This window comes from Esox lucius, chromosome 1, assembly GCF_011004845.1.
Source record: "Esox lucius isolate fEsoLuc1 chromosome 1, fEsoLuc1.pri, whole genome shotgun sequence".
In the NCBI taxonomy this organism is placed as follows: domain Eukaryota; kingdom Metazoa; phylum Chordata; class Actinopteri; order Esociformes; family Esocidae; genus Esox; species Esox lucius.
Genome location: NC_047569.1, coordinates 29,998,910 through 30,112,970, shown reverse-complemented (window position 1 = coordinate 30,112,970; position 114,061 = coordinate 29,998,910). Strand labels below are relative to the sequence as shown.

At 43.2% G+C, this 114,061-nt stretch overlaps 4 protein-coding genes across 7 annotated transcripts in view; 3 read left to right on the top strand and 1 right to left on the bottom strand.

Moving 5' to 3' along the window:
* Positions 1-15,365: 15,365 nt before the first annotated feature.
* spint2 (serine peptidase inhibitor, Kunitz type, 2) lies at positions 15,366-22,868 on the bottom strand. Of its 2 annotated transcripts, XM_013135054.3 has the most exons (9): positions 22,237-22,868; positions 20,446-20,616; positions 18,499-18,573; positions 17,767-17,835; positions 17,420-17,581; positions 17,211-17,288; positions 16,836-17,006; positions 16,658-16,699; positions 15,366-16,294 (listed from the first exon to the last, which is right to left on the bottom strand). In XM_013135054.3, the coding sequence occupies exons 1-9, from the start codon at positions 22,658-22,660 to the stop codon at positions 16,098-16,100; spliced, it is 1,389 nt and encodes a 462-aa protein (XP_012990508.2). In that variant the 5' UTR covers positions 22,661-22,868; the 3' UTR covers positions 15,366-16,097. The 2 variants fall into 2 exon arrangements, with proteins under 2 accessions (XP_012990508.2, XP_019901254.1); XM_020045695.2 differs by lacking the exon at positions 16,658-16,699.
* A 15,413-nt stretch (positions 22,869-38,281) lies between these two features.
* On the top strand, positions 38,282-54,704 carry ppp1r14ab (protein phosphatase 1, regulatory (inhibitor) subunit 14Ab). Its single transcript, XM_010893834.3, has 4 exons — positions 38,282-38,642; positions 51,619-51,699; positions 51,880-51,912; positions 53,898-54,704. Exons 1-4 carry the CDS (start codon positions 38,445-38,447, stop codon positions 54,030-54,032), a joined length of 447 nt encoding a protein of 148 aa, XP_010892136.1. The 5' UTR covers positions 38,282-38,444; the 3' UTR covers positions 54,033-54,704.
* A 7,986-nt stretch (positions 54,705-62,690) lies between these two features.
* Positions 62,691-101,329, top strand: exoc3l2b (exocyst complex component 3-like 2b). Of its 2 annotated transcripts, none has more exons than XM_010893833.3 (13): positions 62,691-62,806; positions 76,630-77,109; positions 77,210-77,433; positions 84,938-85,598; positions 86,004-86,118; positions 87,053-87,163; positions 87,661-87,761; positions 87,982-88,095; positions 88,349-88,484; positions 90,121-90,243; positions 94,871-95,026; positions 97,353-97,474; positions 99,657-101,329. In XM_010893833.3, exons 2-13 carry the CDS (start codon positions 76,649-76,651, stop codon positions 99,937-99,939), a joined length of 2,607 nt encoding a protein of 868 aa, XP_010892135.2. In that variant the 5' UTR covers positions 62,691-62,806; positions 76,630-76,648; the 3' UTR covers positions 99,940-101,329. The 2 variants fall into 2 exon arrangements, with proteins under 2 accessions (XP_010892135.2, XP_010892133.2); XM_010893831.4 differs by lacking the exon at positions 62,691-62,806 and adding an exon at positions 68,519-69,374.
* A 6,133-nt stretch (positions 101,330-107,462) lies between these two features.
* The window catches only part of LOC105024122 (tubulin-specific chaperone cofactor E-like protein), a 9,510-nt gene continuing 2,911 nt past the window's right edge, over positions 107,463-114,061 (top strand). The window contains exons 1-11 of one of the 2 annotated variants that reach the window (XM_020050799.2): positions 107,539-107,546; positions 107,742-107,796; positions 108,758-108,871; positions 108,957-109,018; positions 110,122-110,295; positions 110,478-110,617; positions 110,843-111,024; positions 111,281-111,537; positions 111,730-111,856; positions 111,968-112,084; positions 112,962-114,061. The exon at positions 112,962-114,061 is cut by the window's right edge and continues 2,911 nt beyond it. In XM_020050799.2, the coding sequence (XP_019906358.1) occupies positions 108,867-108,871; positions 108,957-109,018; positions 110,122-110,295; positions 110,478-110,617; positions 110,843-111,024; positions 111,281-111,537; positions 111,730-111,856; positions 111,968-112,084; positions 112,962-113,307 (1,410 nt within the window). In that variant the 5' untranslated portion in view covers positions 107,539-107,546; positions 107,742-107,796; positions 108,758-108,866 and the 3' untranslated portion in view covers positions 113,308-114,061. Of the gene's footprint in view, positions 107,797-108,757; positions 108,872-108,956; positions 109,019-110,121; positions 110,296-110,477; positions 110,618-110,842; positions 111,025-111,280; positions 111,538-111,729; positions 111,857-111,967; positions 112,085-112,961 lie in introns of both variants that reach the window. The other variant, XM_010893828.4, reaches the window with a different exon arrangement.

Below are 114,061 nucleotides of genomic sequence, written 5' to 3'. Positions count from 1 at the left end.
TTTGTGACACGGTTCATTCGTCAGCGTTTGCGAATATCAGTTTGTCAACGAATCTATACAGACAAAATAAGTGATATATGTGATTAAAAACTATGAAGGTTCCCACGGCAGACATGGGAAGGGTCAGATTAGGCTGTATATGAGTCACCAGAGTGACCCAAAATGAGTGTCCAGCCGTGCTGATGCGTTTAGGTTGTGAGTCAGTCACGGTTCAGACGTACGACATGAACTGATTGGAACGACGTCCTCACTCGGAGCCCAGGGTTCCAAATATCATCTGATGTAGACTACTCGAACTTCTCAAATGATTGATGGCCAACAACACAGGAAGGCTGTCTTGGACATGTCAGGAGACAGCTGCAGGCCTATGTATGTTCCAGTGAATTCATTTGAGCATATTTATTGGAGCACATACAGTATCTCACAAAAGTGAGTACACCCCTCACAGTTTTGTAAATATTTGAGCATATCTTTTCATGTGACAACACTGAAGAAATGACACTTTGTTACAATGTAAAGTAGTGAGTGTACAGCTTGTATAACAGTGTAAATTTGCTGTCCCCTCAAAATAACTCAACACACAGCCATTAATGTCTAAACCACTGGCAACAAAAGTGAGTACACCCCTAAGTGAAAATATCAAAATTGGGCCCAATTAGCCATTTTCCCTCCCCAGTGTCATGTGACTCGTTAGTATTACAAGGTCTCAGACGTGAATGGGGAGCAGGTGTGTTAAATTTGGTGTTTTATTGCTCTCACACTCCCTAATACTGGTCTCTGGAAGTTCAACATGGCACATCATGGCAAAGAACTCTCTGAGGATCTGAAAAAAATCATTGTTGCTCTACATAAAGATGGCTTAGGCTATAAAAACATTGCCAAGACCCTGAAACTGAGCTGCAGCCAAGACCATACAGCGGTTTAACAGGACAGGTTCCACTCAGAACAGGCCTCGCCATGGTTGACCAAAGAAGTTGAGTGCACGTGCTCAGCGTCATATCCATAGGTTGTCTTTGGGAAATAGATGTATGAGTGCTGCCAGCATTGCTGCAGAGGTTAAAGGGGTGGGGGGTCAGCCTGTCAGTGCTCAGACCATACGCCGCACAAATCTATCTGCATGGCTGTCGTCCCAGAAGGAAGCCTCTTCTAAAGATGATGCCCAAGAAAGCCCGCAAACAGTTTGCTGAAGACAAGCAGACTAAGGACATGGATTACTGGAACCATGTCCTGTGGTCTGATGAGACCAAGATAAACCTATTTGGTTCAGATGGTGTCAAGCGTGTGTGGCGGCAACAAGGTGAGGAGTACAAAGACAAGTGTGTCTTTCCTACAGTCAAGCATGGTGGTGGGAGTGTCATGGTCTGGGGCTGCATAAGTGCCATTTCATTTAGGGAACCATGAATGCCAACATATACTGTGACATACTGAAGCAGAGCATGAGCCCCTCCCTTCAGAGACTGGTCCGCAGGGCAGTATTCCAACATGATAATGACCCCAAACACACCTCCAAGACGACCACTGCCTTGCTAAAGAAGCTGAGGGTAAAAGTGATGGACTGGCCAAGCATGTCTCCAGACCTAAACCCTATTGAGCATCTGGGGGGCATCCTCAAATGGAAGGTGGAGGAGCTTAAGGTCTCTAACATCCACAAGCTCCATGATGTCATCATGGAGGAGTGGAAGAGGACTCCAGTGGCAACCCGTGAAGCTCTGGTGAACTGCATGCCCAAGAGGTTTAAGGCAGTGCTGGAAAATGTTTTACAAAATATTTACACTTTGGGCACAATTTGGACATTTTCACTTAGGGGTGTACTCACTTTTGTTGCCAGCGGTTTAGACATGAATGGTTGTGTGTTGTGTTATTTCGAAACGGACAGCAAATGTACACTGTTATACAAGCTGTACACTCACTGCTTTACATTGTTGCAAAGTGTAATTACTTCAGTGTTGTCACATGAAAAGATATACTCAAATATTTATTCTTCTAATATAGTGAGCAATAAACATATATGCAAAAAACACACTGAGTTAAATAAACAGAAACCTAAATTAGCTTTTCAATCCACAAGAACATTCTCACAAACACTGGCGTGGTGAGGTGACACCGGGCTGGGTGCAAGATGGCCCCGCCCTCCTCAGGAACAAAACGTATGGAGCGATATATACACATCAAGCTGAACCTGCGGTAGGTTAAGCTACAACCTGCCGTCTGATTGTAGTAACAGAATATAAACACACAATTTAAAATAGAAATAGCCAACAAAATATTTTTTTATGAATGAGGTCGAGTGCGGACCCCCCAACTCACCGGGGGCCCAGGTGCAACCGCGCCTCCGGATACCGGATAGTTATGGCACTGCTCGATTCAACCTGAAATTCACACACAGCCTGAAGTACCTCACAGGCTTAAATTGGCTTTTATTTTAATTTTTTATCCACAGCCTGAAGTACTTCACAGTCATAAATTGGCATTTTTCTTCTCTCCAATCCATAGCCTGGAGCTGCAAATGGTTATTCTATTACAAATATTGGTTGCCACACTTGTGTGTGCTGTGTGCTGTTTTTTTAGTGGTCTTTGGCAGCGCTGGTGTCGGGTGGTCCTTCAAGGCTGCAGAAACTATGCGTTTTGAGACATAAGCCGGTTTCGTCTTCACAGCCACTGTAGTTGTTTTACACCATGTCATTGGAATGCGTTGTGGATCTGCTGTGAAACATTTGAGATGCAGAATTAACCAAATCTTTTCAGAGGTACGTTTTTTCCCCCTCTCATTTCTATAGGCTGTTGTCAAACGAAATCACACACTTTGTCATACTGGGAACTGTGTGTGCTTAGACAGTCTTGCCTGGCATGACACACAACTGAACACAAACACATGCCTTGCTCAGAGTGTCAGACCCACTGATCACAAAACAAGAGGGTTGCTGGAGGAAAGGGAATTTGGACATTCCAAAGGCACGTCTGACCCCGACAACAAACACGCCAGTTGCTTTTCAAAAGGAGCAGACTGTCAAGAAGTTTACCAGTCTGCAAGGGCGCAAGGTTTATTTTGGGAAGATAAACAGAGATTTATGCCATTCATGGAAGACTTTTGTCCCACAGTGTGAAATTCTTTGGTCCTATTTTCTCTGTTGAGCATCTGTTCAAATTAGGGGCTGGGAATTTACTGGAGTGGACAACCATGCCAGTTATATGGGAAAGTCGAGCTGTTGCAGAGCTTTGTCAATGAATCAAAAACACACCACACTAATGCATGAGTTTCATATAATGACCAAATGCTCCTTGACCTGGTATATCGTCATTTACGGTCTTGGATTTATTTCATTGCAAATATAACTGATCATGCACTTTTCCACTGATAATCACACAGTTCAACTGTTTGGACATTTTTCCATGTTATTATTTTTGAGGAGTCGACAGCAGGTCACAGTGACGTTTCCAACCCAGTCCGACCCTGAGGACCAGACGGAATTTGCAACAGGCAGCATAAAAGTCTTTAAGTGATTCCACAGAACATACTGGAGTTTGGATACAGCTGAACAGAACAGCCATCCCATGATGCTCCACTTCAGTGCTTCTTGGGTAGAAATGGGGAGCTAATGGGGAAGTAAACTGGGCCAGAGTGGGGAGCTGCAGATGTGTGATGGGCAACTGGTGCTTTAGCCACACAAGATTATTCAAACCCAACAGTCAAATTTTTAATCTCTACGCCTGGAAAGGGAATCCAAACAGTAGTCGCAAGGTGGTTTTGCTGCTTACTCTGGAGCTACTACTTATTTTTTCATCAAGCTGGTGAACAGTACTGAACAGTCCTCGAAGGAAAGGAAAGGCAACATATTTCACCATACTATGTCTACTTTTACAGGTCCATATTTTCTTAGATTTAGCTTTTTAATATGTACCTCCAAGTATAGAGTGAGGTCTAAATGAACACCAAGAATGGTGATTAAAGAGAGGAATCTCTGGCCCCCAGAGTTAGAATATCATTCATTCCACTAGGCTGAAGTATCGCAGGCCTGCAGCCAGCCTCTCTAAACCACCAGCCGCAGAGTGAAGAGGAGAGAAACACAAGCTCCATCTCCACCACAGCTGTAAGTTCTTGAGTGGAGCGAGTCCGTAGATTAGGCCTTGTCCCAACAAAAGCCACACGCATCTCCACGACCTAGATGTATGCTGCCGTGGTTTCTGGGCTCTGCGTGGTCGCGTGAGCCTCGTTACCGCGAGCAGCTAGCACCGTCTGGGCCCGGAGTACAGCAGACCGCGGACGGCCCGGGGAAAGTATGGCTCGTGTTACTCCTAATTATCCTGGCCGGTTCATTAGAATTGACCCATTGCTTTTTAACAACTCAGAGCTCCATTTGCACCGTGATGAGTGGCTGAGTGGCGGTCGTCAGGAGACTACAGTACCCTGGCGGTTCTCACGGACACGCCCACTTCCTGGCACATCTCACCTCTCACTAGGGATTGGCCCTTTTTGACTGATCACCTGGTCAGACTCCTGCTGTGGGCAACTAGGTTTCACAGCGGTGGGCTTTTGTCAACAGCCCGGAGAGGCGGGAGTGGGCTCACTTCTGGCAGGGCTTTGGTTTCTAAAATGTCTGCCAACATCAACGCGGATGGCACAGGACTTCGTAGGTCACCTGGGGGAGTCAGAGCATGGGCTAGGTGCGCTGGGAAGCACAGACAGCTGCCAATCTCCTCGCTGTAGGCCTGCCTTAGCTGAGAAAATGACAGGCCTCTGACGGAGGTTGTACTTACACAGATATTTTGAGAGACATGGGGGAACGATGTCAGTGGCGGTGGCCATGTAATTTGGTCCTCCGCTGTTTGTCATTTCAGGAACGAGTGACGCAACTAACCAGCTGTGCCTGTTCTTGTTAATTAACATCACTGTTTTCCTCATGTTAGACATTGAAAAGTAGATAGCATTTATTGCAACAGATGATTAAAAAAATCCATTTTAGAATGACTTGTTCTTTCAACAACTGGCTTTCCAATCTTGTAAAAATAATTAGTGTCATGTTTGACACTAAAATCTCCGGGGCAGATAAGAACAAGCAGTAATAATGCTAGTCAAGGAGAAAGCTGGGTCTCGGAAAACACTTTCACATGTGGGTTTGAAAATGACCTAACCCACACATGGACTTTTCTGGCAGTTTCATTTCCAGTGCAAAGACACTTTGACAGTATGTAGGGTGAGTGACACAGGGACCACGGACCCCAGGCTTCAGCATGCAGTGACCAGACGGACAACAGGAAATGGTAGCAGCCTTTGGCCCTAGAAAATAGAGCCCCAACATCCTGCCGTGTTACGAGCAGATGACCCCTGATGTCCAGCAGTTTGTTACCCGGTGCCCCCGACGTCAACAAAACCACCCCTTTGACCTCCCTTTCACCCAACCCTGTGACAACTGAGGGACAGGAAGTGGTTCGACAATTGTGTTCTACTGCCACAGCTGCTGGCAGTTACAATGTTTGCATCCTATCTTCAACCCACTCTCCCCCTTCCCCCGTCTCTCCCCCGTTTCTCCCACCGTCTCACCCCCGGTCTACCCCCTGCCCCATGAGTCCTCAAACTGCTAAAGTTAATGTTGGCACTGAGATGCGCAATGGGGATCTTCCAACATGTGATCCAAGCAGTGATGAGGACAAATCTAACCCTTAGCAACGGGGCCTGGACACACTACTACACTCTCTCACAGGCTGTAAGAGATTACTCTCCAAACAGTTGTGGCTGCTAGTCCACCAAGGGAAACATTGAGTAAGTGGACCTGGCGGAATAATAATTGTCTGTGATGCAATCACAATTCAGTCCATAAGGTCCTCTCAGGGAAGAACAGCTGAAATGCAGACAGAAAACTGTAGTAACACAGGGATTGCGTTCACATTGATGTGAATAACGAGGAATTCATCCTAAAAAGTGTGTGACTGAATAACTTGGCTCTTTATGGGATGTTTATTTACATTAAAATATATTTCCCCAAACGTATCAAAGAAGACTTTTGTTGTGTAAACATGCAGATATTGATAGCTCGAGACGCCTACTTCCAAGGTAGCATGGAGTCACATTTTCAACCAAGACACCGCCCGCAGAGTTCTGCCGGTGTGAAAACAGCTGTGCATGTACACCTAGGTAAGGGAGAGATAAAATGCAGCAGCAGTGTATGATGAACGTGTAGCGTGTGAGCAATCCCGGTTTTACTGTACACGTGGGGACAATAGTGAAAACCAACTGAACACTCCCCTGAGGTTGACATGACTGTGTCAGCCACCAACCACAGCAGACTACAGCAACCAGACTGTAAGATGCAAACCACTAGTTACCTTCAAAAACAAGATGACATTAGTGCCTGTAAAGGATTACATAAGTGCTTGAAAAAAGGTACTGTGGACAGCCGAGACAAATATTAACAAACCACCTTACGGGTGAAATATGCTGGAGAGGGTGTTATGTTTTAGGCATGTATGGCTCCTTGCTCGCTTGTCTTCATTGATGATGTTACTGTTGACGGAAGAGACATAATTAATTCTGAAGAGCACAGAAAACATCCTCTCTGGTCAGACACAACCAAATACCCTCTAAACTCGTAAGACAGCAATTCATCATGAAGCAGGACAACAACGCCAAACAACACTGCTTTAGCCATCAAGGAGATTTTCCGGGCCAAAAAGATATTGTCTAGCCAAGTCAATCGCCTGATCTGTTTTAAATTGAGCTTGCTTTTCAAATGTCAGAGAGACCGAAGACACAGGCCCCGGAAACAAACAGGAACTGAAGATGGCTCCAGCCCAGACCTGGCAGAGCATGACCAGGAAAGATACCCAGCATCTGGTGATGTTTCTGGGTCGCTGACTTCAGGCAACCACTGCAACCAGCTGCTACACTACTTAATTGTACATAATGTCAGTCTGTCCAAATTCTTTTGGCTCCTCAACTGGAGGGACTAAGTACAAAATATGCTGTAATATCTAAATGATTCATCTGGTATGGATGACAATGCGATGAAAATATAGCAATTTTTTAACCTTATGGTAATTGTACCACTTTAAGCGCTGGAATACTAACCCCCCAAAAATCGTACGATATGTATATAACTAGTGACCATTCAAAAAAGGAACAAACAGAGTGAGCAGATGACTGGAGTGAGGGTGTAGGGAAATGTAGAGAGGGAGAAGAGGGGAGGGGTAAGGCAAAAAAGGAGAAGAGAAAGGAGTGAGGGAGGGAGGGAGAAGGGGAGGCAAGAGATAGACTGAGGAGTGAACGGTTCTAAGAGAAAGGGGAGAAAGATGGCCAGATAGCCACAGATTACTGAAGTCTGCTCTCATCAAAGTGGCTTAACTGTGTCTCCAAGATCTTTTTTTGCCCGTCATCACTTTCCTTTGTCTCTCAGTTCCAGATCAGCAGGAACGTCTTGGGAAGGTTCTCCAGAAATAATGAATCACTAGCAACTTCTGACTCACGCACACACACACAGAACCCCCCCCCCCCCCCCCCCCCCCCCCCCCCACATGCATACACATCCACACACAAAATCACACCTTCCTGCCAATGGCACACAATCAATCACAATGCAAGCTTTGAACTACCGTCAAGCTGTGTCGTTTATATGGTCCCTCTGGGGGGAAAAAGAGGGCTGAGGTAGAAAATTATAACTTTGTGTCTAATTCAGCAGGTGACATCACTCGCTGATGTCATACGAGGTTGCATAAAGCCAATGCTCTGATTATTACTCTCCTACCATGCAGGGACCTTAGCTGTATCTCACCAGATCTGAGAACGTCAGGGTGAGAAAACAAAGAGAAAGGGAGACAGACGAGGGATGAAAACTTGAGACAGATGTAGTCTGGGAGATCAAAACAGTCTGCAGCCGGGGTTGCTGAACGCTGAGACAGCATCATCCCACCAGACAACAGGAGATCCATATAAATGACAAGAAGAGTCTGCCACGTAGCAAAGTTAGTCTCTAAAGGGACTTTCTAAAAGGACTTTCTGTCACACGTGCGTGCACAATTCAATCAGTAAAGCCCTTTTTATCAGTAAAGCCCTTTTTATCAGTAAAGCCGTTTTCACATATACAGAGCCGGAAAAAGAGACCACTGCAACAGAAGCATTCAATTTGCAGTGGTCTCTTAATTTTAACCCTTCTGTTCGTCACTGGAAAAAGCTGGAGTGGTCTCTTAATTTTTTCCGGAGCTGTATAGACACCCAGCTTAGCACCGCTGAATAGCATGCAACAACAAGAAATTGATGGACAGTGGTTAGGAAAAACTCCCTAACAGGGTCGGAACCCTAGGAAGAAACCTTGAGAGGAACTGGACAATGTGTGGTGGCCTATCCTGTTGTGGCTGTGGAGATTATAAGGTGACAACCCAGTGAGTCATGGTCTGGTGAATATAGCGCAGGCTTTGACAGCGGGGGTGGATCTTTGGTTTAGAACCTCCATAAGTGGCAGACGTTCCCTGACGGTTCGTCACCATCTTTCCCAGCTCCTGGTCATACTGTGGGAGTAGGTGGGTTGGGGGATGTGTGTGCAGGTGTGTGTGTTTGTATGTCTGGAACAAAATGTGTGTGAAAGAGCTTGAGTATGGCTTTGTGACTGATTATAGTACGTTGCGGATGTGTCAGGTATTATTAATGTGCATTTCTGTTAGTATGAGTTGGTTAGTCTGGACTGTGGGTACTTCATGACTGTCTGTGAGCGAGAGGAAAAAAGTGAGTGTTTGCTGTGTGTCACGATACACAGCCATATTGTGTCCCTGTCCAGGAGGCCTTTCAAAGCCTCTTGTCTTTACCCTGCGGTGGATCGTCTCTGATGTTGTGGTTTATGTCTTATGGAGCTTCTGGCCTGGGGAAATGTCACCTGGTTTCAGTGGGCCATTACAGCCCAAACCACAAAATGATTCAGCCAAATAAAAGTGTCAAAAGAAGCAGCTTCAATCCAGGTGTAGGGAAATAAAAAGCCCTTCTTTAGTCCTGTCCATATAAAAAGCAAGCCACATAACCACGACGTTGGCTTTGAGCAGTGAACATTTTGAACTGGACCGACTGAAAACTCGTTGTTTGTTTTTTGTTTCTTCATTTGGGTATTGCACGCCCGCAGTTTCAACACTCTTGTCTGGCCTGCTTTTAATCGTCAGTGACTTGAATTCCAATGTCTGTCTCGCGTCTTCGTTTGTGTAGTGCAGCAACTTGTCCAAAAAGACACCTCCAGGTGGCGTAGTGAGAGAGTGAAGCGGATTCCCACGCCCCCAGGTAAACTCTGATCTCCCTTTTCTAATGAAATACGTCAATGAGTCGACGTGGTTTGTAGCCATCATCACCAGCAAAATGACACAGTGTCTACTGCACTCCTGTCTCGCTCCACTGTCTCTCCGTTTGGGGGGTGACTGACGTGTCTGGGGTATGACGTCCAGAGGTTTAGAAGGCGCCAGCGTTTCATAGGGCTCATTTCACCTCATCATGTCGTTACACGCTATGTATTGGCACTCAACCATAAGAATAAAAAAATACTGACTGTATTAAAAAATCGAAATTTCTTAAACAACAAAAAGATTTTCTTAGTGTCTACAAACATTGTTTGCCTAACAGTTAATCACATATTTGAATCGGCACCAAAACATTCCTGAGATTGTATCTCACAACAACAATAGGGTACTTCTGCCAAAAGTCAAAGTTGTTTAGCATAAGCACAACTGAAGTAACCTAAAACAACTTCACGGTTTGACCTCAAACCGGAGTGTCTCACCCCTGAGGTGAATATGTGGTCCCATTCCCCTAATTATGTCACAAATACAACTTGTTGCCAGTAATTTTACCACACATATCGACTTGGCTGTCTCAAAGAGCACATCACACATTTTACCTGGCAGTCACTCGCAGTAGATATGAAGCTCTGATTGGTTTGTTGTCCTGGCATGAATGGAGGTTCAAAGATGGTGTGCTATGAGGGACCTTCAGACTTCATTTCACTGTTACAGTAGGTTTATGTTGAACTAAGTCTGCAGACATTCATTAATGTGCATTCAAAGAGACACCAGTATTTGTTATGGGAGTTTATCATGAGCCTGCTAAAATTACAGTTTGATCAGGTCAGGATTTGTAATTGACTCAGCCACATCCACTTACTCGTCGAACGTTTCCTAATCTCGAAGACCTTCTAGTGCCCCTTGTCCTGTTGACCCTCCTGTTTTCCCCCCAGTACCAACATACAGCCCCTATCTGCAGGCGGTCTCAGAGTCTACAGAGTGAGCTCCTTAAACTGGACCCTGAAACATCTGGTGTCTAGATACTTTCTTCATGAAAGTAGTAGCTTCTATCATTGCAGAGCTCACCTCCCAATGTGTCAACTTCTGTCTCTCCTATCTGCAGATGTTCCCAGTGTTGAAATGAAGTCTGCTGTGTTCCTCTTTTAAAGTGGGACAGAATGCTCATAATAACTGTCACAGGCCAATTTCTGTCTTGCCCTTAAAAAGATTTAAAAGGTGTTTGGGGATGAAAGTGGCTGGCTGACGCAATGTTTACCTAGTCCTCTGTGGTAAGCAACCCGGTTTCCGTTCTGGTGATGGTCGTTCTGGTTGTCGCTGTAACTCTTGGAGGTGCACTCTAAAGACAAGGGTCCAGGAGGGCTTTTTCACACTCAAATTGTACGGGAACTTCTATGAGTTCTACTTTACGGAATTCTTCAAGGAACCACTCAGAGGAAGGCCCTCTTGTTTTGTTTTTGAGCAGGTAGGTTGTTCATGATTCTTTGAGTATCAAATATAAATAGTTCTAGACAATACCCTTTGGCATTTTGCCTTGAGGAACTTATAGGGGTTCTCCCAGAGTTTCAAAGTAAATTATACTCCAAGCACCATTTCTTTTTAGAGTGCAGCATTCCCTAACAGTCCTGAATGACATCAAACAACATAATGAGCCACTGCTATTTATTTTGATTCGGCCAAACACATCTCCCAATCTAGAATCAGTAGTTAGTTTAGGTACATCCAGTACCAGGTCCCCTCAGACTCCAGTTCAGCTGACAGGGATTGAATCCACCACATCATACCCGCATAACATACCTTCTACCCTTGAGCTACAACCCTTTTCAACTTTATGAACAACACAGACTGACTTTTGTTCACACCTCTCAAACCGAAACTAGATGACAAGTATTCATTTAATAAAGGTACGCACAGGGATTATAACCAGGAATACGAAGTTTGCAACATGACCAACAGTTTCTTATCTTGAGAAATCTGGAAAGTAGGATTTGTGTAAAGGCAAATGTGATGCTTTCTCAATACCATGTAGTTTGTTTATATCACACAGTTGTTGTAGGAGGGATCCATATTTATGAACAGGGTGGTGTAGGCCGACCTAATAAACTTGGCCAGTTTGTGACATAACTAAGGTCATGTGGTACATGTTATGTTGCTAACGTGTTATGTTTTTCTCGTGTTCTGTTGTCTCCATGTTATGTTCATCCAGTGTTATGTTGTGTTTGGTTGTGTTATGATGTGTTGTGTTAGATTGTTTTGTGTTAGTGTGAGTTATGTTGTATTATGTTGTCTTGTGTTTCGTTGATGCCTGGTTGTATTACTGTCATGTGTTTAGGTCGCTCTTGAAGTATTGTGGTGTCATGATCTGTTCAGGTTTGTTTGCTGTTGTTTTTGTGTCGTTGCTATGTGTGGTAGGGTTTGTCCTGGCCCCCTCTTGCCAAGCTGTCTTTCTAAATAAGAATTTGTTCTTAATTGACTTGCCTAGTACAATAAAGGTTACATTTAAATAAAAAAATAAATGACGTGTGTGGGAGAATGTAATATGTAGCTATTCAGTTTCATAAAGCCACATATTTCACTTCTGGATAGACTGACAACACTCTTTGGCTCAATGGGTACAGCCTGGCGTTTGCAATGCAAGGACTGTGGGTTTGATTTTGAATTTATTTTCCGGTGCTATGGCCCTGTCTTATGGACATCTAACCTGTGGCCATCTGTCTTGTGGAGACTAATAACACAATGCTCACCACATTAAACCACCTTCGAAAATGTATATCAAAATAGTTTTTCAGTGCTCCATACTGCACACAAAACTCATCTCGCTAAATATACTGTGCTGAATCTGCAGTGTTTGCACATCAACTGAAAAATCCAAGTTAGATACTCATTGCTCATTTCTCACTATCTTACATGCTCACCATCTAGTAACTGTATGTCAGCTCTGCATAGACGTTGTGTGTAATATGTTGTGTGTCCTGTCATTGTGTTGCAACGCAGTTACACTAAGAACAATTATGTGCAAATGTTGCGAATGAAATTGATTCTGATCAATACTCACAGGGCCCACCTATTCCCATTACATTATCGCTACATAACGTATTTTGTTAATCTTGTTTTGCTCGTGAGATGTTGTCACAGCCTTTAGAGGGTTTTGAAACCGTGAACACTTATTTCAACCAGATGATTTATTTGACAAACACATTCCGACACATTTCTGCAGTCATCACACCGGACCCCCTGCGGGTCTCACACAAATAAAACAAATCCGTGAAGAAAATTGTCTGAGTATTAAAAGAGAGCAAAATTGCAGGAAGTGTTTAGAAGAAAATAGGGATCAAAGGTCATGGTGTAGTCTAGCCATGCCACTGTCTCCTAAAACATTTGACTGAAATATTTGAAATGTCACGGCCATTTTATCATTCTAAAGGTTCCACGCCAGACCATCTACTCCCCCACCCTCGTTTTGCCTTATTTAAGTTCTGGTCAGACAGTCCAAAATGACACCAGACTTCCCATTTATAGGCACAGGGACCAACGAAAGAATGAGAGAGAATACAAGGGAAGTGGAGGAGAAAAAAAATTAGGTCGGTTGGTGTCGTGGGAACTGGGAGCGGAGTCTGGATCGCAAAATATTCTGCCCTCCAGAGGATTCGCAACTGCTTTCAATTTTGGAAGGGGTCACTCGGATTTCAGTCGCCGTTTTTCGCCAAGATATCAACCCCCTCTTTAGACCCGCCCCTTTATGCTCAATGGAGCCAGGATAATGACATCATACTTACTGAACTATCCTCTCCAAGCTTTTACCTCAATGCTTTCTTTCTTTGCCTATTTCATTCCCTTCTGTCTTTTCTCCATGCTGACTATCACACCATTAAGTGTCACTCTTTCTATACCTTGATAAGATCTCTCTGCAAACCAAACTGTACCCTGTCACTTTTTTTTACGCATCAAAACCTCTTACTCTTTATTACACCATAACCTTTCAGTTTATATATCGCATCATAACCTCTTACTCTTAACATTACACCATAACCTTTCAGTTTTTATATCAAACCACAATCTCTCACACAATGACACCACGACCAGCTCTAACTACTCTCATTCATTTCTTCTGTAACCTCCCTCCCTCTGTACTACTCTTTCACCCCTCTGATCTGTATCTCAAGTTTGGCTGATCAGTTCCTGTGGTAGGCATTTTGAGGTCGTAGAGCTCTGTCACCAGCCTGCTGAAGATGTGATGAGTGGGAGGGACTGGAAGGGATACAAACTGGTCCACGTTTGGAGGTTCTACCCTTCTGGGGGTCCCCACCCCCTGAAAGAGGGCTGTAACGACAGACTGAGGTGGCCGTCGGCATTCGGGGCTCACCACACAAACACACACTTGTATTAACCATAACACCACACAAAAATGCTCCTTTACCGTATTCAAACATACCATCTACATCACGTCTTGAAACACAAACCCCAACGCCCGTGAATTTCTGAATGTGCGTCAGCGAGCAAATGAGGGGAATGGGGGGAGGGGAGCATTACCACTCATGCCCCAGGAATGCAGAGCATCCGCTAAACCCTGTCAGGGTGTTGGTGAGGGGAGGTGCACGGGGTTGGGGGGTGGGAGGTGTCATGCTAAATAAGTACCATTACACCAATACTGGATAGAAAACAGATGATCACAGACACCCACAACAAGGCCTGTGAGGTTGCCAACACCCGGGAACACATCGGGCCAGACGAAGCCCGCTGTAGCGCTCAGTGACTGGGACCAGGGGAGGAGAATGCGGAGGAATCTGATCCCTTGTCATTAGTTAGTGTCAATACCGGTCCCCACTTAGTCACTGTCCTACTGGCTGTAAACACTATCTCAACTAGTCTGTTTATCACTCATCGCATCCTATCTCTTCACCCCCTTTTTTTGGTAGTAGGGTGAATACTAAGCCAGGACACCACACAATCATGCCTTGCTGTCATCGACAATAACAGTCTGCTCGGAATTCACTCGCCTGGTTAGATTGACGTTAAACAGCGTCAGAATGCACGGATTCAGCATGTTTCAGATCGGTTCTGATTTCAGGCTTGGGGGTTTTGTTTGTATTGACAGTTATCGACGTGTCTCCCGGTGAAACACGATGTGAAGGAAGTCATTATGCCTTTAAATTGAATTAAAATAACTCAATAAATCTGTAATGAATTAGTTTCATTCAAGGCGGGTTTAGTCGCACGTTTTCACATCTGCGGTGCAGTGCAGTATTTATCGAATGAGGAAATAAGTTGTTTTAAGTATGGGCAGGCTCTCTGTTTTGTGCAGTTGCATGCATAGCAAGTTGAGCAGCTGTTCATCCTGGTCATCCATAAGTGGGAAAATGGACATCTTCGACGACACATTCATCATGGCGCAGATTCGATTACAAGCCTTACATATCTTTGAGGGGGGGTTATCATAAAAAAATTTTTTTACAAAAAAGGTCCAAGTTTCCTCCACTCGGATCTTTCAAGCAATTTTAACAAAGCATGTTCATACAGGACCATAAGAGCCTGTAAAACCACACCACGCCAAAACCTCAGTTAGCAGAACCTCAGCTATAGGTCATGTTAAACTGATGCTTAATAAGAAATAAAATCATGCCAGCCATCATTTCTTTCTGGTAATTTATAATCAATTATAATAAATTATTCTCTGTGGGATCTTATGCACACCAAATGGATTTGTTTCAATTGATTGGCTTTATCACAGAATCAGTATAAATCTTAAGGTGTGGCCACATAGATCTGCCTAGTTTATTCATAGCAGGCATAGCTCACTTCTGCCCTCTAGAGGTAAGGCGAGGACAAGGCTGCGGAGTCTGTCTACAACAGTACAAGCAGCTGGGCTTATAGAACCTTCAGCTCCATGAACATAACTTTGTGAGGGCATGAAACAAGCCAAATTCCATCAATCTCTAATCTTTCACCATCTCAAAAAGCGGTCATACCAGAAACCTAACTAGCTTAGCACTAAAGCTTAAGCCAGTGGCACACATCTAGGTGTTGAATCTAATTGGCGGTTCTCTGACCAAAAGCCCTCTTTCTCTACACATTCCCTTGCATCTGTTGAAAAGTCTGACAATGCCTTAAAACTAAGTAGGTTTTATTTAGTAATTCATAATAAACATTCAGTAGACACTACAGAGTTAGTGTTGATATCAAAGACCCTGAGGTACAGAAAATTGAACAGGAAAGCCCATAACAACACTGAAGATTTACTTAAGTGTTGGGCCAAGATTCCCATTAAAATTGTGACTGTTTCTAAAAATGTAATATGTGCATGAAATAATGCTTTTATTATATGATGTAGTCATACTTAGATTTAAGAGGCAACCTTGCGACTGAACACAGGTATACATAACACCATCACTAAATCTGGAAAAGGTTCAAAAACCTTCCAATACCTTCCAAAATTCCTCCAATACCCATCAAACCTAATCCTAAACTAACATGTATTTTAAGAAGATTCCCCATTGAGTTTGGGTTCAAGTCTAAGATTAGGATTAATCCGTGGCCCTCAGTTTCCCAATGTTAAAATGAAGCCATGAGAACAGTAGAAATTCACCATTATCCAAAAATGAAAAGGCACACTAAAACACTCACTAAAACTGTCCTCACATGTCAGTCAGAAGTGGATCACAAAAACAATAATCTGCTATTAATTGATGTAATTAGCACATTTACTAATTACACAAGCCACAACTAATTACACAAATGAAGAGGCCTTCCAGGTCCAACGCTGGGACCACATATTTCTGGTGATACATCCAGAAGGGAACAAAGAGGTGGGCATCCCAGAGGCAAGCAGGAGCTGCTTCTCACGGTGTGGTGGCCACATTAGGGAGATCACTTTCCGGCAGCTGCTCCTCAGACGGCAGCTCGCTGGGCAGCAGCTCCTCCTTGTCGCTGAGGAGGGTGTGGCTGCGGCGCAGCCTGGAGCGCTTCATGGTGATGAGGACCAGACTCACCAGGATCACGGCTGAGATCACAGCCAGAACAGCCACCAGGAAGAAGGCTGAAACAGAAGGAATGAAGGATGAATTTACTTAATTAGAGCACATTATATTATTCGTTTTTTTTTTTTTTTTTTGGGGGGGGGGGGCATGGAAGTGGTGACTTAAAGCGACGCATCATTTGTCTATGATTCCTGTTTACTTCCACAGTTATTTATAATAGTCAAATTAATCAATAGTAACAGATTCCTAATCAACCCATCCCCATATATTATTTTATAAAAAAAACAAAAGAAAAGAAAAAAAAAAAACACCTCTTAACACGCTCCTGAAGGTGTGTTAGGAACACTATGAAATATGGCCATACTACATGCTAGAACGTAACACTTCAAAACAGCTCAGAACTCATGTTAGGGTTAAGTTACCTGGTGTCATGCGGGCTTGACCACCGTGTTCCCCGTGTTCAGCTGTGAGAGAGCATCAGTATTAAAGCCTTTGGTAAACCTGAAGTAGGAGGAGAACTTCTCGCCCGCCATAACCACACAATATCCTCCCCAACCCCAACATCGGTCATCATACGCCTCAGATGGAGTTCATTCTTACCACCCTGTCCGGTGCAGCGGGCCATGCATTCTTCCAGCGTGCCGTAGCGGTTTCCGTTACCCTTGCAGCCACCGTAGTGGAAGGACTGGCAGGAGCTGGTGCTGGGGTCATGGTAGAACATGCTGAAGGCTGCTCGGCAAGGCCCGGAGTCAGGGAGGACCATGCAGGCATCTGTAAAGAGGTGGAACACAAGACTTTCAGAACCGATCTGAAACCTGTGTGCCAAACTACAAAATATATATATATATATATAATAATAAAACCCTGCAGAATCTGACTGACTTAGAAGCTGGAACTCTGCAGGGGAATGGTTTCTTCTAAACCTAAATCAATTGAGTTAGCCATAAGCCAGAAGTATATCCTCTATTCAGTTACCATGATATTCAACACCCTTATCTTCTGTGTGTTTGTCTTCCCCAGGTCCCCTCCTTCCCTTGCTGGGGACGACGGTCACTGCAAAGATAAAAGAAAAGTGACTGCATGCGCGTTGGGTTTCAAAGTGTATTAGGGTTGGGGGAAGGTGAGAAGTGTCAAGTAGCACAGTAGCAGGGGGTGAGAGGTGAGAGGTCAGGGTTGAAAGGCACCTGTGCAGGTGTTGAGGCACTGCTCTCTGGTTTCATAGTTGTTCTTGTTGCCACTGCATCCTCCATAGGTGAAGGGCTGGCAGGTGCTCGTGGAGCTGTCGTAGTAGAAGCGACGATGGGAGGCGCGGCAAGGACCGGTTTTTGCGCCGGCCTCGCACATCTCTGATAGGACAGAATAAAATGGTCAAAAGTCCATCGCCACTGAACCAGGAAAGACCAACAAAAAAGCACAAGGGAGTAAAGCATGAAATTCCCCCAATACATCGGTGACTTATGAAGAAAAGTGTTAACATGATGGAATGTGCAGCAGGCCCAATGACAGAAGGAAGGGAAATGGGAAAACTTGCCAGCAAAGTCGTCTGAAGTCATCTGGGGAAGGGGCTTCTCAGGACTGGCTAGTTTCTCAGGAGTGGACGCTAGGGAGCCATTTTAGATTCACATGAGGTATATTTGATATACAGTGATCCCACACCATACAGTCCCCACAGCTATAGCAGGTAGATTTTCCATAAATAACGCTATATGCCAAGACTAACTCAACTTGCCGTTCTTCATAATGACACCAATAACATTTGTCCGGGTCGTCATTGAAAATAACAAGTGGTTATCACCGGACTCAACTGGTTGAATGAAAATATATATCAACAAAATACAACTTTGGATTCAGGGCATGCTTAGAATCAGTCCGGCAGAGGTATGAGGCACAACCGTTGATCAGCAACATGTTTGACAGACTCAGATAAGTGCCACTGGGCCACACGATGGAAAGACTAAAGGATGAGGAACTGTTCACACAGAATGATTAAGTGTCTCATTTCTCACATGGAATATAGAGGGTGTCTATCGAACATCTGAGGTGTCTCATAACCCCAAATGAACAAATTTATTGCATGACTGTTCATGTACGCAATAAACACCAGCCAGATTGGGTTAATAAAGGTTGTGGATGATGATACTGAGTCTTTTTTCAATTTAATGAGACTGATACAGATTACAAACATTAGAAGTATGGTACGTTTAAACTATCAATGTCAAAATAAGGTTTTAAATAGGTCACTTTACAGCAAGAATATATTTACATTGGTCGTCAATAGGCAAAGCCATTCTTCTCTGCATGGGGCTGGCCTCTGAGTCTTTGGACACCAGAACAGTACCTGTTGAGAGAATTGGAATCGATGAAGACCATAAGGTACCCAAAGACATTTCTAGATAGGTTGATTCATGGCTTTAGTCTTAGTGGAAAATCTGTCAATTCATTTTTAAGTTCCTAAAATTTAGCTATTTAGAAAGTAAAACAACATCGGACATGAAAACCTTTCAACATATATAGCTTCCTCCTGTTAATATCAGCAGTATAAAGTGACAGATTCACAGACATCAATTATACCTTGCCCTGGACCAAAAAAATAAATCAAGCTTAAAGGATTTTTTATTTGTCCTGGACTAGGCTTAATCTGCATCAGCGAAAACCGCCCAAAGAGTTTGCTCTGAACCTGATTATGAAAGTGAAGTTGGCTTAGTGCACTAAATGAGTAATAGTGGACTAAGGCAACTTGTATTCTTTGACAATTATGAAGTATCGCCACTTCTGCTCGAGACAAGAAGTTAGGATGAATTCAGTTAACTTCAGATAAGTTATGTAAGAATGCAGACGTTCTGGTAATTGCAACACCAACTCAGTAATTATAAAAAGGATGTGGTTAAAAAAAAATCCCAATAGGTGTTTAATAAGAAAAGAAAACATAGAAATGTTGCAATGCCAGTTAATGTTGAATTATTTAATGTAAACCGCGGTATGGGTAATTGTGTTTTCAACCCCCTTCCCATATGTGAGAGAATTTGGCAAGCCACTGTCACCCCCCACATCATCACTAAAGCCCCTCACATGACAATGCAAAGAGCCTGGTCGTGAGAGGAGGCCTAAGACGATCAGTTCTGTACATTCCATAACAAAAGCCTGATCATGAACCATTTATTACGGAATGAGCTGAGACCCAGCAGCACATACAGCTCCAGCACAAAAACCCACCACTGTGACAAACTCAGGGTGACTCATCTTACAGTCACGGAACCGGTTTGTCGGTTACAGTAAAGTTGCTCTGAAAACGCCATGACAGTCTAGCCAAGCACACAGCACGCACCCACAAGACAAACACTCCCCACCTTGGATATAGCAACGTCAAACCAAAATCAGCAAGTTTTGTTTGCAACTAACGCATTTTACCAGTTTCTAAAGAGGAAGACTGTGGCAGGAAGAGGGAAATGAGAACAGTTTTGGAACCTTCTAAAAACCCACTCGAGTTCATTTACCACTGCACTAGGTAGAACCGTAGAGTCTCACAAACATCTGAGCACAAACCAAAGATGGATTCTGGGCTGTCTCCAGGGGAGGTTTCAGGGGTTTGGACTGGGGTGCTTTGTTTAACAGCGGGCAGCCATTGTAAAAATGGACTTACTGCTGTGTAAACCACTGACATGTACTGTGACCTGAAGGATACAGCCATTTCGACTGGTTTTAAAGGAGAGGACAGTGTACAGTATCGACAAAATCCCTCCCCATTGGTCAAATTGGTCAATTATCATCAGGACTCAGGTGATAGTTGTAAGGTCAAACAAATATATACCTTGTAAATCAAGAGCAAACTCAGATTACCAAAAGAAAATTTTAGAACATCTTTAGACCCTGCTGAACACAGACTTCCCTGTCAGTTACTTTCCACAAGGTCACTTCCTTCTCTGTGACATTCAGCTGGTTCTGACTCACCAGATCCCAGATTGCATTTCCACAGACAGACCAAATCTAACCCACTAACTGATCTTTTGACCAATCTAATCTGTTCTTTTTCAAAGCAGGTCTGACTGGTTAGAAGACCAAAAAAAAGAGACAACGTTTAGGCTGCCTTTGTCAAGGCCAGAGAGGAATTCCATTGGCCACAACTCCCGTGATGCCATGGCAACAGCAGAACCAAACACGCGCACACACACACGCACAAGCTCACAAAATCACCCAAGCAGGACGACCTCACCTGTCACTCCGCTACAGGCCGTCTCACACTCCTCCGGAGTGTCAAAGTTGTTGCCGTTGCTGTTGCATCCACCATAAATGAAGGGCACACAGCTCTGGTTGGTGACATCGTAGTAGTATCTGGGGAAGGCGGCACGACAGGGGCCCACCAACATGGGCATGCGGCACACAACTGGGGAAAAAGCCACGATAAACCATATTCAAGGAACAGGAAACCTTATGTTGGAATAATGACGTGCTTATTAAAAACAGGACGAGTTTATTCAAAGAGTAATGATCAGGAACCTTCTCAGTGAAGGTAACGTGGCAGAAAAGTCATTTTACAGCACCAATAGAGAATTAGTAGCGATTACTATGAAGTATTAGTGGGGTCTCTATCAGGCCATTGCGTTTTACAGCCTTTCTTTACAGTAAGAGAAACTATGAGAGCAGCAATAAAGAAAACAATGACAAAAGTGATGAAATCTGTGGATTCAAATCACTTGAACATCTGCGGAGCCTTTGAGTAGAACGATGGAATTCTCTACCGCGTGGACAAGACTTCCAATCATATAATTGCATGTTTTCATAAACTGAACGCAGCCTGGATTCTGTCCGCCGAAATGGAACAGGACAGCCTACGCACAGTAAAAGAAAACTCCTGTCACCACCCCCGAATGAAGGGAATAATGTGTATTATAGGCCTTGTTGCATTTTCTTTAACGTTATTGGAGACGTAGCTTCTCGGGCATGGCTTTAATGAATCATGACATACGTCACTTGAATACACAGTCCTTAGAAATTCGGTCTTTCGCATGCAAACCTGTCTGACTAGTTAGTCCTGTTCATGTGGAAGCTAACAATAACAACAACAAAGTTGATGCAAACTACCAGGAAGCGCCAGAGGAACCGGTAGAGCTGCCGCATTGCATTCTCTAGTCAAAGTCGAAAACTTAAAATAGCATAGGCAATGACACGGACATAACCCTCTGTCGTCCCGTTGGAACCTGGCCTGGCTACATCAACCTGTATGACTGTATGCTAAGCAGTTGAATGGCATGCGACTGCAAACACCGCACCGACCATCTAGATAGTGAGGAACACAAGCCAGAAGAATGGTGGCTGTTATCCACTAGCTGGGTTTTGGAGGAGAAAGATGAACGCGACTCAGTGCAGCATTTACCAAACACTCTCAAGACTAGATAGCACTAATAAATATATAGCAGGCCTATTCAGACCTGGATGAAAAAATAAATTGCCCAGCACTCATGGAATGCCATTTAGAGTGATCTTAAGTTAAATGTTTTAGCCCTAGAAGACATTCAGTGTTTTTGTCAATTGTGATTGTTTTATTTCCACTTTGTACATGGTTTTATTGTTGTAATATAGGGCTCTGCTGTAAAAGACACATTGGTCTCAGTTGATTTACCTGTATAAAAAAAGCTCATTAATAAAAAATATTATAAATATTCCTCTTCTCACTTTAACGGACAGCAGGTAACGTCTAGGTCAAACCGAATTTCTAAAGTACAGAGTTAGGACTCCATAGGACCATAAAATGTAAAACCAGAACATGGAATTATATGGAACAGTCCTTCTGGGTTACCCGACCCTTCACTCATATCTCATATTAAAGGATACGTTAAAGAACACATGTTTACAGTAGTAAGTTTTTTGGAACGTTGCAAAAGGACCCACGACTCCTTTACATTTACTGTAACTAGTTGTTTTTATTTAATTTTTTTAAACAATAACAGTTCGTACACGACAGAAAGTGACGCACCTGAATTCTTAAGAACAATAAAATGCCTACCACTTGAGTTGACGTCCTTGGGGACATCTGCTCCGCTAAACGTGACAACGTTGACCGTCGAAGTCTGCTTGGGCTGCGTTTTTTTGCGGTATACTTCGAACTGTGTATCCGACTGAAGAACGCAGACGTCTTGGCCATCTTTCATGCAGCTAACGAGAAAACATTCCGGTGTTCCGTCAGCAGGGTTTCCCAACAAGGCGAGCTGGCAGTCCTGGTTATTGCAGCAAGCCTCCTGACACCCCTGGACGTCTGATATTTGCTGCAGTTCAGCGACGTATCTTGCTCCAGCTTCAAGGGATTTTGGATGCAGACCTTGGTTTGGTTCGGTGTCCTGATCCCAAACGCATTCTTGGTTTTCATCCAACTGAGCCTGGATTAGTACCGAGAGTAGAAGGAACACACCGCCTTTCCACACCTGTCTCATATTTTTCCTTGTTCAGTGTAAGCCAGGTAAACTTGTCGACCTAAAGAAAAATATATGTTCTGTACTAATTATTATATCAACTATCTGCAAATTAAAGGGTACTTCTCAGTTGCATATGTCTATTTCTTTAAAAATAAGTTTGTAAAACTAACTTCCTTGTTGAAGCCATACCCTTTTTTTGTTGTCCGGAATACGTGCACAGGTGCGGTTTTCCCCGCCCATAAGAACAATGAACAAGCGTCCTTATTGGCGTGACGTCAGAAGTAACGTTTTCCCAAGTTCTTCTTCAGGGCTGCGTTAACTTAATTTTTACGTTCTTCCGCGTGTGATGAAAGGGAACTCTATGACCAGTTAAAACGGATGTGCGTTCTGTGCCACTCCGTCCTTCAAAAATGTAGGAGCAAAGGTACCGCAAAGCGCGTTCAAAAACGTCTGTGAAAAAGTGTGATTCAGTAAAAATTGTCATGCAGAACTGAAAGCATCCCAGTGGCCTAATTGGTCCAGTTCTGGCTTAATGCGTTAAGGTAACTTGTCTTAAGAGATGAGATGAAGAACATGAATTAAGAGCTAACTGAGATGTTGGAATTATGGTGCATTGAATTTATTTTACAGTTATTGCCTTCATACTTTGTTGTGTCTGATTGTTCTGATTGTAGCCACCAAGGGCCACCTACTGTTGCTACATTACATTTTGGAAATCTGAATAAAGGTAATGTGGCCTAAGCATATATCCATGGATATTATATTATAAGTTGTAATGCCCCAGAATATTAGCTCAACTTTTGTACCCCAGGCAGTTCCATCTTGTGATGGTGGACAGACATACAGACATACATTAACAGAGAGAAGATAGCGCTGGTCAACTTCTGATTCCCTCTTATTCTTTTGGGGATGCAGATAAGGCAAGTCTTCTTTCCCAGTGCACCCAGCATGCCCTGGCAATGTTTTTGATATTTTATTTGTTATTATATTAATAAGTGAAAGAAAAAGACTGTTAATTGCAATACTTCAATACTGGTTTGATGTGATCAAGCCCAAATACAGATACCTAAATACAAGTAATTATTTGGCAACCTACATTCTCCCAGTAGTGTATCTGCACCAGATTTAAGATTGTACCTTATGATCACTTCACAGCTTGCCTGAAACGTTGCTGATGGGGCTAGCCAATTGGTACCATTGGTATAGCTCAAACGGTTTTAATGTTGTTAAGGAGGGCCATCACATGTTGCAAAGCAGAGGACTGAAGTTTGCACCCAGTGTGGGGCAAGAGTAACTGTCTGGGTGGACCAATGCTTTTAGTAACTGCATGTTGATGTCGGTTTCATATTTTCAGTGGTCACAGGGCCATGATCAGGAATTGCCCTTCTCTATAGGCCTATGAACACCTCCTTCTTAGGTGTTTACTCTGTTGGGTTCTCATCCCATACATACAGAAACTCAGTCTATATTTAATTTCCTATAACAAATATACGCAAAGACAAAGTGTCCACGGTCCCCATGGCCTGCGTTTCACGGCTGCCTCTCTCCCCTTCCTAGTGAGAACGGTCAAACCAAAAGAGAAAAATAGAGCGAAATGGGTGAGCTCAATACAAGCGTGAAAGGAATGTTTGAGTTGTTCAAAATAAATAGATGTAAAAACAAAAACCTGCCTCTTTCCCATCCAATGGCATACAGTCATATAAGACAAAGTGAACTGACACAGCAAGTCAACTGAGTGTTTTCACACAACAAAGCCCTATCAGACAAAGCCCGACTCTTCCACTGGGACCTGTTGTATGACTGGCTGGGAAAAGTAAGGGTCCCATCTCCTAAGCAGGCTTAGCAGTACACAGACATCAGATAAGGTACTGGCTTAAACAGGATACGGTCTCCCCCTTCTCCTCCGGGCCCAGATAGAATCATATCACGTAAGTAAAAACCCAACAGAGGAGTGACATCACGGTTTCTTCCGCCCCTCCCCAAACGTTGCTGCTGTCTAAATTTGTTTGTACGCCATGATGACAAAGCGAAAACACATTATCAGAAATGTGTGCCAATTTATTTAAAATGGAAAAACTGCACATGGCCAAAGGGTGGAAAGTCCTGAATATGTTCCCTGTGTATACACATAATGGTGGAGACCTCTCCTTATAACCCTCTTCTTCCTTTCCCCAGCAACCAGACCATGCCACCTAGTTCCCCAATCAGCTGGCTCATCAATGACAGATGCCCCACATTCCCACATGAAACCTGTCAACTCCTGACATATCCAATTTTATATGCCGCCACAAGATGGCACTATAGCATATAGAAAGTCACCTCATTAGAGCGCGGACAAGAGTAACAGATAGTGACTGGCCAAATTAGTTTATTAGTCTTATTTTCTGGATGAGCAAGACCTAACAGGATGCTCCACCTTTGACTCGTAATATGTTCTTCCAGGAGTCTTGATGAGTCTTGACAGGTGCACTTTGGCAAATTTAAGTTGATGTTTACTTCTTTTTTTAGTATGCATTGGTACTATACACACAAGTATCTGGTAATATTTCACCACTCTTTGTACAAAAACACAATAGATCATAAAAAAATATTGTTTTTCAAAACTAAGTACAACCCCGTTTCCAAAAAACATTCTGGTTTCTGGCATCACGTGTTGCTGGCATCAAATTCAAGAAACATTAAAATGTCTCAGTTTCAACAATTGATAAGTTGTCTTTGTAGTATTTTATTTTGTTGAAAAAACAAATGTACTCATTGTATTTCTGCAAAAACCTAGTGGTTGAATCACTGATATTTTTGTGAAAGATGTACCAGAGTTTTGAAACACTGGCACCAGAATTTTGAAACACTGCAACATAATATTGACAGTAGTACCAAATAATACCAAAAAACTGTAAAACATCATGGGTTTACTGCCTTAAGACCTGTTCAACTTTAAAGAATCGTGGATTCTTATCTCGGTAAGTTAATCATAGAGGAAAGTCAATGATGCAAAATACACAACATTAGAATTTGTTTCATTTTTACATTTGTGTAATTTAACAGTTGCTGATATCCAGAGTGGTTATTTTAGAATAAAATAACCCTTCATATTGCATGTCAGATCCCATAGGCATACATTTGGGAAAAGTTGTAAAAGAAATTGCTAAAGCATTGAAAGTTCCCATTACAATAGAACATTCAATAGGGATGTTGGACCAAAACGGAGGCTCGTTAGTGCATCACATTTAAACAATCCTGGTTGTTGTGGAAAATGACCTACTATGCCATGGATGCACAGAGAGACAGGTAGGCCATCATATGTGGAAATTGGGAGCATCAGGTCATTGTTTCCACTGACCACTGGGAGGGATGAAGCCTAGTGGCCAGGCAGTCGAGGCCTGAGGAGAGACATGGAACTTGGCCGACATTCTCTAGATTTTGTCATTGATTAAACATCTGACTGCAGTGCCGTTTGCCAAAGTCTTTTAAAAAATAGCTTTGTTTTGAAGGAGTTCAAGGCAACTGAATAAGTGCATACACCTCTGTGTTGCCATTTCCTATAAAACATGCCAGAACATGTCATTAATTCTCGAGAGGATCTCATTAACTTGTCTTTGTGTCTGCCCCACCTCTTTTCTTGGATTGTGCCCACTCTGCATCACTATCCCATTGTAAATAATTAGTAGTAATGCCAAGTAGGAAGAACCTGATTATTTAGTTATAAAAATCCTTCATTATAATGCTTGCTTTCTGCATACATCTAACTTTGATTTTGTTATCTGTAGTTTTGCAAAAAATAGCTATAGCAAATTGCATAATAATATTCTTACCCGAGGAACCTTTCCCAATTTGTTGTTTTTACAATCTGGAATTAAAATTGATTAAATTCAGATTTTTTTCCTTTTTAATACCACCCCACACACAACACTTTGAATGTGTATTGATTTATTGTGAAATAAAAAGTAAATATACGTAAAGCAAATAAAGTTTTCAGTTTGGAGAGCTATTCACATTTGGCAGATATTGCAGCTATAATTATTTTGGGGCAAGTCTCTACTAGCTTTTCAAGTTTCAAGTTTTGTTTGTCACATGAAAAAGAAACAAAAAGAAATGGAACATTAAATTAAATGCTTTCTTGCTCCCAACAATTTTTTCCCGTTCTTCTTGGCAAAGTTGCTCAAGCTCTCTGTAGTTCAATATGCATTGTTGGTTGACTGCAACTTTACAAGACTTGTCTGTTGGATTGAGGTCTGGGCTTTGACTTTGTAACATTTTGCATTTAGGCTAAAATTTACATTTGGTGTATTCTCTGTCCACAGAACTCCTTTCCAGGTACACAGTTTCTGTGGTTCTGTAGGTTGACTCCAACCCTTTTCCTGAAGGCCTATTCTGCTGTAGGTTCTCTCCAAACTGTTCCTGAAAAGCTCCTAGCTGTAGGTTTACTCTAACCCCGGAGTTTTCTAACCTGATTTAGCTTATCAACTGTCTAACCACAAGAATAATAAGCATGTTAGTCAAGGGTTGAAAAGAAAACACCTAGAGGTTGATCGCTGTCCCAGAACAGGGATGAAAGGATCTGTCACACAGTGTCACATCAAAATAGAACCACACAACTGGCATCTTATACTGTATATTGCAACTGAAGCAAGATGTCTTCACTGCACTGCAGCATGATTTGTCAGGCTTTAGACTTCAATCTAAAGATCCAGTCCTTGTCTATGTCTACCACAAGTTCTGGATGTTATTTACATTTCCTGGGGTGTTGCGGAGCTAACTATGGTCTTTATGGCCTAACTGACACGCGAGCGCGGCTTTACCAAGCAAGCCCTGAATAACATTTAAATGTACCTAGATGATCTCAAGTGCTTATGTTAGACTAGAAAACAAGAGTTACCCTGTAGCAAACTGCTGATAATAATTACTTGAATTATAGCCTGAACATTAAAGGACATACCAACCATGTCCACTCTGATACCTACATTCCCCTCCAAAAGTATTGGAACGGCAAGGTAAATTCCTTTGTTTTTGTTGTTCACTGAAGACATTTGGGTTTAAGATAAAAAGATGAGTATGAGACAAGAGTTCAGAATTTCAGCTTTTATTTCCTGGTATTCACATCTAGATGTGTTAAACAACTTAGGACATATCACCGTTTGTTTTAGACCACAGCACTTTTAGGTGAGCAAAAGTATTGGAACAAATAATCTTAAAGTAAATAACATTTAATATTTGGTGGCATAACCCTTGCTTGCAAATACTGCCTCAAGCCTGCGACCCACTGACATCACCAAACTGTTGCATTCCTCATTTGTGATGCTGTTCCAGGCTTTTACCGCAGCTTCTTTCAGTTCTTGTTTGTTTCGGGGTGTTTCTCCCTTCAATCTCCTCTTAGGGAGGTGAAATGCATGCTCTATTGGGTTAAGGTCAGGTGATTGACTTGGCCAGTCTAAAACCTTCCACTTTTTCCCCTGATGAAGTCCTTTGTTTTGTTGGCAGTGTGATTTGGGTCTTTGTCCTGCTGCATGATAAACTTCCTCCCGATTAGTTTCAATGCATTTCTTCGTAAATTGGCAGACAAAATGTTTCTGTACACTTCTGAATTCATTCTGCTGCTACCATCATCAGTTACATCATCAATAAATATTAATGAGCCTGTTCCAGAAGCAGCCATGCACGCCCAAGCCATGACATTACCTCCACCATGCTTCACAGATGAGCTTGTATGCTTCGGATCATAAGCAGTTCCTGTCTTTCTCCACACTTTGGCCTTTCCATCACTTTGGTAGAGATTTATCTTGGTCTCATCAGTCCATAAGATTGTATTCCAGAACTTTTGCGGCTCATCTCTGTACTTCTTTGTAAATTTCAATCTGGCCTTCCGATTCTTACTGCTTATGAGTGGTTTGCATCTTGTGGTGTGGCCTCTATATTTCTTCTCTCTGAGTCTTCTTCGAACAGTACCTTCACCCCAAGGTGAACAACATAAATAAAGGAATTTGCCTTACAGTTCCAATACTTTTGGAGGGGATTGTATAGGACATTTCTATGTGGCCTTGGGTGCTTCCTGGTTCTTGGCTGATGCCTTCGCCGGTGAACCTGTATTGCTACTGCTTCTACTTTTCCAGCCATCTCCATTAACAAATCATAAATGCCTGAAAAGAATAAAAAATAAATATTTAGTGCGTGGTTGCAGTAACTCTAGTTAGCAAATTCCAACTTTGTTCGAACAGCAAACTGTACAGAGATTGATACATCACTGCTGCCAAAATGTCAAACTATCCCTTTAAAGGCTGTCAGCATACTGCATGTCATTCCAGGGTGGAGCAGTGGCCTTCATGTACCGAAATGATAAACAGTGGCGAACATGATCATGAATCATTGCACTTTCCCAGAACACTGATTCACTCATGACTGTCACAACATACAGAACATTTTACAACTTCCTTATAGACACAATATATAGAACATTACGTTTTGTTTAAAAAAAATAGTTTTGGAACTATTTTTACAACTTTGTGGGTATTTTTCACAACACACAGCACACCACAAAATCACATTGTGATTCACAAGTTAAACACATACAATCACAAAGTCACTATTTCACCAAACTATTTTCTAGTGTTTCAACTTGAAACATTTACTTTAAAATAGTCAAATAACTAAAAATGCAGCTTTTAATTGGTAATCACATCAAATAGAATTTACATTATTTTGCCAACTTAATTCAGATGAAGGATTTCAGAATACAACCCTAAGACCCCTCCATTTCATGTGGCCATTCTGGGATTCAAACCCACAATCTTCACATGGGCAGGCTTCAAGCTGACCAAAACCCGGTTAACGTGTGACAAACCAAGTGCCTGGGCAATGTTGAGGAAGTATGTGAGGAATGTGAGGAAGTAAAATGTTTTGTATCTGTCCTCCTACACTTTGGAATTTAAACAATGCAAAGATGAACAGTGCAACAGGATAGTGCAAGAGAATAGTGTCATACCACCTCATCAGTGAAATGTGGTGTTGCAACTAACAGGGTTGATCACAATATAAAAAACATAGCCTAGTTAGTCACGTACATAAAAACGAACAGTTCACCACACAGTAGTGAATAAGTACATTGTACGTTAATATGAACACCTTAAAACACTAGAACACAATCACACAAAACAAACAGACTCCCCAGAGAAAATGTCTCCCAGCAATCGTCTTAAACACCCCTAATGGCACCAATTCCTCCATCTTAGTAGTACATTGTAACTCAGTCCACATGGGAGGCAAAATGACAGTAAAAGCCTCTTGGCACGGTTTGGTGGAAATCTTAGGGATCTATAGATTTATCCATCCCTGAGCCCGGGTCTGGTAGCCTGTGTATCCCCATTAATAGTGAGTTCATATATTGGGGGCTTTAACGAGCATGAAATAAGAAAATGCATTGCTCTATGTGACTCCGGAGACAGACAACTTACTTTGATATAGTATACAATGAGGATTATTGAACCTGGCAGCCGCATTCAAGTGGATGCTGTCTCCATAATCCTTCACTGACCCACTGGCCTTTTTTTTAATCAATAGCTTTTTAGTGGTGATCCACTGAAAGGAAAAAGATGGGTCAGCAGTTTCGGTGATAGACATGTCTGGAGATAAACACGGTTGTCCCAACAATAGACTGGAGTCATGATCAGTGCTTTCCTTAGTTTTAGAGTTGTATTTATTATTGCCAATTTCCCTTTCAAATACATTTGTGCTCAAAAGTTTGTATACCCTGGCAGAAACTGTGAAATTTTGGCATTGATTTTGAAAATATGACTGATCATGCATCTTTTATTTAAGGATAGTGATCATATGAAGCCATGTATTATCACATAGTTGATTGGCTCCTTTTTAAATCATAATGATAACATAAATCATCCAAATGACCCTGATCAATAGTTAACATACTGTTGAATGTGAAGGTGTCACACACAGGTGGAAATGGCAGTTAAAGGTGAATTTCCCACACCTGTGGCTTTTTAAATTGAAATTAGTGTCTGTGTATATATAGTAAAGGAGTTTGCCCAGTGCATCTCACGTGGATGCACTGTTACGCAGGAAAGACCTGCGTAACAAGGTAATAGGGCTTTATAAAGATGGAAAAGGGTATAAAAAGATCTCCAAAGCCTTGCAAATGCCAGACAGTACTATTCAATCATTAATTAAGAAGTGGAAAATTCGATTTCAAGTTCAAAGTTCAAAAGGTTTATTTGTCATTTGCAAAAACAAGTTACAGCAATGAAATGCTTGGTTCTCCTACTCCCGTCAGTGCAGTTAAAAGTTAAAAAGTAACTGTAATTCTAATTAAAAAAAACATGATAACATAATGAATCAGTAATAACACTACAAAAACACGCATCAATAATAATAACTATACATCAATACAACCGTAGTGAAATGTAAAAGTGACAGGTTTGCATGGTATAAAGTGACAGGTGTGCATGGTATAAAGGGACAGGTGTGCATGGTATAAAGTGACAGGTTTGCATGGTATAAAGTGACAGGTGTGCATGGTATAAAGGGACAGGTGTGCATGGTATAAAGTGACAGGTTTGCATGGTATAAAGTGACAGGTGTGCATGGTATAAAGTGACAGGTTTGCATGGTATAAAGTGACAGGTGTGCATGGTATAAAGTGACAGGTGTGCATGGTATAAAGTGACAGGTGTGCATGGTATAAAGTGACAGGTGTGCATGGTATAAAGGGACAGGTGTGCATGGTATAAAGTGACAGGTGTGCATGGTATAAAGGGACAGGTGTGCATGGTATAAAATGACAGGTGTGCATGGTATAAAGTGACAGGTGTGCATGGTATAAAGTGACAGGTTTGCATGGTATAAAGTGACAGGTGTGCATGGTATAAAGTGACAGGTGTGCATGGTATAAAGTGACAGGTGTGCATGGTATAAAGGGACAGGTGTGCATGGTATAAAGTGACAGGTGTGCATGGTATAAAGGGACAGGTGTGCATGGTATAAAGTGACAGGTGTGCATGGTATAAAGTGACAGGTGTGCATGGTATAAAGTGACAGGTGTGCATGGTATAAAGTGACAGGTGTGCACTATGTTTGGAGAGGGGTCCACTAGGCCTATAGTGAATAGAATACCATCCCCACTGTGAAGCATGGTGGTGGTTCACTGATGTTCTTTGGGGGGGTGTGAAATCTAAATGCATGGGGACTTTTGTAGAAATTGATGGCAAGATCTTATCAGAAAATACTGGCAGGCAATTTGTATTCTTCTGCACTGAAGTTGTGCACGGGATGCACTTGGACTTTCCAGCACGACAATGACCCAAAGCACAAGTCCAACCTGACACTAGTGGTTACAGCAGAAAAAGGTGAAGGTTCTGGAGTGGCCATCACAGTCTCCTGACCTTAATATCATCGAGCCACTCAGGAGAGATCTCAAAAGTGCGGTTCATGCAAGACGACCAAAGACTTTGCATGACCTGGAGGCATTTTGCCAAGACGAATGGGCAGCTTTACCATATGCAAGAATTCATTGCCTCATAGGCAGCTATTACAAAAGACTGCACGCTGTAATTGATGCTAACGGGGGCAAAACACAGAATTAAGAACTAAGGGTATGCAGACTTTTGAACAGGGTTCAGTTCATTTTTTTCAGTTTAGTTTTGTTTTATGATTGTGCCATTCTGTTATGACCTACAGCTGAAGGTGAATCCCATAAGAAATAAAAGACGTATGTTTTGCTTGCTCACTCATGTTTTCTTTACAAATGGTACATATGTTACCAATTCTCCAAGGGTATGCAAACTTTTGAGCAGAACTGTAGATTGCCTACTGCAATTAACATTCTAGAAAACATATCACCAAATTTTGGTGATGCTTTAATGGAACCTCAATGTCACGTTTCAGTAAGGGAGACGGAGGCAGGCGCTGGAATTTCGAAGAGTCTCTTTTTAATAAACAAAAACAAGCCAGAGGCGGGTCAGGAGCTGGGAGTGATTCGGGAGCCGGTGGAGGTTCAGGAGCCCACGGAGGGTCAGAAGCCGGGAGGGCCTGCAGAGTGTCAGGAGCCGGCGGAGGGACAGGAGCCGGGAAGGTTGGCGGAGAGCCAGGAGAGGGTGAAGGGCCCAAACCCGGGGGAGGTTCAGGAGCCAGGGGGGCCGGCGGAGAGTCAGGAGCCGGCGGAGGGCCAGAAGCCGGGGGAGGTTCAAGAGTCGGGAGAGGTGCAGGAGCCGGCAAAGGGTCGACGGTTGACGCGGGCCAGGGCTCTGTAGAGGCCACCGGGGGGACCAGCGGTATAAGGGGTGACGGTAGGGGTCCTCCTCCTCAGAGTCTGAATCAGGCCATCCGAGGAGTTCCCCTACAGTCCACTTCTGCTCCCTCCTTTGGGTTGGGTTGGTCATTCTGTCATGTTTCAGTAAGGGAGATGGAGGCAGGCGCAGACTTTCAAAGCGTCTCTTTTTAATAAACAAAAACAAAGAAAGCAAAAAGGAGTGCCGGGCACTACAAGATACTCGGGAGTTCGGGAACACACAAAACATAATAGGCACACAAGGACGATGACCAACAGCGACAGGGAGGAAATGGCCGAACTAAATACACAGACAAACGAGGAGAACAGAAACAGGTGGGGGCTAAACACAGGTGAAACTAATATACTGATTAACTGAAACAAGAACTGGAAAGACCATACAAGGACAAGACAAGGACAAACAGAAAACATGAAGTGGAACAGTCCACTCAGGCAGGGACTGTTACACTCAGTGGGCAGAGAGGAGTGGCCCCTTAAATTTAATGATTTCATAGCCTTTCATAAAGGTCCATTATGGTATTTAGAAAAATAACTCGATTTTGCCTTTTGTACAGAGGTATTACCCCTGTTTCTAAGGTGCCTGAAAGTCAACCTGCCTGGCCTTGGACCAGGCTTTATTTCTTAACTGTAATCATTCAGAGAGTTCAGTAGTGGATTGTAGGTTCACCCTGTCTTTATTTTCTAGTTGTCTTCGTAGGGGCAGGTTTGTCAGCAAAAAAAGTAAATATACTTAAGAATTATTAATAGGCAAGTTCGTCCTCTCGGATATTATTAACATCTGGCAAATTTCCTCATATAGATTTTCAAGGTTCCTCTTAATTAGGCAGACATTTGGTTTTAGGCATTTTTTGTTTCTGACACAGACAATGACATAACGATTTCTAAGGTCCCAACAAAAATGCTGACACCTCATTGATTTTCTCAATAAAATGTAGCCAGTGTGTAATTGAAGCAGACACCTGTCATTGTGTAGGTCAATGGTAGGTTACGCTGTTCAGAAGTGGTACAGGAATAGTTTTTTGACAAATCCGATTTTTCAATATAACTATATTTTCCTGCATGTAGGTGGAAGACAATAAATCACCATCCCACCAACGTCTTTCTCCTTTGACATCACTTGACCAATGTTACACATTAATTTGCTGTGCCAAAATATTTTACTGCATATTCACTGTGTATAGATAAAAACATATGGTCAAATTGTGAACTTATTGCAAATTATTTCTCATTTGTTACTTGCATATGAAAAGACGAGTGAATCGTGTAGCCAGCAAAGGTTTTGTCTGTCCTGAATGAATCCTAAGGCATAACTTGTTTTGATTGGGACGGGAGGCGAACACAGGTCCTGTTGTCCTGTTGTCTGCTTCTCTAACCACTACGTTATTTAACAAGAGGTAGTCAGTCAGTTAGTCACTCACCCACTCATTCAGTCAGTCAGTCGCTAAGTTTAAGAGACATTTGCTCTTCTAGGCCGGCCCCGTTTTACGCCATGCAGTAAATATACACATGGTGGATCCGGAGATAATTCTTCTGATTTATGTTGTTTGCACTTTTAAGCGTCACCTTCCTGGAGCAAATCTGGCAATTTACCTCCTCCAAATTTAAGGGCTCACCTCATTTGGCTTAAAAAACAAAATGCGCCCAGAGTGGTGCAGTTGTGTTCAGCTTTGGAACTACCACTAAGTCAATGTTAACAAAGAACTCTTGCAAAATATATTACATCCTCCAATCCTCTCCGATATGTGACCTGAAGTGTGGCCAGTGAAGAGGGCTGGTTAGCCAATGACGGGTAAGATCCCAACTGTGATATCGGGCACAACCTAAGACAGGCCCAGTCGTGCATCTGGTCACAATCCACAATATAGACTACATACCCGAGGTACATAAGTGTACGTAACCCAGAAACAGAATCTGTGCTGATCAATGGCACAATGACTAGACCAAGAACATATAGGGTATTCCAGGTACGGGGACATTGTCGAGTGTCCCTCAGGCAAATACACTGGATATCCAACTGCACACATTGTTACATTCTCATTGGAGACTGGTGCACCAACCCACATGCCGATTGTTTTTGTGGTTTTCCTGGAGCTTGGGCCCTCACATCTCCCGGGTATGAAAGCAAAGGACAACACACTGCTTACATAGTAGCCTATTGTGTTTGTCTGCCTGTATTTTGTGTCTTTTGTTTTTGTTTTTAGAAAATGTATTTATTTTCTTTGTACTGGGGTAACTGCCCCCCCCCACCCCATGGGGTATCTGCCCCCACCCACCCCATGGGGTATCTGCCCCCCACCCACCCCATGGGGTAACTGCCCCCCCCAGGAATGATGTCTACTTGCGGACACAAAAATGAAAATGTTGGGGAAGAAATGATATGTGGATGATGATTAGGCTTAGGAGAGCAATTTATACTTTTTTTTAGATATTTTATGAAATTTTGTTATAAGAAAAAACAAATGTACTGGGGTTTCAGGGGGGCTAGTTACCACAATAGGGTTTTATACATTGAAATCAAACTTATTTAAATCCATTTAACACATTTTTGCCAGACCGCATAAGTGGAACCGGCCAAGAAGAGCGATTGTCTCTTATTGAGTGACTGAGTATCTAACTACCCTTTGTTAAATAGCGTAGTTGTTAGCGACAAAGACATGCAACCAATAGGTCCTGTGTTTGAATCTCGTCAAAGCACATTAAGCATTAGGATTTGTTCCAAATAGACAACTATTTTGTTGTCTACAACCTTTGGTAGCAACGTTATATAGTCAGCCTAAAACTGTTTATATTGAGACTAATTCTGGTGGATTTTTGAAGTACGCATCCGTGCATGATTTTTGGGGTAATATAGGCTAGTTAAAAACCCCTTGGGCATACTGACAATGGGCAAACGTATAGCACCGTGGTGTCGTGGTTGAAGACACAGCCACTCATGTGGGTGTCCTGGGTTTGAATCCAGTAAGGGCAACCACATTCATTACTTTTAATTTGCGGACCGGCTGAACTGGGCTTGCCTGCTTCCTTTAATGTGTTTTAAATTAATACAAATTACAGTTAGCAAGCACAAACTGAGCTTGTGATTGTAGAAATGACATGCATACACATAAAGGGGGTAATTACCTGCTGGGGGACAGTCAACCCTTGTAGAAGGGGGGCAAGTTACCCCCAACACATTCATCCAACATGTTACTAATTTATGTAAAAGGTATTCAACATTTCCTCTATAAACAAGTAGATTATTTATCTGAAGGCTTTACTACTTGTAAATAAAAAATATATATATAGATCTAACCTAATTGAAACATATCTGGAAATATGTTTAAACATTTCAAAACATTTGATCAACTTACATCAGAATCGTTTTGTGGAAATATGTCCAGAAGTTGTGATGACACAGATCATTTTAGTCAAGCAAGATAAGTGGCAGCCAGGGAAAGTGTTGAGCAAAAAATCTGGTCACACCTTCTCGTCTGCACCGATGCAACCAATTCCAATGGCCTAGCTAACGGTAGTGAGGCTAGTTAAACCTCTAGTTAAACATACAGCATTAGCTTAGTTAATAACAAAGATAATACAGGAGAAAATCCCACAAGATTTGTCACAAAATTCTGTGTTATACTGGCTGCACTACGCTACACTGACCACCCACAGAACCCATGGTAATTTAGGTAAATTAGCACTCAACTTCGCTTTGACAATGAAGAATTTCTTCTCCTTCACCTCCCAAACCATTGCATTATTGACCCACCCTGATCGAATTTACAGATAGTTGTGTGTACTTTTGTACGCTCTCATTTTGGTGGCAGTGTAAGGGGATGGATTCTCTACAAGGTAGGGCCTATATGTACACATCCCCAAAGTTCAGCTCTGGCAGGGATGTTGCTGTTTTTTAATTATGTTAATAATGCAGTGGGTGCTGTATATGGGTCACAGGTGCCTAAGACTGGCTGTGGTTTTGCATACTTTTGTTTTTCATGTTTTGTGAGGTGATCTAAACACTTGTGGGCTGTAAAAGTTGAACATTTGACCGACTTTGCAGTAGCTTCATAGAATTCCCAGTGTTAGTCGCCATGTTTCAACAATGTTTTGCCTGCCAGGCTTTCAGAGCAATCACATGATTTTATGTTGAGGTAGTATGCCCAATACTGGCATACTAGCTTAGTATAGCCTATATTAAACAGTATGTATGTCACCATCATCTGTGACGTACGTACTTGTAGTATGTAGTGTGCGATTCAAGATTCAAGTCTGTGTTATGTTGTGGTTTGGTGTAGTGCTTAACTTGGGTCTGATGGGCGGATAGGCCTACTTCTAAATGTAGGCAAACAACGTTCTGGTTACTTTTTTAGGCAAGCCTTATTAACACATACATAAGGCCTATTCATGAACGTATTCTAATGTGTGATTTCTCAGTTCCTGCACTTATTTTATCCCAAGTTAAGAGCTGATTTGGTGACTAAACCAATGTGGCCTACTTGTTTAATTTCACCCAAAACTTAACAATGATTTTAATTAAAAGCACAAATGTAAGACTAGCTGTGTTACAAGAACATACATATATCAACATCTCCACTATTGAAAATTGACAATTTAAACATTTTAACACGCTCGTGTAAGGCTGTATCATTAACCACTACACCACAGAGATGTGCATTTTGTCACGCATTAACATCATGTCGAGTTTGGATATTTCGTTAGACACCATTAAGCATTGTGTTCAATTGAGTAATATTCCTTTGTAAGTTTACCTCCATCGCAAATAGCATCTATGAACTGTAGGGCTTTTGCCACTGGCCGTTTTAACAGCTTATTTATGAATGACATTGATATAATAACTACTGTATAGGTGACGATAATGAACTTTTTCGTCTAGCGAAAAGATGAGAGAATCGTATAGCCAGCGAAGTTTGTCTATCCCATAGGTCTTTAACCCTCTCATGGGAACCCTCCAGCCATCTCACAGTTTAGTTTCAGCCCTGAACTAGTTCACCTGATTTTACAGGTATAGGCTTGTTAATTAGCTAATAAGTTGATTCAGGTGTGCTAGCTCTGACAGATGGAATGGCTGGGGGGTTCCCCAGGAGAGGGTTGAAGACCCATGGTCTATCCTGAACAAATCGTAATATCCACAAGAATTGTTTTAATTTAGGCTTTCTTTTACTACATCAGGTTGTAGCCAGCAAACTTGTTGTCTGTCCTGAGCCTCAGGCATAATGCGTACTGACTGTAACGGGATTCGAACGCGGGACCAGTTGTCCCAGAGCCCGCGTCTCTAACCACTACAATATTTAGCAAGAAGTAGTGTATCTGTCTGTCTTCTAGGCCGGCTTCGCTTACGCGGTCCGGCAAATACTGCATTAGGCTTACATTGTTCTCAGCTATAACTGTGTGGCACTAGGACCCTGTGTAATAGCCTAGTATTTTGAGTTAACTTGGGCGCTGCTAGTGCTGTAGCGCACCGCTTACACAGTCCAGTCTACACTCCGCACGTGTCTGTCAACTGAAGGGGATATGGCAGCGAACCGAGTCGGGAGAAGATGTAACAACAAAGTCCATTCCCCGAGCAGGGGACCAGGTAGGGATCCGGGGCTCAGTTTGCAGAAGAGGCAAGCAAGGGTCACGGTGAAATACAACAGAAAGGAGCTCCAAAGGCGCTTGGATGTGGAGAAGTGGATTGACTGCGGTCTGGACGAGCTGTATTTGGGCAGGGTGAGTCCCCGGTATTAATGAAACCAATTTCTACGGATAGGCCTACACAAAGAGTCACATGTCAGAACCATGGGAATTGTTTACTGGTCTTACTGGTGGTAGACATTATGGGTGTATTGGACAATAGCACATTAGGCGAAAACATCTGTGCCCACTTAATGACAAAGCGAATTGGCACCATCTTCAGGGTAGCCAAATCCACTACGGGAGCGTAGCGTATCACTATTCCTATGGACTCTCGCTGTAATTAATAGAACGCTTTTGCACATTTGGCTATGGATTTATTTTTATGTGAGCGGTTACGCAGCGATATAATGTGTCCGCATGATTAATGAATTAAACTAATGAGGAAATGTTGTACGTCTGATATTCAGAGAATGTACAGCGTTTCGTGTCCCTCCCAATATTTGGCAGCGACGATAATCCATTTTACATGCCTTTTCTCCTTGCGCTTTCTTCTTGAATTCCAGACATTGCTATTTGATTAATCAAGGGGTATGCAGGCTAGCGGAAATTACTGTCTAGAAGTGGAAACTGTCATTGATGACTTTTCTCATCCAAAACATCACGTTGACATTTCTAGACACCTTTTTTTTTTCTTTAGCTATAAAAACCTAACATTGTTTGAACATTGCTCCGTATCAAGGAGATGAGTGATTAAACAGCCATTCAGTCATGGGTGCACGTGCACAGGACAATGACGGTACCATGTCAATATTTTTTTTCCCAATACACCCAGAACGTTAGTTGGCATGTCATTAGTGTTTACACGTTAATAAAACAATGATATTGTCATACATATCACAGTCAATCCAGTTTAACCTGGTCTAAGAATAGCAACTTTTTCACCTGCCTGGATCGCTTACTCATGTTGGTAAAATGGAAATGACATAGGTCAGAAATAAATCTGGGTTACAGAACAAAACGGTGAATTCCCGTTACGTTGTTCAGTCCGTGTTATATCCGTGTTATGGCCATTACATGGAGGGATAAGTGTACTTCCTGCAAGTAGGATAGCTTTTCCCAATCCCATTGGGCGACTTGGGAAACGTGAGGAGTCCAGTTGAAAGTGTTTGGAGACAAACAACTGGTCTGTGGCCAGACTGGTCGGGCCGCTTGGCACTTGTTGCCTTACATGGACAGCCACAAGGGTTTAATGGCTTTTGGTTCGCCCAACAGGAAGTGCTTCAGTGTGTGGGGGACTTGGTGTGGTGCATGGCATATCCATAGAGGGCACCGGCACGGGGGCACCAGAGGATGTTGATGGGCGGTGGACTAGGGCCCTGCATGGGGGAGGCTGGGAGAGTAGGGCAGGGTCGGAGGATGTCTGCTTTCCACATGCAATTTATAACGCCGTCATAAAACATGGTAGTAAAAACATAATGTGTCTCCTGCAAAGACCACCACCTGACCCATGCGAGCCAATGGCAGAGGAGAGTGTGGGAGCTGGGCCGTCACAGGGGACCCCTCTGTGGGGAACCATTATACAACCACAGTGGATGGAATCACAGTAGAAACTGAGCCGTTGGAATGGCCTAATCAATCTTGTTTTCTGTCAGGTCCCGACATCCAAGTGAGAACAATAAATTGTTATAGATATATCGCATTTCATCCTAGTTAGAGTTCATGACAATTTAAAATGTAGCATTTTTTTATTCATTGAGAATGAATCGCGTAACCCACTACTGTTGTACTCATGAAGAAACGCACGCACACACACTGAAACACACAGTCATGCACACACACATGAGGCCACAGCTCGGTGTCTATGTTAAGGGATTTTCTGTGCTGACAGTGGATCAGGCATGTGTAACAACAGAGTAATCAGATTTCGCCTATACTCATTTCCTTCCATACCATAGCCCCCCTTCCCGGGCTGGGCCTGCAACCCCCCCCCCCCCCCCCCCCCCATTTGGGTCTGGATGGACACTAACGATCCAGTTTATTGATTGATTACATCTTTTTCTCCTGGGATGATTCTTATGAATGAGGGCTGGAGTGGGGGGGGGGGGGGGGGGGGGGCTGGGGGGGTGATGGTTCCATATGTCCCTACAGAGCACAAAGAACCACCCCTCCCCCATAATCAGAACCATTGTTCCACCTCAGAAACATTTAAATGTAGCTCATCGCTTGGAGGATTACCGAGGCCCATTAGGCCTGTTGTCAGCGCTCCATCAGCACTCAGTGTGATTCCCAGATTGAGGCCCCTGGGGGGGGGGGTTCTTCTATCTGCTTGGTGGTCCGATGTGCCGGGGGCCTTTTCGCTTTTAAACCCGTCTTCCTCCACTACACCCGGCCATTATAACCCCTTGCATTGACTTGTCACTGACCACTGAGCCACATAGATGTGACAGCCAGTTGGCATGTAATTTAACACTGGAAACTGAGAGAGAAGAGCAATATAACATGAGAGATTTTGTGGACAAGGCAGACATTTGCGTCAGTGTTGAATGTGTATGAAATAAGTGTTGTTTTCATTAATCTAATCTGTGTTTTTTTATTTATTATTTAATGCAAATTTGACAAGATACAATATTTAAATCACACAAATAACATATCATTTTGTAAAATTATACAATTTGTAGTGATCAGTTTCTAACCCATGTGGGATTCAATTTTAGTATGTAGATAAAATGAAGATTAGTCTCCAGATGTACAGGTCCATTTATTTGTGTAGGAAAAAAACATTTATATTTGAAAGGTATTTTTGCTCTTGTTTAAGTTATTTAGGAGACACTTATCCGGTAGCAACTCATACATTTTCATATTGATTCTCTGTAGGAATCACATCTAGAACCCTGGCATTGCAATTGCAGACTACAGCGCATTGTAGTCCTTACCTTGATTAAAAAGGCAATAACCTTAAACCATGACCATTTTACAGACAGCACTAAACCCTTATTTCTGTCTGCGTGTTTTCCCCTACTTTCTTTTATCAACAGTGGTCAATCGCTGTTAAATTGCGGCCTTCACTCTTAATAGATTTTTCATTGTTTCATAGACTTTGACTTAAACTATTTTATGTTTTTTGACTGGAGAGGTGACTTATGACCGCAGATTGAGTGAACACAACTTATTTTACACACATAACATAATATCACTTATTTTGTCGTGATTCATTTAGCGTCAGATTAGTCACTTTGTGATGGGAAATTAGTGTCTCTGGTGTAGGTGGTGGTGCCCTACCTTTTTGGAACAGAGTGGAGTGCAAAACCACACTGCAAAAATAAAACGAAATATAAATAAATTTGAAATGAGAACAAAAATGCTTGAAGATCTGCCAGCACAGTGAGCATATTTTGCTTGTAACACCTATAAGACACAGGATTCAGAAAAAAGGGGCGTATTCTATTTTGGACATAACAACATATCTGAACAAGCCTGATATTTGGAAACCAAGAATATCAGGGCTTGTTCAGATGTGTTGCAGTGCAGAAACCTTTGAATTTTTCTTCAGAAATAATGTTAGTTCGTTGTTAGGTTTGACAAAAACAGACCCCTCTTTAGACCCATTGGAATAAAGTTATTTTGGCAGAGTTCACAGCTGTGAGTCTTGTTGGGTATGTCTCTGTCAGCTTGGCACACCTGGATTTGTGCAGCTCTGGCACATTGGATGGGGAGTGTCCTTGAACTGCCACCTGTAAGTCTTCATTTCATTTGTGCAAAGCGGTTTGCTGGACCAAACCCCGGGAAGATTAATTCCAGTCATTTGCAATCTCAATCAGGTTTCTTTCACAGAGCTCTCTGTATTTTGCTCCATTGATCCTTGACCAGTCTCCAAGTCCTTGCTGCTGAGAAGCATCCCTGTAGCATGATGCTCCCACCACCATGCTTCAATCTAGGGATGGGATTAGCCAGTTAATGAGAATTACTTCTTTTCGCCAGTTGCACCACTTGGCATTCAGGCCTAATAGTTTGATTTTGGTCTCATCAGACCAGATAATATTTTTCTTCATGGTGTCAGAGTCCTTCAGGTGGCATGTCATATGCCTTTTACTCATGAATTACTTTCTTTTAGCCACTCTACCATAAAGGCTTGATTGATAGATCTGCAGAGATGGCTATCTTTCTGGCAGGTTCTCCCATCTCTGCTGAGAAACTCTAAAGCTGTATTAGAGTGGCCATTGGATCAGGTGCCAAGGACTGAGGCCCTTCTTTCCTGGCTGTCCTGCTGAAAGATGAATCTTTATCCATGGATCTTTGTGTAATTAACTGTTAATGCAGTAGTGTGATGACCATGTTCTGAGTAGTAATGAGTTGAGACGGGACATCATGGGATGACCCAGCCTGCCCTGGCCACATCCCTGGGGGGGGGGGGCTGTGTGAGAGCACAACACCACTCCCTGAAGCAGTAATAGCATGCAGCTAGAGTGCTGATCAGTGTAAAAGGGTGGGATAGATGGAAAAAGAGCAGGGAAGTGTGTGTGTGCGCGCGCGCATGTGTGTGAGTGCGTGTGCATGTGTGTAAATTGACTAGAGTAGGGACTACTGTTAGTGTGCGTTTGTGAGGGGTAGAGACAAATGGAAATAGAGAAGAGTAGGGAATACTTTGTGTGTAAGTGTGTCTGTTTGAGTGGGGGAGAGCGATGGAAATAGAGAGTAGGAAATGCTGTGGGTTCTACAGAAACAGGGGGGCTACAGAAACGAGGTGAAAAGAAAGGGTAATGCATTCATATTTCATAGTAAGTCAAATAGGTAGAGGAACATGTCCCAGTGAAGAGAAGTGATGGAGAAAACGGAGAGAAAGAGAGCCCAGAGAGAATATGGGCATCACATTTCAAGGTATTATATCTGGGGCACATACAGTCATTTGCCATGTTGCAGGATATGAAAATTCCAGCAGGGCAGGAAATGGTATTGTGGAAAAAGCTTGAGTACAGCCAGATAAGCCTCTGTAAATACAGCACGCTATTAAGTAAATACCACTTCATATGGTTATTGCATTGGCATACACAAACTAAAACAATGATGAAGGTCCTCATAAAGCAAATTTAGTATTTTCTGTCAATGCAACATATACAGGTCATGTGGGTGAAACGTGTCAAATCAGACCAGCTGGGGGAAAAAATATTTTTGTAGCAGCTTTTGGTGTAACATGAGATATATAGACACGTTCTAATGGCTATGGCAAGTCTATCGAACGTCAGTCTGCCCTAAATTCTGGTGGAAGCGAAGAAGTATTGCTGGAATGATGGGATTTTCAGTGCTATTTTTTTTACATATGTCATGGTTTTATTGTGAGGACAGAAGGAGTAATACGCTGCGGGCTTCATGTTCCTCACAGTTTCCTGTAGAACCCTGCATGTTCCTGACTCCAAAGACATGAAAACATTATAGATGATGAATTAAAGACGGCTGGCCACAAAGTAACGGCTCGTCACTGAAGGGTATTGAGGATGGACAATTCAATGCATATATTGATTAGTTAAGTTCTTTTATTCATGATGACCTTTCACCTCGATGGGTTATGGGAATTACCGAAATGTATGTACATTTAAAGTGTGGCCATATATGGACAGGTTATTTACTGTATCAGGGTGTTGGCTGTGGAAAACATTACATGGACACGCAGGCGGGACGCGCGCACACACACACACACACACACACACACACACACAAGGGACACAGGTGCACAGCTGGACACAGAGACCAGTGGACTACCACCCATGCAAACAGAAATGACATTACCCTCAACCCACTGGCCTGGAAGTGATGTGGACTAAATAGCTGCCTGGGAGGCCTTCTCTGCTAAACTAGGCTGAATGAGTCCCAGTCTCTCCCTGTCTCTCTCTATTCCCATTGCTTCCCTGTCTCTCTCTATACCTCTCCCACTCCCTCCCTGTTTCTCTCTTCCTCTCGCTCCCTCTGTCACTTGCATTCCCTTTGTCTGTGTCACCTGTCTCTGTTTATCTAGTTCCTTCTTTGTAATTCTATCTCAGTGTTCCACGGTCTATCACTCCTAGCGGAGAATGCTCAACTCATTTTTGGTTTGTTCTAGTTTTTAAATCCATGTTAGCAGGGTTTGCTGGCAGCAATGCAGACTCACCAACAGTTTGTATTTGGAAAAAAAAAAAAAAAAAAACTTACAGGTATGTCCTGTATAACTACATTCCTTCAAGGGAGTAGTCAAAATAATACTTCAAATAAAAACCTTTCTGGAATACAAACAACTTTTTGCTCATTCAAATCTCTGTTTGAATATATAAATAACAGAATGTGATTGGTTGACACATTCTTCTGATAGCACCAATCAATCAAATGTATTTATAAAGCCCTTTTTACATCAGCAGTAGTCTCAAAATGCTTTTATGAAACACCCAGCCTGAAAACCCAAGGAGCAACAACAGTGTTGAAGCACAGTGGCTAGTATGATAGTATGACCACTTCATTTCTTTAAAAAATATATAATTTGGGACGGCCCATCGTCTGTTTGGATTAGCAAAACTGTACTTAACAATAATGGAACAGGAAAAAAAACCCCTGCTAACCATCAATTTAAAACACTAAGAGTCATCATTGGTATGCAGTTTATTTTTGTTGTGTGGTTCACTGGCACAGAAACTAGAGAATGTGTGACGTATATTTTCTATTCTTATCAGTATACTGCAGTGTAAACATTTTGAAAAACCTGATTTCCCCAAGCTGAATATTGTCCACAGCCTGATTAGTACTGAGACTGGAGAGAGAGCGTGTTTAGGTGCGTGTCAAACCTTGCACCATCTGGCCCGTTGTCACATATTACTAAGCCACTCAACCATTCGGAAGTGGCAAAGTCATCCACATTTCTAAGCCTGGTGTTGCTATAGTTATTCATATTTTAGGTCTTAATCAATACTTGTCTGATGAGTCAAATAAAACATTTCCCAATAGAGTGTTTTTTTTTAAAAGACTCCTCACGTTTGACCAGACGGACAGTGACCACTTCGCCCAAATGGATAATGCACACGGAGGGTTTGTTTACATGATGCTACATTTTCGGAGACCTATTGAATGAGACTTGAGAAGCTAAAGTCTCAGTTCCAAGGTGTTACGCTGCTATATTATTGTGCTGGGGGATATGAGGAATGCACTACTAACTTTTCTCAGTCTCCTCCAGTTTAAAATTTTAGGAGGAGATGAGGTCCTGGTCCACACCTGCGGATTACCTGATTTGGGGGGCCCATTGCTGTCCCTGTACTTGTCCACCTGGTTATATTTCTGACCTTGTCTAAAATCAAATAGACTCTGGATTTAGCCCAGAGAAATGTATTTATTATTCCAATTGGACTCTTAATATCTCACCCGGCACAGCCAGAAGAGGACTGGTCACCCCTCTGAGCCTGGGTCCTCTCTAGGTTTCTTCCTCAAATTCGACCTTAGCTTTTTCCTAGCCACTGAAATTCAACACTACTGTTGTTTGCTCCTTGGGGTTTAGGGCCGGGTGTCTCTGTAAGGCACTTTGTGACAACTGCTGTTGTAAAGGGCTTTATAAATACATTTGATTGATTGATTAAATCATTTTGTTGTGTGAACTTGCAGTTTTTGATAGCTTAAGACGCCACCTGCCAAGGTAGCGTGCCCCACATTTTTCGACAGAGCCTCCACAGATTTTGCAGGTGTATTGTGTTGGAGCCAAATCAAGTGTCTGTGCTGTGCGCACGCATGTTGTTAGTTCTTCCCTTCATGATAGACAGCCTATGGGGAATTATTATGCTAAGTAACCATAACAAAGTCTGTTTACCGTTATATTCTCACGTGTAATGTAAATAAGCCCTAACACTGATAACTTCTCCGTCTCTCTCCCTCTCTTCCTGAGGAGTGATTGCACCGCCTTACACATTACTACCAATTCCCTCACAAACAAATAGGCACTGTTGGCTAACGCAAAAAACCTGAGTCATGTTTCTTCTGTCAGATCAGGGAACCATTTGTAGGTCATTGTGTGAAGTTAGCCAAAGCACAATTGCTAACTAGCTTACATTACGCTTAAGTATTTTTTTTCCATGACAAAATAATACCCCTGCACTGCAAATTGACCAAAATGCTCTCCCACCTAATGCACTTGATAGAACTTTGTGAAACCAGAGAAGGAACCAGGTAAGCCTAGTTCAGCTGGCCTGTAAATAGAAAAGATGAATGCTGTCCCTGGCTGGTTTCGAAATGCAGATTCATATAAACATTAGTTAAGTGTCTCTGGCACTCTATTATGAAATTATCATTGGAAGTCCAAAACTATTGCTGACCCTATTAGGAATAGTGCAAAAAAAAATGACTGGGGCCCAGCCAGAATAAACATGCTAGGATACTGAGTCAGAGTGCTCAATGTTTAGTTTTCCTAGTCTCGTAATGTCATTCACACATGGTTGTGTGTCATTCTGGTACTGCCTCGGATGTAGGGTCCCTTGCATACTGTATGAGTGGGCGGGGTCTCAGGCAGTGTTTCTTTGGCATTTGGAGTTGAAAGAAAGGTCAGCTATGACTGAGTAGGAAGCCACTGCTTGGATCTGCCAGGACGGACCTTTAGAATGCCGGCGCCTCCTGCCTTGAGAATCACTAAGCCCCCCCGCCCCCGAGGGAACCCGCAGATCCGCAGACCGACCCAACAGGGCTGGTTTTCGTGCTACCGATATGAGAATCCAGAACAGAGACTAATATCTCTCTCGCTCTCTCTTGCTCTCTCTGGCCTGTTGCGTGATCACACATACAGACAGTGACACACACTAACATTCACTCTCACCACTAATCCATGCTGTCTTTGATGTGTACTGCAGTTGATGTTTGGAAAAGGTTCTGAAGACCCCCTCCCGGGGCGTAGGCCGATGTGTTTGTAGTCCTCTCCATTGATTTTAAAATGTTGTTATTCAAAGAATATTCACTACCATAAAAGGTAATAAAAAGCAAGGGTTCACTGTTATTCACGTCATTAATAATTCCCTTAGAATGATCTGTTTCTGTCAACAATCACACTTGCCCCAAAGAAAAAAATAAACATTCTCAACATAAGACTAGTGTTTTGCCAAGAAGCCAATGTAGTGTGCCTTACAGTCCAGAACATGGTAATTGGTGGCGCAGCTTTGGTCCTTAGAGCAAAGACTCTTAGACACCAGTGACCGAACTCCTCCCTTCCTCTCTAGCTCTGTCTTTCACTCTCTCTGTCCTTCTCTATTCTCCCCTCTCTGTATAAGGCAAATCTTCAAGCTCTTGCTAAATTCTGCTGAAAATAAATCCTGAAATGATGACGGCACTGTGATCATCACCAACAGCGGTTCTGCCGTCAACGTAAGCGTACCCTGTGTGTTGAGCATCATGCATGTGACTCAACAGTCACCTTGAACGAACACACACACACACCCCACACACAGACACTCACGGAACAGTAGTTACTTGTGACTCCCGATTCATGGCAAGACCCGATGTGTCCGTTTCTGAAGGACTTCTATTATATGACAACCCCTTCTTTGAAATGGGTTATTGACTGAAATAATTAGTGATCATTGTCAAACTGGCATAACTGGAATGGAGGCTTTCTGTGGGCTTACATAAATTTTTTCCGTAGGGCATTTCTAGATCCACATCAAATAAAGTCTCTGTGTTGTCTGGGCTTACATCACCACGTCGTTTTGTTAACTGTGTAAATATCTATAGGACAAGGTGACTCCTCAGTATTGGCTAAATATTACAAAAAGTATTTTTGTAGAGTTAATTTTAGAAATCATCCGTGAGGAACCCGGAGTAGAGCCGCTGCTCCTTTGCATCGAAAGAGCCAGTTGAGGTGGTTCGGGCATCTGGTAAGGATGCCCCCAGGATGTCTCCCTAGGGTGGTGTTCCAGGCACGTCCAGCTGGGAGAAGACCTCGGGGTAGGCCCAGGACTAGGTGGAGAGATTATATTTCGACACTGGCCTGGGAACGCCTCGGGATCCCCCAGTCAGAGCTGGCAAATGTGGCTTGGAAAAGGGAAGTTTTGGTTCCCCTGCTGGAGCTGCTGCCCCCGCGACCCGATACCGGATAAGCGGATGAAGATGAGATGAGAGATGAGATGTTGACAAACGTCATCTGTCTTTGTCACCTGTCTTGACAAGATTTACATGCTTATCAAAACACAGAGCCGGGGTAAGCCAAAATGGAAGAGTTGATTTGAAATAAATCTAAAACAGTTTATGGCAGCTGAATCCTGGTCCTGGACATCATCCGGTAGATATTCTCTTTTCTCTACCAAACCTAAAGGATGGTAGCTCTACAGGAACAGTATTGAGCAGTCCTGGTTTATGGAATAAATTAATGTTGAAAGACAAAATAAATCAAATTTCTGCGCTAAGCTTCATGGGGTTATGATGCGTCGACAGCAATTTTCAACATGTGGTCCGCAGAGGTACTGCAGGTGATCTGCAAATATATGTATATAAAAAAAGGCAAATCTTTTATTTATAAAACACAAACTGTAATAGCCTACTTTGCCCGGCTTTTATTTGAATCTTTTTCGTTATAACGTTGTGCAAACAATTTCTAAAATATGGGCTACTTTTCAGGCTTAGGGAGTAGGTTTTCAGTGAATGTGCCTTTAGCAAAACCTTGCAACACTGCGCACAGCATAGTTACCTCAGAAGAGTGCACGTGATGCCAAGGCTGTCTGTTGCTCATTGCTTAGTCATTTATTAGCTAGCTATCTGTCTAGTAAATGTCAGTAGGCCTACAAAATGGACAAATGGTTAGCCCCAGGTTGGCTTTAAAGAAAAGTAACTGAATCAGCTCAAGGGCATTGATCACCCGGAACCGACTCAAAAAAAGAAATGCGAGGAGATGGTAGACTATAAAAGTGAGTTCTTGTTGCTGGTATTTACCTACACAGGTATTGAAAATGTACCCCACACTAGGCGTGTGCACTGGTTTTGTAGATAACTTTTTCAGAAAAGTCTTACCCTTCATAGGGTTGCCTAAAAAACGAATCACGGTAATTTACATTAGATTAAAGTGAATGTATTTAAGTGGATTACCAAAAATGTAAGTAAATATACAGTGTAAAAAAGGTTGGGAAACCCACTCAATTCATGAGACAGAATCCCCGCTAAGCAGCAAGGCCTAACTGTGTCTCCCCATCCACCCTAAAGCACTGGGCAGATCAGCTTTCTAGTGTGTTTACTGACATTTTGAACTCCTCATGAGAGACATGCTGCATCCCGGCTTGTTTCAAGTCCTCCATCATCATCCTAGTCCCCAAGAAGTCAAGGATCACAGGACTTAATGACTACAGACCCGTCACCCTGACCTCTGTGGTTATGAAGTCACTTGAGTGCCTTCGGCTGTCCCACCTCAAGACCATCACCGACCCCCTACTAGACCCACTGCAGTTTGCAGTTTACAGATCCAACAGGTCTGTGGACCACGCGGTCAACATGGCTCTTCAATTGATCCTCCAGCCTGGAATCTACGCCAGAATCCTGTTTGTGGACTTCAGTTCTGTATTTAACGCCTTAATTCCCGCTCCGCTGCTAGACAAGCTCTCCCAACTGGGATTGCCTGAGTCCACATGCAGGTGGGTCACAGCCTTCCTGTCCAACTGGAGGCAGCATGAGAGGCTGACCCCCTGACCATCAGCACTGGCTCCCCTCAAGGCTGCGTCCTGTCCCCCCTACTCTTCTCCCTGTACACCAACTGCTGTACCTCCAGTCACCACTCTGTCAAGCTCCGGAAATTGGCGGATGACACCACCCTCATTGGACTTATTTCTGATGGAGACAAGTCCACCTACAGGTGGGAGATTGACCATCTGGTGTCCTGGCGCAGTCAGAACAACTTGGAGCACAACGCCCTAAAGACAATGGAGATGACAGTGGACTTCAGGAGAAGCCCAGCTGCCCTCCCCCCATCGCCCTGGGTGAACTCTGTGGAGTCATTTCACTTTCTTGGCGCCACCATTGCCCAGAACCTCAAGTGGGAGCTGAAAATCATCTCTCTTACAAAGAAAGCTCAGCAGAGGATGTACTTCCTGCGGCAGCTGAAAAGGTTTAACCTGCCAAAGACTATGATGGTACACTTCTAGACTGCCATCATAGAGTCCATCCTGACCTCCTCCATCACAGTCTGTTTTGCTGCAGCCACTGCTAAGGACAAGGGCAGGCTGCAGCACATCATCCGCTCTGCAGAGAGGGTGATTGGCTGCAATCTGCCATCTCTACAAGACCTGACTATAACCCCTTCCCACATACACATAACCCTCAACTGGACAAATATTGCACCTTACATATTTTCTGTAATTTATTAATGCTCAGTCTACTGTTTTAATGCTCCGTCCACAGGTTTTATTTGTTTTTATTTATTTTGTATAAATTGTTGCACTAACGGGCCTGAACAAATTCCTTGTTTTTTTAAACTTACTTGGCAATAAAACTCTTTATGATTCTGATCCTGGTCTATGGATTGTAGCTCAGTCAGTCAGTCGCATCGTTGCCATGGTCATTAACAATCAATAGATGCCGCAGCCAAACGGTTGACCAGATATTGAACCGGGCCTTTGCATTGAGGCTAATTACTGTTTAGTCTAAATTACGCTGTAAGAGATTGGAAATACGACTACAAAGTTGTTAAAAATGGCTAATATTTAGTTGATTACAACATTGCCATCGTCATTATTTTATGAATGGCGATATTGTTATTAGCTAGCAAATTCCGGTGTCAAGAATAGCTAGCGATGCTAATGTTACTTAGCTCTAAAACTCAATATGAATTGTGTAGTTAACGTTATGCTGCATCTATAATCAAGTTGGTAACATCAAAATGACCTTAAAGGTTTAGCTACTGCTATCAACTCCATTTCAGGAAGCATTGGGTTAGAATTCTCAGTTGGTCGACATCTCCCAAAAAGGAACATTGAATACAGTATTGTGACGGGACGTGTGCTTTCTGTCTTTGTATTTATTATGGTACTTCCATGGAGAGGGTTTAGTAGAGTCTACAGATTGGTGGACAGTTAGACTAAACGTCTGTCCCCTTTCTCTCAAGGAGGAGGAGATGCCAGAGGAGGTGAACATTGACGAGCTCTTAGACCTGAAGACTGATGAGGAGAGAACTCACCAACTACAGGTATTATGTACTAACTTGCATAATCATCCCACAACATTATCATTTGATTCAATGCTGTGTGAATTCATTTCTGTTATTTTCAATTGTGCGAGAGTTTTGGTTGGTGTTGAAATGTTTGATATAAAATAATTTGTTGCAACAGCCTAACCAATTAAATGAAAATCTGCTTGTTTTTCTCAGGAAATTCTTCACACCTGCAATAACAACACTGAGGTAAGGGAAGGGAAATTAAAGAGGAATATTTACCAGGGTTTTAACGTCATCTGTAGTGTGTTTGATAGTCTCTTTAATATACACATCTGGAAAAAATGAAGAGACCACTCCTACTTTTTCTTAAATCAGCATCTCTACGTGTATGGCAGCCATTCCATTCCAGTGTCTGTTAAATTAGAACACAGGCACAACTCATTTTACTTAATGAGGTACTGATTAGGTGATTTCCTGAACCAAATCCTATTTAATGAGGAAAAATATAAAAACCACTGCTGTGGTCATCACTATCCTCTTGCAATAGGACCAGCTGGATGGCAAAAACTTTGCAAGTAAGGATCTCAAAGGTAATTTGAATAAAAAAAGAACTATTCAGCATGACAAAAGAAAAACTTTGAGTGAGGAAAAGAAGTGTTCAATTCTGGCTTTACTGACAGAGGGATACAGTGAGCGTCTGGTTGCTTCCATCCAGAAAATTTCAAAGACAGCGGTTCATAAGAACCGGTCAAGGTCAAGCAACAGACATTGGGGACAACAAAGCTACAGATTGGCAGAGGACGAAAACGACTGTCCACTGACCGAGATGACGTTAACTCATTCGAATGTCATCAAGTGACCTACAAAAAGAATGGCAAACAGCAGCTGGGGTGAAGTGCATGGCAAGGATGGTTCAAAACAAGCTCCTAGGTGCAGGGCCGAAGTCATGCAAAGCTAGAAAAAGGCCCTTCAGGCTGGCTGTTCTTCGCCTTTCATTGATGAAGTTTGCACAAGATCATAAGGATTGGACCGTAGAGGAATGGAGTATGGTCATCTTCTCTGACAAGTCAAATTTTCAGCTTTGCCCAACACCTGGTTGTCTAATGGTTAGACGGAGACCTGGAGAGGGCTACAAGCCACAGTGTCTCGCACCCACTGTGAAATTTGGTGGAGGATCGGTGATGATCTGGGGATGCTTCAGCAAGAATCAGATTTGTCTTTGTAATGCACGCATGAATCAAGCCAAGTACAAGGTTATCCTGGAAGAACACCTGCTTCCTTCTGCTCTGACAATGTTCCCCAACTCTGAGAATTGGTTTTTCCAGCAGGACAATGCTCCCTGCCACACAGCCAGGTCAATCAAGGGAGGACCACCAGATCAAGACCCTGTCATGGCCAGCCCAATCTCCAGACCAGAACCCGATTGAAAACCTCTGGAATTTGGTCAAGAGGAAGCTGGATGGTCACAAGCCATCAAACAAAGCCGAGCTACTTTAATTTCTGTGCCTGGAGAGGCATAAAGTCACCCAACAGCAATGTGACAGACTGGTGCAGAGCATGCCAAGACACTTGATTAAAAATCAGGGTTATTCCACCAAATATTGATTTCTGAACTCTTCCTAAGTTAAAATAATAGTATTTTGTTGTTGATAAATTAATATGAATTTATTTTCTTTGCATTATTTGAGGTCTGAAAACAATGCATATTTCTTGGGTTATTTTGACCGATTGTTTTCTACAAATAAATACTCTAAATGACAATATTTTGTCAAAGTAATGTTGTCAGTAGTTTATAGAATAAAACTAAAACACATACCTATGAATAGTAAAACCAGAGAAACTGATAATTATGCAGTGGTCTCTTAATTTTTTCCAGAGCTGTATATTACACTACCTTTACAATTGGTCAAATTTGAATCCTCTACAGTACCAGTCTGAAGTTTGCACACAAGTGTGTACATATAAGCGGTGATGAGTGGGCATTCATTTCTTAATTTCCTCTCGGTACTGTTTTGGTCTGACCACATTCAGCATTAGAAGCAGTTCTACTCAAAACTCTGTAATGTGTAGACAGACCAGGTTGACCCATCCCTGTTCAAGTCTTGCGCACACATAATTAACTCTGTAAAACACGGTTCCTCATTGATTCACTGCAAACTGCCCAACAAAACCAATACTGTTTACTGTTTTATATGATGGCTGATGGCTGCCCTTGTTCCCTGGGCATGCAGGTTTTTATTAAGGAGCTGGTGCTTAAGCTCCAGGGGCTGCAGAAGCAGGAGGACCTCCACAATGACGGCATAGAACACCCCCAGCTGCACATCTTCCCCAACCAGAAAAGCCCCACAGACCGACACGTGATCTGAAGACCTGAGCCTTGTTATCTTTAAGCCCCAGCTTCCAGCACCCGCCAGCCGACTCGCATTCCCAAACCTGATACCATGGAGCGGAGAAGCATGCGCAGTGTGGAGTATCAAGGCTATGTACACTGTTCACGTTTACCCAAAAACACTGTCGAAAATTAACCGAACCTGACAACTTGTCACCAAGTCACAGACAAGTTACCTTCTGTAAACACGCACCCACACACACACAGGTTGTTATTTAGTCCCAAAGAAGTGTTCAAATAGGAAGTCTGCAACATTTGAGTCTCTATTAATGTCAAATGTTTTGTTTTATTTTTTGTTACTAGAGACATTTGTAAGATATGCTGCTCTCTGTTGGGATATTATCACTACTGTGTGGGCGTGTGTGCGTGTGGGCGTGTGTGCGTGTGTGTGTGTGTGTGCGTGTGTGTGCATGTGTGCGTGCTTGTCTGTTCCATAGCGAAACAGCCACCATGTATTTTATTTAACTGACCTGGAAGAAATTTGTGTTGAAGTTATCCAGTCACTGAACCATTTGGAACAAAACTCTGCAGTACCTGAGGCACACAAGGTTGTTTCACTGTAAACTTCCGGTGATTTTATCTCTTTTTCTAGTAAATTGTGTACTGCTTGTATTAAAAACACCATTAAAGGGATACTTTAAAAACTCCATTAAAGGGATTTTGTCCATTAGGCCCTTTATCTGCATCATCAGAGTCAGACGAAGGAAGTTAAAATTAGTTACATGAGCCAACACTGACTAACGTTAGCGCAATGACTGGACATCTGGTATAGTTTACCAGCAATTGTGCCAATGGTATTATCGCTAAATCTAACAGGACGTAATGCAGAATTGTAGCGCCGTCTAATAAAAATCTGATTTATCTGGACCCTATGAATCACTCTACTAAGCTTTTAAAATACTGCAGTGGGTTAGTAAATGGTACCTAGCTACTAGCAGGTGAAGCTACATCCACTTGCCTAGGAGACAATAGTAAATACATGAATATATGAAAAAGGAGAAATTGTTGTTGTCATTTGAGAAATCAGTTTCTTACCGAATTTTTTAAGAATCATATAAAACTGAAGGAGGTTGAATTGTTTGATAATTTGCCACTGCCGCTCTTAAATCCAGTTTGGGATATTCATAATAGATAACATGACGTTTAGGCTGTCAGCAATACCAAGTCTTTTATTCCTTATCAAAGGGTTTATATATCTGCATAGTACAGATGTCTTTCAGTCGGCCAAAGGATACTAACACTGTTTTTACTGTTTATTTGGTAACTGTCCTGGGTGACATCAGGGATGCAATATTTTATTGTTGTTGTTTGGTTTCTGTTACATGATTTTCCCTGAGGTTTGTATATTTGTAGTTATGTTGTTTGCTTGTATTGTTTTTATTTTGTTTAAAATATAGTCCATTTTGAATTTGAATATAATTTTTTATTGTCTTTTAAAGATTACAGGCTTTTTCTATATTGCAATGAGTGTTATGGTCCATATGATTTTGACTTCAAGTAATATGTACTAGTAAATGGTGTCCTCTTGTGGCTAAATATATTGAGCAGTAATCTACAGCAACGTCACATTTTGGCATGACCGTACTCTTTACCCTTCTACGTAACTACCTGATCTACACCTCCTGATTGTCCCTGTCCTTGTCCATCAGATAATGCAGTTGACCTGGATTATGTTTGATATATTTTTTTTGAAACAGCCCACATGAATTTATAAATTTTTACTATTTGTACTCAAAAATTTACATTAAGCACAGAGGACTGCCCATGAGAGCGACTGGCCACCCAAGGTTTTGACCCTTTTATGTAGTTTTTCCTAGCCAATGTGCATCAAACCTGTTGCTGCTTGCTCTTTGGGGTTTCAGGCTGGGTGTTTGTAAAAGCACTTTGTGACAACTGTTGATGGAAAAAAAGGGCTTTATAGAATTAATTTGATTGATTGAGCTCTTTAAATCAGAGATAACCCATATGCTATCATTGTAAATATAAATGGCCATTTACAGTTAAGTTAGGTCCACAAGTCCATAGTTAGTATATGAGAGTATATGATGCTAACTTAGTGTTTGAGGATATATGATACAAACTAAAGTGTGATCGGGGGTATATGATGCTAACTTAGTGTCTAACAGGTTGTATGAGGTGAGAAGGTATAGCATTACCATTCTTATTGTATGTATTCATGCTCTGCACAATCCAATAACATCCCATCGGAGATACTGCCATGGTATATAGGTACCACCTGTAGATGGCAGGAGAACACCAGTCAGCGTTTTCTGTGCTCATTGCTTTGCCAATAAGTCTATAGGACACCACTGTGTCGTTTTAAGAAATGACAACTGAACCAGCTTCTGTAGAGCATGATGGGAATTGTACATCGTAACACCTCACCTCCTTTTAGCTTATTATCTTGCTACATTTCTTTTCACTCAAAAATCTGCTTTTGTTGCTGAAGCTCATCTGATCCGCTGGTCACAGAGGACTGGCCAATCATGTGAGCAGAGAGACAAGTTCTGGGCTTTGACTGGGATATTACACTGCTCAAAAAAATTTTGTGTAATCATCACAGTATAACACCAAGTCAGTTAAACCTGAGGAACATCAATCTGTCCAGTTAGGAAACAATCGATTGTGAATCAATGTTACCTGTTTTGTTGCCATTGAAAGTGACAGCAGGTGCACTAGAGAGGCAACAGCAAGACAACCCCCAAAAAAGGAATGGATTTGCAGGTGGTGGCTACAGACAATTGCTCTCGAGAGCATAGAGGTGATACCAGGAGAGCTGGACAGGGCCGTAGAAGGGCATCAACTCAGCAGCAGGACCGGGATCTGCTCGTTTGTGTGAGGAGGAGCACTGCCAGGGCCCTACAAAATGACCTGCAGCAGGCTACTGGTGTGCATGTTTCTGACCAATCTTTCAGAAACCGACTCCATGAGGGAGGCATGAGGGCCCGACATCCTCTAGTGGGACCGGTGCTCACAGCCCAGCACCATGCAGCACGAGTGGCATTCGCCAGAGAACACCAGAATTGGCAGCTCCACCATTGGCGCCCCGTTCTCTTCGTAGAGGAGAGCAGGTCCAACCTGAGCACGTGCCACGTATGAAAGAGTCTGGAGACGCCGTGGTGGACGTTATGCTGCCTGCAGCATCATCCAGCATGACTGGTTTGGGGGTGGGTCAGTGATGGTCTGGGGAGGGATATCCTTGGAGGGTCAAACAGACCTCCATGTGTTAGCCAACGGTACCCTGACGATGGCATTGATGTCATTGACTGACCCTCGTTCCCCAGACCTGAATCCAAACCTCGAGGATGTTGCGTATCAGTGCATCCGATACCGCCAAGTAGCGCCACAGACTGTCCAGGAGCTCAATGATGCCCTGATCCAGGTCTGGGAGGAGATCCCCCAGGACACCATCCACCATCTCATCAGGAGCATGCACAGACGTAGTCGGGAGTGCATACAGGCACGTGGGGGCCTTTCAGACTACTGAGGCACATTATGAGTTCCTGTGGTGAAATTCACACAAGTTGGATCAGCCCGTGATTTAAATTGCTTACGTCGATTTTTGGTGTGAGTTTGAATCCAGCCGCTCAATCTGTTGGCGAATTTGGTTTCCATTGACCGTTGTTACGTCATTTTGTTCTCCACGAAGTACAGAATGTACAGTAAAGACTTTGATCTTTAATATATTTCTTGCATCGAGACCCGATGTGTGATTTAAGTGTCCCCTTAACCTTTTTGAACTGTACATTAAAAGAGGGGTGGTTATGCAGACAATCACCTAATCCCCACTGCCAAGTATAGTGGGGAATTCATGGTGTTGTGGAGCTGTTTTGCTTCCAAATGCCCTGGGTACCGTGTAAGGATGCATAGCATAATGAACTGTCAAGTACCAGGAGATTTTAAAGCCAAATCTGTCTACCTCTGCCAGAAGGCTAACACTGGACGCTCTGTGGTGAGGATTCACAAAATGAAAACAAATTTCTTGATTAAGTAAAGTTTTTTAAAGATTGTTGGTTGATCTATCTGCAGATCTTGCAAATGATCAACCTATGACTAATATCTCAATATAAAGGGCAGGGTAGATATTTGACTGGTATACTACTTAATGGGGACTGTCGTGAGGTTACATTCACCGGCTTAGACACTGCAATCATTAACCAATGGTTGAGTTCCGTGTCGTCGGCTCTGTCACTGACTGATGGACATACGGATGGCCATCACGTGATAAGCTGATACTTTAAATAACTGTCATGGCTTTTCACATTGTTAGGTGTCAGCAATATCTGCACAGAGGAACACGCTCTTAGTAAAGCAGTGTGGGAGACCATATTCATGCAAAGAATACTTAAACAGTGTTTTAGGTGGACTAATAGGACAAAGTTGAGACTGAGGATGTGTATATAAAGCTCCAGAAAAAATTAAGAGACCACTGCACCCTTTTCTTTCCGAAAAAGTTGAAAGGGAAGGTTTTGAGTGAGAAACAGAAGAGTTCAATTTGCAGTGGTCTCTTAATTTTAACCCTTCTGCTCCTCACTCAGAATCTTCCTTTTCAACTTTTTTGGAAAGGAAAGAAAAAGGTGCAGTGGTCTATTCATTTTTTCCAGAGCTGTATTGCTGGACTGAGGGTGTGCATATGTAGCTGGACTGAGGAAAGACAGTTCAGAATAAGGGTGTGTGTATGTAGCTGGACTGAGGGAAGACAGATTAAATTAAGGGTGTGTGTATGTAGCTGGACTGAGGGAAGACAGATTAGATTGAGGGTGTGTGTATGTAGCTGGACAAAGAGAACACAGGCTGTGGGATGTATACAGTTTGGACTATTATTCTACTATGATTGTAAACTTAAGTAAGTTTACATCAGATTCTTTACATTGCAGTGACAATACTTATATAATAAGAGAATTGTGACATCACCATCCTGATAGCTAATCTTTTTTTAAGTTATCACAATAACTCTTTTGTGTTTTATGAACTATAATATTTGTTGGGGTCAACACAAAGATATGGTTACTAAAATGATTAGCCCTCAGTAGTATTTATGTTTTAAAATTGTTCATGGTATTTTTTTCATTGTTATATGTAACAACCTGTCACTTTACCCCGACCATAGTGTGTCCAAGTGTTCATTCCTCTAGCAGTAGCTGGAGGAAGAGCTGCAGCTATACAGAATACTGCATCAGCCTCTAGGCAACACATTCATTTCTTAATGTGAGAATTATCCTGTCACCTTGCAAAACGTCAGTGTTTCTAATATCTGTCCATCTTGCCAATTAGACCATAATAGATATGTAAACTGTTTTGAAAACATACTTGTTTTCCTTAAAAAAAATGCATTATGTAAAAGTATCAGAACATTTATGAATCAATTGCCCGCAATGCTGTAACAAGCGAGTCACATGGCACTATTCAGTTTTCATTACTTAATAATTATTATGAATGAGTACATGATAGATAAATCAAGTGTATCTTACTTATATCTGAGTACTACTTAACTAATATATAATATTATTTTTAATATAATAAGTAATGTTTGATAGACTTAAACATATTAAATAATCAACACCTATATTAAATAATAAATATCTTATCATGATAAAATATTTTATTGTGAATATAAAACCAGCAACCTTGTGTTTTACGGCCCAAACCCCTTGAACACTTGGCTACCTGGCCGTCTATGTACAGTGGGGAGAACAAGTATTTGATACACTGCAGTTTTTGCAGGTTTTCCTACTTACAAAGCATGTAGAGGTCTGTAATTTTTATCATAGGTACACTTCAACTGTGAGAGATGGCACCTAAAACAAAAATCCAGAAAATCACAGCATGATTTTTAAATAATGAATTTGCATTTTATTTGATCACCTACCAACCAGTAAGAATTCCGGCTCTCACAGTCCTGTTAGTTTTTCTTTAAGAAGCCCTCCTGTTCTCCACTCATTACCTACATTAACTGCACCTGTTTTAACTTGCTACCTGTATAAAAGACACCTGTCCACACACTCAATCAAACAGACTCCAACCTTTCCACAACGGCCAAGACCAGAGAGCTGTGTAAGGACATCAGGGATAGAATTGTAGACCTGCACAAGGCTGGGATGGGCTACAAGACAATAGGCTAAGCAGCTTGGTGAGAAGGCAACAACTTTTGGCGCAATTATTAGAAAATGGAAGAAGTTCAAGATGACTGTCAATCTCCCTCAGACTGGGGCTCCATGCAAGATCTCACCTCGTGGGGCATCAATGATCATGAGGAAGGTGAGGGATCAGCCCAGAACTACACGGCAGGACCTGGTCAATGACCTGAAGAGAGCTGGGACCACAGTCTCAAAGAAAACCATTAGTAATGCACTACGCCGTCATGGATTAAAATCCTGCAGCGCACACAAAGTCCCCATGCTCAAGCCAGCGCATGTCCAGGCCCGTCTGAGGTTTTCCAGTGACCATCTGGATGATCCAGAGGAGGAATGGGAGAAGGTCATGTGGTCTGATGAGACATAAATAGAGCTTTTTGGTCTAAACTCCACTCGCCGTGTTTGGAGGAAGAAGATGGATGAGTACAACCCCAAGAACACCATCGCAACCATGAAGCATGGAGGTGGAAACATCATTCTTTTCTGCAAAGGGGACAGGATGACTGCACCATATTGAGAGGAGGATGGATGGGGCCATGTATCATGAGATCTTGGCCAACAACCTCCTTCCCTCAGTAAGAGCATTGAAGATGGGTCGTGGCTGGGTCTTCCAGCATGACAACGACCCAAAACACACAGCCAGGGCAACTAAGGAGTGGCTCCGTATGAAGCATCTCAAGCTCCTGGAGTGGCCTAGCCAGTCTCCAGACCTGAACCCAATAGAAAATCTTTGGAGGGAGCTGAAAGTCCATATTGCCCAGCGACAGCCCCGAAATCTGAAGGATCTGGAGACGGTCTGTATGGAGGAGGAGTGGGCCTGCTACAGTGTGTGCAAACCTGGTCAAGAACTACAGGAAACGTATGATCTCTGTAATTACAAACAAAGGTTTCTGTACCAAATATTAAGTTCTGCTTTTCTGATGTATCAAATACTGAAATGAATTACTTAAAAATCATACAATGTGATTTTCTGGATTTTTGTTTAAGATTCTGTCACTCACAGTTGAAGTGTACCTATGATAACAATTACAGACTTCTCCATGCTTTGTAAGTGGGAAAACCTGCAGAATCGGCAGTGTATCAAATACTTGTTCTCCCCACTGTATGTGACGGGACTTACATAATGCAGTTTAAACTGAGGGTATGTGGCAGGACAAACAGTTTGCAGTGAAGAGGGTTTGAATTCCAAGTGCATTGTTCTAAAGCATCAATACATCCTAAAGTCTCACAGATGCTTAAAGCACATAAACAAAACATGGGCCTCAAACAAAGAGTGCACACATGAACCCTATGACCATGTCCGGGTGTAGGTGCCTTCAATATAGAATAAGTGCCAGACACCACAGAGAGAGAGGGCTCCAAAACATATCCAGGCTCTGTGTGTGCTTGCTTCCATCCTGATGCCTGATGGACAGGGGCAATCTGAGTAGCTGGTGGTAGACAACTTAAAGCTAGGGATTCAAATCTTTTAGTGTGAAGGACCGCCAAAATATCATGAGCCCCAGGGGGAAGACCCCCACTAAACAGTATACATTTCTACAGCTCCTGATAAATGCACAAGTTTTGCAAGTTTAGCATTGACTAGTTATGATAATCCTGCTATCCTACACATTTTGCCATTGCTTCAGCCATGTTCTAATGTTACCTGAACAGGGCCACCTCTAGTACTTCCTGGTTTTTCCTGGTCCCAACTGCCAACAGAAATAAAATCTATTGGGTTTGGCCCTGTGAAGGTTGGTTGCAGGCCCAGACCCTGTGCTCTATGTCCATCAAGATTATGGACCTGACTTCCACAGTAGAATCACAGACCGTAAATTTTAAAGGCTATTTGCGCTTGGGTGATGGTAGACTTGTGGTCATAAGCTTTGGGCCAACAAACGAAAAGTAGTGTGTTCTAATCCCAGAGCTGACAAACCCTCTTGTTTTGTTCCCAAGGAAAATAGTTTACTATAATTGCTCCTAGATCATTGTTTTAAATAGGAATGTGTTTTTAGCATACTTACCTGGTAAAATAACAGTAAAAAATAATATCTTTGGGGGAACACAGGAATGTTGCTCAAGATTTTACCAAACCTTTCTTTAAAAATATGAAACCTGGTATTACAATTAGTGGGGGACAAATTTGTAGGAAAAAAAGATGTAAGAAATCGCACTGTGGACCTTAGTTTGAAAAACCCGAACAAAAAAGGTTTCACCTCTACGATGTAGCAGATATAACATAATATACATACAGATCTAAACAACAAACAAAAACAAACAAATAACCTAAATGAAAGTCTGTCAAGGACACCATACAGTACCCTCTCTCTCCAAAGGTAATGCGTATAATCAGGCACTTTCCCCATGGGGCCCGTAGCTCACTGTGGCGAGGGGGGGCCGGGGGTGGTGGGGGGCAAATGGGATGGCCCGCTTCCTCAGGAAAAAGCATCTTGCGCTACAAGCCAGGAAATGGCCAAAGCCAGCCCCGGAGTCCAGACGACCCAGCCACTTACTTCTGAACTCTCGGACCTACAAGTGCTCACACACTCACACACATTCAGACCTGTTCCTTGCCTGTGTGGCTCAGGGATGCCACTGCTGTGAGAACCACCAGACCGTCTTCTGACTTTGCAGAAAGGTACGAGCGGGACTCAAAACATGGCTGAAGCCATTCGTGTGGGGTGGGGGGAGGGTCATCTCTTTTGAATGTTGTCTGGTTTGGTTGGACTCGGGTCAGAAGTCCCCGCAGAGACACGTGTCCTCCCAGGGTATTTTGTCAGACTTGAGTGGCGTCATCACTGTGTTTGTGTTGTTTCATCTGTTCATATTGACTGTACGGAGTATGTATGGAATTTGTATGGAGTAGGTACGGAATATGTACAGAGTAGGTATGGAATATGTATGGAATAGGTAAGGAGTATGTATGGAGTAGGTATGCAGTAGCACTTGGGGTGGCATTTGGAAATAAAGACAATGCTGAAAACCTGGAAGATCCTGTACATTATTAATAGAGAGCGGAGATATTGATCAACTTAAACTCTGTCAGGAAACATCCGACATGGCCTATCTTGACCTACCAGTTTTCTTTATTTACATTTTTGATTGATGAAAACTGAAGGTTACATTAGCTCAGTTTAAATGTACAGAATATTTTTGAGCGGTGAAGCAGTACCTTTGGTGTCATTTTCCACCAATGTTTCAACTGCAGCAATGTTTTTGTTTGATGCTGTATAGATAATTTGAAGTACTCTGACCACTGACCACATGTCCAGTGTTGAGGAAGGAGCTGTCTGATGATTCATTGATGGTTATCTTTGTGTCGGTCAGGGAATCTCTGCACTGATGACGTCTATGTTGTTTATGCTTGTCAAGCAGTCACAGGAAAAAAATATAAACATTACCTAAAAAATAACATTGTCTGAAGACAAGAGATATAAACAGTAGCTTAATAAAGACCTACTGTGGAAAACTGTGACTGGTAAAGTGTTGATCATTCCAGTAACTCCAAAATGCCCTGGTTTTCCAGAAAATGCAGCTGGAAGAGTGTCAGGAATAAAAAGTGAATAAGCAGGAAATCCGAATCTTCCCACCAGGATGTAGTAGTAGTGATTCAATGTAGTAATATGGTAGTAATATAGTAATGTAGATTAAATTGAATGTAATTGTGATATAGTAATGTAGGATATGGTAATATGGTAATTGGTAGTGATATAATGTAATGGGGATTTAATTAGTTAGTAGTAGTATTGATATAATATAGAAGTGATTTTAGTAATTTGACACACTACTGACATATCTTTGTAGTAGTAGTAGTAGAACAGATAAAGTTAAAGTAATGGAGTAGTGATATAATGTAGCAATGATTTAATATATTAGTGGGATATTGTGGTATTGATTTCATATATGGTAGTGGTATATTATAGCAGTTACATGATGTAGTTGTGATTTAATATCATAGTGGTATATTGTTGCAGTAATATAATATATAGTACTGATATAATGTAGTTATGACTTAATATAGTATTCATTTATTGTAGTAATGATATAATGTACAGTAGTAATGATTTAACAATGTAGCGGTATATTGTAGAAGTAATATGCTAATGGAGCAGTAATATAATTTAGTAAATATATTTATATAGCAGTGGTTTAATTTAGTGGTCATTAAATAATACAGCAGTTAAGGCGGTCAGAACAATTTGAAAGATAATAAAATGTTTTCAGGGTACAAAATGTTGAAAACAAATAGCAACTTACCTGTCAACACCTAATGGACAGAACTTCTTGCTAAATTGAGGATATCATGGTCATGTTGCCAAGGTCAGCGGAACCAGTGTCACCACTGCAAAGTTTTAAGATTTAAACACAGGAAGGAAAACCTGAGGGAGAGAGTGAGAGAGATAGCCATACTGAAGAGAGAAAATCAAGGAGAGTCAGAGAGAGAAAAAGGAAAGAGAGAAAGATGAGAGGGCGAGAAAGAGGCGAAGGAGAAATAGGATTGTCAGAAGAAAATCAGAGAAAGCATCAGAGAGAGAGAAAAAAAAGGAAAGTCAGACAGTAGGAGAAGAGAGAGCCAGAGAGTGAGAGTCAAAGCAAGAGAGTCAAGGAAAGTCAGAGGAGAGAAAAAGAGTCAGAGACAGAGGAAAGACACTGGAAAGAGAGTCAGAGTAGAGAGAGTCAGAGGAGAGAGAGACAGAGGAGAGAGAGTCAGAGGAGAGAAAGACAGAGGAGAGAAAGACAGAGGAGAGTGAGTCAGAGGAGAGAGAGACAGAGGAGAGAGAGTCAGAGGAAAGAGAGTCAGAGGAGAGAGAGTCAGAGGAGAGAAAGACAGAGGAGAGAGAGTCAGAGGAGAGTCAGAGGAGAGAGAGAGTCAGAGGAGAGAGAGTCAGAGGAGAGAGACTCAGAGGAGAGAAAGACAGAGGAGAGAGAGTCAGAGGTGAGAAAGACAGAGGAGAGAGAGTCAGATGAGAGAGTCAGAGGAGAGAGAGACAGAGGAGAGAGAGTCAGAGGAGAGAGAGTCAGAGGAGAGAGAGACAGAGGAGAGAGAGACAGAGGAGAGAGAGTCAGAGGAGAGAGAGACAGAGGAGAGAGAGACAGAGGAGAGAGAGTCAGAGGAGAGAGAGTCAGAGGAGAGAGAGTCAGAGGAGAGAGAGTCAGAGGAGAGAGAGTCAGAGGAGAGAGAGTCAGAGGAGAGAGAGTCTGCTCTTGGGGGAGGGACACACAGCCCCCCTAGCTGGATGCTTCCTCAGAGAGTGCCACAAAATAAGGGATAACCTGTGACCTGCCGTGAACTGTTACATTTTATTCATTATTTATGTATTCTCACTTCATTGTTACTGTTCACCTCAACGTTTTAGCTGTTGCTAGGTCTTTCGGATGATGACGGTCATCTCTGCTCTTAGTGTTTATATGACTTATCTGTTTATTTGTACCTGTTGTTCACTCTGAGCATTTTGTTATTGCTGAATATTTCTGACAACGCTTGTTATTGTTGTTCTTGATCTCACCTTAAATGGGGCTGCTACCGTGTAGACTCCTTCTTACTGTACTTCTAACTTTGGCAATATGGTTGTAATAACTGTCATGCTAATAAAGTTGAATTGAATAGACAGAGTCAGAGGAGAGAGAGTCAGAGAAGAGAGAGTCAGAGAAGAGAGAGTCAGAGGAGAGAGAGACAGAGGAGAGAGAATCAGAGGAGAGAGACAGAGGAGAGAGAGTCAGAGGAGAGAGACAGAGGAGAGAGAGTCAGAGGAGAGAGACAGAGGAGAGAGAGTCAGAGGAGAGAAAGACAGATGAGAGAGACAGAGGAGGGAAAGACAGATGAGAGAGGGAGAGAAACTTAGGATGTGTGGGGGCGTATCCAGTCTTGCACATAATTATGTTTGTCACCAAGCCCTGACAACACACCCTTTGATGACGGAAATTGTCCTGCGAGATTCTTTTTATATCCTCTTTTTCCTATAGTCCACATTAAACAATTGACTGGCCTGTTGAGTGATACCTTCCTTTGTCAACTACCTGAATTACAACTGCTCTGAACTTCAGGTTAGGGAACCAGCTTGACGTTTATCCGTTTCCCAGATGGGTGAATCACAAATGGCGCCAGGATGCTACCTACTGTAGTCAGCGCAAATACAGCCTAACCTTAATTCCTCCTGTGCTGTTGGCTCGGTGTGCTTGAGTCAGACGGGGGGGACAGATTGATGCGCTAAGACTGATGAACCGAGGGCATTCAATAGGAGCCCTTTACTCAGCGACGGGTGGTTGACGTGCTGTGAGGAGCCTCCCCGTGGCCAGCGTGGGGGGTGCAGCATGCAGGCAGGGCACGATTGGGGCTCCTTCCATTGACCATCACACAGGCGCAAGTATTGACCCTGGAAAGGTTACCTAACCGTGGCAACAAATCATGAAATTTAAATAAAATGTGTCCCTATCCAGACTTGACTGTCTTTCGGTTTGCCACCACACAGTTGCACACACACACGCACTCATTTTGCTTTGACATCTATTGTGGATTGAGGGGTTGGGTATGCAGTGGTTGACAAATTGCACATTATTGCACGTGTTTATAAGGCTTGTTCCATTGAAGTAGCCTATCCTGACGTCTCGTTCCGAACTGTTCCGGACCGTTCCAGAACAAGTCAAGCACTGTGGGTATGTGATGGTCACCTTGTTCCTGCTCATTGGCTACATCTGCTGGCCAGGCGAGGAGGTGTCCCACTGGGGTTAGGCCCTGACCTTGGGAGCATTGTGAGCCTCTCTGTGTTTTTCTTTTTTTAGTGGGAGTGGGTGGCAACCCCACACGGCCCAAACTGGGAGCTCAGGAGGCACTGTCTGAAGGAGCAGTCTAAGTTTGAGTTTTGTTTTGGGTTAATAAAAGACCAAGACCATTCCCCTGGTGACAAAGTACATCATCCTGTGTGACTCCACGTTCTTGCCAACTGCAGGCCCCGTCTGACCAACCAAATGCTACACATCCTAGAAGTGATCTTTATGTTGCATGCCGAGGGAGCCAGTCTGGTTTGATGGACCATGAAAAACAGCGTTCAGCTGTAAATGCTCTAAACTTCAACTGACTTTAACCGTAGAGGTTCCTGATGGCGATGAGAGCCTGCTGACGATGCCACCCCTCTTTCAGAGAGGCATCGTCATTTGCACAGGCACAGTCATTTGCACTGACCATTGGTACTGACCATCGTTATCGTGAGAAACACCCAATACCTGGGGTTGTGTGAACATTGAAATACAGATGAGCATATCCTGTTTCTGGGGAATTTTACAGTTAACACAGAATAAGGAACCCATTTCGAACATGATTATACTATTTCTGTCCCTCATCAATTAGGTCCTTGCAACAATAAGTATTGTGCTACTAGAACTACCTTAAAGCTGATGCCTATCTATTCAGTATTGGAGTGGAAAGATTGTAAGAACTACATTTGGCACATTTAGCATCCACCATCAACTAGGTCTACTGGGGACTGTTTCAAAACCGCTGAAACATAGCCAAGGTGAACTGGATTGGAGAAAAGGATGGAGAGACAGAAGTCAGCTCAGAATTCTATTTAGCAGTCTCTTGGTTACTGCTCAGAAGCTCCAACTGCTTGGTTACCTGTCCCACGTTCACACTGTTTACTTTAGATCCCTCTTTTGCATTTGTCTTAATCATCAAGAATTCTTTTTTTTGCCAGGAAGACCTTTGGTGGAATGAGTCTGTGAAAGATTCTATACAGTGAGTTATTGTACTACTTATGTAATATGTTTGCAGATGCTCTCAACTAGAGCGACTTACAGTAGTTAGTGGTTATATTGTGTAATGCATTTTGTAACTTTCTCTAATTCTGTCATGGGGGGGGGGGTACGTTGTGTAGTGTCTTAGTGCAACCCAAAGTCCCTGACAAATTGTATAAATACATTCCAATGTGACGCTGTGAGGTGGGGTAACCTTCTATGCAGAACAGGCCACCAACGGTCAAGGTGACTGTTGTTGGTCGTTAACCGGTTCTGTGCTTCACCAACCTACCAGGTTAATCCGTATCCCTGTCAATTTTCTAAGTAAGTAAAAGTCAGTGAAAAAAGCTTCACACGTTTGGAGAGTGTGGTGTGTAAATCATTAAGAAGTTATTGTCCCATGGAGATTGTTTTTTTTTCTACCCATTCATGTGACCTGACCTTTACAGGATCTCCATTGCTGATCGGGAATGTTAAGACGTGTTTTCCGGGTCAGCTAGGCTGAAAGGGCACTCCTGCGCCTGTCTTTTGTTTATGCATCAACCGCTGAGCTTTTCCCAGTTGTTTACTGTACTCTCAGCTTCAGCCGCAAACTGATTTCCCAATCTTTAGAGTGCTAGAAATTAGACGAAACGATAGTGTTTTTTTTTTTTACCGATATGGCTCCAAACAACGGCTTCTTGCATACCATAGACGATATGCATGTCACCCTGACGTACTCTTCCTGCGCAACTTAATTGTCTTTCAGCGCGTGCTGAGACCATTTGCACTATTGCCTAATTGGTCAGTGAGTTCAGAGAGAATGGTATAGATAGGGAAATGTTGTTGAGTATGCCGACATGTTCCATCCTTTCAGAAGATTAACTCGTTTTGCGTTGCATTGGTCAGTCATTTATTTGAATTAAGACAATCCATGCTGTGACCTTATTGCACCGCAGCTGGTGACAAGATTGCACTGCCAGAGGCACTGTGCTACAGTACCAAAATCTTACAGAACAGTATTCTTGTCGGTAAACTGTTCATTTCTAGTAGTTGACATCACTGTCAAAAGCTCGTGCCATTGACTACTCAGGTGACTGTTGCAGGAGAACGGACATTCAAGGAAATCCCCGTCTAGGATTTTTTCCCGTTATGATCCGACTTAATTGGATACGCGCAGAAGACAGGACGCCAATAAACGTCTGTAAGAGAACACGTTTTAACTTGATTCTAACAGTAACTCGAGAGACCGCCTAACAGCAACTCTAGAGACCTTAAGTCGCCAGCTGTCAATGTCTTTGCGCGTTGGCGACGCGGCTGCAGCAACCGCAAGGAGCCCAAAAGCCAGCCCACAGACCATAAAGAGTGGAAGCTTATTACGAAACGTTCTGCATAGCGCAGCAGTCTCTCTTCACCTGACGAGGCAGCCTCTTGGTTTGAGGATAGTTTGAGACACATTGTCTTAAGTTTCTAAAAAGCCGGCAGTCATGAATCACGTAAGTAGATTAATCTATTTTCTGACTGTCACAGGACCATTATGCTGCAATCGAAAAAACTGTCACTGATGACATTGATATTATACACTAATTTGCCTCAAACGAGGTGTTGTCTTGGGAAATTAGGAACTTTCTGTACTATGTACTCTAGTATTAATTACTAGTATAACTAGTATTTATTTTGCATGAAACAAAATATATTACTTTTTGGGGATTTAGGTATAGATCATCTTAGATTTTGTGTTATGTGGCAAGCTAGGACAAACTGGTCAGGGATGTGACTAAATAACATATATCTCTTGAAAATGCAGAAGAGAACGGTCTAACTTAGGGCTCAGTATTATAGACGTTATCGGATGCATATTGCTCCATGAAGGGTTGGCCTGAGACAACTTGTGACTTATGCACTCTCAGGAGGTTTGCACTCTGAATGAGCTGACAGGGACACATTTTCTTCCTGCAGAAGAAAACCCAAAAGGTCATTTCTTATTTATTTATTTTTTACCCCCGTAGACATTAGTTAACGGTGTGCCTGCCATGAGTATATTATAAGAAAAGTGTCATTGGAAAAATACAGTATTTTTTTCTTACAGGGCATGTAAAGACATTGTGTAAACAACTGCAGATTATGTGCAATGCTGCTAGAGAGAGTGCACATCACTGCTTTATCCTTTAATATGGTCCTGGTGACTGATGAGCTGGTGAAGCTCAATGTCCAAAGCCGACACTGACAATAGACAGCTTGATTGGAAGACCTAACAGCTCAAGGACATCGAAGGGCAAAATCACCTGCTGACTCTCTTTCCTCATAGAAAAAAACCAGATTTCACTATGTACCAAACCTAAATGTATACATGTACCGGTCATTCCTGAGTCTTTTATTGTAATTCAGAAAAACAAAACATTACATACATACTCTATAACTGGATCTGTCAGGACAGTTTTTGCACTCAGGAAAAATCATGCGAGAGAGTAAGTGTTTGCGATCCAACGCTGATCACTACAGTGAATGGCCTTTGGCCTGGACTGGGCTGGAGCAGATCAGAGCACCTAATATCAGTTACATTTTAACAGCAGTTCTGGCCTCTCTTAGCTGGCTTCTCTTTTTCTACTCTTTATTTGACATATGTATTACCAGGTAGGCCGATTTGAGGACTGATTTGCAATGATGTCCTGGCCAAAAACATGACTGTCTAAGACAAGAAGTTACACAGAGTACTCAAAATAAACTATATGTAATGGTTGAAACAAGAAAATGTTTGGTGATACTTATATACCCGCAGAATAAGGTTGTAGGCGGGTGTTCACCATATGATGAGGCCCCTTCACTTCCTCCACATTTTTGGACACTTCATTCATAATTTATTAAATCTACAAACCCGATTCCAAAAATGTTGGGACACAGTACAATTGTGAATAAAAACAGAATGCAATGATGTGGAAGTTTCAAATTTCAATATTTTATTCAGAATACAACATAGATGACATATCAAATGTTTAAACTGAGAAAATGTATCACTTTAAGGGAAAAATAAGTTGATTTTAGATTTCATGGCATCAACACATCTCAAAAAAGTTGGGACAAGGCCATGTTTACCACTGTGTGGCATCCCCTCTTCTTTTTATAACAGACTGCAAACGTCTGGGTACTGAGGAGACAAGTGGCTCAAGTTTGTGAATAGGAATGTTTTTTTTTTCAATCTTGTCTAATACAGGCTTCTAGTTGGTCAACTGTCTTAGGTCTTCTTTGTCGCACCTTCCTCTTTATGATGCGCCAAATGTTTTCTATGGTTGAAAGCTCTGGACTGCAGGCTGGCCATTTCAGTACCCGGATCCTTTTTCTATGCAGCCATGACATTGTAATTGATGCAGTATGTGGTCTGGCATTGTCATGTTGGAAAATGCAAGGTCTTCCCTGAAAGAGACGACGTCTGGATGGGAGCATATGTTCTATAACTGGGATATAACTGTCAGCATTGATGGTGCCTTTCCAGATGTGTAGGCTGCCCATGCCACACGCACTCATGCAACCCCATACCATCAAAGATGCAGGCTTCTGAACTGAGCGCTGATAACAACTTGGGTTGTCCTTGTCCTCTTTAGTCCAGATGACATGGCGTCCCAGTTTTCCAAAATGAACTTCAAATTTTGATTTGTCTGACCACAGAACACTTTTCCACTTTGCCACAGTCCATTTTAAATGATCCTTGGCCCAGAGAAAACGCCTGCGCTTCTGGATCCTGTTTAGATACGTCTTCTTTTTTGACCTATAGAGTTTTAGCCGACAACGGCGAATGGCATGGTGGATTGTGTTCACCGACAATGTTTTCTGGAAGTATTCCTGAGCCCATGTTGTGATTTCCATTACAGTATCATTCCTGTATGTGATGCAGTGCCGTCTGAGGGCCCGAAGATCACAGGCATCCAGTATGGTTTTTCGGCCTTGACCCTTACGCACAGAGATTGTTCCGGATTCTCTGAATCTTTGGATGATATTATGCACTATAGATGATAATAACTTCAAACTCTTTGCAATCTTTCTCTGAGAAACTCCTTTCTGATATTGCTCCACTATTTTTCGCCGCAGCATTGGGGGAATTGGTGATCCTCTGCCAATCTTGACTTCTGAGAGACACTGCCACTCTGAGAGGCTTTTTTATACCCAATCATGTTGCAAATTGACATAAAAAGTTGCAAACTGGTCCGCCAGCTGTTCCTTATCTGTACATTTAACTTTTCAGGCCTCTTATTGCTACCTGTCCCAACTTTTTTGGAATGTATAGCTCTCATGAAATCCAAAATGAGCCAATATTTGGCATGACATTACAAAATGTCTCACTTTCAACATTCAATATGTTATCTATATTCTATTGTGAATTAAATATAAGTTTATGAGATTTGTAAATTATTCCATTCCTTTTTTACTCACAAATTGTACAGTGTACCAACTTTTTTGGAATTGGGTTTGTATATTTTTTTCAGGCAAGTTACTAACAGTTTCCCATAATGACAAAGCAAAAAAAATAAAAAAGACCAAGGGAACTTTCCATAGACTTCCAAATTTCCCAGGAGGATAGGGTCCTCCATCATTGTGATATGGAAGAAGTTCACCAAGACTCTTCCTAGAGCCACCAGGAAAGGACCTTGGGCAGGAAGGTGACCAAGAACTCAATCAGCCACACTATCAGAGTTCAGAGAGAAAATCCAGGACTGGTAGTTTGGTAATTTTTAGAGTATGTTTTTCAGCATGGCTGAAGGAAGTGTTCTTGTGAAACAGGAACCCAATTCTGGATTTGTTTTTAGACTGGATGTGGCTGATATGGGTCAGGAAAGAGTGAATTATCAAATGCCAAGATATTATTGACATTTTCTAAATCAGATCCTTTTCAAGTGAGAATGTTTATGGGGGAGGCAGGTACGGGTACTTTCCAATTGAAAGCATTTCATTTTACTGGAATTTAGGAGCAGTCAGAGATTAAGCAAGGTGAGTTGTATGCATTTCAAGTTGTGTAGTTAGGTTGCCAGTACAGAGTTCAACGAGGGACCTGATGTATACAAAACAGTATGGTATGCACAAAGGTGGATAAGGGAATCACCGGCGGCAAGTCCAGCACTGTTGATGTGTTCTGAGAACAAGGTCGGCCCGAGAAATGAACCCAGAGGAACATCCCCGTCACAGCTAGAGGTTTAGACAGCAAGATCTCAGACTTTGCACACTGCGCATGGTCCGAAAAGTCATTTTCAAACCAGTCTAGGCAATTCTCTGAGAACCCAAGTCTTTTGAGTCTATTGATTAGAAAATCATAGTTTACGGAGTAAAAGGCTTTGGTCAGTGAAAACCACTGCACAGCACTGCTGCTTATCTGCAGGCATACCTAGATAGATATAGCAGATATGATGTTGGAACCATTAATGTAGCTGAGCCACATCTATTGCCAGCTTTAAAGCCTGTCTCCACTGCAGAGAGAATATGACTGGAGTCAAAATGGTGGGTTATCTGTTTTATCAGGCTTTCCAAGATAGGTAGGATTGGATGGAAATTCTTCTATGGCAGTTAGGTTAATTTGTCACCTTCTTTGAACAGCGGAACGACCATTGCAGCATTCCATTCTTTGGCTATGTGGTGAACTGGCAAGCATTAGGGGCTTTCGATAATAGTGGCGGACAGCATCAAGAAGAAAGGGTTGAAATCATTGAGCCCAGCTGATTTATAAGGGTACAAACTGTGGAGCTTCCTCCAGCCATCAGTAACCTGATCATGGGGAATGGCGCACGGATATGAAACAAGATGAGAGATGGGACTTTGAACCCTACAAAGACTTTTATTGCACACTATTGTGTTCAGTTCAACAGCCGGAGGTGAAAATGTAAGTGCTGGCGTATTTAGGATCTGAGATTGAAGAGGGTTGTGCGTTTAATGGACAACTCAGGAAAAACACATTGTGGTCCAAAAAAAAAATCTATTCAATCCAGAGGGACAGGGTGTTCAAGCTTTTGTAGTTTATCTGTGTCAGGTCAGGTGAGTCTGTTGTCAGTGTGTGTAAACAAAACAGAGATGTCTGGGAGCGGGGGGGAGGGACCTGTCTTTTCTGTCCTGAGTCTGGTCCTTGGTGAGACAGGAAGTGGAGTTGCCTAATGTCTCCCAGAGTTATCTCAACCTGGCTTTCCTAGTGACTTCTGGGATGAGCTTGTTATTGGCTGTGTGGATGGGGAATTGTGGTAGAGCAGGTATAACCAGCAGGGTCATGTCACCCCTCATTACAGTCACTACCAAACACTTATCAGACACCACTGGTGTCGTGTCACCAACTGTCAGCAGTGCCACATGCTCGCATAACTTGTTTAATCAAGATTCTGCTACATGCTGATGTCCTCCTGTGAAAATTTGTATATTTAGAAAGCCATTGTTCATTCGGTGCTGTGCTTTCTGTCTGAGGTCAAGGACATGCCTATCATTGGCTTTGCAGACTATTCAATATCTTTTTTTGTTTCCTTTTTGTTACGCCGCTCGTTGGATGTTGGCTTCCTGTTGTTTTCTCGAATGCATTTTCTGTAAGTCATGACCTTGGACTGAATATAATATTTTGGCTGAAATGAAACTTAATTAATAAGGGCATGTAATAATGTAATGACATACATTATTACAATATATTGTAACCAATATCGTGTATGGGCCTGTTCCACCGCATCCATTACACCAGCTCATGTTGTGTAGACAGAAGTGAAATAGCACAGTGTTACGTATTTTCAGAAACTGGTTATCCGCTTTAATGTATCTGTCGTAGCGGTTTCTGTTCTTCAGGAATTGCGTCCTTCGACAGGTGGGTTTTGGATTGCGACCTGGTCTAGATAGTACAGATGTTAATGAAGCTCACAATGTTATCAGCCTGGTTTGCCGGGGGGTTGGCTGTTTGATTGCACACAGGGAAACATTGAATGCTCAGCCCACCCATATGGAAAAAGCATCCTGACGCATTCTCAATTATAAACACTTAGGAAGCCACAAAACAATAGGTCCTCTTTAGGAATTTAAAGCACGCATACTGTAATCATTTGTGTAACCCCCCCCCCAAAAAAAAAAATTGAAACAACATTAATGGGGAAGAATAAATGAAGACAATATATATCTGATATGGAATGTGTTTTATCCAGATTTAGTTTTCATGATGTTCTAATTAAAACACTTTAGTTAATAATTGAATACATAGTTATTTATTTGGGGAAAAAGTAGTACTTGTTGTGCTTGTTTGAAGTATCAGCAGTTGTTCCTCCATCTGTTAGACATATTAATAGCGAACAGGCATTTCTCGAGAAACCCCTTTTACTTCTCCTGAGAAGAGTTAATGCCATTAAGATGTTATTCCTCACTCGACTACGATTCCCGAAAATCATCAAATTCATGCCGAAGTCCCTTTTTTGTCGACAACTGGACCCTATTATCCCCTGGGCTTGGAATGGAGCTTCAGAACTGCTGCCCTGCTCTGTTGGTTCTCTATTCAACTGGATGTAACTTTATATAGTCACAGTCCCTTAGTAAATAACCCAATCTATATTAGGAAGCAAGTTAAGGTACAGTTTGACATGAGACTAAGAGAAATACACCTTGCGGTGAAATCTGAAACAGGCTCTTTAGGTTATTTCACCACTCATTTCTTTCCTTAGGAGATTTTCTGATCCACTTTGAATAAGGTTTGTGTTTCGTGCTGGCTTACACCCCCCCTGTGTTTTGATACTCGTGTAAACCTCGTCAGGACAAGGTGTGGTTTGTCAACGTATTTGCATCAATTTATTCCCAATTATACAGTTATAAAAATTTCAAGGTGGTGCATGTGAGGCCTCTGATTAATGAACTGATTAATATTCAGGATCACCCAGATGAATAATAATGGTATGATGTTATATACACACACACACACACGCATACATTTTACAATCGAAGTGAGAAACAGCAATTTAGTGCCATTAAAAATATATATTTTAACCAACCCCTAGCCGTAAACCTAACCTATACCTCAATAATTTTACCTTTATGCCTAACCTTAACCTAACTTAAACTTAACCTTAATTCTAACCCTAGCATTAACCCTGAGTCAGATGAAGCTTATTGCTAAAGGGAGGACCGACCAAATATCCTCTCTTGGCAGGATTTTCTTCAGTCCTCGTTCAGATAGTAAAACAGGAATACAGAGACACACACACACACACACACACACACACACAGACAGACACACCGACACACCCACCCACACAAGAAGGAAGTGATTGAGTGTTGCACTTCCCTCTGTCACCAGCTGTAAATATCCCTGAGCCCTTGGTGTGGCAGGAAGTCCATGTAGAGCGACAAACATGTTTTCTTGAAAGAAAAGGGCATCAAGGACCGTGGAGCATAAACAAGTGGAAGAAGCCTAATACACAGATCCTCAGCCACATGACCACCATAACAAAGCACATCCATTCACAATCGCCTTCCCGCCCAAACTCAGTATCCATGGCGATCTTTGGTTTAGTCGGCAGGCTAAAGGTTACTTATTGTTTTATCGGAGAGTCTTTATGGAGAATGATTATGTCCAACATCATAAATCTCTGACTGAAGGGTGGGGAAGGTAATATTGGGTAACCGATAACTGCTATCTTCAGCTGTCTATCTGAGAAATTCTATAAATGAGTAACTGTCCAAGCTGACTTTCTCTTGGAAAACGTCCTCTGTAATCTTTCAGTCAATCAACTAAATCTTTACCTCTCTTGTCTCGTCTAGTTTTACACTGAGTGGAAGCATGCCCATCCTTAAGAACCTCCCGGCACGGCTGAAGGGAGGCAGCAGAGTGAACGGGGAATTGGAAAACACACGCGGCGAACTGATCCTTCGCAAGATGAGCCTAAACTTGAAGTCCAGTGCCTTTGAGGAGCCCGGTGACAACGATGAGTGGGCTCAAGCGAATTTGCTCCTGGACGGACGCTCGCCACGGGACCGCAACCCCTTTGAGGACGAGGAGGATGAGAACGAGGCGAATGAGGAGAGACGCGGCGGCTCCAGCAAGGGTTCATTCAAGGGCACCCTGGAACGCATACGTGGGGTCTCACCGCTGAAGACCCTGGGCAAGCTGGGCAAGGGGCTCCGCATGTCTGGTCGCAGTAAGGGCACTGCCACCCCCTCCCCTCAGGGTTCCACAGCGAGCACCCCCACCTCAGAGAAGAAGAGGAAAGGTCGCCGGAGCTCAGAGGGGAGCCTACTAAGGTACGGGGGGGCGTGGAGAAACCGCCGTGATGGAGCAGTTTAGTAGAGGATGATGCCCGCATCTCCATTGACATCTAAGACCTTACTTACTCCCCTCTAGGTTTGCAGGGAAGTGCAGGGAGAGCCTTCGCAAGGAGAGCCTGCCCAATGGGGATCTGTGCTCGGAGAGCGAGGGGGGTGACTCATCCAGCCGTCGGCTCTCCTTCATGAAGATGGTGGGCCTGGGCAAGCTGAAGAAGGAGTCTACGGCCGACCACTCATCTCATGAGGAGGAGGTGGTCGAGGAGGTGGTGGAGGAGGTGAAGCCCAGGGAACCCCTCTCAGGTGAGGGCAGACATTAGTGGAGCAGCAATAGGTTTCAAGCATCTATTGGTATCTGAAATGTCAACTGTGCATGTTAAGACCGCAATTGTAGGGAGCAACAAAACTATAGCAGTCCTGTCAATGACTACAGACGGCGACTTGCGCAATAATGGCGGTTAGATGATAGAGCCAAGGTCATCATAAAACAGTGGTTAAACCCTGTTGTTCCTGCCGTAATCTTTGCAGCGACCTACTGTTTTCACATCAGATGAGAAGTTACTGATGTCTGGGATATTTTCCGATGATCCGGGGACAGCTAGTGCCAGGATGTTGGTGGGATGAAGGACACCAGGTCTTGGCCAATGCTGTGAGAAGCAGTCGTTCTCTCGTGGGAGGATCTGATCCCCATCTTTATTTACTGAAAACACACCACGGGCAGCAGGTTATGGCGAATGATGAAGTCCCTGCCTTTCCATTCAGATGCTTGGTGGCAAGGATAGTTCTGATCCCGGTGGTGTTCCCCCCGACAACGCCTGGGACTCCGGCAGAGGACGGTATAATTAAGATACAGGTTTGCTTATCCCATTGCAATTTACTGACCCACTGCGGTGGGTTTGTCGGGGACATGCAAGCTCAGCCAAGTTTGTTGGCCAGTAAATGTATTCTCCTCCGGGCCCATGACTTTTGACAAATTCGAAGAGACAATAAACCTTTGTATGTGTGTATGCAGTTAATGGTGAAAGAACTCAGAATGTTACTGAGGAGACAGGTAGGGAATTAGTGCAGGAGAGGAAAACGTGTGATAATTTATTATCTGGAATCTTTCAATACACTACAGTGTTTATACAGTAAAAGGCATCCGGGGGCACATACTGTATGGGCAGTGGGAAAAGGCAGTGGAGACAGTTTTGCCGAATCAGCTGTGGGCTGGAACCCATGATGGAGCGGTGTGGAACCAGAGGCAACGGCTCAGACCACCAGACCCCCGTAGGCCACAGAATTTCCAGAGTTGACGGCTTGTTGCACAACTCTTCAATACTCGCAATTATGTTGGTCTATCTGTCAGTTTGTCTTTGCTGTGAAAGTCAACGTTGACTGAGCACTTGGCATGGAGCGCGGCCTAATGGGTTGTCAGGAATGGTATTTCCACCATTATTCAACAAGCCTGTATCACCTTACAGTTTTCATCAAGACCGTGTGAGGAGTAAAGATAAGGCGTACGGTGGTAGCAACTAAAGAATGCTAGGCCCATTACACCCACGACACCAACAGCACATAGAAACTGCTGACAGATCAGGATCCAACAAGTTCACTCTTTGTCTCCGGTCATTGAGCAAGCCGTGCCGGGGAATCCAAATACCACTGTGTCATGGTCTCCATGCCACTGAGACGGGTTGTTTACCGGCTGCGGTCTTAATGCCTCGTAGGTTGTTGTCTAGAGGTGGGGTCACGCATTGTGAGTCGTCATGGCTTTGGCAAAGATACTGTCGGTCTGGGATTGTGGTCACTTCATCTGCACCGTCATGGCGTGACCCCGACTAGTGAAGCGGAAATAAAACGGCCTTGTCACTCCTAGACTCTCATTCTGTTTTATATTCTAGCCTACCTCAAAAGCTTCACACCGTTACACCTTTCCCTGAGGTCAGGCTTTGTGAATCCGCGGTCGGGTGTTGTGTGGAGGGAGGTGAGAGAGGTGTCTGCGCAGGGGGAGTGTTTCAGCCATGTGTGTTATTTCTTGGGTGACCCTCACCCCCCCAGGCTGACCCACAGAGAAGCAGCCTTTTGTTTGTTTGTTTGACCGTGTTTGTCAGGGGAAAACGTGTCCCTGTCAGGCATTGTTCTCTCAGCTGTCAGCACAAACTGTTTTTAACCCCCCATGACCAGCAGGGAACTGTGGTTTCTTCCAGTCATCACTTGTGTAGATTCATTTCCTCACCGAGCACAACTGAAACTTCTCTTATTTTAAAAGGTCTTTTTAGGATAATGTTGGATACGAGAGTGGTAAAGATTTAACAGGGTCATTACCATTAGGAAGTGTAATTTGCAACAGCACTAACATTCTCCCCAGGCCAGCCCCTTGTAAAACATTGGACCCTCTTTGAACAAAAAGTACTTGTTCCTTGTTGTTTGTTTCTGCACTAGTCCTGAAAATAGAGACATGAGGAAAACAGAAAGGACAGTGTTTGCAGACGTCTGTATTGTGCCATTCAATACTGAAGGAACCCAGTCTGTGCTTGGCTAAGGAGTGGGGCTGTGCTCAAGTGTCAGGAAATACCTCAGGATGGGACACCGAGCAACTATTCATAGTATTAGGCAACTTTTTGCCATATTTAAAGCAAATGGTTTAAAAAGTCAGTTTGAACCTGAAGAGGCAAACACATGGCGTGCTGATACTACAAGATTCAAGATCAAGAAACTACAATATTGACGTGTGAGAAGTTGAATCTAAGGAAATGCTGAAATAATAGCACCTGTGGCTGCCCATCCATGCCGTTGAAATTCTGAAGTCCTTATAGTACGAAAGGGCAAAAAGCTATTGCAGCTCCTCCCTATACCTGAGCATGGAGTTTGCCCTTCTGTGCTGTTCCAGTCAGATGAGTGTGGCAACTGCATTCATCGTTGGTGTTCACAAGGCCTGGGTCAGATTATAAGATAGCCTGACCGAGCCCTGCTCCGTTATTACGGTCAGCTTAATCTGCCGATCCAGCTCACCAGTGTAAAACCCCGCTGATTGGTTGGGTGCGCCGACATTGGGTTGACATTATAGCGATCCAGATGGCATCCGAAAGCGCCTTGACTGAACAGGCCCATATAGGAGGGCTGTTACGCCACTGCCTAGTGAATGATTTCCAGCAGGCCTCGCCAAATCTAAACCCCAAGGCCACCGGACCATAAAACCATAACTATAGCTGGCTCACACCTCGTAGTAGCTGCTGTGAAAACGGTGTCCATGTCAGAATCCTAGCAACAAATGATTACATTAGCCATGATTAAAAGCACGCTGCTTCCTCTCATGTTCAGCGTGTAACCTTGGGCCGCCGTCAAGTGTCCGGCATCGTTACCTCACTCGGGGAGTTGGTGGAAACCTAGATTGGGGCGGATCGGTCAGTGGAGCCAATGTGGTGTGACGTGAGGGCCGGCCAGAGCCACTGGGTGACTACCCTGATGGGTGTTTGTTTTGTCAGTTGAAAGGTTCAGAACCGTGGGTGACTCCCTTCATGAGTTCATGTTACCGGTCTCGGCGCTGCCAGGGAGTGACCGTAGAACAGGGCCTCAGCTACCCCCTTCACATGGACGCCGTGTCACTCTCCATCTGGAGGACCGGAGCGCTGCCCCGGGACTAAAGGCTTTCTCAGGAACGGGATAGGACAGGCCCCCCCTTTGTTGTGGTTAAGCATGAGATTGGGTAGAAAAGGATGGAATGAGAGGAGTGGGTGGAGACGGGGGAACAGATTTGACCCAGCTGTGCCTGCAGGGATTTGGGAAGGTGGGAGGGGGGGGGGACAAGCAAGTCAGAGACGAGGTTTGCCTCTGTTTAGATAAAAACTGAACGGCCATCAGAGGGAGAGACTTGTCGAGAGCTCAGATGTCAACACAGATCCATACAGAACCTATGCAGCCTGGTGATATGCCTTTTATGTTGTTGATAAACGTACCGTAGCGGTCAATACAAACTGACATCTGTGCTTGTACGATATGTTATAAACGTCTGTCAGGAAGCTAGTGGACGGACGGTCGTTCATTTGGCAGTTGAAAGAGTTTAGACAGTAGCAGTGAGTAGGTATGGGGAGGTCATGGGTGTACGTTGAGGTGCTGGGTCTACGAGTTACGGTTTAAGGGAAATGTGATGCTGCTGTGAATTTTTTGGAGAGAGAAATGGGTTTTGCAGTCCAGGAAGGAGGTTTCATTTCATGCTTGGTACCCCCGGACAATATAGCCCTTTATCCTCCAAGAGTTTCACCGGTATTAATGGAGGTCGTCTAGATGGCAGTTCTGCGGGTGTGTTCTTGCCCTGGATGATTTAAGTAGTGTACACAACTATCTTGCTCAACCATTGCTTTTGTTTGATTGACATTTTTGTTTTAATCCGGTTGGGGATGAAATAGCCCAACAGTTCCCCTTGATTCCTGAAGGTAAAGTTACATATTATATGTCAGAACTGCTGCATTTCTAGATCCTATGGACGGCCCCTGCTGGATTATAATTTTTGTGGTTTGGTCCAAGGAAGGGTGGTACCACTGTTGTACATTCATGTAGTATGTTCCTTAAAACAGGCTCAAGGGGTTAGTGCCATGAAACAAAAGACCAGTGTTCTGTCCCCTGCTCTGTGAAACTTGCAGTCTCTACTCTTAGTGATTTCCAGACAGGCAGTCAAAACTGACAGTCCTCCTCTGAAACATCTGGCGATCATGTTCTGGTGTGGTTTCAAACGGGATTCATTTCAGGTCTGTTGAGAATTCCCCCTGTCCCATTTAAATGTGAGCGGCGGCTGACCTCACGCCTTAAGCTGGTGACTGGGAGCCGGCCGAGCCTTCGCAAGCTAATTGCCTCAGCGGCTGCCGCGGCTACACCCTGACCAGTATTTGTCACCGGTATTCGTCACCGGTATTCGTCACCGGTATCCGCCAACGTCACACAGAAGATGTGGCGCCTCCTCCTATCACACTGGGAGCACACCAGCGTTTCGTCCCACCTCCTGCTCTTTTCAGGGGACACTTGGCCGTCTGCATTGTGTTTTATATTTAGACGTCCGTCCGCGTCGTCGTCACGGTGACCCTGGCCATGACGGCGTGTTTTTGGCCACGGAGGGGGTGGTGGAGTGAGATGGCACCACCAGGCGCTCCTCTCTTCTGCAAGCAGGATAGGGAAGGATGAACGAGGCGGCGGGCCGGCAGCCGAGCAACCCGCCCCACCCCACCCGCCCCCCTCCCCACCCGCCCCCCTCCCCCACATCCTCTCCTCTTTGAAAAATAGTTCCTTTATGGGAAGGGGGCATCTGGAATGCGAAGGCATCTGGAAGCCCTGCGGAGCCTGGAGCAGAGGGCGGGTGGTTATTTTCACAGCTGATTTGTGACGCAGCTTTTGCCGGTGTGGTGCGATGAGCCTCATGGGCCCCGCAGTAGACAGAGTCCCCAAAAGGGAGTCATGTCCCCGCCCGACCGCCCAGCACCTCCCTGCCACTTCTCCTCGGGTCACCGCGCCACTGGACTGGAGATGGAGGAATTGCCGTAATTTCCTGCCGCGCTGCTGGGCCGGTCAGGACAACAGCATGTGAATTTGGACCCGGCGGTTCCTTGTGGAGTCCAGACACGCACATGACCTACACCAGCGGAGCGGTAGCTTTATTGAATTTGACGCCTGATGCTGAGACATACAGCAGCTCTTTGACTAGCAGACATTAAACAGACTTGGCTGGGCTCCCGACCAATTGCCTCATTCTTCCCCCAATGCTGTGCTAATTCATCTCAATTGGGCTGCAGAGATTCTCAAGAAAAACTACACAGATTTTGTGCCCCAATTTCACCCAGTATCACACTACAGATTCTGTCAAATATGTTGTGGATAATAATTACCAGAACCAACTTTTGTTGATATTATTTTTTGCCATCAGGGAAAATTAGATCTGACATTTCCTAGACTGGCCTAATTTCTAACTTGAATACAGCACTTTGTGCTGTGCTTGAAAATAAATGGAATAACAGGGTGATTGAATTAGGATGCAGCATCTGTAGAACACAGTGTTTCATCATAGTGACCGCTGTGCGTCACACAGTGAAATAGATGATGGATCCAAAATAAACTACTTATCACAGAATGTATAAACAACTATTTGAGTTGCTTTTTGTAATACAAATGTGTTAGACAAATGAGCATTCCATGCCTGTTAGGTTTTTTGTCCAACTGCTATTGCCTTTTCGAAGGTTTAGTTGTATGGCTCCTGGAGATCTTGGGTCCGTAGTGGGTCGTTGGGTTCATTGGGGCCGTAAAATCTAAATGATACCTTGACATAGTGTGTAGAAGACATGAGCATGTCTGGATTTGAACATGAATAGGGCTAGATTTTTTGCTTGTGGCCTGAGTGCCTGTTACTGTCACTTTTGGGTAACGGGAAACATTTGTTTAAGCCTTAACTTTCGAGTGGGCAGTTAATGAGCAATCAAAAAAAATGGGAGGCAGTTCCCTGTTTATCCAGAATCCCCTGTTGCAGAGGGCAATTGAACTTAAGCTTTGCCCCCCCAACAAACAACCCCCCCCCTTCCATGCTGAAGAATGAGGAATTAATGAGGCCTGGCAACTCCCATAACCACCAATAAGTTAATCAACAATTGTACTTTGCCGTAAGTTAAAAACCGACCAGACTTTATTCTGAAAAGTTATCCTAGTATAAAGCCCATGAGTCCTAGGCAGGAAAAGCATAGGATGGCTTGAAGGAAATGGGTACATTCATCTAAACTATTTTGCGCAATCTTAAGAAAGGGGCTGTTCAATTTTAAATAGAAGCGATGGGATCTTGTGAAAGGAACTCAATTAGCACTTCATAAGTCCATTACATTTGGGCAGAATAAAAAAAATAATGCTCTGTGAACTCAGAATACCTTTTAGAAATAGTACAGGCCTGGTCTTATCCTCTAGTTGACCATCAAACTTCAGTGACTCCTGACTGGCTCTGTTGCACCTCCCCGAGGATTATGGGTGATGTCAGAGAGGTGTGTCTGGTTACTTCAATGGGAACGGGTCCACTACATCATTGGTTTCCTTATTGATTTAACGTCTCTCTTTCTCTCTGACTCAAACCATCACAAAAGAGTGAGAGATTATGAGATCACTTTAATAAATGGGTGAGGCCATGCTTTAACAACACTTATTATGTTAAGAGATGTCTTAGAAACCAAAACAGAGTTCCACAGGAAATAAAATGGTCTCCACTTCATAACAAATCACTATGTAGACTATTTGTATTAAACGCTATTCCATAGGTGTGCTAGCCTTTTGAGAGGCCTCCATCTGAAAGAGAAGCATCTGAACGGAGGACAGACAACGCCATTCGGCAGGAATCTAGCATGATTGGTTTGGCATCCGTGGGTCCTTGGGATCTTTGAAGTGTGAAACTAAAGAGGAGATCAAACTAACCCACCACCAGGGAGACTAGTCTGACCACATCCAACCTGCCCAAAAACAACAAGCCAAAGGGGACAGCCAACATCTGTCTTTCAGGCCCGCGGCCTCTGATATGGAAAGGATCTGATGTCGAAGAAGCTGCGTCGGAAGTAACACCGTGACTTCGCCTTTTAGCTCTTGGACATTGTTCAAGTAAAGAATGTCCATGGTTATTTCAGTGGGGTTTACGAAGGAATTCGTCCCTCTGACCAGGTCGTGTGTAGGCTCAGGTGAAGATGCAGCACTGTCTCTTTCCATTTGTGGAGTGTCTCCACTCTTGTCACTGGACTTGATGCAGCTTCATTGCCTGGCTCTTCGTGTTACGTGGAGTTGCATAATCCCCTCTGTCCCACTCTCTCTCATCTAGTCCTGGAGATTCTGCAGCTGGTTAACAAGAGAGACCTGTTCCTCGCCGACACCCACATCCTAGAGCTGGAGCAGGAGTGCAGTGAGGCGGCCTCCTCGCCGACGGGCGGCATGGCCCCGGACGATCTCGCCAGCCCCGGGAGCAAAGACGGCGGGCGGCGTAAAGCCAAAGACGTGGAGCTGCTCTACGAGGCCCTGCAGAAGGAGCTGTGGGCGGTGGTGCGCGAGTCGCTGCGCTCGCCGACGGCGGGGCCCAACCTCGGCCTGGTGGTGCAGGTGCTCCAGCAGGAGGAGCAGGCTGACCGGGATTGGGCGAGGGGCGAGGGGGCGCCCCCTGGGGGACCCAGACCCAGGCAGCTGAAGCAGCGGTGGAAGGAGGCGGTGTCCGAGGCGGCCGACGGGAGCCTGCCGCAGAGGAACGAGGCCCAGGGCGGAGAGCTGTCCGACTACCTGGACAGGGTGCGGACACGGGTGGTGGAGGACCTGGGCGCGGCCCGGAGAAACGTGGTGCCGGTCTACCCAGAGGACTACGAGCCCTTCCAGGTGTATCTGCAGAGCTATCACCAGGCGGTGGCGCGCCGGATGCAGGGCATCGCAGACGGACCGCTGCAGATCACCGATATCTACTCCCTGTTGGACTGGCTCTACAACATCTACAACCGGTGAGTATCCATGCACTGAGGCGTCGTAGAAATGTACGATGCTGAATTTTTATATGTTTAGGAAACGTTTAGAAACAGGACAATTTAAGAATGGATGTGTATAATACAGTGCATGAATACCATACATAGATACCATCATTTAAAGAGGCATTGAGTTTTTTTTTGTTTTTTTTATAACGTCTTGAAAGTGGCTTGAAAGTGGTGCCGGTGCTCATGAGCCAAAACAATCCAAAAATGTATATGTGATGTATTTATTAGTAATAGATAAATAATAATAGCAATTTGAACATGTTACAACTCCAATTTGTCGTACACACTTGGTGTGCTTAAGATCCCACATGGCTTCTTACATGTCTACTGTATGAGCATGTCACCGACTCTGTCCTCCCGCTGGCGCTGATTCAGGGACGTCCTCGGGACAGTCAGCATGACGACGCCCTTCAACCGCTCCCTGCTCAGGCCTCTCTTGCCCTCGGAGACAGTGGACAAACTGGAACTGGACTGCCTCAACTCCGTCAGGGTAAGGGCTGACCACCGTCTGTTCAACCTCCCCGGCCCCTCTCAACCCCCCCCCCCCCCACCACCACCACCACCGCCTAATTTGGTGCTCCCTGCATCTCCCTACCGGCCTAAGGAAAGGGTGCACCTATGGCCTTTCCTGTCTACCTAAAGGGAGAGCTATCATTTAGGCTGTCGCGGCGAATCAGTGTGCGGCGTCTCAGGGTCAGCCCGTGTGGGCTTTCCTGTCCACAACAGCCGCCACACAATGGGGACCTGACAACAGGCCGTTAACCCGGAGACGCTACCCAGCATGCACCAGGAGCAGGTAGACCAGAGCTTGTTGGAGGGGGATTCCGACTGATTCCAAGTCCAGTGAACCCTAGGCTGTCTTTCCTCTGCAGGATGTAATTGAGGATGATTACATCTACAAACGTGGTCCTGGGATCTCCCTCGTCGAACAGCGACCCCACACACAACCCCGGTCTAAACCCCAAGGAAATGTTGTCTTTAAACATGGGGCTCTGAAATGCAAGGGGGTACACTCTAAAAAGAAGAGGTTTTTGGAGTGTCCTTTACTTTGAAACATGGGGGGAACCCCTGTATGTTCTTGAAGCAAAATAGTCAGTTATTTCTGCTTGTTACTCGAAGTGCCAGTTAAACAACCTCCCCGCTCACAAAGCTCCCCCAAAAGGTTTTTCAATGGTTCTTTGAGGAAGCTTTGAAAAGGAGTTCTTTGAAGAACCCTTTTAAAAGTTCCCATGAAGAACATTTAAGGGTGCCTCCACATGTGACCCATTCAGGACCATAAGAAATCAACTCCGATCTATAACATTTCATGGCTATTTTAACCCTTTTGAACCCTTTCTCAATGCTTCAGTGGCCCCAGGGCCTGTAGTGGTTATTAATTGTTGTTGAGTTTTGGCCTGACCACGTCCTGTCTGGTTGCGTACCAGGGGAAAGTGACCACAGAGCTGTCTCAGGTGCTGGACGAGGAGGAGAAGCGTTGGATGGAGTCTCTGCACATTGAGGAGTATCAGATCACACTGGCACGCACTGTCATTCAAGTATGTGTACGCGCGCACACACACGCACACACACATGCGCACACACACGCGCACACAATTTATCTGAGGTAGATTTGTGAAGCTTTATGTAAATAATAGATTTCCTCCCACGGTTTTGATGATCCTTTTGTTTTGGACACTAAAGTTATTTCGTATTTTGAGGATAAGCTCATCCATCTGGTTAGGCAGAGAAAACATTCCTCAAGCCCAAGCCAAAGTCAATACAGACATTTCCATCAGAATTCCACCACAGCTTAAGTCACTTAACAGTCACATTACTGGCCTCTAGTGGCCATCATTGATTGCAGCACTTGCCAAACATCATCATCAAATGTCATCAAATGTTTCACTGACGTCACAGGGGGGAAATAAAGCAGCTGTTAGCATTTCAAATATAATACACATTTGCCAACATAACAAGTGTTGTGTGTATGTGTTTGTTTATGCTTGCATATGTGTGTGTGTGTGTGTGTGTGTGTGTGTGTGTGTGTGTGCAGAGGCTACAGGTGGATCTTGAGCGCTCGGCTGCCATCAACAGAAGCCTGGGTTCCCGTGTGGCTCAGTGCAGTCTGAATGGTCTGGCAGACTTCCTTTACAGGTGAGGCCATTAATATAGAGCATCTCTGTATTCGGTCACAGAATGAAGGAACCATGGTGTCTATCTGGACACAGAGCCAGAGGTTTCTCACTGCCAGTAAAGTGCTGTAATTTTGCAATAGTGCTAGAACAGATCGGCTGGAATCAGTCAGTTTATCTGGAACAATCGAGGGGATTGTGTAAGTCACAAACAAATGCTTTTAATGTTGCTTAACGTCCAGCTTTCAGAGGAAAGTCGAGCTGTTCCATGAGGGCCTGATCAACATGATTGGGGACAACGAGGATGGATACGTCTCCAAGACCATCGCTCTGGTCAACTGCTGTCCTCCATTCAGGTAGGGCAGGCTGTCTGTTTCCTAGATAGGGGCGTTTTATTCAACACTCAGAGTACATGCTGTGGCATCTTGTCGTCCTTCAGTCCCCCCCCCGTTAATACGCTCTCTGAAATGTCATTCATGTCAGCTTTTCAGACTAGAGGACAACCTGCCTTGATGTTGTGATTTGGACCCTGAAAACGATGCATGTGTACCTCAGCTGATTGCGTATGTGTCTGTTTGTGTGTCGGTATGTGTGTGTGTGTGTGTGCAGGGGTTTTGTCCAGCGCTGTGTGCAGTGTGATCCAACCATCAGCGAGGACTCAGCGAAACGAGCCAACGCCTCCCTGGACAGAATAGTCAGCCAAGGAGTGAAGGTGTTGAGTGACAGGCTGTATGAGCACATCAGGGTGAGTGTGTGTACCACACACACACACAAACAGACGCACACACACAGACAGACAGACACATAAGCACACACACACACAGACATATAAACACACACAGACACACATAAACACAAACACAGACACATAAACACACACAGACACACACAGACACAGACACACATAAACACACACGGACACACATAAACACAGACACATAAACACACACAGACACATGAACACACACAGACACACACAGACACATGAACACACACAGACACACGCAAACACATAAACACACACAGACACATAAACACACATGAACACACACAGACACATAAACACACACAGACACAAACACTCAGACACACACACACATACACCCACGCAGACATTTTAGGAATCACTATCCATGTGCTGACACAAAAATGAATTCCCATTCATCTAAATCTTAGCCTATTTCTAATCCTCTCCCTATTGAACCATTTACTGACGTTGACTGACATTTTGCTTGTTTTATGATTAGGATTATTCATTTTGACGCTATGTTGTTAGTCTCACGTGAGTCTCACGTGTGGTTGTTTCATCAGGCTAATGTCTGCACTAAGTGTAAGTCACTCTGCATAAGAGCCTGGTCTTTGGCCTGGTGTAAGACTAGTAAAATATAAATCCACACCAAAAGTTGGTATTACTATTGTTATTTAAACCCTAGCCTTAAAATGAATCCTAAACATTATTATTACTACCCTAAGCCTAAATCTAAAGCTATCCTTAACTCATCCTAAATTTAAACGTAACCCTAACACTAACTATAGTTCTCAACCTTACTTCAACTCCTAAACCTTAAAATTAGGATGGAACAAATGTCCTCACTTCACAAAAATGTCCGTGGTTTACTAGATTCATAAGGACAAGTATATTACAAACACACACACAATAAAAAACAGAACCGTTGTCACAGCTTACCAATGCACTTAGAGCTAGGGGCATGTAAACCACCGCCCCCACACTCTCTCTCACTCACACACACACACACACACACACACAACCAGTCGCACACCCTTGAGCGTCACTCTGTCTGCCATGTGTCCCAGAATATAAAGCACATCTTATCAGAGTTCCCCTCATGGCTTTGCCCTCAAAGTTCTCAGGGAGGAACTGAGGAACTGAAGCCCCGAAATAGCCGCTCCAGTATCACAAACACGGCTGAATAAGGTCATCCTGGCAGACTGCCACATAGTTACTGGCAGCCAATGCTCTTCCGGTCTTCTTCTGTGGGCCTCGCCGCCGTGCAGACGGGCAGTGCCAGTCCCCAGTGCTCCCGAAGGCACCGAGTCGCATGTCGCATCCTCTTGACAGAGCTGGGGTGTTTTTTTTTTTTTTTTCAACCCTTCGGGTAGGAAGTCACAATCTGTGGAATTCATGGTCCATACGGCCCACACATCCTTATAGGAAGACACAGTCCCCGTCGGGAGGTTCAGTAAGCATTGAAACCAGGATCTGACTCAGATAACGTGGAGGGCTCTGCGTCCATGTCACTCCAACTCCCACCCGATCTTGTCTTCCCCATTGCCTCGCTGTTTTCTCGTGGACTCTCTCTTTCCCTCTCTCTCTCTTGTTCTCATTCATTCAGTTTGCCCCTCTCTCCCGCCATGTTTAGCCCTACTTCGACAAGCTGGTGAAGAGGAAGTGGCTTAACAACACAGAGACGTATGAGCAGATCGAGTCCCATATCAAGGAACATTTCAAGAAGTTCTGTCGGATGGACAGCCCACCCTATCAGGTAAATAGGAGACACATATTAGCCAGTCTGAGCATATAATCCCGTGGATGAGCTCACAAGAAATACCATTATGTTCCTATTAGTATAGAAGCGTGAAAATTGGAACATTGATATTATATATAAATAGTGAAATAAAGTTATTTTTCAGCAGCTCACAGACATGGCTGCCAAACAGTACATATTACATCACAAATGCAGCTTTCCTTAAATCTTTATAACAACAGCTTATATCTCCTAGCCAAGAAAACTGTCCTGGCAGCGAACATACCCGGTACCCAAATGGCCGTCGTCTCTCCTGTCAGGTGGTCATCTACAGTAGATTAACTGTATTAATCAAAAGCCTTCAGCACTGATAAATTACATTTATCAGTTTCTCTCCTTTTATGGTCAAACAAGTCCAGGCACCATTAGTCAGCAGAGTGTTAACCCTTACTTGAATGCATACCGTACATTCTTGGTGATACTTTCCAAAACCATTACCTGTGAATGTCATGTCATGTCTAATTTAATTAAATTTCACCATAGCAAGCTTGCCTCATTGGGATTCATTATGTACAGTACATATTACTGAAATACTTTTTCCTGAATGAAACCTCTCTGATTTGGCAACACATAAAGCCAGATATCATGCCTCCTACTGTGTAATGGGTAATGTGTGCATATCAGGGATGGAAATTACGTTTTTTGTCCACCGGCCACTGTGGCTGGTGGATTTCAAAATCTACCAGCCACTCAATGTTTTTACCAGCCACTTTCTTGTTTTTAACCAACAACGTGAAGCGTGTTGACGACATACAGAGCAGTACATTATCAGATTTGTCTCGTCGTAAACTAACCAATCGCGGGACTCCCCATTGTCTGCTTTTCTCCACCGTTCTTTAAAAAAATGTTTTTGACTTTCGCCTCTTTGTCCACTGGCTCCTCCTGAGATGTTTTCTCAGCGGACCTCTTAACGCCTGCGATGTAACGCCACATTTTTTTTACGTGCGCCGCCTCTAAAGTGTACGTAGGATTAGTGCCAAGCAATAATACAAAAAATAAAACCACCTCGACAATAAAGTCACATCGTTTTGTTTCGAGAAAAAACTCGTTATATTTCGAGAAAAAAGTCGAAATACAATCTTGAGAATAAACTCATGAAATATCGAGAATAAAAGTCGAAATTAAATGTAGAATAACGCATTCGATCAGTGTGCATTGCATAGCCTACTGATGGCAGAGTTGGATCAATTAGTCAAGCTATATTATAGACTTTCTTTCAGTAACAAAGAAATACTATCAACTATTAGCTAATTATGACATAATTATTTAAGAGAATTTGCAAGCGGCTAGGTCTTTTTAGAAAAAAAAAAAATTGTCCAATTTGCGCGATGTACTCGCTTTTGTCCAACATGAATTGACAACCAGTGGACAAATGCAAGGTTATCGCTGGCTTCACCTACGCGCGATTCATCGAGGTTTCGTGGTTTCCCGTAAAACGGATTATTAAACTTTATTCTTGATATTTAATGAGTTTATTCTCAAGATTGTATTTCGACTTTTCTCTCTAAATTTAACGAGTTTAATCTCGCATTATAATGACTTTAATGTCGAGATGGTTTTATTTTTTTTATTATTGCTTGGCACTAATTCTCTTCCGTAAATGTGTCCGGGTGAAACAGTATGCTATTTTTATTTACCCGCCACGGTGGCCGGTAGGTGAAGCGAGTTTACCCGCCACAACACAAAATCACCCGCATTTGGCTGGTGGCGGGTGCTAATTTCCATCCCTGGTGCATATGCCGCTATAGCTACGTACTGTATCTGTAGTTAGACATACAGTGCCCTCCACAATTATTGGCACCCCTAGTAAAGATTAGTAAAAAGGTGTTATAAAATAAGAAACTAGGCAAGCCTTGTTCAGCTGGCCCGCAATAAAATGTGTTAATCGTGACTGCCCTCTCAAGAATCAAACCCTTTGTCGTTAACCACTATGCCACCAAAGTGCACACATGCTAGGCATTAGTATAGCCTCTTCACATTATATTATTTTCATTCATTAACATTACGCCAAGTTAGAATATCTTCTTAGAGTAAAATTTATTATTAAGTTTACCTCCACCAGAAATAATATCTATGAACTGTATGACTTTTGCCACTGGCCGTTTTAAAAAGCTTATTTGCAAAGAATATGTCGCTAGACGCCATTATATTGTGTTAAACTGAGTAATGTTTCTTATTAAGTTTACCTCTACCACAAATAGCATCTATGAACTTTATGGCTTCTGCCACTCGCCGTTTTAACAGCTTATTAGCCATTCGTGAATGACATTGATACAATAACTATCAATAACTAGTGTATCAATATAGGTGAAGATGAGAGAATCGTGTTGCCAGCAAAGTGTTGGTCTATCCTGAACAAATCCTGAGACATAAATCGAAAATCCACCAGAAATAGTCGCAAAATAGTAAACAGTTTCATTTTAGGCTTCCCATAACGTATCTACTCAAGGTTTCTGTTTATCCTGAACAAATCTTATTTTGCCACTGGCCGTTTTAACAGCTAATTAGAATTTTTTTAATGACATAGATACAATATCTATCAATATAGGTGACGATAACTAGTTATGGCCATTCGAGGCTTCATTCGCGTTTTTTATATTATGCTGACAGCACTCAGATTTTCTTGATCACAATTAAAACCATAATTGAAATGTATAAGGCAATATAGTTAACAAGCTAGTCTGTGAAAAAGAACAGACAAGAATAACATTGGAACAGACATTAAACATAAAATGTACATACAAGATTGTTAACTATATTAACTTATATAGTTCAATGGCTTTTATTTTGAAAAAGAAAATCTGAGTTAGCACTGCTAGCATGACATCTTGCTGCTAGAAGAACGTTAATGAAGCCTTGAATGGCCATCATAAACGATAACTGACTTTTTTGTCAAGTGAAAAGACTAGAGAATCATGAAATCAGCGAAGTGTTTGTCTATCCTGAACAAATCCTAATATCCACCAGAACCGTTTTATTTTAGGCTTCCTATTATGTAGCTACGTAAAGTCGTAACTAGCGAAGTTTTTTTTGTCCTGAACCTCTGACTGTTAATGGAGGCGATCGCAGGACTTGTTGTTCCGGAGCCCGTGAACCACTACGCTTTTTAACAAGGGTCAGTCAGTCAAAGAAATTCGCTCTTCTTAGCCGGCTCTGTTTACGCGTTCTGGCAAAAATTACCTTTTGGTGAATTAGCTTAATGTCAGACTGGGAACATTTTGAAACATCCAACCTTTAATGGAAGTAAATGTATTCTTAGAAAAAAAATCTGGCATCAAAAAATAATTATTTCTGACAAAACCATGTGTGTTACATTTATTAACATTTATTCGCACCCCTGCATTTAATACTTAGTACAACCTCCCTTTGCCAATAAAACAGCACTGAGCCTTCTCCTGTTACATCTAATAAGGTTGGAGAATACAGAGCAAGGAATCTGAGATCACTCCTCTTTACAGAATCTCTCAAGATCATCCAGGATCCTCTGTCCTTTTGTATGCACTCTCTTCTCCAGCTCTGCCCAGAGGTTTAGGTCAGGGGACTGAGATGGCCATGGTAGAAGCTTGATTTTGTGTTCAGTGAACAATTTTTTTGTTGATTTGGACATATGTTTAGGATCATTGTCCTGCTGGAAGATCCAATGACGACCCAGTTTTAGTTTCTTGGCAGAAACAGTCAGATTCAGATTTAAAATGTCCTGTTATTTAATGGAGTTCATGTACTCTAACAAGGTTCCCAGGCCCTTTGGAGGAAAAACCACCTCACAACATCACAGAACCTCCAGCATAGTTGACTGTGGGAATCAGATTATTTTTGGAATAGCCCTCCTTCTGTTAACGCCAAACCCACCTTGAGTGTGTGTTGCCAAAAAGCAAATTTTTTGTTTCATCCATAGCACTCGGTTCCAGTCGAAGTTCCAGTAGTGTTAGGCATACTACATGCGCTTACGGTTGTGGTGTAATACTTTCCAAATACTTTGTTGGCAACGAGGTTGCGTAAAATTCTTTGAGACTTTGTGACTCCAAGATGCTACTCTCCTCTGTAAATCTCCAACACTGATCTTTGGGGATTTTTTTGTCTCTCTTACCGTCCTCCTCACTGTTTGTGGGGACAAAATAAACTGTGGACCTGTTTCAGGCAAGTTTGTAACAGTTTCAGTTGGAAAAAATGCTTCAGTTACATTTTGTTCATTAGAATTACTAGGGGTGCCAATAATTGTGACATACATGGTTTTGTTAGAAATAATAATTTCTTGTTAACAGATTATTATTATTATTTTGAATAAATTTACTTTAATTGAAGGTTAGATTTTTTTTCAGTGTGACATTAGTTTCTTTAACCCTTTTTTTGCTCATCTTTAATTGTGGTGCCAATAATTGTGGAGGGCACTATATCACAGCATTGTGTCAACATTGTGTTTACCGATCATTAACTAATTTAGTTTTTATCGCTTACTTCTCTGCCTACTTGACATAATTCATTCCTGTGCGATTTCTTTTTTAAATACATTCACAGAATGGATCATTGTTTGGTTCATTCATTTCTTAATGAATGAGCCCGATCCTTCTTTCCCTTGGTTTACCAGGTCCTGGTGGGAGAGGTGCACCGACGGGTCCTCATGGAGTACCTGCGCTCCATCATGAGGGGGCGTATTATCTGCACGTCGCTCAAGATGAGGAAGAGGATGGCAGGGCGACTGCGTGACGAAGGAAAACTGATCAAAGTGCTCTTCAAAGACCTGGTGAGTCATCCTAGAGAATTTACAGCGTATATACACTCACCTAAAGGATTATTAGGAACACCTGTTCAATTTCTCATTAATGCAATTATCTAATCAATCAATCACATGGCAGTTGCTTCAATGCATTTAGGGGTGTGTTCCTGGTCAAGAATGTTAGAATGGGAAAGAAAGGTGATTTAAGCAATTTTGAGCGTGGCATGGTTGTTGGTGCCAGACGGGCCGGTCTGAGTATTTCACAATCTGCTCAGTTACTGGGATTTTCACGCACAACCATTTCTAGGGTTTACAAAGAATGGTGTGAAAAGGGAAAAACATCCAGTATGCGGCAGTCCTGTGCGCGAAAATGCTTTGTTGATGCTAGAGGTCAGAGGAGAATGGGCCGACTGATTCAAGCTGATAAAAGAGCAACTTTGACTGAAATAACCACTGGTTACAACCGAGGTATGCAGCAAAGCATTTGTGAAGCCACAACACGCACAACCTTGAGGCGGATGGCCTACAACAGCAGAAGACCCCACCGGGTACCACTCATCTCCACTACAAATAGGAAAAAGAGGCTACAATTTGCACAAGCTCACCAAAATTGGACAGTTGGAGACTGGAAGAATGTTGCCTGGTCTGATGAGTCTCTATTTCTGTTGAGACATTCAGATGGTAGAGTCAGAATTTGGCGTAAACAGAATGAGAACATGGATCCATCATGCCTTTTTACCACTGTGCAGGCTGGTGGTGGTGTAATGGTGTGGGGGATGTTTTCTTGGCACACTTTAGGCCCCTTAGTGCCAATTGGGCATCGTAGAATTAAGGCAGTTCTGAAGGCGAAAGGGGGTCAAACACAGTATTAGTATGGTGTTCCTAATAATCCTTTAGGTGAGTGTATGTCAGAAAACCATTGTGACCGACAGCACTGACATCAAACAACAAACACTGTGTAATTAGGAAAGGGAACAAGCAAGCGTGTGTTCATTCGTCACTTTCGACTGACATGTGGGCCGTTCATCTGAGAAACAACCCTAAAGAAGTTCAAACAGGGGACAGACATGAAGGATGGCTACTGTAGCCGAGGGGGGAGACGGACAACCAGGCAGGCTGCACACGCGGGGCAACCACCTCACCCCTCACCCTAGCCTCCTCCCTATCCTTCCCCCTGTGGTGTCCGCCCCAGATGAAACATCCGCGTGTCACCTCGCTGGACAACAGGATGGAGGTGTTTACAGACATCCTGCCGTGTGCCTTTGAACCTCAGTCACGAGGCCAAGTGGAAGGCCTGGACAAAACGCTGGTCAACCATATGATTTGCGGTTGTTTCCAAATAACAGGGTCGCTTGAATGCCTGTGTGACTGAGTTTGCATGCTGAGTGTCGTTGCTGCCCCTTTGGGTTTCAGAACTGCATTGTCACATTTCCCTCTGGTCCACTGTGTGTTTTCACGTCACCATTGTAGTTATACAATAACCACTAAGGTTTCAAATGAGTTCAATCCGTTACCAAGATTCAAAGGCTTTGAGTTAGAGAAGCCAGTCTGTTATTGATCTGTCTCTATAGACTTTTCTCTATTGACCTGTCACTATAGACCTGTCTCTATAGACTTCTCTCTATAGACCTGTCTCTATTGACTTAGTCCTATTGACCTGTCTCTATAGACCTGTCTCTATTGACTTAGACCTATTGACCTCTCTCTATAGACCTGTCTCTATTGACTTAGGTCTATGTCTGTCTCTATTGACTTAGACCTATTGACCTGTCTCTATAGACCTCTCTCTATAGACCTGTCTATATTGACTTAGACCTATTGACCGGTCGATATTGACCTGTTGCTATTGACTTAGACCTATTGACCTGTTGCTTTTGACCTGTGTCTATTGACTTAGCCCTCTTGACCTGTCACTATTGATCCCACACTATTGATCCATCACTATTGACCTGTCTTTGACTTCTCTCTGTTGACCTGTCTCGACTGACCTGTCTCTATTGACTTGTTGTTATTGACCTGTCTGTATTGATCCGTCACTATGGACCTGTCTCTATTAGCCCGTGTCTATCACCCTGTCTCTATTGATTTAGCCCCATTGACCTTTCTCTATTGATCTGCTTCTATTGTGCTACAAAACTAGGGTTAATGTTATTATATCCTTCTTTTTGTTGTGCGCAGGATCTGTTCTGATCAGACCTTTTCTCTCCTATCTCTATCTCTTTTTCTCGATTTTTATATCTTTGAACCTGGCTCTTATTACATTCTTTATGTCTCTCTCTTGCCCATATCTAAAAAAAATCTACTATCTCTGTGTTTACCTATAAATCTGTAATCCACGCCCCTCTCTCTCTAGGAATCGTCCTCCTCCTGGCTGGACAGTGCTATCCCACACTTGTCAGAGATCATCCTCTTGGAAGACATTCCTTCCATTCAAATGGAGGTGGGCATGCTGGTGAGAGAGTTCCCAGACATTCGGTAAGGAGAGCAGGAGGAAGCTGTTAATTATGTAGTAATGGTCATATTTCAGAACTTTTGCCAAGTCACATGAGCGCCAGCATTTTCAAACACTTGGCCTAATTGAAACACTACAAAAACAAACATGGCTACCATTCTGTCTTTTGGGTGGCAAACTGGGAACTTGTTGAAAGTAAACAAGAGCTGAGTTGTTTCCTTATTTTTGTGGGGAGCTGTTTGGACATCGCTGGCACACATCAAAAAGGGGGTGGGGGTCTTGTCCGTTTAGGGTAGTGGTGTGGGGGAAGTGTGTGAGTGTGTGGGGTGTGTTCTTGTTGGGTCCTGGATGTAGACGAAGCAAAAACATGGACTTCCTGCCTAGGCGTGACACGGTAGCTGTGCAGTATAACCTGGCATGGATAGTCGGCTGCTAAAGAGTCCCGGAGGAACAGGCAGGCGTGAGGTGGCAGTCCTCCATGGAATCTTTTCTAAATTAAGACTGCTCTCCATCCTTTACCAATAACAGGCTTTACTGTTTTGACCCACAAGTATTGTTTGGAATTTTGATTTGGATCTGGAGAATGCACACTATTGACCTCGATTTTCTCCCAGTTCCTTTCGAAAACAGACGCTTCACCATACAATACTTGACATCATCAATCAAATGTGTAAAATCCCTCAGTAATGTCACTGAATGGTTAAATCTCACCGGACACTTGAGAGCTGTTGTTGAGTTCAGACCACACGGCTCGCTTCAAAGACCTCGCAATGCAACCGCTGAGGTTTCACCTACACAGTAGCCAATGGGAAGTCAGGGTTGGAAATCCAAACAGGTATCACAGAATTCAACATATCTGCCCGTCCATACATCACTGTAGGTGATAATGACGGGCCGTGGTGAGTGGGAAGGCAGAGCTCCGCCATGGTACTCTGGACTACCTGCTCAGGGCTGGGACCGTTGTCAGTGTTTAGTGCTGGTTGTCATTCCCCCTTGCGCTGCTGCTACCCAGCCCCAAGTCGCCACGTACAGGAAGTGTCTTCGGCGCAGGTCCATTTAGATTTCCTGGTGTCAAGGTGATGAACCTGTCAGGCCAGTCAGGCCCTCTCAAACTGGGACGGATGTTTTGCTCCTTTTGTTTGCATGTTTTTGTGTGTGTGTGCGCGTGTGTGTTTCCATGTACACTACTGTTCAAAAGTTTGGGGTCACTTAGAAATGTCCTTGTTTTCGAAAGAAAATCATATTTCTTTGTCCATTAATATAACATGAAATTGATCGGAAATGCAGTTGCTGGTCAAGTCTACAATGTAGACACTGTTAATGTTGGAAATTACTATAGTAGCTTGAAACGGTTGATTTCTAATGGAATATCTACATAGGTGTGCAGAGGCCCATTATCTGCAACCTTCAGTCCTGTGTTCCAATGGCACATTGTGTTTGCTAATTTATGGTTTCGATTACAGGCTCAAAATGGACAGAAATAAATAACTTTCTTCTGAAACTAGTACACATCGTTGTATGAAATCTAGGCAATTTCTCGCATGGAATAGCCTTCATTTCTCAGAACAAGAATAGACTGGGGAGTTTCAGACCCTGATGCTGAAGATACTGAACTAGTCTAAAAAAAAGCCCAGTTTTATTGCTTCTTTAATCAGCACAACAGTTTTCAACAGTGGTAACAATCGCAAAAGGGTGACTTGGATTAACTTGGATTAGCAAACACAGCATGCCACTAGAACACAGGAGTGATGGTTGCTGATATCAGCCTTTCTATGCCCATGTGATATTCAGTTCAAAAGCAGCCGTTTCCTGTTATAATAGTCATTTACAACATTAACAAAGTCTACACTGTATTTCTGATCAGTTTCGGATCCGCAATAGGCTTTGCTTCAGTAGTTCTCAAATGTCTTCTGGGGACCCCCCCGTGTCTCACAACGTTGTGGTAGCCCTGAGATAGCTCACTGAAATCAACTAGTCCAGAGCTTTAGGGATCACTAAACAAGTTGACCCAGGTGGAATATGTCTAATGCATGGATTGGCTGGGGGTCCCAGGAGAATGGCTTGACAACTACTGTACTCCACTCAGATCAAGCCAGCCGAGGCTTTACTGGCCTGTATGACACCATTGCAGCATGTTGGTTTGTCATCAGTAGGTACCGAACCACAGAAGTGGACCAAGCCCTCTTTGTTTTCTTCTGTTCCCAGGAAGAAGCATGTGTCTGCCCTCCTGAACATCCGCGGGATGACACGGCAGACGGAGCGCCAGGAAATCCTGAACATCGTGAAGGACATCGAGAACAGCGACACCCTGACGCGGCTGTCCCGCGACCGCGCCCTCTTCTCCGAGGTGCCTGTCACGTCCGAGGTGCACTGCGTGAACGTGGGCCTGAGCCGCATCGCCCTCACCGCCTCCTCCTGCTTCTCCGGCCTGAGGCCGCGCCGCACCAAGAGAGCCCCCGTCCGAGAAGCGCACGACGACATGCTCTAATGGCCGTATCCACTCTGATGATGTTCTGATGACTGATGACTCCACGGTCACAATGGAGCTCGTTATCAAGTCCTGCAAGCAAATGTCAGGCGTTAGCAGCACAACAAATTAAGGAAGCGGAAAAAACGGAAAGTGACCTTTCCCCTTTCACAGACACCTTGATCAAAAGTGATGACTGTTTTCATTGTAAGCAACAATCTACTCCGTGCTTATCTAGATAAAGACCGGGAATGAGGTTTCATAATGCAACCGCTGTGAGAAAATACAAAAATACAAAATGGAAAAGGACGAAATGTGCACTTGTTTTTATTGACTTCTTTTGGCAGTGGAACGAGACACAGGCTACCTATTTGGTTCGATGCTTCACACTGCACATCCAAGTGCCTTCAAAGGTTACGTACGGAATTGCAGTATGGCTTAAATCACTACCTTTGATCAAGAGGACTGTTCGCAATATCCGATCATGAAACATGCTGGCATACGTACGGTGTGGTTGGAGTCTGTTCTGTAGTTGCACACGATGAATGCTCAATCTAAGGTACTACACGTTTAATGATCTATTATCCCTGCGCTGATTTTCATTGTATTTAAGAGTTATTAATACATTGTTTTACAGTGAATATACAGTATATGGGCTAATAATGCATGTTGAGCAACTCAAGATGATTAAAACCTGTGGGAGTGGATTAAATCATTACTGCCTATTTATGTACCTACCAATAAAATTATTTATTATAGTTGGCAGTTTGATTGTGTTGTAATCAATGTCAAACTTTAAAATCCCACTCAAATGAATGTATAGTCATTTCAAGCTTGTTCTTCAGGTTTTGTCAAATGCTGAGACCCTGACTAAAATCAGTAAACCACTGTCAAAATTCCGATTGTTTTTCACAGCAATGTACTTTTACAGCTGTGAATTAAAGACAATCTTTATGATTGTTGGGATAATGTAAATATTTTTCCCTCAGAGAATTAGATTTACACTGCACTTTTTATTGAATGAAAGATTCACAAATCCCACAGAGATATTTAGGACTGAGACTACCCCACCGAATAGTTGGTCACACACTGATTTCAATCATTTAATCTGTTCATCTCTGATGTTCAATGTCGGTACAGCTGGATATAATAATCTACTGTATCTGCCATGAAATTGTACATAAATCATGTAACTGAATGATAATAATTGAAAACTGACATCAAATATTTGGGCTTAATTTGACAAAAATGAACAAGACTTTCATGGGACATCCCTCCCCAGAGTCATTTGTATCTGTGTTTTAAAAAGCCTGTTATCTTTTGGCGATTTCACTCATGAGAGGGTGAATCGCTATTGACTTACATGATTAAATAAAGGTTTAAATGAAATAAAGAAAATAAAAAACCCTCAGTGTGAGTGCTTCTTAACAGAGATGAGCTGACAGCCCCAGGACAACAAATATTAAAGGGATAGTCTGACCTACATTAATATTTGGATGAAATTAATCTTATCCCAAGTTTTTCTTGAAGGCCAACTGAGTCATTTTTCACAACAAGCCTTTATTCACAGCCTGTAATAAGCATTATTAGCATAGTCTAAATTCATGAATTGAAACCGTAGTCCCGAGCCATAAAAGTTGCATTGCAAGTGGGAAAGAACTGAAAAAACACTTCAAATATAATTCAGTAATCTGTCGTGCTAGCATATATTTTTTGACTGCATACTGACTTCAAACTGACACCATGCTAACTATTTTCCACACAGCGTTTGTTACTCTGCAATGATGTTATTGGTAGCTAGCAAATGCTAAGTACAGTAGTTGTTGAAGTTACATTGACATTTCCTGAAAAATAAACGTGGATTGAAACCATTTATCGGAAGCATTGTTTTGGTTGAATAAGAGATTTACATAGCAAAAATGTAAACATTTTGATTTTGATGAACATTAAACATTATTTTGATTTTGATGAATAAAAAACCCTCAGTGTGAGTGCTTCTTAACAGAGATGAGCTGACAGCCCCAGGACAACAAATATTAAAGGGATAGTCTGACCTACATTAATATTTGGATGAAATTAATCTTATCCCGAGTTTTTCTTGAAGGCCAACTGAATCATTTTTCACAACGAGCCATAAAAGTTGCATTGCAAGTGGGAAAGAACTGAAAAAACACTTCAAATATAATTCAGTAATCTGTCGTGCTAGCATACATTTTTTGACTGCATGCTGACTTCAAACTGACACCATGTAAACTAGTTGTTGAAGTTACATTGACATTTCCTGAAAAAAAAAACATGGATTGAAACCATTTATCGGTTGAATATGAGATTTACATAGCAAAAATGTAAACATTATTTTGATGAATGTAACATTTACAGGATATTTGAGGTAAACAACACCCCTAGTCATTGTTTGAAATATTTTGGTGCAGGTTACCTTGAAAATGTATATGAAGAACCTTTTGGTACATAGTTTGAAGTATTAGGGAGTAGGTTACATTAAAAAGTATAAAATGAAGCATGTTTTGGTTTCCACACATTATCATTGACGTTTCCAAATTGCAGAATTGATCTGTCTTAAATATATTATTATAATTCAGAAAATAAACAAAATAAATTCACAATGCAAAATGACTGGCACCTAAAACAATCCGTAGTTTTCCTGCATGTCCCTACTGGCAGCTTGTCCCACTATTCAGCTGCGAACCACTCCATTTCTCCCATGTCTGAAGGGTGCTGATGCCCCACTTACTGATTCCAGCTCTCACCACAGGTTTTCAATTAACATTTAGATCTGGAGGGTTGCTGGCCACATCAGAACAGTCAAGCATTTCGGCTTTAGCCGTTCCTGATGGCTTGTTGATGTGTGTTTGGAGTCCGTGGTCCGGTTAGAAGAACCGCAACCTTCGATGGAGACCTAGTGTCTGGACACTAGATTGAACATTGCATTCCAAAATACCTTAATAAACAACTGATTTCATGAGTGCTTGCACATGCTCAATTCTCCCAGTGCCAGATGCAACAAAGCGACCCCACAGTTATAAAACCTCCCCAACATTTGACAGTAGAGAGGGTGTTATTTGGTCGTTTTAAGCGTAGCACCAATCTGTGTTGCCAGCAAGCTCCAATTTTGTTTCATTGGCCACCAAGGTATTTTCCCAGATGGATTAAGGTTTGTTTAGATGGGGTTTTGTCATGTTCAATCTGGCATTTTTGTGTGTCTCTTTCAGCAGTGAGTTCTTCCTGGGGTTCCTACAATTTATTGGTTTAGTGTTCGGATGGGTCAGGCTGAAACTGTTCTTTAGGCCAGCTTGTCGATCTTTAGCAAACTGACATCTGAGGTTGAGTATCATCTTGCAGCTATGTCTTGGGCAGTTCCTTGGGCTACAAACCTACTGATAATACAGCAGACAGTGCTAACAGGAATTACAAGATGCCAGTAGATGGACTTGCCAACACTATGGTTGAGGGTTATTTTGTTTCTTACATTGTCAAACAGGTTTTTGGTCTTTCCTGTCTTGACAAAGGTACAGGGAACAGAATGTTCTGTTTTTAATTCTCAAATTTTCCCTGTTGAGGTGCAATTTACAGGGGATAGACAAAATAACGGAAACGCCACATGGAAAATGACTTTGAAGTAACAAAATCACAGTAAAAAATGCAGCTGCAGAGGTCATATTCGGTTGATTGCCAGTTAGCAGTACATACAGACTGGTGACAAATTCAAGGAAAAAAGTCTCAGTAAGGATTTGGGCCACCATTAGCTGCCAGAACAGCTTTAATGTGCCTTGGCATAGATTCTTTGAGTCTCTAGAACTCTACAGGAGGAATAACAAAAAATGTCTATAGATATTAACATATTTAACATGTTTTGATGATGGTGGTGGAGAGCCCTGTCTAACACATCAGCCCAAAATCTCCCATAACTGTTCAATTGGGTTGAGATCTGCAGTACGCCTGTATGGAAGCATTTGCATTTGTTATGTCCTTCCACTCATTTATACAGTTTTTTCCTTTAATTTGTCACCCATCTGTATGTGTCAGCTATGAAAGAGTTCTGACAATTAACAATTTCATATTTGAGCAACATGAGGCAACTAAACCCTTTCAGAGTTCTGAAAAGGCCAAATAGTCAGTGCATGAATTGCAGGTGCTAAACTATTCAATGCGTCAAAGGGAAACATTTTCAAAACATCATGATAGCGAATGCTTACACTTGACAAACTGCATTGGCAAAGATGAACAGTGGACACAAGTCGAAGCTGATTATCAGGGATGGACAGACATTTAACAGGATAGTTGCTCCAAATTGCTTTGAAAATAACCACAGAATTGAATCAGTATGCTTCAAAAATCTGGAATTTAAGGCAGTGTTGCCATTCAGAAACCGCATGTATCCAAGGCCAACACACATAAGACACATAACTTGGTGTAAAGAGCACAAAACCTAGACCCATGAACAATGGAAAAAAGTAATATGCTGTGATGATACTTCTTTCCCTCTATTTCCTACATCAGGAAGGGTTTACATTTGGAGATAGCCAAAGGATGCCTTCAGCCCACAACGTGTGCTGCCAACAGTTAAACATGGTGTGGGATCCGTAATGGTATCAGCAGCCATCTAGTGGGAGTCACTGGGTCCAATGATTGCTTTGCATTGTTGTACACCGATCAGCCATTACATTATGACCACTGACAGGTGAAGTGAATAACACTGATAATCTTGTTATCATGGCACCTGTCAGTGGGTGGGAGATATTTGGCAGCAAATGAACAATCTGTCCTCAAAGTTGAATTAGAAGCTGGAAAAATGGGCAGGCATAAGGATCTGAGTGACTTTGACAAGGGCCAAATAGTGACGGCTAGACGACTGGGTCAGAGCATCTCCAAAACTACAGCCCTTGTGGCGTGTTCCCGGTCTGCAGTGGTCAGCACCTATCAAAAGTGGTCCAAGGAAGGAAAAGCGGTGAACCGGCGATAGTCTCATGGGCAGCCAATGCTAATTTATGCACATGGGGAGCCAAAGCTCGCCTGTATGGTCCGATCCAACAGACGACCTACTGTAGCTCAAATTGCTGAAAAGGTTAATGCTGGTACATCGCAGTTTGTTGCATATCGGGCTGCGTAGCCGCAGACCAGTCAGGGTGCCCATGCTGACCCCTGTCCATTGCCGAAAGCGCCGACAATGGGCAGGAGTACATCAGAACTGGACCACGTAGCAATGGAAGAAGGTGGCCTGTTCTGATGAATCAAGTTTTCTTTTTCATTACGTGGATGGCTGGATGCGTGTGCGTGTGGGTCGCTTACCTGGAGAACACATTGCACTAGGTTGCACTATGGGAAGGAGGCAAGCTGGCGGAGGCAGTGTGATGCTTTGGGCAATGTTCTGCAGGGAAACCTTGTGTCCTGCCATTCATGTGGATGTTACTTTGACACATACCACCTACCTAAGCATTGTTGCAGACCATGTGCACCCTTTCCTGGCAATGGTATTCCTTGATGAAATTGGCCTTTTTCCGCAGGAAATGGTTCAGGAATGGTTTGAGGAATTCAACAATGAATTCAAGGCGTTGACTTGGCCTCCAAATTCTCCAGATCTCATCCAATCGAGCATCATTGGGATGTGCTGGACAAACAGGTCCAATTCATGGAGGCCCCACCTCGCAAATGTCAGGATTTAAAGGATCTGCTGCTAACGTCTTGGTGCCTGATACCACAGCACACCTTCAGAGGTCTATTGGAGTCCAAGTCAGGGCTGTTTTGATGGCAAAAGGGGCACCTAGACAATTTTAGGCAGGTGGTCATAATGTTATGGCTGATAGGTGTATAACTGCCAAGGAATATTAAGCAATTTTTAGACCATGTGCGCCCTACGGTACAAATACGGTTCCAGGATGATAATTCCCCATACACACTACTAAACAAATTTTTTAACCCCAGGATGTGTCATATGTCTTCCATGCTGTCCCCAAACATCAGATCTGAATATAATTTAAAATGTATGGGATGTTCTGGAACGCAGAGCACGTAGTATATGTCCACCTCCTTCTTGAAGAACAGTGCAATATAGCCCACTACACACAGTTCAGGACTTTTATGATAGCATTCCAATAAGTATTGGAGTTGTTTTGAAGTCAACCCTCTACATATCCCACATGCACATCTGCAATTCACCACTGGTGAGAATAACCAAGTCAAGTCTATCAAAGTTCTATGAAATCGCTTTAGTGAGGGGAGAGTAATGTAACCCTCTGAAGGTGCACTCGCGCTAGCTCGATCCTGCTCTCCATGAGTGAGAGAGTTGCGTCCATAAAGAGGCAGTCCAACAACTACTTCAAGCGATTCATGGATATCGGAAATGTTTAAATATTCGTCTTCATTCCCCTTTAACGCGAGAGGGCGCGTGCAAATCGACATTACTCCAGGTCCGGAACAAAGTCTCTTCGGATGAGAACCCTAGCAACGCGCTTTTCACCAGGAGAGGGCGCCGCAGGATACAAAAAGAAAGTGCTGCACAGTAGATAAAGGGATATGATTTTACACTTGCATTCGATTCATAAAATGCGTTCTACAAGTGTTTTCGCAACGATTAGTTTAGCAACCACGTGACCCATGACAATATGAACAGGATTAATCGAATATCAGCCTTTCTCATCGTTATAGGTTACTCCATTGATCAATGAGTTTCAATTTCAATGAATTTCTCCCCTTTTTTCTATAATATCTCGGAGTGCAGTCTAGTCATCGGATCTCACGAAAATAAATGTGTATGCCTGTTTGAAGTATCTTCCTTCAATATTGTGTAATAAAGTGGTGCTTCACTACAAAAACAATCAAAATTGTGTTCACCAGAAACGCTGAAACTGTTACTTTAACAAAGAAAACTCTTCTTAAAAGAAAATGTATCTTCTTAGGAAAGATGTGTCAAGCAGACTTCATGTTCATAAATGATGCTCTAATTACGGATGGTAAAATAATCCCCCATTACGTAGCCAATTGTATTTTTAGTAACACACATAACCCCATGGGAGCAAAAAGATCCTAGCAGTAGATAAAAACGAAATATAAGAACTTCAAACAGATTATTTTGACGAAAACGTGATCGTTGCAGGTGCTAATAATAATGCATTAACTACAGAAATATTGAGCTCTACATTTTGACTCCATGATGTCCATCATATTATCTGCCATGGATAAGAGGACCTTTAAATGGTGCGTGCACACGAGTTTCTCGGATCAATCTGCTCCCCACAGCCTATAAGCGAGAACCAGTTCTGGAATCAAAGCCTCATCGACCCTCATCTGGTTAAAAGAAGACGGTTATGTTCAGGGAACCCGGTATTTGTTGAGCCATTTTTCTGGAATATACTCATCAGGTTTATATTCCCTTTTTCCACTTGCTTTGGCAATGCTAACAAATTGTTCCCCACGATCCTGTAAGAGTTTAGCCAACTCAGCCAATTTTAGCTAACCCCCACCGGTAGTAGATGCTAACTCTAATATGATATCGAAGTAATCAAAAGACAACAGAACATGCAATGTTTAGTAAAACCGCAAACATATTTAGTTGTTTTGTTTGTATTTTATAGTCGTTGTTTTGCTTTTTGCTTTTTCTTCTAGGAGCCCAGGTAGAACAGCCGGTGGTCAGAAATATTTTTATTTATTTGAATAAACCGACTGCAAAATAGAATTGTTACCAATACATGTTCATGACAATTCATTGGTTTATATGTCATACAAAACACTGTTCAAGATGCACACCCATGCATACATTGTTTCACCCCCCACCACTGTTTTATTACACGTCATATCCGGGATGAGAGGGGGTGCGATGACAGCTGGATCAACAAGAAATTCTCACAGAGCAGGTCAGTAAAGGTGAGTGAGGAAATGCGAAAATATAACACGTACATCTCAACTAATAATTACTTGTAGTTATATCTAGCAAATGCAAGGCCTTTTCGTGAGAACAGTGGATGTGTTATGTTATTGCTATGCCTATGCCTTGTATGGGTAATTTAATGATGCTGCCTGGCAGTCTGGATCATGGCATTCATCAGTCGTCTAGAACAGAAGATGCTCTGTATCCTACTAAAATCGCTAGCTGTTAGCTATACCATCCAGTACATAACATGCAAGTTTAAGCTACACTTAAACGTTACCGAATGTTTTCGTAACATTGTCAGAAATCACTTGTCATCGCCTCGACGATGCTGTTAAAATATTATTATAAAATACGTTAACGGTACGTAGCTAGCTACAGTAGCAACCGTTTAGGGTTGTTGTGAACTTGTCCTGTTTATCATGCTTGAATTTATAGCTACGTAGCTATACTTGTCCATGAAATGACTGGCATATTCTTACATAAACAATTCTGCAGTATTTATTCCTGTACTTTCCTAGCAAATATACAGATAACTTTCCTCTGTGGCAAGTAAGAAAACACTTATCTGATCAATAATGCACTACTGTTCTCAAGTCTGAACTTCAATCAAAGTCTATGTAATTTGGATATGGTTGTTCCATGTATTTGTGCTTCTACAGCTAGTGCAGTAACTGATTATATCGTTGTATATGATAGGTCTAGTTTTAGGCCTAATAATCTGTGTGATCTCCTTTTGTGTCACAGCACCAATGCGGACAGCATATATGCCAATTGATATTTATCAGACCAAAGCGATTCACAAAACACAATGCCCTTTCAGTGATATAGTCCAGAGACGTGTACTTATAGCCTGAAATCCATACTGATATTTACTTTACGTACTCCTCAAAGCCATATTTTATCAGGTCAATTTGTGATCTGAAAATCAGGCATAACGTTTTGTTTTTATTCAAGTGTCCAGTCTGTCACGGTACCTGCCTGTCTCTCAGCACCCCCTGCTGCCTTTCATTGGAGTCCAAAGGAGGGTTCAGGCTCTCTCTCCGCCCCTGGCCAGCCAGCCACCATGGAGTAAGACGCATTCCTCCACCCTGGTGTTACTTGCCAATCCGTCCTACTGATACACTAATGTCTGTCAACTCCGCTCCTCTGACAGGCCTCTGCAGGAACGCACAGTGAGCTGTGACAGTGGACTGGCGGAGAGGGACATTGCTGGAGGTAAGCCTGCGTCACCTGTTCTACACGAGCGCTCGTCTCCCCTCAATCATGTACATTAATGTGATAGTTCCACCCATATCAGTGATTAACTTTATGGAAACCTGTCAGTTTTGGATAGTGATACTGTTTTCTTTGTTTATAAATGATCCAGTAGTTTTTTCTGTTGTTCTGGTTGTTAGAAATACAGGCCAGTTCCACTGTTTTTCTGTGACCTACACTTGCTAGTGTGGTAGTGTGATGTGATATGACTTTCTCTTCAGTAGAACACCTATATTATTATAATAACTTGGGCAACATGAGAAGCATTATTTTTCACAGTATCTTTCTTAAAAAGATGCTTATTGCCACTGGTCAAACTCAATTGTGTCCTCACCAGCACCTCGCTAACATCAATGTGGAAACGTCAGGCATCTATTTCTCCGCTAATGATATGTTACTAACCTTTGCCTTCTCAGAGTTTTTAAAAATCACATAAGGGTGCACAAGGTTGAGGCTACCAGTGTTTTCGGATGACGACAACATTAATTTCCCCAGTATGTTAAACATTACAGCCACAGAGCCGAAACCTAGCCACTTTTTCCACTCGATTTGTTTTACGTTTTGTGAGAATGATCAAGAATCATCGGTGTAGGCCCCCTTCCCCAGGCAAGCTTAGAGGGCTTTAAAGTTTAAATGGAGAAGTCGCACTGCGTTTCACTGATAAGGACTTTTGTACGGACGACTCCCTCTGTCACTCCCCTTCGTAGCATTATCACTGGGCCCCCTTTCCACCCCTTAGAGGCAATCCATATTGTTCCTCTCTGGCTGCGGTGCAGCATTAGGCTGACCGACCATGTCAAATATTACCTATGCCTGAGGTGAGTGCCGTAAATGAAAACATAATATGTAGCGTGCGAATGTGTGACGGACACGTGTTTCTGTGAAGACTGGTATGTTTTGTGCGACCACAAACAGGTCAGCATAGCGTTAGTGATGGGACGAGCCCCTACAAGTGATTGGATATGGGCGCGAAAGTGAGCGACGTCCACTGTTGCCTCAGCCAGCCGACCCCGCCAGGCTAACCTCTATGAGTATTTGGCTCTTTTACCCCTGGGCCGACACAGCCGACCCAGAGGGGATGTGGGACAGCGGCGCCATGGACCCACCTGAGCAGGAGGGACGCACCTTCATGCAAGTGCTCAGTGAGAAGTACAGCCCGGAGAACTTCCCCTACCGCAGAGGGCCCGGCATGGGCAAGGTGGTGGTTCCCACCCTCCCCCAGGGCTCACCAATGAAAGGTGAGTGCTTAAGTGTGGTCCGTCCGCGGTCTCCCAGTTCAGTCATTGAACTCTTAAAAAATTGGCACCCCATATTATTTTCCTTTCTCTTTTACAGCTCGGTTGAAATGAAAAGGACAATAATGGTTAAGTGTTGGTAGTGAGCCTGGGATATTTAAGTTGTTCTTCTCTCTCCCTCCTAGATCGGTTAAACCTTCCCAGTGTGTTGGTCCTAAGCGGCTGCGGAATCAGCCACGCAGGGGAAGAGCGGGAGATTGCTGCCTTCTGTACCCATGTGGTGGAGCTCGACCTGTCCCACAACAAGCTTCAAGACTGGCATGAGGTGGGTCTACCCCGCTATTGTACTCGTCCCGAGAAGACTGATTTTTGAGTGCACACACGGTACTACGGTAGTAATTGTATGGTAATAACGTAGTAATAACACAGTAGTAACATAGTAGTAATAATTTAAACTGTGTTTAAATTATGCCACCTCACCCACGGCATTGTACGAATTGACATTTTATATGGAGATGTCACATACTTAATCTCAAGCCACTCCTTTCAGATCAGTAAGATTGTGTCAAACATCCCTAATCTGGACTTCCTCAACCTGAGCTCCAACCCACTAAGCGAGGTTGTCTTGGAGCCTAGCAGTGCCGAGGCCTTTGCCCGAGTCCGTCGTCTGGTCCTCAACAACACCCAGGTGTCCTGGGACACGGTGCTCGTACTCACACGGGAGATGCCAGAGTAAGTTCAATCTTATTTCTACGGTGTTCATAAACAGCCACTCACAACTGACTGCTCACACCTCGGGACAGATTGGGTTTTCTTGAGTCAGCCAGAGGGATTTATTGTCTGTGGACCTGGGGGATAAGAGACAACTCCTCTGTCAGGAGGTCCGGCCCTTTACAGTGGGAGAGATGTGAGAGGCGAACGGTGCGTGTTGTGTACTGATCCGGGTGTCGCTCCTGTCCTCCCCCCCCCCACCCCCCCCGGCCGACAGACTGGAAGAGCTGTTCCTGTGTCTGAACGGGTACACCGGCGTGTCGGCCTGCACGCTGCCGTGCCACACCCTGCGCCTGCTGCACATCACCGACAACAACCTGCAGGACTGGGCCGAGGTGCGCAGGATCGGCTCCATGTTCCCCGGCCTGGAGACCCTGGTCATGGCCAACTGCAACCTGAGCTGCATCCAGGACTCTGAGGACACCCTGGGGCGTCTCTTCCCCAATCTGCGCAGCATCAATCTGCACAACTCAGGTAACAGCCCGAGTCTGCAGGGGTTGGTCCTTCACCGGGTGGCGGCCCGTGCACTCCTGTCAGGTCGGGAGAAATTTCAGTAGCTTGCGAGTGTGTGTGTACGTGCATGTAAATGTGTGTGTGTGTGCTCTTTTGTGTGTGTGTGTGTGTGTGTGTGTGCGTGTCTCCTATGCATCTCTCTGTGTCTGTCAGGTCTCAGTAGATGGGAGGACATAGAGAAGCTTAACCACTTCCCTAAACTGGAAGACGTGAGGCTCCAGGGGATTCCCTTGCTACAGAACTACACCAACACTGAGCGCCGGAGCCTGATGGTGGCACAGTACGTTCCCCCGCCAAAACATCCCAGTTCTCAATGACTGACGTTGCATTAACACGCGCACAGTGTCACGTCTTTATAGCTACATAAAACGCTCACCCTTTGTCCTTGCAGCCTGCCCTCTGTTTCATCACTCAATGGCAGCGTGGTGACGTACGGGGAGAGGGAGGACTCAGAGAGGTTTTTCATCCGTTACCATGTGGATTACCCAGAGGACCAACTGCCTTACAGGTATTCAATGCGCCACGCGGTTCTCTTTTCAAGGGTCCAGGAAGACTGCTTTTAAGTGGCTATGGTATATGCAGTGTACCCCCTGTGGAGAGGCCAAGTACCCCCAGGGGTCCTAGTACCCCTGGTTGGGAACCACTGCTCTAGATGACTATGGTATTATCCTGTGTCTCTAGATGACTGTGGTATATCCCGTGTCTCTAGATGACTGTGGTATATCCCGTGTCTCTAGATGACTGTGGTATTATCCTGTGTCTCTAGATGACTGTGGTATTATCCTGTGTCTCTAGATGACTGTGGTATTATCCTGTGTCTCTAGATGACTGTGGTATTATCCTGTGTCTCTAGATGACTGTGGTATTATCCTGTGTCTCTAGATGACTGTGGTATATCCTGTGTCTCTAGATGACTGTGGTATTATCCTGTGTCTCTAGATGACTGTGGTATTATCCTGTGTCTCTAGATGACTGTGGTATTATCCTGTGTCTCTAGATGACTGTGGTATTATCCTGTGTCTCTAGATGACTGTGGTATATCCCGTGTCTCTAGATGACTGTGGTATATCCCGTGTCTCTAGATGACTGTGGTATTATCCTGTGTCTCTAGATGACTGTGGTATTATCCTGTGTCTCTAGATGACTGTGGTATTATCCTGTGTCTCTAGATGACTGTGGTATTATCCTGTGTCTCTAGATGACTGTGGTATTATCCTGTGTCTCTAGATGACTGTGGTATATCCTGTGTCTCTAGATGACTGTGGTATATCCCGTGTCTCTAGATGACTGTGGTATTATCCCATGTCTCTTGATGACTACGCTATATGCTGTGTGTCCCCAGATGACAGTGGTTTATGCAATGAGTTTATTTTCTAATCCCCCAGGTACCACTGCCTGGTGACCAAATACGGAAAACTGGAACCCTTGGCTGAGATTGACCTTCGACCGCGCTGCCATGCCGAGGTGGAGGTGCACTGTGAGGATATGGTGGAACAGGTGAGCATTCGCCTGGACCAGACCGTGGCCGAGCTGAAGAAACAACTAAGGACAGTCGTCCAACTGTCAGCCAGTCAGATGCGCCTTTACTACATTGACAAGGACAGCGTGTTTGGGCCGGAAGAGATGAAGTACCACACGAGGGCCCTCCACTCATACAGTATCCAGGACGGGGACCAACTCCTGGTGGTACCCAAGACCAGCAAAGGGACTACCGCCACCGTCAAACCTTAACTCCCAAACCGTAACTCACCCGCCGTAGAAATAACATTACCAGAATGGTCTACCCATCGTGGCATGTTGGCTTGAATGGGGATGCAGCTCCAGTAATTCTGTTTCTAAGATACTCCCCTTCCCAATCCAAATCTTGTTTGAAGACTCCTTTAACCTGTCCTACATTTAGCATTGAGGGTGGGACACATTATCAGGAATAACATGACTTTGATTCTTTCTCATATTTTTTGTTAACTTCATTTATATCCCCCCTTTTCTCCCTTCCCAAATGTCATGCATAATTGCATTTATGGCCCAGTCTCACCGTAACCACTCCCACCAGATCCGGGAGAGTTTAAGATCATCCAAACCTTCCTCCATGGCACTCACACCAATCTGTCCTTTTTTCCAACACTGCTTTTTCAACCCGTATGTAAGGTCCGGCAATGCGTGTGAGTGCGCGCCCACTCACCTGGCCACCTGCGTACGTTTTTGAAGGAGCCCAAACATCCCGAGATCGTCACTAGAAAGCAATGAGAACCCTGCTGAACAAGAGTCCCTTCTCCAGGCAGTGTTGGCCATTTGCATTGCGCGTGGCCTCTCCCAGCCACTCATTAGCTAGCGACACACCATACTAGACTGGTGATCAGCTTTATGTTAGGTAAGAGCGCCTTAGGCTGCTGCGCCACCTGGGGGCTCCTCGTGATGACTCGGAATGGCTTTGTTATTTAACGTCACTGCTCCATACATGTACACTGACTAAGGCATAATGCAT

Coding starts and splice junctions, on each gene's coding strand:
- spint2 (XM_013135054.3), bottom strand. CDS start 22,660: ATGAGACAGGTGTGGAAAGGCGGTGTGTTCCTTCTACTCTCGGTACTA. Junction 20,617..22,236: donor CAAGGACGTCAACTCAAGTG/GTAGGCATTTTA, acceptor CTTTTTCCCCAG/TTGTGTGCCGCATGCCCATG. Junction 17,007..17,210: donor TAAGGGTGTTGAATATCATG/GTAACTGAATAG, acceptor ACCTCTTTACAG/ATGCCTGCATGGTCCTCCCT.
- ppp1r14ab (XM_010893834.3), top strand. CDS start 38,445: ATGGCAGCGAACCGAGTCGGGAGAAGATGTAACAACAAAGTCCATTCC. Junction 38,643..51,618: donor ACGAGCTGTATTTGGGCAGG/GTGAGTCCCCGG, acceptor CTTTCTCTCAAG/GAGGAGGAGATGCCAGAGGA. Junction 51,913..53,897: donor CCTGCAATAACAACACTGAG/GTAAGGGAAGGG, acceptor CTGGGCATGCAG/GTTTTTATTAAGGAGCTGGT.
- exoc3l2b (XM_010893833.3), top strand. CDS start 76,649: ATGCCCATCCTTAAGAACCTCCCGGCACGGCTGAAGGGAGGCAGCAGA. Junction 77,110..77,209: donor TCAGAGGGGAGCCTACTAAG/GTACGGGGGGGC, acceptor ACTCCCCTCTAG/GTTTGCAGGGAAGTGCAGGG. Junction 87,762..87,981: donor CTGGCAGACTTCCTTTACAG/GTGAGGCCATTA, acceptor CTTAACGTCCAG/CTTTCAGAGGAAAGTCGAGC.